This window comes from Hyperolius riggenbachi, chromosome 3 (genome assembly GCF_040937935.1).
Source record: "Hyperolius riggenbachi isolate aHypRig1 chromosome 3, aHypRig1.pri, whole genome shotgun sequence".
In the NCBI taxonomy this organism is placed as follows: domain Eukaryota; kingdom Metazoa; phylum Chordata; class Amphibia; order Anura; family Hyperoliidae; genus Hyperolius; species Hyperolius riggenbachi.
In genome coordinates this window covers 151,532,215-151,676,393 of record NC_090648.1, presented here as the reverse complement: position 1 = coordinate 151,676,393, position 144,179 = coordinate 151,532,215, and the positions used below count along the sequence as shown (strand labels likewise).

The window sequence follows — 144,179 nt, the reverse complement described above, 5'->3', positions numbered from 1 at the left end:
TGAACCAATGTATAAACTTAGTTTCTTGTGTTAGTCTCATGTTTCCCGATTTGAAGCCACCCATTAATACAGTGACGCGAAAATCGCTTAAACTGTGTCCAGGTAAACAAAAGTGTGTTGGTATTGGGAGATCAGTATATTTTGTAATATTCTTTTTCCTGCTGTTAATAGTGGATCTGTGGTGTGTCATGCGATCATGCAGTGGTTGACTTGTTTCTCCCACATAAATTCCTTTGGGGCATTTTGCACACATGATCAGGTATACCACATTAGATGAGTCGCAGGAAAAGGTGCCTTGTACTTTGTATTCCTGTTGTGTACCTGGTATTAGTATCCTGTCAGTGGAATGGATGTGTTTACAGGTCCCACACGTTTTCCCTCGGCAGGGGAATGTTCCATTCTGTTCTTGCCTATTTAAGGCACTCCTCACTATCATCTGCTTAAGATTGGGTGGCTGTCGGAACGCTAGGAGGGGAGGTTCAGGGAATATCTTTTTCACCATAAGCGAGCGTGGGGGAGGACAAGCAGGAACCACGGGGCACAGCGGGCACCAGGCACTACACCCACTCCATGCGCTTACCCACTGTTGTTCATGAGTGTGATTTTAATCTACTGTATTTTTTTGTACTATAAGACTCATTTTTTCTTCCCCCCAGAAGTGGGGAAAAAAGTCACTGGGCCTTATAGTCCAAATGCAGGAAGTTCCTGACTTGTGAATGCTTGCCAATACGAACCTCCAACCCACCGCAATGTTGGGGACTCCCTGTACTGTGCCCAGGCAGAGGAGTACAAAGGGGAAACAAAGGGGCATAGAGGAAGACACAGAGAGGAAAGAGGCAGACACATGGGGGACACAAGGAGGACACAAGGGGGACAGAGGAGGACACAGGGAGACACAAGAGGTACAAGGAGGAATGAGGTACAAAGGGGGCATAATCCACAAGATGCTGCTTCACCATAGATACACCAGGATTAGTATATATTTTTCCTCTGTTTTTTGTTCTCTAAACCTAGGTGCATCTTATGGTCAGGAACATCTTACAGTCTGAAAAATAAGGTACTTTACATTACTTAATTATCACCTTTAACTTATTTGCTGGCATTAGATCCCAACTCCTGGCAGGTGTAAGAGTGAAAACAATTTAAAAAAAAGTATGAATCCAACTGTGTGGATCTTCGATTTGAAACTTGGAAGACTTTGATGAGTTTATTATTCTTTTGTTTCTGCTTAATGAAGCAAACATAATACTCAACAGTTCCCAATTCAGAAAAATGGGCAAATAATACATTTTTATATATGTTACGGCCAGAACCCGTAGCGTGGCCACTTCGAGTTCTGGCCAGCCACTTCGGGTTCTGGCCGGCCAATGTGCGAAGTGGCCGCAGCGCAGCGGCCAATGTTAGAAATGTTATGTTTATGCTGTCTCGCTGCGGCCAAATTGATGACAACCTTGCTCAATTTAATGAAATGTAGCCGTCGGCAATGTAATAGATGAAGCCACCGGCTTTCGCACTGCCTCTCTCCTCCTCCCCCCGCCTCTCTCCTCTCCCCGCCTCCCATACAATAAAAAGTAGCAGCCGGCGGGGACACGCGTGTCCCCGAGAGTGGTTCGTCGCGACAGGGGAATCCTGCCGTTCCTGCAGAACAGGTGCTGGCAGAAGCAATGTCTGCAGCCTCCCCGCTCTGCTGCCCCTGCCGCAACGAACGACTCTCCGGCTGCGTGTCCCCGCCGGCTGCTACTTTTTATTGTATGGGAGGCGGGGAGAGGAGAGGGGCTGGGGAGGAGGAGAGGAGGTAGTACGAAAGCCGGCGGCTTCATCTATTACATTGCCGCCGGCTATATTGAATTAAATTAAGCAAGGTTGTCATCAATTTGGCCGCAGCGAGACGGCATAAACATAACATTTCTAACATTGGCCGCTGCGCTGCAGCCACTTCGCACATTGACCGGCCAGAACCCGAAGTGGCTGGCCAGAACGCGAAGTGGCCACGCAACGGGTTCTGGCCGTAACATATACAAACAAGTGTTCCTTATTCAGTGAAGGTACAAATTGACCTAAACAGGTTTTGTTTTTGTCATCAGTGAAGTCAAAAGGACATATTATGCATGTATTTTCTCATTACAGCTGTACATGACTCCTATTCCTAAATCAAGAATGCCTCATATTCTCTTATTTTACCATTAGAGTGCTATTACGCCTCAAACCTTTTTCTCTCGTTACTAATAAAGTCTGAACTCTCTGCAGCTCAATAATCCATCAAATAGCCTCTCTTGTCTTTTTTGAATCCCAATTAAAAGCCCAGCTCTTAAGAGAAGCCCACTGTCACATTTCTTCAGCTCACATAACTCTAGATGCACTTGACCCTGTTAGAGTTGTTTGTTAATGAACCCATGCTGTTAATACACCATCCCATCCAATGCTTTGTCACTTTATTGCACTGTACTGCACATTTTTTTGGGCATAGATTTCCTATAATCAAAAGCTATTTATTGCATCTACGAAAGTGATTTTCCTGTGCACTCTACTCTATGCAAAAAATAAATAAATTAAAAAAGAAGACAAAAACAAAAGACAATTAAAGCTCAATTTTAGGCTATAAGACACATAAATATAGCTTCATGATTGTTGTCAAGAAGGTTGATCATGGACAGACATAGAAAATGGGGCTGCATTCTTGAGAACCGCAGAAAATAACTAGCAGAAAAAAAAAGAAAAAAGGATGTCCATACAAATGTGCATAAAAGTAAAACATGCATGCTCTGTCCTGACAAGTGTTGATTGAACATTTTGCTTTGGTGAAATTCTGCATCATGTTTTGCATGTACTTTTATAGAATTCACTTAAAGAGGAACTCCAGTGAAAATAATGTAATAAAAAAAAGTGCTTCATTTTTACAATAATTATGTATAAATGATTTAGTCAGTGTTTGCCCATTGTAAAATATTTTAAATCCCCGATTTACATTCTGACATTTATTACATGGTGACATTTTTACTGTTGGCAGGTGATGTAGCTGCTGCATGCTTTTTTGGCAGTTGGAAACAGCTGTAAACAGCTATTTCCCACAATGCAACAAGGTTCACAGGCCGGAAACTGCCAGGAGTACCACAGTCCTCAGAGCTTCTTGTGGGAGGGGTTTCACCACAATATCAGTCATACAGCGCCCCCTGATGGTCTGTTTGTGAAAAGGAATAGATTTCTCATGTAAAAGGGGGTATCAGCTACTGATTGGGATAAAGTTCAATTCTTGGTTGGAGTTTCTCTTTAAGTGTTTTAAACATATTTTCGCCTAAATGAGTATACAGTATGTGCAAAACTTAATTTTCACCAAAAACCTTTAAACCAATGGCCATTTTCACATAGATGAATATTTCATACAATTATGCATCAATGCAAGATTACACATTCTAATTTTGATTTTGTACAAAATTAATTTAGCAATATTTTGAAAAGAAGAATTAGGATTTTACATTGTAATTGTGAATTTCACTGCAAAATTACTAATAGCAAAATTCAAGCTCATCACCTGTCTTGATCTCACATCTTCGGCAGATGCTAGTAGGGCACATATGTGGCGTACAGCTGAAGCACTAGATCACTACCAATATCTACACAATATATGACATAGTAGAGTAATATATAATGACAGTACCATATACACCATACATTTGTTGTTTCCTTTATGTGAATATTTGTATTTCTTTAATGAGGCATGCTTAGCAGAGCAATTTCTGGTATGTCTGCTGCTGATAGTAACACTACGATGCAGGCACAATAAGGGTCCTTCCACATTGTGCATGTTGCATTGCGATACCATCACAACACAATGGTGCCAACTATATAGTGAAACACATAGTACAATGAAACTATGATCCAGTGCAATGGATTCAGTATGAAAAGACCCTAAGTAGGTAACAAACATATTTAGACTTTGCCATGGACAGTCCAAAGACAGGTTAGCTAACAGAATTAATTTAACTGATTCAATTAGCCAGCTTATTTTGGAAAAACTTGACCAAAATGGATCACACTAGGTTCAATTGTAAGTTTTTGTATTGAATAAGTGCAGTTCCCCACATCCTAAAAAGATGCTAATCTTGAAAAGGCCAGGGACTTTTTAGGGGGAAGAATTAATTTTAAAAATATTAGCAAAGACAGGTAGGTAATGAGTGAGATCATCCACCTATCAATTAAACAATGTTAACATTTTATTAGTACTGTACAAACATGATTTGAAAGAACAAACATAAGCACACATAGCCTATTACAGCTTTGCAAAGTAAACAGAGTACATGAGTATCATTTGCCTGTTTTATATGGGAAACAAAGCAACGGGATAGTATCTTACAACTATATGGTCAGTTTGTAGGATTAATCTGGCTAACATTAAGTACTGGTACCCGTATATATCTAATCAGTATCATATATCTTATGAAAATATCCAAGTATGACACATTCTCAACATGTTTCGTGAACTGTTCTCGCAGTGGTGTTCACTTTTTCAGGAGCATTATTCCCAGCTTAACACAAAGTGCAAATTGTATGCTGGTATCCTTATCCATCAAATTAAGAGTTTACAAGCATCCCTGGGAAAACTTTATTTGAAGATCAGAGCACTCCAAATGTCTCTAATAATGGCAGCTATATTTGTATAGCTGCCAGGGGCCCAGCTATGCCGCTTTGACATTAGGCTTGGTAGCATGGCGTAGCTGCAGGGCTTCAGTGTGCATTACACCAACTATTATTTAATTTATGGAGCAGCTGTCTGACACTTGTGCTGAAATCCACTGGTGGAGCTGGGAAGGGGAGTATGCGCTGTGAGGTGAAGCAGTTAATTTGGGCATCAGAGGCCTGGGTGGGGAGGAGGGGGTCTAAAAGCTTGCACAGTTTTATTCCCACTCATTTGTGTATAATCACACAATGTAATCTGATCTCTCCCCTGTGTCACATGACTGCCTATGACAGCGATGGCAGATAAGCAGATAAGCCCCTCTGAAAGTACTGGCTGTAAACAATATGTCTGCTTCCATGGATCAGGAAGTAGAAACAATGCAGATGTATTTTAGGATTTGTATCAGCTGCAACAAAGAAATGTTTTTTGTTTAACCACTTAAGCCCAACTGGACGAGATTTCTCGTCCAGTTGGGCTGCGCGCACTCCCGCGGGTCGCGCGCGCTCCCGCGGGCCCCCCCGTGCGCGCCCCCGCTGCTGGCCACTAGCCCACCGATCAGTGAAAGGGATTATAAATCCCTTTCGCTGATCGGACCCCCCCGGAGAAAAGCCGACAGCGTCTCTTCAGATGCTGCGGCTTTTCTGAGCTCTGGGCTCCTTTCTTCTGCCTGGGAGCGAGATCGATCGCTCCCAGGACTTTTTGATTCTGGCCATCTTGTGGCCAAATAGCAAATTACACCTGCAAAAAAAAAATTTCAAATTAAACATATAAATATATTAAAAAAACCCCTGTTTACCTCCCACACCAAAAAATACCCACATACAAGTTTAAATTAAAAAAAAAAAAATTACAATAATAAAAAAAACAAAAAAAACATAAATAGTTACCTAAGGGTCTGAACTTTTTAAATATGCATGTCAAAGGAGTATATCAATATGATTTAATAAATTATGGGCTTCTAAACAGTGATGGACGCAAAACGGAAAAAATGCACCTTTATTTCCAAATAAAATATTGTCGCCATACATTGTGATAGGGACATAATTTTAACGGTGAAATACCCGGGGCATATGGGCAAATACAATACGTGAGTTTTAATTATGGAGGCATGTATTATTTTAAAACTATAATGGCTGAAAACTGAGAAATAATGAATTTTTTCCATTTTTTTCTTATTCTTCCTGTTAAAATGCATTTACAGTAAAGGGGCTCTTAGCAAAATATACCACCCACAGAAAGCCTAATTGGTGGCGGAAAAAACAAGATATAGATCAATTAATTGTGATGAGTAGTGATAAAGTTATTGGCAAATGAATGGGGGGTGAAAGTTGTTCGGATGTAAAAAAATTTCAACCCTTCGGGCTTAAGTGGTTAAAGGTTATTGTGCTGTTGTGTATCTTTTAAAGAAAAGAGGACCTCTGAGTTCAGGTCAGCTTTACTGTATCTTATTCTTCTTGGGCACCTGTTTCCCCCGCTGTGTGCAGTAGAAATTCTTGTAAACGTATCTCTACATATGATGATTGAAAACCGATCTTGAGTTTACGGTAAAGGGTGGTCAATGAGACAAAAATAATTTAGATTTGATGCAGGATTATCAAATTCTGTATGCAAATTTATGCAGATTGAAAATGGCCGCCTTCAATCTTACCTTGGCAGGACTTTTTTTGCTGCATGAATTTGCCTTCAGCATCAACTCAGAAATAATTCCATCTCATTGACTATGCCTAGAATACAGAACTACTACTGAGCACTTTTGGTTTAGAAATGGTGCTTAGGGCAGAGAATGATGTATAGATAGTCCAGACCTCCGTGTTTTTATTTTAACACCAAAGCTAAAAGGCAAATAGGAATTCAAATATCTTATTAGACAAAAATAACAATTTACTTTTCAAAGTCATGTACCAGGTGTACTCTAGGATCAGAACATACCATCACACTGCCTTGGCATTACTGCAGGTTCAGTTACGGTGGCCACACACCATACAATTTTCTATATTTCTTTTCAATCTGAGAATTTCAATTCTGATTGATTGTAACATTTGAATGTATCAAACACACACGTGTGTATGATAGAATTGATTGAAAACACTAAAACAAAAAACACCGAAAACACTAAACACTAAAAAAAAAAAAAACTTGAATGGGTCTATACATCAAGAAACTGACAATATTCCATACACCATTCAATTTTCTGAAAAACTGATCAGAAAAATCCACCACTCTTGATTGACTTATATAAATAAAAAAATAGAAAATGCAATTAGATTTCTCATTCAAATATGAAAAAACCCTTTAAAGGGACTCCGAGCTCTGAATAAAAACGAAATTGGTACTCACCTGGGGCTTTCTGCAGCCCACCGTAGGTCGCGCATGCACCGTACTGTCACGCCGGCCGCTGTGATGACGCGACGCGGCCGGCGCGGTGACGTCAGATGAGGACGAAGGAGACCGACACTCGGGCCAAGTGTCGCCGGAAGCTGCCGGGCAGCCATTTCTGGCCAGGCTCTGGGAGAAGAGCCGGATGGATGCCGTGGGACCTCCTGACCTACAGTGGGCTGCAGAAAGCCCCAGGTGAGTTTTTATTCAGAGCTCGGAGTCCCTTTAACTTATTCTGTACAAGTGTTTTTTTTTTATTGAATTGGTGTAAAATTGGCTCTTTTTATTGTATGGTGTATGGCCACCTTAACTCTTAGTCTTTTCAGGGTCAAAGTTAAATCACAATGTTTCCTCATTTGATAATTATTAATTTAATGGACATATGAGGTGCTTAGTAGTCGTAGAAATGTTCCTTAATACAAACATGCTCATAAAACCTGACATTTAGACATTTTAGGGTTACTACACTGCCTGCACAGGAAAGGAACATAGGTAACAGTAACAAGCTGATGAAACCACTGAATTTAGTTGGGCCCTCATGAGATTGCAACAGTTCCAACTTCTATCTGTAGTTTCATTGGCATGCCCCTAATTATACCTTACTTGGGTGAAATAACATAGCTCTAACAAGTATAGCACAGCAGGATCAAAATTTTGATGTTTCATAAACAACCATTTTTGAACAGGAATTGTAAAACGCAGAGGAGCAAGAGGAGGATCCCAAATAGCTGGGTTGTTCCTACACGATCAACACCATTATTTCATATTTATTTACTTTGATCACTGGCATTGGTCATGTGAATGCAGAATCCAAACAGTCAGTAACAACCTTGACTAAAGCCTGCATGAATGCGAACACACTATATGCATAACAGAGGTGGCTTGCAAAGTTTCCAGATAATTTGCTGTAGCTTTAACTAGAGTGAAACCCCATCTTGAAACAACCCATGTATTTATAAAGCCAAGGCGCTGGGGAATGATTAATGAATTCAATTGGGCAGTGAGAAATTCAGTTCAGTGACCCATGTTTGCAGCACAGGTATTGATGTGAAGCTAATGAGAAATATGCTGTTAAAATTTGAATGTTTATTCCAATTACTGAACGACATATTTAAATGGTAGCATCACTATGTAACCTTCACTTTTGTTTTTTAGTAACGTGCAAAGTACAGCAGCTGCAGCAGCCTCAACAAATGAAATATTCTCAGTACAAAATGACCGTGCTTCCTTCTGCTCTAGCTTAACTGGGGTTTTACCTTTTTCTAAGACATTTTTTAGACCATTATGAGAAATAATTTCTAAAGTTTGGTGCCAGTTAAAGAATGATGTAAATCTTGCTGTAATGCTATACGTTGAAGCTTATGAATCAAATAAGTGGAATAATATCGTTTGATGATCAAAGAGGCTGTGGTCTATACTGGAGAAAATGCTTAAATCCCAAATGAAGGCTGAATTTAAAGAAAGTCATCTGCACTAGTTCTGACAAGTTTAACATTGCCCTGCATGTCTTTCCTGCCATACCTGTCATTTTTTTGAACTGTAGTAGATGTGTTACCTCCATATCGGTGTTTCAGTTACCATGGAAAATAACAGCTCTGCCAAGTAAGACATGCAGAGCAGTGCTGAACTTGTCAGCACAACCTGTGATGCCAGTTTTAAAGCTTACCATTCATTTAGGCATCAAAACGATTTTTCTTAATTTATCCATGCAGCTTAGTGATGGTCAGAAAATTTTCATAGAATACCGATTTCCGGAAGGCGCATGCGCGAGCCGCGGGAGATGGCCGCATAGGAGAGGAGCTCCGTATTCCACCGCCGCCAGCAGCGATTCCCTCCGCTTACCCAGCCTCACAAACGGGCGGCTTTGCACGGGACGACCTCCGCATCCTTCTCCGCAGCCTATGACAGGCAAAGGGGCCCAGAAAAACACCTCTGCAGCGGGCACCATGGAAAAGTTCCTGCGCCCCCCTCCCAGCCAAGATGGCGCCGGCCACGCAGCTCTACAGGACTCTCAGCTCTCTGACCAGGCAAGTGCAGGGGGGAACACGCAGCTTCTCACAGCAGACTTGCTGGAGCAAACATTAAACAGACACTACCACAGCCTCCATGACTCCCTACAAAATGTTATACTATCTGCTGTACAGGAGCTCCGGGCAGACATATCAGGGCTGGGGGAGCGCACTCAGGCATTAGAAGACAAGATGGATGCTCTAACTGTTTAACAAACTGACCTAGCTGAGGAGCAGCAACTCATGCAGTCTGACATAAAATCAATACGCACAGCACAAGAAGACATGGAAAACAGAGAGCGGAGACAAAATGTACGCATTAAAGGGGTATCCATGTCCTTAAAAAGTGAACACATTGGGACCCACTTGAAAGAACTGTTCCATACTATTCTGCCTGATATGCCAGAAGAAATGTGGAGGATTGATAGAGCCCACAGATCTTTAGGTGAACGGCACCCTGGTACTTCAAGACCCAAAGACATTATTGCGAAACTGCACTACTATGAGGCCAAAGACGCCCTGTTTAGAGCTCTTAGAAATACAACCACCATCTCATTTAAAGGAGACGATATTGCTATATACAACGATTTATCATTAATAACACTGGCTAAACGCAGAGCTCTTAGACCAGTTACGCAGCTACTCAGGGATGCTAATATCCCATACAAATGGGGTTTTCCTTTTCGACTGATTGTAAACAAACAGGGCCTAACTCTCACTTTATCTGATTTTGACGATGCACCTTTATTCCTTAAACAAATGGGACTTAAACTCCCTAACACATCTACATCTGCGTCCCGCTCGTCACCTATGTCATCACCCCCACGGAAGATGCGACATGTCTCAGAATGGTCGAAAGGTCCGATCCGCAGTATTACCTATCCTGACAGAGCTGACAATATGGAAGACCAACCATCTGGAACCTGAGCGTGGGCCTCAACATAACTTTTTGCGTCTCCTACAGAGACAGGATATTGCCCTCAAACTGCCTGCCCACTTCACATATCCAGCTTATCTGTTCTCCCCCTTTTTAACCGTTAAGCTTTATTTGATTGGCTGCCTCTTAACCATAGAAGCGAACTGAATACACTCCCAAAGCTGGCGGTGGAGACCGGTTTCTCTCACTACTATACCACACTCTGTTTACTATGTTGATTGTTATTTGCCTTCTCCTGAGACTCCTCATGTACCTCCGGGGGACCTTTCCTCAATTTGATCATTCGTTTCTACGAGTGACCAACTTGGGGAGGTCTCCATATAGGCAACAGTTTTATGTTGCCCCTACAACAGACCACTGTAATAACAGTGGCATGTTCTGCCAGATTAATGTTCAGATTATTATAAATGTTTTTAGTTTTGCTTTTCTTATTATTGTTACTTCTCCATCTATATTAGGTATCGTTTTTAGGTCTATTGGGTCTGTCTTAGGAATATATGCAAACGCTCACATCATCTTTGATAATGGTTAACTTTCTGACCTTAAACACCAAGGGACTAAACACACCTCAGAAGAGGTTCTTTCTGTTTAAAGATTTACGAAGACTAAATATCGATTTAGCTTTCATACAAGAGACTCATATATGCAAAAAAGATCCGCCTCGTCTCTATAACAAGCTATATTCTGAGGTGTGTTTAGCCTCAGGTCCCAAAAAGAAAGCAGGGGTAGCCATACTCTATAAAAAAAACACTCCCTCTACAGATCTCTACGACTGTCGCAGACCCTAAAGGGCGTTATCTAATTCTAATTGGTTCCTTATTAGGTAAACCTATCACTTTGGCTAACGTATACGTCCCCAATCAGGACCAAATACCGTTTCTAACAACCTTTCTTAGGAAACTATTTAAAATCATTAAGGGCACTCTACTGATAGGGGGAGATTTTAACCTAGCTTTCTCTGACATAAAAGACCGATATATCCCTCCTAACAAAACCACTACATCCTCCCACAATCGTAATTTTCGTAAATTCAGAACACTACTGAGACAATATAGACTATTAGACCTATGGCGGATATCCAATCCCACCTCTATAGAATATACCTTTTTCTCTCCACCACATGCATCCCACTCCAGACTAGACTACCTGTTTTCAACAGCCTCTATATTACCTTTATTGAAGGAAGCTGAAATACAACCAATCGCATGGTCGGACCATCAAGCTGTTATTGTAGAGATTGACCTATTCTCCCATAGTCATAAACCGAATTTTTGGCGGTTAAATGAAACTCTATTACAAGATAAGGAACTTTTTTCAAGACTAACAAATGATCTGCAATCCTACTTTGACATAAATAAGGGCTCTGTTTCCTCGGTAGGGACTCTCTGGGAAGCTCATAAAGCTTTTATCAGGGGACTATTCATTTCGGAAGCTACTAAACGTAAAAAAGCAGCGTCATTCAAACTCTTAACTCTTCACTCAAAACTTAAACAGGCACAAAGCCTTTATAAAGATGATCCTTCCCAGACGCACTACACCGCTCTACACACTATAAAACAAGAAATTCAAGCCCTCCAATCCACACAGTTAGAAAAAAGCCTGAGATGGACCAGACAACTCTTTTTTGAAAGAGGTAATAAACCCCACACCATTCTCGCTAGAAAATTAAATCCAAAATCATCCCAACAACTCATCTACTCCATTAAAGATCCTCAAGGAACCACACACTTCCATCCTCAAAAAGTTGCCCAAATCTTCACAGAATACTATCAGCAACTCTATAACCTCCCCCAACCACTCCACCACCCTACACATATGCTTAAAATAGACGAGTTCCTAAATCAACTACCTCTACCAAAATTAACGGAAGATAACGTCCAGCTTCTAAATTCCCCTATAACAACTAAAGAAGTCCTAGATGTAATCAAATTCTTACTTTCTTCTAAGGCCCCTGGCCCTGATGGCCTACCATATTCCTACTACAAAAAGTTTAAATTCATCTTAGCTCCCTATCTGACCCTCTTAGCTAATACACTTATGGAAGGGAAAATTGCCCCCAACTCATTTTTAAGCTCCCTAATCACCATGATCCCTAAGGAAGGGAAGGACCCACAACTTCCACAAAGCTACCGCCCAATATCACTTCTTAATGCAGATCTTAAAATAATCACTAAAGTTTTAGCTAATCGCTTAAATCCAATCCTCACATCCCTAATCAATAATGACCAGGTTGGTTTTATAATGGGCCGCCAAGCAGGAGATAATACAAGGAAGGCAATCAATTTGATAGAATTAATGAATAGATCTAAAAAGCCTTCTCTGCTTCTGAGTCTAGATGCAGAGAAGGCTTTTGACAGATTATCTTGGCCATTCCTCTTCAGAGTTATGGAACATCAAGGGTTCGATGGACCCTTTCTAACTTTAATACGATTCCTCTATTCCTCTCCATCCACCTCAGTAAAATTACCCTTTGCGTCCCCAACACCCTTCCCTATCCTCAACGGTACACGGCAAGGATGTCCCCTCTCCCCTCTATTATTCGCTCTTAGTATAGAGCCACTTGCTTGTGCAATACGACAGAACCCGGATATTGTGGGCGTTAGGCAAGGAACCCGAGATGATAAAATTTCGCTTTTCGCGGATGACATCCTTCTAACCCTGACTCAGCCGCTCACTACACTTCCTGTCCTACATACTATACTACGGAACTTTGAGTCCATCTCAGGCTTTAAACTCAATCAGGAAAAAACTGAGGCACTACCTATCAAGATCCCACAAAACCTACTCGAAACCCTACAAAACACTTTTCATTATAACTGGAAGACACATGCTATCAAATACCTGGGTATTCACCTGACTCAAACTTATTCTACATTATATAAAGCAAACTATCCATCTCTAATCCAATCTATACTCTCAGACCTACACAAATGGACGGCATAAAAAATATCATGGATTGGCAGAATATACTCCCTCAAAATGAATGTCCTGCCACGATTATTGTATTTATTTGAGACCCTCCCCATTCAAGTACCACCCTTACAGTTTAAAATATTACAACGTGCTTTCTTAAAATTTGTTTGGAATAACTCCAAACCCAGAATTAAATCCACTATTTTAATGGCATCCAGGGAACAAGGAGGTCTGGGATTACCCAACTTAAAACTATACTACCAAGCGGCACATTTAAGACAACTTTCTGAATGGTCTGATCTCAAAACATTCACTAAATGGGGCTTTATTGAAGCAATGAGTATTTTCCCAATATCATTTTCAGCTCTAATCTGGCCCCAGACCCCGCCTAAGATCCCTACTGCTCAATTACTCCCTACTATTAAATTCACTCTGCAAATATGGCGGGCAACCGCAAAAACTGCCAACCTTAGATCCCCCTTATCCCCACTTTACCCTATACTAGGAAACCCAGCCTTTATCCCAGGTATGGCAGAGGATTTTATGGGCAGATGGTTCACCCTTCAATACACTAAACTTAGCAATTGGATTGACATACGAACAGGAAAAATTGTAACTAAAGAAACAATAGAGGAGAAAGTACGATTCACAGCTAAGCTCACTATGGAATACAATCAAATTTATCATTTTTTGAAATCCCTTTCCAAGGACAATAACCCTATACCTACTTACACTCCATTTGAACGTCTATGTGATTATAAAGGGCATCAAAAAGGCCTTATATCAGCAATTTATATCTTGCTTCTTGATAAATCCGGTTCTGCAAAACCTAATCACTCATATATGACAAAATGGGAACAAACTCTGAACCAAACTGTAAGTCTAGAAGACTGGTCCTCTATCTGGGAAAACGCTAAACACACTTCTATGTGCACACAAGTGAAAGAAAATATTTATAAAATATTATTCAGATGGTATAGAACTCCTGAAGTATTAGCTAAGATTTATCATGATGTGTCTAACACCTGTTGGAGGGGGTGTGGTCATATAGGTTCCCTGGAGCATATCTTCTGGTCTTGCCCAGCTATTCAACCTCTATGGACAGATATTCAGACTCTGATCTTAAAAGTAACAGGTATACATATTCCCATGGATCCTATATATATGCTATTAGGCAAACCTATCCCTAAAGTCAAAAAATATACCATGAGATTAATAACTCATATTCTCACGGCCACTAGACTCTCTCTGGCCTCCAACTGGCGCAGTCTTTGTAGTCCCACAACACCCGAGATTATGGCTAAAATCAGATGGACCAAGCTAATGGAGTTTTTAACAACTCTATTACGAGATTCAGAAACCACCTATGATAAAATATGGGATCCATGGGAAACATACTTCTTGAACTATATGCCCCCATGATTGAATTGGAAGTTTGAATGGTAACAGGGACCTGAGGAAATTATACCTTAAACATCAACTACTAAACGGAAAGACAGACCCACACAAATAGACCTTTTCCTCCTAGTTCTACTTTTCTCCTTATTCTCTCTAAGTTTTATTTTTCTCTCAATATATATCTCCTTCTCTTTTGCCTTACAATGTTAATAACACTCCTTAAGGCTGTTTATAGCACCAAGGTACAAATAGAAACCGACACTGTTAGAAGGACGATAAAATATCATAACCTCTGATATATATGTACCTCTCCTGCTTACAGAATCCTGTATATGTGTATATATTTACATATGTATAGTGATCACTCAATGTTTTTGATCTAGCTGTTTATGCTTTGTGAATTCACTTAATAAAAATTTTGTGTTAAACGAAAAAAGAATACCGATTTCCGAGTTTCGGAAATCGCCTTTCCGCAGCAGTTATCGGGAATCGGCCACAGAAATCAGTATTCCATTGAAATGCCATATTACCACAACTCATAAATTTTAGCCCAATCACAGAGCTCAGAAGCATTTAATTAATCACAGAATACAGAATTTTTTCAAGGAAATCCAAATATTGCAGAAATTTTAGACCAATCACAAGACTCGAATACTACCAAGTTTTATCGAGTCATTTAATTGGCCTAAAATTTCCATGGTAATCCTCTGCAATCTCTGATTGGTCCAATACTACCAAGTATTTCTAAATTCCGAGTCTTGTGGCAGCTCCAATGTATGGTGACATAAAAGTACAGTAAGGTACAGTAGATGTGCAAAAGGTCACAAGACCGAAATGTTGAGATTTTCACTGTTGTATTCATCATATACATTAAAGTCTCTGGCGTTTGAATCCAGTTGGAGTATTGAATCTTTCTTCTGCTGTTTGCAAAAATACAACCTGCTGTAAGTTTTTTTTCCAATGCCAAAATTTACAAATTATGGAAATGGTACATAAGGATAACATTGTTGTGCATCCACAACGATGGCAGTGATGCGGCAAAACCCAGGTGCATATCCTGAACTGTTTTCACGTTTTCATCTATGGAATATAAAGATATTTTATACTGTAAACACATAATAGAAAAAGCGCATAAAGACTCATGGTATGTATAAATGCATTAATGACAAAAGCTTCAATTCACAAAGCCTTACCACATTCTGTTACCACATAAATCACAAAATACTGAGGTTAAATTACCGACTTGTGAGGTAAATACCTCAATAAATGTCAGTTCTCAAAGATTAGAATATGCGGCAAAACCAAGTGAGATGTTTGGTATTTATCTGCATTTATCTGCAGTCATTTGGAAAGTTATGAAAGAGAGGAAAGAGAGCAGAAAAAAAGTGAAAACTACCATAGTTAAACTATTCAGGAGGAAAATAAGATTAACGATAATAAAATATATAAAAATAATAATAAAACATATAAAAACAAAAATAATAATGAAAACATACGGTATTTCCCTGATTTCACAATATTATTATGTAGTAATGAAAAATAGTTATGAAGATACTAATAGTTTTGAGCTGATGCAAATGTAATGTTAATATTTAGTGTTGTTTGAACACACAGTTATTCGGGCTCGGGTCGGCTCGGCCGAACAGGGTCCAGATGTTCAGGATATTCGGCTAAACACTGAGCCTAATTGAAGTCAATGGGGACCCGATCCTGAAAAAACTGGCAAAATGAGGAAAACTTCTGCAAAATAGGTTGGAAATAGAGGGGGGGGGGGGGGAATTAACACATAGATCTTAGGCTCTAAAATGCAATAAACTGTGTTTTTTTTATGGGCACAACTGTTCCCAGCTGGCACTGAAAGTATTGTTTTTTTTCCAACAATAAGCAACAGTAAAATTCAATAAACAGTGTTTTTTTATGGGCACTGTGGCTGCTGCCAGTGGTGAGGCTGGGGCACTGTGGCTGCTGCCAATGCCTGGCAGTGGTGAGGCAAGGGCTCTGTGGATGCTGCTAGCAGTGGTGAGGCAGGGGCTCTGTGGCTTCTGCTGGCAGTGGTGAGGCAGGGGCTCTGTGGCTGCTGCTAATGCCTGGCAGTGGTAAGGCAGGGGCTCTGTGGCTGCTGCTGGCAGTGGTGAGGCAGGGGCTCTGTGGCTGCTGCTGGCAGTGGTGAGGCTGGGGCACTGTGGCTTCTGCTGTCAGTGGTGGTGAGGCTGGGGCACTGTGGCTTCCCTAGCTGGCAGTGCTGGCACCTAACTGCTAGCTCTGTCTCCTAATCCTACCTACCCCAATGCGAATGGCGGAGCCAGCTGTGCGTTTGGTATTATACCTGAACACGTGACCCGCTCGGCCAATCACAGTTATGGTCACAGCCAGCTATGCTGTGTGACCATAGCTGTGGAAAAAACATTGCCACCAGGTATTGGCTGCCTGCAAAGGCGCCGATAAGCAAGGGGAGGAGACCGAACAGCGCGGCGGGGCACCATGCGGTTCTCGGCTGTGCTCGACCCGAACACGCTAATGTTCAGGGAATAACGAACAGTGTCAAGCACTGTTCGAACAACACTATTAATATTATGCAGCTTGGACTTGCACTTTACTTGTCAGTATAATAAAGAAAATGCTTTCTGTATCACCTCTGTTTTATCCATTTACCATGCACTGCAATAATCTATAAAATACCAAATTAAATACTGCATGATTCTTAAAACACCGAATGAAATGCCTTGAATTTCATGTTTTTTTATTGATTATGTTTCTTAAAGGACTTACGAGCTGAAATGAAAAAATAAAGTTAATTACCTTAGTGCACTGTTAGACCTCTGTGTAGACGATCAGTGCCTCCCTTGTACTTTCCAGACCCCCTGTTATCTTAATCCTCTTATCATTATATGGCCCCGACCCAGCCCAGGGTCGCCTTATCTCTGTGTACTATAATCGCCGCTTTAAAATCCCTCTGCCTGCTCAGTTCAAATAGACGTGGCTGCGTAGGATAACAGCCCTGCCAGCAGCTCATCGTCACTCCGTACATTGAGTCATAAGTCATGTGGGCGTCACCACATGACCTCCCACATGACTGACTTCACTGCAAGCCAGCCGTGCCCCCTCAGCATAGAACAGAAGCTCTGAGAGAGGGAGAAGGTAACCTAGTAACAGCATTTGTTTACAGGAGATTTGCAGTGTAAGTAATTGAATTCAAAATCATTTATAACTGATGGGGGACACTTTTATTATCATGTAAAATAGCGTGGCAACATTTTTTATGAAAAAAAAAATGTAAAAAAAAATAAATGCCACGCTATTTTACATGATAATAAAAGTGTCCCCCATCAGTTATAAATGATTTAGAATTCAATTACTTACACTGCAAATCTCCTGTAAACAAATGCTGTTACTAGGTTACCTTCTCCCTCTCTCAGCGCTTCTGTTCTATGCTGAGGTTGCTGAGGCCAGGCATGGTCGGAAGAACCCATTTCCGTTTCCGGGACAATTCTGCATTCCGTCATACCGAAATTCTGCTACCGTTTCATTCCGATGGTATTCCTGAGCTATTCCACAGAATTCCAACGTATACGGAATTCTGTCTGAAAAATTTTAATCTCTCTCTCTCTCCTTCTCCTCCTACTTTTTCTATTGAATTGATCATAATGGTAGTATGGTTTATGCTATGCCAGCTTTAGCATGTAGTGTGCTCCATGGTCTAGAGGGTAAGACAGCTACCTACTACACACTGCGTGCTGGGTTCAAATCCCAGCTATGGTATATAAGCATGCTCTCTCTCTCTCTCTCTCTCTCTCTCTCTCTCTCTCTCTCTCTCTCTCTCTCTCTCTCTTCTACTCCTCCTCCTCCTCCTCCTCCTCCCATCCATTCTCTTATATCATCATCAAGTAGGGAATTGCAGATTTTCAAAACAGCTTATATACCATAGCTGGGATTTGAACCCAGGACGCAGTGTGTAGTAGGTAGCTGTCTTACCCTCTAGACCATGAAGCACACTACATGCTAAAGCTGGCCTAGCATAAACCATACTACCATTATGATCAATTCGATAGAAAAAGTAGCATGATTAAGGATTTGTACTTTTTGAAAAGCATGCTTATATACCATAGCTGGGATTTGAACCCAGGACGCAGTGTGTAGTAGGTAGCTGTCTTACCCTCTAGACCAGGGGTCGGCAACCCGCGGCTCCGGAGCCGCAAGCGGCTCTTTTTCACCTTTGCTGCGGCTCCTAGACCGCGGCTCAGTCGCGGCTCCGGTGCTGCAGGGCTGCCCATTCTGACACCACACCGGTAGTGAGTGTCAGTGGCTGCGGCGCGCTTGTTTCATGTGCGCGTGTGACGTGTGCTGCCAGCTGGCCGGCAGCCTATCAGAGAGGCCGCCGGACCAGTGTAGGGCTTCGGGCGGCCATTTTCCCGTAGCCCTGCAGTGTAGTGCAGGCAGGACGTGACGTCGGGAAGGAAGGAAGAGGAGCCGAGGGAGTTGCGCGCCACAAGGAGGTCGGGACCGGAGGTCGGGACAGGAGGAGATCGTGACAGGAGTACTTCTGACTAGGTGAGTAAATGGGTTTTTCTTTTCAGATCTGCTGAAGGATTTGTGCATATTGGGGTCATATCTGCATATTGGGGTCCATATCTGCTAACGATTTGTGCATATTGGGGTCATATCTGCATATTGGGGTCATATCTGCTAACGATTTGTGCATATTGGGGTCATATCTGCATATTGGGGTCATATCTGCTAACGATTTGTGCATATTGGGGTCATATCTGCAAATTGGGGTCATATCTGCTAACGATTTGTGCATATTGGGGTCATATCTGCTAACGATTTGTGCATATTGGGGTCATATCTGCTAACGATTTGTGCATATTGGGGACATATCTGCTAACGATTTGTGCATATTGGGGACATATCTGCTAACGATTTGTGCATATTGGGGTCATATCTGCTAACGATTTGTGCATATTGGGGACATATCTGCTAACGATTTGTGCGTATTGGGGACATATCTGCTAACGATTTGTGCATATTGGGGTCATATCTGCTAACGATTTGTGCATATTGGGGACATATCTGCTAACGATTTGTGCATATTGGGGTCATATCTGCATATTGGGGTCATATCTGCTAACGATTTGTGCATATTGGGGTCATATCTGCTAACGATTTGTGCATATTGGGGTCATATCTGCTAACGATTTGTGCATATTGGGGTCATATCTGCTAACGATTTGTGCATATTGGGGTCATATCTGCTAACGATTTGTGCATATTGGGGTCATATCTGCATATTGGGGTCATATCTGCTAACGATTTGTGCATATTGGGGTCATATCTGCATTTTGGGGTCATATCTGCTAATGATTTGTGCATATTGGGGTCATATCTGCATATTGGGGTCATATCTGCTAACGATTTGTGCATATTGGGGTCATATCTGCTAACGATTTGTGCATATTGGGGACATATCTGCTAACGATTTGTGCATATTGGGGACATATCTGCTAACGATTTGTGCATATTGGGGACATATCTGCTAACGATTTGTGCATATTGGGGACATATCTGCTAACGATTTGTGCATATTGGGGACATATCTGCTAACGATTTGTGCGTATTGGGGACATATCTGCTAACGATTTGTGCGTATTGGGGACATATCTGCTAACGATTTGTGCATATTGGGGACATATCTGCTAACAATATGTGCATATTAGGGTCATATCTGTTTTATAATGGCTTTGCGGCTCCCAGTTTTTATTCTCTTTTCGGAAACGGGTCCAAGTGGCTCTTTGATTCTTAAAGGTTGCAGACCCCTGCTCTAGACCATGAAGCACACTACATGCTAAAGCTGGCCTAGCATAAACCATACTACCATTATGATCAATTCGATGGAAAAAGTAGCATGATGAGGAGGAGGAGGAGGAGGAGAGAGAGAGAGAGATATTTTTTTGGTGTCATTCCATCGGAATTATAAAATTTCCGCGGAATTCCGTTTGAGAGGTATAGGAATTCCGGTTTCACCGCCGGAATCGGAATTAGTCTAATTCCGGCCGGAATCACGGAATTAAAAATTCCGCGGAATTTTCCGACCATGCCTAGCTGAGGCACGGCTGGCTTGAAGTGAAGTCAGTCATGTGGGAGGTCATGTGGTGACGCCCACATGACTTATGACTCAGTGTACGGAGTGACGATGAGCTGCTGGCAGGGCTGTTATCCTACGCAGCCACATCTATTTGAACTAAGCAGGCAGAGGGATTTTAAAGCGGCGATTATAGTACACAGAGATAAGGCGACCCTGGGCTGGGTCGGGGCCATATAATGATAAGAGAATTAAGATAACAGGGGGTCTGGAAAGTACAAGGGAGGCACTGATCGTCTACACCAGGGGTCTGGAACCTATGGCTCGCGAGCCATATATGGCTCTTTTCATGCCTGCGTATGGCTCTCTGGCTCGCTAAAAGACGTGTGACAGAGCGGCCAGAGAGCCTGTGTTTACTAATCTGCCCCGCCGTAATCTGCGCCGCCGCCCCGCCCCCCTCCTCCATGCCGGGTCTTTGTACTTATGTGTGCCTCTTTCATCGGCACCGCCTCCCGCGCCAGAACGCCTTTTCTGCCCAACCCAGATGGATGCGCTGATGCTGGCGCTGCCTGTGAAAGTGATGTCACACGTTACGTGTGACACATCGGCGCAGCCAGCGGGAACTGAGGCAGCTTGGCGGGGGGAGGAGCCGACCCGACGACGTGCGACCTGGAGGCAGCCGCACCCATAGGTACTGCTCCGGAGCGCACTAGTGCACAAGCCAGCAGCAGCCGTCGCCGCCGCCGCAGGAGCCGCCGCAGTCACTCCAGGTCCAGGAGGTCACTCCAGTCTGGTAAGTTCATTTGTGGGGAAATCTTCTGCCAATGAGAGTTCATTTGTGGGGAAATCGTCTGCCAATTAGATAGGCATTTGTGGGGAAATCGTCTGCCAATGAGATTGCATTTGTAGGGAAATTGTCTGCCAATGAGATTGCATTTGTGGGGAAATAGTCTGCCAATGAGATTACATTTGTGGGGAAATCGCCTGCCAATGAGATTGCATCTGCCAATGAGATTGCATTTGTGGGGAAATCGTCTGCCAATGAGATTGCATTTGTGGGGAAATCGTCTGCCAATGAGATTGCATTTGTGGGGAAATTGTCTGCCAATGAGATTGCACTTGTGGGGAAATAGTCTGCCCATGAGATTGCACTTGTGGGGAAATTGTCTGCCAATGAGATTGCATTTGTGGGGAAATTGTCTGCCAATGAGATTGCATTTGTGGGGAAATCGTCTGCCAATGAGATTGCATCTGCCAATGAGATTGCATTTGTGAGGAAATAGTTTGCCAATGAGATTGCATTTGCGGGGAAATTGTCTGCTTTGAAATTGTACTTTAAAAGTGTTTGTTTTGCATAAAATGTACACATTACCTTGTATTTAGTTTTAAACATATTGTATGGCTCTCACAGAATTTCATTTTAAAATATGTCGTGTTTATGGCTCTCTCGGCCAAAAAGGTTCCCTACCCCTGGTCTACACAGAGGTCTAACAGTGCACTAAGGTAATTAACTTTTTTTTTTCATTTCAGCTCGTAAGTCCTTTAACCACCCTGGCGTTCTGATTAAATCGCCAGGGTGGCTGCGGGAGGGTTTTTTTTAAATAAAAAAAAAACTATTTCATGCAGCCAACTGAAAAATGGCTGCATGAAAGCCCACTAGAGGGCGCTCCGGAGGCGATCTTCCGATCGCCTCCGGCGCCCAGAATAAACAAGGAAGGCCGCAATGAGCGGCCTTCCTTGTTTTGCTTACATCGTCGCCATAGCGACGAGCGGAGTGACGTCATCGACGTCAGCCGACGTCCTGACGTCAGCCGCCTCCGATCCAGCCCTTAGCGCTGGCCGGAACTTTTTGTTCCGGCTACGCTGGGCTCAGGCAGCTGGGGGGACCCTCTTTCGCCGCTGCTCGCGGCGGATCGCCGCAGAGCGGCGGCGATCAGGCAGCACACGCGGCTGGCAAAGTGCCGGCTGCGTGTGCTGCTTTTTATTTCATCAAAATCGGCCCAGCAGGGCCTGAGCGGCAGCCTCTGGCGGTGTTGGACGAGCTGAGCTCGTCCAGACCGCTCAGCAGGTTAAGGGCTTCTCTTTACATGGCTCTTACTATGCATCCTCTAGTTCTGTTCTTTTTAGCCATACTGAGGCAACTGGGTCTACTGCAATCTCTCTATACTGTAATCTGTATATTTGTGCTATTTTTTGCTGGCATATGCTAACTTTGTATCTTTTTAAACACTCACTGTAATTTTGTATCATGCTTTATTATCTTAAAGAGACTCTGAAGTCTCATAAAATTCAGATTTTTATTTTAAAAATCACTTTAACATCATTGCCCTACCTAAAACATCTTCGTGGCTAAACTCTAACTAAATTCCCCCTAACTTCCCCCCGCAAAATCCACAACTTTCTTGGTTGTGGATTTTGCTGTCCCGGGAGGCAGAGCTTTCAGCTGCAGCTCTGCCTCCATGCGCATCAATCCACGCGTATCTCCGCCTCTCCCCCGCCCCTCTCAGTGAAAGAAGAGTGAGAGGGGCGGACGGAGGCGGCGATCCGCGCTGATAGACGCGCATGGAGGCAGAGCGGCAGCCGAAAGCTCTGCCTCTCATGGAAGCGCACTCCACAGTGTGCACCGGGGAGTTAGGGGGGTCTAGTTAGTGTTCAGCCACGGGGATGCGCCGTTTTAGGTAGGGCAATGATGTTAAAGTGATTTTTAAAATAAAAACGTGAATTTTATGAGACTTCAGTCTCTCTTTAATAAACTTTGGTAGAAAAAAAATACCGAATGAAATACTGCGTGACGTAAAAATCTTCATACTTATGTCATGCAGGTTTTCGGTAAGTTACTAAACTATTGCCGCATTAGTGAATTTGGGGAAAAAAAAGTCTAAAATACCGCATGAAGCAAATTGCCAAACATTATTTTTTTAGTAAACAGGTTTTAGTGAACTGTAAAGCCACTAGGGATGCTCACCGCGTTCCGTGGAATTCATTTTTCCGTGATTCCAGACGAATTTGGTGATTCCGTTCCATCGCATCGGAACGGAATTGTCTTAGCGCTATAGCGGAAATTCCGCGGAACAATGCGTAATTCCGTCGGAATGCGGAATTTTGTAAGCCAATCACAAGGAAGCCCCTAGAAGAAGTTTAAAGTTAAAACAACAGGATTTCTTCATGAAAATCGGAATTTCTGCACCAATCGGAGGCTTACAAAAGCCACCCAAACGGATTTCTGCATGAAAATTAGAATTATTTCGGCATCAATTACAGTGTTAACAAAAACTAATCAATCCTATGTTAGCAACCAGCTCCCTAGCTATCTCACCTATCCTAACCATTTTGTGTAGGTGCCAAAGCTTACACGACACCTCCTGCGGCGCAAAACCCACCGCCATGGAACCACCGCCAGGTCCCAAAGCTTACGCGACACCTCCTGTGGCACAAAAACCACCGCCATGGGACCACCGCCAGGTCACAAAGCTTACGCGACATCTCCTGCAGCGCAAAAACCACTGCCATGGGACCACCGCCAGGTCCCAAAGCTTACGCAGCACCTCCTGCGGTGCCAAAACCACCACCATGGAACCACCGCCAGGTCCCAAAGCTTACGCGACACATCCTGTGGCGCCAAAATGACCGCCATGGGACCACCGCAAGGTCCCATGGCATAAGCGACACCTCCTGGAGTGCCAAAACGACCACCATGGGACCACCGCTAGGTCCCATGGCATAAGCAACACCTCCTGCGGTGCCAAAACGACCGCCATGGGATCACTGCCAGGTCCCATAGCTTACGCAACACCTCCTGCGGAGCCAAAATGACCGCCATGGAACCACCACCAGGTCCCAAAGCTTACGCGACACCTCCTGTGATGCCTAAATGACTGCCATGGAACCACCGCCAGGTCCCATAGCTTACGCGACACCTCCTGCAGTGCAAAATTGACCGCCATGGGACCACCGCAATGTCCCATGGTGTAAGCGACACCTCCTGCGGTGCCAAAACCACCGTCATGGGACCACCGCTAGGTCCCATGGCTTAAGCGACGCCTCCTGCGGCACCAAAATGACCGCCATGGGACCACCGCTAGGTCCCATGACTTAAGCGACACCTCCTGCGGCGCCAAAATGACCACCATGGGACCACCGCTAGGTCCCATGGCTTAAGCGACACCTCCTGCTGCAAAAAAAAAAATCCCCCCAAAAAATGACTGGGGAACAGCCACTAGGACCCATGAGCTACCATTTAGCATAAACAAGGTTCCATTTGCGATTACTTTAATTTTTCCGCCGGAAAGCGCAATTTCACGGAAATTCGGAAAACGGCGACGGAATTTAGCGCTGGCGGAATGTCGCAATTCCGACGAAACAGAATTTGCTCATTCCGGTCATCCCTAAAAGCCACACTTTAAAGAGAAATATAATATACATGTGCATAGCAGGATACTCTTATAAACTCCCATCATTCATAACTTTACAGAGCCGACAAAGAACAATACAAACAAAACTCATCTCACCTCCAAGGTTCTGATTGAAGCAGGTAATTTTGGAGCATGCTTTCCCCCCATATTGCGCCTGACCTGGGCACCACCATAGACAAGGGCCCATATGCAATTCACTTTTTCTCCTGAGTTTTCTCCTAGGAGATAATATTTCATCTTCAATTTAAATGAACTTTATAGCACTTTGCAATGGAAAAAATACCACAAAGTAGGTAAAAAAGTACTGTCAAAGCTATTCTGAGTATTTGTTTGCTTGGTGATGGTGTAAAGGGCATTTTATTTACAAGTTGTGAAAATATCACCTAGGAGAAAACTCATGTGAAATAAGTTAATTGCATATGGGTCATAATGTTACACTGCTGTGTCTATGGACGTGCAGCAGTGTAATTCGGTTGTCGACGTAATAGTAATTAAAGCCATCAATTGACTCACCCTGCGCCAAAGAGACCGGGTGGCAAGAATTCATGTATGCTCTGACTGTCCTGGTAATCGCCATGATCCAGGTGTTACATAAACACATAGGCCCATATGCAAATCACTTTTTTACCTAAGTTTTCTCTTAAGTGATATTTTCAAACTCGTCAATAAAATGCCTTTTAAATCACCAGCGAGGAAGAAAATACTTAAAATAGTTTTGGTAGTACTTTTCCACCTATTTTTTAGTACTTTTTTAATTGCCAAATTCCAAAAAGTTATTCTAAATACCAGATGAAAAATTATCTCTCAGGACTCGAAAACTTATGAGAAATAGTTGATTGCATGTGGGCTATTGTACTAAATTTTGCTCCTTCCAGTTCATTCATGTCTGCAGTATTAAATGTATGGTTATGATATTTTAACTGAAGGTAAATATATAACTATACATCAGCTGTAAAAAGTAACTGTACTGCATTTTCATATTTTTCCCATAAAATGTAAATGTATTTGTTTTTTTTTTGTTTTTTTTTTAATGTTTTACTGTGAATTTGAAACACAGCTACACTAAATGCTTTTTGAAGTTATGTCAGATACGTTATTTGCTTTCTTGACTCAAGGCTGCAGTGGCTAGCTTGTAAAGGTCCCACCGGTGGGATATTTCTGTGACCACTGGCTGGCCTTTGTCTACCGTGAGCCCTGTGAATGTATTTCAGATACAGCTTTGTGTGACCTTCAGTAAGTCACTTTGTCATGTGAATTAGCATAAATTAGGAACTACTGAGTTGTAGATCTGTCAATAGTTTCTGTAACTAAACTCTCACTAATATATGCTAATCCACTCTCTACTCAACAGTACCTGAAGACCTCTGTGCTGTAATCTCTCCCCTAATACACTCCTCGGGTATATATGCTCAGCTACTTAGCTATTTATTGTCCCAGACAAAGAAAAGAGCTTTCTGTGTGTGTATGTATACAACATATTCTTATCACGCCATTAGTGTGGGCAATTATGATGCAGAGAACTTTCCACACAACAGTCTAAAAATAAAGGCAGAGAAATGGGCAGTAGACCATGAAATGAATGCAAATGCTGCCCATGGACAAGGCGATCCTCTATTATGAGGTAAGACCTGAGATCTGCCCATCACTGAGCATCTTAATGGACACAAGTTCTAATCCTCACTTGAACAGTGTCTTGTTGGGTGGATGCAGAATTTTTCTAAAGAAGAAAGGAAAATTCAAATGCTCAGCTGTAGAAACACTGATCTGTGACAGAGCTGATCTCCCATGTAAAAAGGGCTAGCCCGCATTTGAGTGTGCAACCGACCTTTACCAAGCTTGGTAAAGCACTAATATCATCATAACTTGAATTGAGGGTTGTGCTCTCACTTTTCACAAAATAAAATTACAGCATTAGTATGATTCTGGCATTTTTAGGTGTCAGCGTGTATTATTAGTTACCTCCCAGAGTGGACCAGAGATCCACATCTCTAAGGTCACTCTGATATCGCAAAATCATCTTGGCCTCGAACTGCAGTTCAACTTCATGTCTGCCTGCTTCCGATCCTTATAAATAGTTAGTTAAGCTGTCCATATTAGTGATGGGCCAATAGCTTGGCTTGAGAGAAAGGAAGTTGTTAGCCTATCTTTAGAGGAAGCTGGGCTAATGTACATTGAAAGGAGAGTTATTTATATCAAAAAGGAGTCAATGGGTTCTGTGGCCCTAAAGGTAGCTGTCTAGGATTTGCTCTTGACCTTGGAAGATACACAAATCATCATTAGTCTGCAAATTGCTTTGCACAATTCACCTGCTGCCATCGATGTCCTGTAAAATGTCATGTTCCAATGCCTGGTCTTTCTTTTATGTGCCAGAAGCAGTATACCCAAATAAATAGAGCTACTAGTGCCACACTGAAAAGAAATTTGCACCAGGAACATGCAGGACCACTTAAGCCCAATGGCCAGAACTGAAGTTACAACTGGCTGTGTAATTTTACCTTGATCTGCCTAGTGCTAGATCTTTTTGGCACACATCTCCTCCATTCTCCTGCACTATTGTGTTTTTAGAGGTGAGTATTTTAAGGGATTATTGTTAGTAGGGAGTGTTGTGTTTAAGCATGGGGGGTGTTCTAGGGTTACGGAATTTTACTTTTAGTGCAAGGGAATTTTTAATGAGGTCTTGGGGACGCAATTTCAATGCAGAAAAACTGCAAACGACTTACACTAAAAATACCTGGCTCTGAACCGTCATAGCTTTTGAGCTTTCAGGGGAAAAATTATGTAGATGTGTCCTACCTGAAAACAGTTTAGAGGTAATTTATAAGGAACTGAAGCAACCCCCCACAAAAAAAAAGAACCAGATCCAAACAAAAAATGCAAAAGTGTCTTCCTGGAGCAGAAGACAAATACAACATACTGTATATGTCTCACTTCCATCAAAATACCCCCCACAAGGCATAATCTGGTATATATTTGTTGGCTTCGATTTTTCTCTGTAGGCTAAAGGCTCTGATGAATAAGATCACGTAAACATTAGGCTAAATGACAAAATAAAATGACTCGTATGACTTTGTGGTCTGTTTATTTACAGTTCTGGTACATCCGTTACTGTATAGTTACAGGGGAGCATGGCACAAAGCTGCAAAGTGTTTAATACTTGATCTCTTGATACCTTAATGTCCAGTTACAAAAAAGTTAGATTTTGTATGGCCAGGCTAAATAAAGTAGTCTGTTATTAAATTGAATTGTTTTATTCAAGTCCAGAAATTATTTTTGAAATATTTTGTCCTGTGTTATGAAAGTGACCTTAGCTACTCCTTCCATAGCTTCTGAATGAGGAGGTCATTGAAATGCATTAGCCTCCCTTGTAAAGAGAGCTGTGCTTGCTTTTACTTCCCCTGATCCCCCTAACAATACCCACATATGTTAGCTGATAGAGCAAGTTGGGGGAGGGAATTATATCACACAACAGAAGTATGAGAAGCCTACTGAAATCTTCAAGACATTCCTATATTAACTATAAAGGCTGCTTTAGAAAAACATGAGGACAATTTTGGGGTAAAAATAGTTATTTTGTCTTTATTTAATTTGGCACCCATTGGTTATATATTATGCATTTTGGAAATAGTCCATACACTTAACAGTAATATTTTTAAAAAAGTGCCATATACAGTATTTGTTATGGGAGTCTGAAAGAGTCCTTTATTTAACCATCACATTTTTATTACTAGCAAAAAGAAGAACTAAGAAGTCTCTGTAGTAGCACATAGCAGTGTAAAAGAGAGACTGGTACCTGGCATAAAATTCATTTTTTTTCCATTTACCTTCAGAATATTATTGTAAACTTGATATGAGTGATTATAAGACTGTCTATACACAATGTGTAACTTAATAAAAGTTGTCCTTCTCATGCTGGTGCTGAAAATATATCTACTAAAGCATATTTGCCGATACTGATGAACACCATAAAGTAAAGTGGGCCATTCCCTGTGTGAGTCTAACACCTTCATGGTCAGAGAGTTCACATCTCTATGGACTCTACTCAGCCTGACAGCAGTCATGCGGAACCAGTTTTCTGACTTTCAGCTGCGCTCTGCGAAGGATGTTCCCTGTGACATTCCCGGCCCTCCATCCACAGTGCTCTGCTGGGGATATGTGAAAGGGTCTTTCTTGTTCGGTCTGATGAGGGTTGCTGATCACAGATCGCTTGGTGTGACACTGATTTCACCTCCTCGGTTGGCCACACGCAAAGTCTCTTCTCTGGGGATGAAGCAAACTTCAAGCGAGTTGAAACAGACTTTTCCAATAACGTTGAAGCGTATCCTAAAAAGCACATAATTGTCAAGGAAAAACTGTGAACAACAGATATTAAAAGCATTGCAGAAGTCTTACGACACCTTATTTGATTATACTTTATTTCAGGTAAGAATCCCGTCTTAATTTTAACTCAACAATATTTTGGTTTTGAGTCACTATACAGCAAATGCAATCTGTAATATCAAGTAATTGTTGCGTCTTTGAAAACCCATCGAAATACTAAAAGTACGATATTCCAAACTCATATTATACTGTCAACATGGAATGCTAAAGCAAGTGCAATGGGATACCTAAGAACTTCTGAGACTTCCTCATTCCTCATAGGATGGTTTAAGTACTTCCTTAGTATTTGGGTTGTAGTACCTTTAACCTTCTATGATAGAGTGTTGGCAGTTGTGAGATTATAATAGGTTGGTATTTGGAAGCGCGCAAATATATTGATTTGATGCAAAAGAGGGAGACAACGTAAGTCTGTTCAAATAGAGCATGAACTGCTCACCCACCCATAATGAGCATTCACATTAGGCACAGATGTTTATCATGATTGCTGTTTTGCCTTGTCAACTGGAGTCAAGAATTGTTAGGTTGTTGAGCTGTATGTCCACCAACCACACAATTAGGGTTATGTTGATGGTTTCTTTGATTGTTACAACCCCAGGCTCATCTAAAAGACAAAATAAAACCAGGAGCCCAATGGTGCAGAATCGTGTAAGACTCAGAAAAGCAAAATGCTAAGGATATATAAACTCAAAAGGTGGGTTTCAAATCCTTGCAACAACCGTCAGAGCAGGCAGGAAATTAACTGTCCCTGCTGAGTTTTCCAGGCCTGTAACAGGAAGTTGGTGCACCTTCTAGAGAGGTATGACAAGACACTTAAAACGGGTGGAGTCCCCGATATATAAAAAATGTTATAAACAGAGAGGTAATCTTACCTATTTTGAAAAAATTGGACCAGTTTATTGAAAAAGGGTTCTTTTACTTGAGCACATAAAATTGACCATCAATTAGTCTGTTCTTTTTTACTTAATCTGCCTCTACCAGGACAGTGAGAGACACCTATCCTATACTCAAAAAGCCTGCTAAGCATCTCTCTGCTATCCATTCTCCCTTGGCCTGTTTGCTCTGGTATCTTTGATTCTTAACAATGACAAGAAAGAGAAAAAATACTGCAATGACTGACTTTTCCTGAGAGGAAATCACATAATGTCTTGTGTGCCTTTAATTGATCATACTGGGCAACTCTGCTTCTGATCATGGAAACCAACCGATGCTTTGCCATATTGTGATCCTCTGTTGATGTCCATGTCCCAAAATATCAAGAAAACAACTGCTCGGACTCAGGAAATGGTGCTGCCATCTGTGAGCATCATGGCACCGATCCTGCTCTAGCCATGAGGTGGAGTCAAGGGTTTCTTGGTGAGGTTAAATTAGCATACCTCTTTTATGCCAAATTAAGTGACTATATGAAAGATTAAAAACCATAATGTGCACCTAATGAAGCTCAGTTGTGACACATATTCTAATCTACCTTACAGACTGTAAAACCACTAATTACTTCTTCCTAGGTAAAAGCTTAACAAAAAAAAATGACAATAACCTCTGTAGATCATTAGTGTCTGTGCAATTTATTGCATTTTTGTTAAAGTATTACAATGTCTTTGGCTTTTTCCCACTTTACATTCATTCTGTTTATGTAAAATAGGATCGGCTGGTCACCCATTATATATTATTATCATTTACTGTATTTATAAAGTGCCAACATATTACGCAGCGCTGGACAATAAATAGGGACACATACAATGTAAACAAGGGGTGACAGTCAGAGAGGTTATACAATATAGCACAAGGTTATACATGCAAACAGGGTATAAAATTCATGATTATGCGATTTTACAGACACCCAGCAATTGAACTCCAAGTTAGTCCATTGGGAGGGTGTCATTGCTGGGGTTGCAAGAACAAGAAGGACACCCATTTGGGGGGATAATACACTCTGGCAAAGACTTTTAATTATTATTTTTAGTAGTAGTAGTAGTAGTAGTAGTAGTAGTAGTAGTAGTAGTAGTAGTATTGATTTATAAAGGGTCAACATAGGGCACTGTACAAAGTAAAAAACAAACAGACATGGAGTACATAATAAAGACAATGGTATACATCAAATATGGACACTGGTATAAAATACAGAATTGGTAATTACAATGACAAATATAACATGATAAATAAAATGTATAACAGAGTGCAAGATACAAAATGATTAACAAATTCCAAGACACAAAAGGGTGAGAGAGCCCTGCCCTTGCAAGCTTACAATCTAAAGAGATGTGAGGGTGAGTAGGAGGGGACACTTAGTGGGATATAAAAGCAAATGAGAACTCATGGTGAGAGATATAATTTACAACCATAATGCAACCTTGAATAGTGATATTCCTGTATAGGAGAACTCATGGAGAACCATGTAATCAATTTGATCAGCTGATAGATTTGGAAGGTTCTGATTTGCTGTGATCACTTCCTACTTTAGCAAATTACCGGCAAATCACAGCCTTACAAATACAATATACAAACTGATCATACTGATCTCCCAGTTCTCCATAAATTCTCATGTACACAAGTGTCACTACGGCAGGGTGCTTTGTAGTTGTAAACTACATGTTATGTATTCTATAGTATATGTTATGTATACTATGTAGACTATACTGTAAGTTCACAAAACCTAAAGCTGTAGATGTTTACTTTTTTTTAAAGAACATTTTATATAATATTATTTAAATGTTAATTTAAAATCTGATTTTTCCTACAAGAATGTTTAAAAAGTTAAACATTTCCGTAATATCTTTCATGTTTTGAAACCATAAAAAGAAGTGGTTAAATTATGTTTGAAGGACAAGCATGTGCATGGTTAAGTAATCAGCTGGCACTAATTATATCTAATATATAATAAACTAGAGAAAGGAGATGATAAAAAAATGATGTTGCACAGCACAATGTTCTACCTTGAGAAACACTGCATTAGAGTCACTACAATGGTAATTCTAGTAACAGTACCAAGGCTCTGAGTTCGGCAGAGCCAGTAACAACCAAGTCAGCATGAGTCCTTTCTGCTCTTCTGTAGGAAAATTGTATTATTTTCTTCTAGTTTGCTTTTCGGAAGTCTGTGGCCTGCAGTCATGGCTTATCAGTAAGTTGTGTATTTGGAACTGAGCCAGATCAATACTGTATTCTCTCACACATCTCTGAACCCAGCAGGGAAGGTAATCACAGTGATACAGAACTCTGCACCTACTGGAACAGATCAATACTCTGACAGAGTCTACCTTTGTTCCTTCACTAGCTTTGAGATGTTCTGCATGCTCTACATGATTGCTTAAAGGTTTGTTTTTGCCTTGTCCTATAAGACAACATAGCTCCCTCCCTGGTCTCACCTAATAACATCACTGTAATTGTCTTGACATGAAATAGCTGCACAAGACACAAAGCGTTTTCTCCCTACTAACGGCTGTTGATATAGCTTAAATAGGTAGTCAAAGCCTTAATGCGTATTCCTGCTTATTCAACCAGACTCTTCTAAGCTTCCCAATATGATTTTACCTGTGGGAGACACTCGGCTGAAAAGAATTGTATTCCAATTTAAACACTGGAAAATTAGTACGGAGTACGGACTAGATGGTCCTTGGTTTTTCCTTACTTGACTCGACTATTGTCAAGATGCGAATCACGGTATGGTATGCCTCAGTTTTAAAGCCTGGTAAAATGCTCACTGAATTTTTAATACCTAGTTTGTTAAATTAGGACACTGTGATCTATTGTCCTTTATTTTACACGTTCCCTTAAAATCAATAACAAGAATGTACTAGATAAAAACAGAATCAAGCACCGGAGTTTATACCCTATGATTGACTCCTATTGATCAGTCTATATTATTAAGATAAAGCCATTTTCCGCACCATTTGAATTTTTCTTTTTTGGGTTAGGTGACAAGAATTCATTAGTAGTGGAGACTAAACATTCTGTTTCTATGTTTTAAAAACCATCTGCTATAATCTGCCTCTGATAAGTCTTTGGTCTCTACCACTTAAATCATTTTTTAGAAAAACGTCACCTGTATCATATGAAAGTTTTTTTTCTTAATCATTCATTAGATTCTGCAATCTAATGAATGATTAAGAAAAAAAAACTTTCATCTTTGTTAATTAATTACAGTTTTCATTTTTCAGGTCTGAACTGAAGAGCTCTCTGCCCTTTCAGGCTATTGTTTATTTGTGAATTTAAAGCTAATCTGAACTAAAGGTAAACTTATGACATATAAAATTGTACCTGAAAAACGGCTCCTTAATAAAACTTTCCTGGATTCCCTAAGACTTATTTTCATTTTAAGGGATGTAGTTTCTGCCTGATGTCACATCCCACTGACATGGCTGCTGTTCATCCATCTCCCACACACAGAAATGATAACCTACTGAACGTTTCATCACAAACCTGCTATTGGAAGTGCTTGTAAAGCCACACAGGGGTTTTATGACCTTTAATTAGTTTTCAGGATAGCGACCAATGTTGGGCATTTTGCCTGATCCATCCAGTAGATTAGCCCAGATGACTGTTGGGCAGATAGCTTGCAGTCAGCCACGTACGTGCAATGTCATTAAAATGACAATGTTCTACAGAATGTGCGCATGTTGTGCTTAAAGGAATACTATCAATACCCAAGTGTTATAAAATGACAATGTACAAATAATGTCTAAGTAGCTGTGTAAACATTTTCCTATTTTTCATGTTAAATATTAGAGGCAAAAGCTTTAATTCATTGTGGGTTTAGCTCTATTGGGACAAATCATTCGCAAAGGGGTGTCTGTTTCAATGCACAGTCAGTGTTGTTTATTACATATCAGACTACAGAGTATTTTTCCCTGAAAGCCAAAAAAAAATCTGTGCTGTCACAGACAATTACACTTTTAAAACAAGTTACATTTCCTCTGCTCTCTTGCAGACAGCTCAGAAACATGCAGTTCCTTCTAAGACCTTTCTCACACACAGTTACACACAGAGATAAGGTGCGTACACACGCACTACAAAAGGAAATTACGGGTCTGCCGGACCCTCCTGCTGGGCGGTCTTTAGCCAACAGTATGCGCGTGTGTACTCGCTGTTGGCGGACTGACAAGGCTGTTTCTGAATGATCCGCTCAGCGGACTGATAAGGCTGTTTTTATCAGTCCGCCGACAGCGCGTACACACGTGCATACTGTCGGCTAAAGACCACCCAGTGGGAGGGTCCGGCGGACCCGTTGTTTCCTTTTGTAGTGCGTGTGCACGCACCTTTAACTACACTGTGAGGGAAACTCCCCTCATTAACTCTCCTGTCAGAAATGAGCAGACAGTGCCGTCAGTTCAGAGTGAAAGGAATTTGTCACAGTGAACAAAAGAGATAAGCAAACGAAAAGTATACATCATTATTTACCAGCACTTCAGGAACTCTCTCTAACTCAGGATAAAAAACACATTTTAAACGATAGTGTCCCTTTAATGTCGCTTCCACTTGTGCACAGTATTGACATGAGTTGGTAGTTTGCAATATAGGTGTGCAAGCAACGTCACTGGAAAGACTCATCTTTGTCCCTGGTAAATTAGTTTCCATGAACTTGGTCATTTGTTTTTGACAACTTTTGATTAGTGTGTACGGACTTTAACTTCAGGTACACTTAAAGGACTAGGCTGAGGACAGCGGCGTGGGAGCGATCCATGCAGAAGGGGCTGGAGGAAGCCCCAGCTATGTATACAACTATTATTATTACTCAGCTTGGGTATGCTTTAAGCAAGTGAGGAATAGTTCAATGTTAGTCATGAAGCAGATCAGCGATCAAACCAAGAAACAAATGTTGATTCAGGTAATAACTTTAATGAATAACTATACATAGTTTTGTGGACAGTGACTATTAGTGTTGGGCGAACATCTGGATGTTCGGATTCGGTGTGGTTCGGCCGAACATGCCCCTGATGTTCAGCATGTTCGAGCCGAACCCCGAACCCAACCCGAACATGTCCCTTTGGGGCCCCTATAGGGTCCCAGCATAAAAGGAGAGCATGCCCCGAGCGCGCGCGCGGGGGGGGGGGGGGGGGTCAGAAATGCCCCCACCCCTCCCCGCTAAGCTCTCCCTTCTGCCAGTACCCTATAATTAAATTTAAGTGCCCTGAAGTACCTGAGGAGGAGGAGGGCAGGAAGAGGGAAGCCTGAGTTCTTGGGCACTAGTACCATCTGGTGCTTCCGCCCTCTCTTGACGCACTTCCTGTTTACATTTGAAGTCGCGTCAAGAGGGCGCAGAAGTACCGCGATGACGCGAACGACAGTACGCGTCATCTACATGATGACACGTACCCTAGTACGCGTCATCGCGGTACTTCTGCGCACTCTTGACGCGACTTCAAATGTAAACAGGAAGTGCGTCAAGAGAGGGCGGAAGTACCAGATGGTACTAGCGCCCAAGAACTCAGGCTTCCCTCTTTCTGCCCTCCTCCTCCTCAGGTACTTTTGGGCACTTAAATTTAATTATAGGGTACCGGCAGAAGGGAGAGCTTAGCGGGGAGGGGCATTTCCGACCCCCCCCCCCCCCCGCGCTGGGGGCATGCTCTCCCTTTATGCTGGGACCCTATAGGGGGCTATGTTCGGCCGGGCACGGCTGTGTTCGGCCGAACAAAGAAGGCCTGTTCGGGTTCGGGCAGCGTGCCCGAGCACCCTCCCGAACACCATGAGGTGTTCGGGGGGTGCCAAACCGAACCCGAACAGGCCAAAATCCGAGCGAACCCGAACAGTGGCGAACACTGTTCGCCCATCACTAGTGACTATATGCTTCACTGTATGCAACACAAACACACACAAACTTTCCCGTTCCATTGCATTGCTTTCCTGTTTTTACAGGAAATGCAATGCAGCTATTTCTATGATCGACATCTGCAGCCACATATCAAATCTCTTCCGTCATACACAAGGGACACCTCTCATCTGCTGGGTATGCTGGAGGGCATACAGGAACCAGCAGGCACCTTACTTTTGGCCCTTGATGTGGAGGCCCTGTACTCTAGTATCCCACATGACTTGGGCATTGAGGCCGTTGGGATATTTTTAAGCGAGTTAGGGATGCAGAACATGCCGCACAACATCCTCCTCCTCTCCCTACTGGCATTTTTGTTAAGCAATAATATCTTTGTTTTCGAGGGTTCCCACTACCTCCAGGTGCAGGGTGTGGCGATGGGCACTACGTGTGCCCCGTCCTATGCTAACCTGTACCTGGGGGAGTGGGAACGGAGAATTTTTTTGAGCGAGGTTCTATCTATGTACAGTACCTGTGCCACATTCTCACGTGGCACAGGTACATAGATGATATTTTTTCCAGTTTTCTGGGAACTTGACCGCACTCTGTGAATTCGTTGAATTGTTAAATAATATAAAAATGATCGTAATTTACGCTTCACCTTGCAGTGGGATACACAGACACTGCCATTTTTAGATGTGTAGATAAATTTGGATGAACCGGGATATATTTATACTACCTTGTATCGTAAAGAAACCTCAACGAATTCTCTGTTACGGGCAGACTGTTTCCACCCTGGACACACCGTTTGAGGGGTCCCGGTTGGGCAATATTGCGTTTGAAACGCAACTGCTCAAGAGAAATAGATTTTCAGGATGAAGCCAATGACCTCAGGAGGAGGTTTCATAGGCGGGGCTGCCCGGATAAGCCATTGGAACGGGCGTTTCACAGTGCCCAAATTAGTGATCGCAGTAAACTTTTGAAGGTTGGAGGCACTCGAAGGGGTGAGTCTACATTTCCGCTATTCTGTACACAATTTTGCCCACAAAGTGATCGCGTTGAGAGGATCCTCAGACGTCATTGGCACATCCTTATCAATGACCCTAAATTAGGTGAGAGAGTTTCAAGCTCACTACAGATAGCCTATTGCCGGGCACCGTCTATTCGTGACCAATTATTTAGGAGCCATTTTCAGGGACAGGATAGTTCTCACAAACACTGCAGGGTACACCTGTGGAGGGTGTGCAATGTGCCGATTCATCAAGGTGGGGAAAACTGTCTTGTTGCCAAATGGAAGGACCTGGGAACTCGATCACTTCGTTAATTGTGCCACCATTCTGGTGGTATATCTTCTGATTTGCCCATGTGGAGCTTTCTACATGGGCAAAACCAAGAATGAATTGAGGACACGCATGTGCCAACATATTAATAGTATTGTAACGTATTGTGCCGGCAGCCTCTGTAGAAGCGCTGTTTAGCGCAAAACGGCCGTCAGGCATCCTGTGCCCAGCACCCACCACCACCTACGCCTCCTCTCACAAGGGCATGTGTTTAACTCCATGCCACTTTTGCAAGATGTTGCACGTTTGCACTTTACCTATGCTACAATAAATTGAACACTGGCAGCAGTGCCAGCTTTCCTGCTTTCTTTGTTTGCCAGCTAAAAATGAGGCTTGGATAAGAAAAACAAAGTTCTGATGCTGCAAAACTGTTAAAGAAACACCAAGCCTTTGCAGTGCTGCTGAATAGACTTTTAGTCTGGAGGTTCACTTTAATAATAAATCTGCTATCAGTTATAATATTAATCCAATTAGGTCTTTTCAAAGTTCCATTTGGCCCAAGAGAATTTCACTTCCTGTAGAGCAAACAGTTATCTAAATTCAAAATTGTGCATATCCCTAAAACTTACTGCTGATCTGTTAATACATTAGATAATCTAACAGATACTTTTTTTCCCTTAATGTTACATACGTACTGTTGGCTACATAATTCAGCAGTATGCTCAGTATGAAATAAAAATTCACTTATGTACATTTTTCTTTTGCCACACTCTTGCAATTTACATTCCGTATCCAAAACCTGTGGATGTAGATCGGAGCATTGACACAATTTGACAAAAGCCGGCTGTATACATGCGATAATCGAGTACCGCTGGAGCTAAAACGAAACACCTTTACCAGTTGTTAAGTTTATATTGTCTCCAATGAAGCACACAAGGTACATTAAGATGTGCTTTTGCACCATTCCCAACAAATCTTGGCCGGCTTGCTATATATTTGTGCAAGAATTTAACAGTACCGGAGCTATTATTGCCATTGCAATACTTCCAGCACGCACCGAGGACACAATAAAATGGATTCATGCTGAGATAATGTATGGGATGTTATTGCATTTTATTTACTGTACTTTGCTGAGCCAGTTTGATTTTCCTCCTATATCATTTCCTAGTTGATTCTCTCCTAGCAGAATTCTTCTCTGCCTTTATGTTTGGTGTGAATGTGTACAATAAATGTGCTCTGAAGGATTGGGTTTTCTTGTCTTGGAATAAATATGGTTATATCTTCAGCTGCGCAACTCAGTGCTGCTGTAGTCGCCAGAATGTAGTATTGTAGCAAGGAAAAAGCATTTTTTCTTGCAGGCTTAATGCCTTCTGGATAAGAAGTTACTAGATGTAGTAATTCGCTTGTCTCTGGAAAGGACAACAGATCTCTGCTATCGGTAAGCGAGGTCACTTAACAATAAAATGGCGTAGCACAGAGTACAGTTCTGCACTGTGTACACCTTTTAGAGCTCAGTTTTACAATATTTGCACATATACTTCTTAGGCTTTATTTCCCCCGGCTGACACTTGTTGCTGCCACCCATGCAGCGCTATGGCTGTATCCTTTAAACTGTGGCCGCATATAATTAAATCTACAACCTATTTACATATGCCTAAAGAGGAACTGTTGCTAAAATCTTAAAATTTAAAACACATACAAATAAGAAGTACATTTCTCCCAGAGTAAAATGAGCCATCACACGCATACTGTGCGCGCATCTCCTGCTTGGTAGGTGGAGCTCTGCTCCACCTTCAGTCTCCCAGCGGCAAGCTCAGAGACTGTTAGACAGCGAAACAGCCAACTAATTCGGGTTTACAGCGCTGCGATCTACAGCAGAGCTGTACTGGAGACAGCCGTGTGACACAGCTGTCCCCTCCTGAGTCTCGGCGGTGGTCGGCTGTCATTGGCTGGCGGGGGGAGGGAGGGAGGGGGGAATATGTAAATGCACAAAAAACCGGAACATTTAATAAAAAAACAAACAAATACAAAGAAATAAAAACAAATAAACATTCGGGGGGCAATCTGACCCCACCAACAGAGAGCTCTGTTGGTGGGGAGAAAGGGGGGGGAATCACTTGTGTGATGTGTTGTGCGGCCCTGCAGCTTGGCCTTAAAGCTGCAGTGGCCTATTAACAGAAAAAATGGCCTGGTCTTTAGGGGGGTTTAACACTGTGGTCCTCAAGTGGTTAAAGAGAAACTGTCGCGGAAATCTTAAAATTTAAAACACATATGAATAAGAAGTACATTTCTCTCAAAGTAAAATGAGCCATAAATTACTTTCTCCTATGTTGCTGTCACTTACAGTAGGTAGCAGAAATCTGTCATTACCGACAGGTTTTGGGCTAGTCCATCTCTTCATATGGGATTCTGAGCATGGCCTTTATTTTTTAAAAAGACATTCCCTGAAAATGATTAATACAAAGATGCTGGCCAGCCTCCCTGCTCGCTGCACACTTTTTTGGCAGTTGGACAGAGCAACTGCCATTCACTAAGTGCTTTTAAAAATAAAGAAAACCCTGAGAACTCCCCATGAGAAGATGGGAAGTACAAAGGAGGATCCGCAAACCAGAACAGGATGAGGTAAAAAAGGCTGAAATGTTTATTTGAAAAATCATGAGAAGATGGGCTAGTCCAAAATCTGTCAGTAATGTCAGATTTCTACTACTTACTGTAAGTGACAACAATATAGGAGAAAAGTAATTTATGGCTCATTTTACTCTGGAAGAAACATACTTCTTATACCTCTTATTCTTCTTATTCGGTGACTGGATAGTGTAATGGTTAAGGGCTCTGCCTCTGACACAGGAGACCTGGGTTAGAATCTCGGCTCTGCCTGTTCAGTAAGCCAGCACCTATTCAGTAAGTGTAACGATTGTGGAATTCTCTCCGTGATCAGCGCACAAGACGTGCGCTGACACTGCGGAAATCCTCCACAAGCGTGTAATTTGAGGGAACCCAGCAAAAGGTGCAATGCACCTGTAGAGGGAAATTCCTGTTGGCAGGAGGAGCTTTGAAGTGCAGAGGAACAGCTCCTCTGCCCTGCCACAGACGCAAGACAGGAATTGCACGAAGGGAAGAAACACAGGGCAAGATAGCCCTGAAAGAGAGAGATCAAAGCGACTCCTTTAATATAGAAAATAATTCTGCCTATTAAAGGATCCACAAAAGCTTTGGATTGGGGTAAAAAACCCGGAGACTGAGCAACATCATTACAAACATCAATAGGGAGTGTTTTATTCAGATGCTTGCGTTTTTTAGTCTTTCCCTTTTTGCAACTTTGCATGTCTGCTGTTTAAAACCTGAAGTGGCAACCGACACATTGAACTGATTGTCATACTGAAAGGTTTTGCATGGAAGGGAAAGATCAGCTGACTTATCAGCAGCTACACATTCAATCAGAGCAGGTGGTAAGCCAGGCAGTTTAAACCAGTGAGAGAATATCACTGCAAGAAACTGATACAGATTATCATTCCAAGAATTGTCTTTTAACACATTGTACGCCCAGGTGAACAAATCGCCTTTTAAGAGCACATAGGCAAACTGAAGAGCCGACGTAGACGGATCAGTAATCTGAAAGGTGGGATTCAGGCAAAACCTCACACATTCAGAGAGAAATTCCGCTTTAGTCTCTGAGTTTAGGCTTTTAAAGCTCTTAAAGACACAGGACCCATACTCGACCAAATCGTACAAATCGGAAATTCCCTCTACACTGGGAATTTTGGTTTGGCTGGTCATAATGTAACGATTGTGGAATTCTCTCCGTGATCAGCGCACAAGACGTGCGCTGACACTGCGGAAATCCTCCACAAGCGTGTAATTTGAGGGAACCCAGCAAAAGGTGCAATGCACCTGTAGAGGGAAATTCCTGTCGGCAGGAGGAGCTGTGGAGTGCAGAGGAACAGCTCCTCTGCCCTGCCACAGACGCAAGACAGGAATTGCACGAAGGGAAGAAACGCAGGGCAAGATAGCCCTGAAAGAGAGAGATCAAAGCGACAGAGGGTATGCGTGTTCACCAAACTTGTCGCCACCCTGCGACGATGAACACACAACCATGAAGACAAAGTGAGAAGGCAATCGCCAGAGATGGCGATTGCTAACAGCGACACAAGACCGAATAAGCACAGATGAGGAATGTATGTATGTCCACCAATCTAGCCGCCACCTGCGATGGCGGACACACAACAAAGGAAACCGAGTGAGAACGCAATCGCCTGAGAAGCGATTGCGAATGAGATTGAGCAAAGGGACAGATTGTATGTGTGTGCACCAAACTAGTCGCCAACCCGCGACGGTGCATACACAACAGCAGATATGAAGCAGGAACGCAATTGCGAGAGAGGCGATTGCCAGAGGTGACACAAGGCTACAGCAAGGCAGAGCACGAGAGTAGTAAAAGCACAGCAAATCATACAATGAGAAGATAAGGAAAATAACAAACGCTAGCTAAATGCGAACACCCCACTCATTCGCAACAGTGCACGCGTTTATGCGCGGTCTCCGCGTGGTAAGCACAACAGAGACAAGCACGCCTAACTAACCACCGACAGACAAACATGAAACAGAGGACGCGAGCGCTTGCTTAACGGTTACCTCACCAAGCCTCCAGCAAGCGTTCATAGCAGACAAGACAGATACACGAAAACAGGAATAAGCGAGAGATAGGATCCACAGCACTAGCGCAAGAGGCTAGTGCATTCCAGGAAGACAGAACAGAAGGATCCACAGCACTAGCGCAAGAGGCTAGTGCGATCCAAGTATAGAAAGAGAGATGGAGATCAGACGGATCCACAGCACTAGCGCAAGGCGAGTGCAATCCTGGCAAGACAGATCAGATGAGATAGCTGGTAGCAACCGCTGCTCCAGCTACACTCCAAGAACAAAGATCAGAACGACTTCCTGTCGACCACCGCTGGGACAGGACAATCGCAACAGACAGACAAAACAGATATGCAATCCTAACTGCACTAGGGAATCTGCCTAGTGCAGTTCCAGGAATTACTCTAAACTAATATTCAAACAATGAGCAAGGCTGACACTCCAGGCGAGTTACACAGGACTAACCCTTATGACCAGCAAAGGACTCTGGGAAACATAGCTCTTTATACTGCCAGTCATCAAAGGAGGCAGGTAGGGGATTTGCATAATGAGTGTATGCAAATTCCTCAGCAGCAAGCTGCAATACTGACAAAAGGTCTCTCTTCCAGAGACCTGCAGAATGCAGACCTGAACAGTGGTCAAAAGGCTGCCTGCCTGCGCAGGCAGCCAAGCGGATCCTTACAGTAAGGAGTTCTTTGGGCGAGACTCCCTAACACTGCTACTGCCTACTGAGTGCGCTCTAGTGGCTGCCTCATAAGCGCTTTGAGTCCGACAGGAGAAAAGCGCTATACAAAAAAAAGGAATTATTATTTGTGTATTTCAAATTTTAAGACTTTTCGCAACAGAGGTCCTTTAACCATTGGATCCACTCACATTGGTCCCTTTCAAACAAATTTGTTCAGGCTGTTCCGCAAGTTTGGGTCTGGAGCGATTTTTCTTGATCGACGGAATGGAGGGTCAGGGATGGAAAACTGATGCCTTTAAAAACAGATCCATTCCACGGATCAGTTTTTACATGGATCAGTTTTACATCCATGCCAGTGTGAACCAGGCCTTATAGTGGCATGGCATAGATATAAAGTGTGCCCAAGCTGAAGCCTGTGCCAAAAAGAAAATGCTTGTCTAAAAAGAGGGAAGCCTCGGGATTAGAGATGGCCCGAATGGTTCACCGGCGAACTTCCGGGGTTCGCGATCGCGGAGAACCGCAAACTTTTCCGGAAGTTCAATTCACCCCCATAGTGCATCAGTAGGGTCAACTTTGACCCTCTATATCACAATCAGCAGGCACATTGTAGCCAATCAGGCTACACTCCCTCTTGGAGCCCCACCCCCCTTATAAAAGGCAGGCAGCATCAGGCATTGGACTCACTCGTGTGCCTGCAGTAATTAGTGAAGGGAGAGCTGCTGCAGACTCACATAGGAAAAGTTTAGTTAGGGTCATGTAGGCTTGTTAGCGTTCTCCTTGATCATTCTTATTGCTAAAAAAAACACCCCTCAACAGCTCTTTTGAGAGCTAATCTTGTTCTTGTGATCTATATTTTTTTATTTAGTGTGTGTGACCCACATGGATTATATACAGCTCTGTCAGTCAGTCGTAGCTGGCCTTTGGCCCCTTGGGGGTAATTCCTACTGTGCCACTGCCAGGCCCAGCACATTCAGTGAGTAACTACCTGTGTGTGTGACAGGCAGCTGCACATTTGTAATCCCAATCACTGCACCTGTTTACTGTTCAGTGCACCTACTTACCTATACCTATGTGAGCGCAAGCATTGTTAATATCACCAGTCATTGCACCTGTTCATGGTACCTGTGTGTGTGTGTGACAGGCAGCTGCACATTTGTAATCCCAATCACTGCACCTGTTCACTTTTCAGTGCACCTACCTACCTATACCTATGTGAGCACAAGCATTGTTAATACCACCAGTCATTGCACCTGTTCACGGTACCTGTGTGTGCGTGTGACAGGCAGCTGCACATTTGTAATCCCAATCACTGCACCTGTTCACTGTTCAGTGCACCTACCTACCTATACCTACATGAGCACATGCAGTTTTATATGCCACCACCAGTCGCTGCACCTGTTCACGGTACCTGTGTGTGTGACAGCTGCACATTTGTAATACCAGTCACTGCAACCTGTTCACTGCACCTGTGTAACCGCACATTGTTGTACCAGCAGTCACTGCATACCTGTTCACTGCACCTGTGTGACCGAACGCTATTTTATATACCAGTCCATGCATACCTGTTAACTGCACATGTGTAACTGCACATTGTTGTACCAGCAGTCACTGCAACCTGTTTACTGCATCTGTGTAACCGTACATTGTATTAGTCAAGTCAGTGCATACCTTTCACTTCATCCCCCCCAATATGGACAAAACAAAAGACAGAGCCGGAGGCAGGCCACCTGGCAGGTCTGTTCGAGGTCACGCTGTCGTGATTTCATGCAGCCCTCGACCAAAGTACACTGTTTAGAAGAAGGCACGTGCCATCAACCCCCAATATTGTCAGGACGTGGTTGACTATTTAACACAGAACACCTCATCTTTCTCAGCTTCCGCACGGAAGCGTGACATATCTTCCTCCTCCTGCTCTGATTCTGGCACCCCACTTAACACTCAGTTGGCCACCACCACCAAACTGCCATCACCCCAGGGCTCAGCGGTGTGAAAACATTTTTGTGTGTCTGCCTCAGATGAGATCAATGCCATCTGTACTCTCTGCCACCAAAAATTGAGCCATGGAAAGACCAACCCATAGGGACAACTACCTTAAAAAAGGCACATGATTACAAAGCACAAACTGCAATGGGATGACCACCTGAGGAAAAGCAGCAAACAAAAGCAAAGCCACACACCGCAGTGGAAGATACCAGGCCACAATTATTTCTCAAAAAAGGTGATACCTAAACTGTACCGTGATGTTGAAAGGCAAGTGGTGACATCTCTGGCACACAGCGTTGGGTCAAGGGTCCATCTGACCATGGATGCCTGGTCTGCAAAGCACGCTCAGGCCTGCAGGAAGACTAAGTCAGTCCCCACACACAGCATCTCTGCCTGCACGCCGTGTGACTGCCTGCCCCAAGACTAAGTCGGTCCCCACACAGCATCTCTGCCTGCAGGCCACTGGACTGTCTTCTCTGCCACCACCAACAGGGTCCACCAGGACTCCAGGCGGATTCCTGAATTTTTAAGGCCACTGCTAGCAGCGGATGCTATAATAATTTTTCTGGTGCGTGTAGTGTTGGGCGAACAGTGTTCGCCACTGTTCGGGTTCTGCAGAACATCACCCTTTTCGGGTGATGTTCGAGTTCGGCCGAACACCTGATGGTGTTCGGCCTTTTTAGTTCGGGTTCTCCCGAACTATTCAATGCCCGCCGAACAGGGCCCCTGTTCGGCAGAACAGGGCCCTATTCGCCCGAACATGCCGCAATACGGCCCCCCTATGGGGTCGCAGGCATAAGGGGGGAGCATGCCCCGATCGCGGGGGGGGGGGGGGTCGGAAATTCCCCCCACCCCCTCTGCTAGCGCTCCCCCCTCTGCCTGCTTCCCTATAAAAAAAGTTTAAGGCAAGTTAAATAGTACCTGGTGGCTGGCACTGGCAGTGGAGTGAGGAGGAGGAGGAGTCCGAGTAGCAGAGTGACGCGTTGAGGCCGGGCAGCGGGCGGTTCAGCGGTAGTACCCTTGTGGTACTTCCGCCCTTTCTCTGACCTCACGTCCTCTGCATACGAGGGTACGCGTCACGCGTACCCTCGTATGCGTCATCACGTAGAGGACGTGAGGTCAGAGAAAGGGCGGAAGTACCACAAGGGTACTACCGCTGAACCGCCCGCTGCCCGGCCTCAACGCGTCACTCTGCTACTCGGGCTCCTCCTCCTCCTCACTCCACTGCCAGTGCCAGCCACCAGGTACTATTTAACTTGCCTTAAACTTTTTTTATGGGAAAGCGGGCAGAGGGGGGAGCGCTAGCGGAGGGGGTGGGGGGAATTTCCGACCCCCCCCCCCCCGCGATCGGGGCATGCTCCCCCCTTATGCCTGCGACCCCATAGGGCCCCCAAAATGGGCATGTTCGGGGGTCCCATTGACTTCCATTAAGTTCGGCGTTCGGGCCGAACATGCCGAACATCTGGCCCATGTTCGGCCTGTTCGGCCCGAACCCGAACATCCAGGTGTTCGCCCAACACTAGGTGCGTGTACATGCCTGCCTATTTTTTCTGTCTGCACTGCAGCTGCAACAACAAAGCAAAAGGCATGTACATGTGTCATTTTCCCTTCGTGATCATTATCTTGCCGCGGTAAAGGGGCTTGCGTATCACAATGAAGCAATGACTGATGGCTATATGAGTGTGTTGGGGTTGGGGGGCACACCTGACCCAAGAAAATAGATAATAAGGTTGTTGCTTCATTGTGGACAGGCCAAATTTGATCAGCTGGACACTCAGTCACTGTTGTTCTGTCATTCAGCTACCTCAGCTCGTCCATATGGGCTTGAAAACCGCCATGGCCTGCACTCTGGCCATGGTGCACACCAGTCCAGCACGGCCATCACTACACAAACAGCTGTTTGTGGTGCGCTACACAGTGAGTTTGGTCTGTCAATGTGAAGCAGTACACTAATTACACTACTTGATTGATGTATACACATGCAAGATTCATTAAAGCACTTTAGGCCTGCAATTTAGCATGCAATGTGATTTCTGCCCTTGAAATGCTGCTGTGCGTCAAATCCAGATTTTTCCCAGGGAGTTTTGGCATGCATCCCACTCCGCCATGCCCCTCTCCAGGTGTTAGACCCCTTGAAACATCTTTTCCATCACTTTTGTTGGCAGCATAAATGTTTCTAGTTTTCAAAGTTTGCCTCCCCATTGAAGTCTATTGCAGTTCGCAAAAATGTGCATGTTCGAAAACTTCCGCGGAAGTTCGCGAACCGAAAATCGGAGGTTCGGGCCATCTCTACTCTGTATTCTGCAGAGACTTCCTAGTTCCTCCTCAACCTCAAAGAAGATCCGGACCATGCTATTCTTCAAGCACAAATGCGGCCATGCTGCGCCTCTGCACAGCACAAGCGGCTCTGTCTTACGGCACAGGCACAGCAGTACTCGCTCAGGCGCATTACAACCATAGTTCTGCTTGAAGAGGACCATAGCTCTGATCAAACTTCCAACAAGCCCTTGTTAGACATCTTTGTGGGTTCCGCAAGCGGCAACAGAGGGGCCAGAGGACTCAGTGAAAAGCCCCTACAGGATCCAGAGGCTTCCCTCTTCTTAGGTACGTATTGCCGTGTTGACCTGAGCTTTGGTTCAGGTAAACTTTAATCATGTTTGCTTTTTATGCCCCCACCATGATCCTGTGCAAGCACCACTGCTAACCCAGTTGACACTAGACACCTGAATTCTATGTAATAATAATCTGGAGACAGTTTCATTACCTCCTGACCCCGTGATCACGTTGAGACAATCACAGTGATCACAGGGTCAGCATTGTAAAATATGCTATAGTTTATTTTGCTTTTCAGCCAGGGTTGCTTCATTGTATCAATAAAAGGACTGAAAATAAATAACTAAAATGGAATTTTGCATTTTATGATAATAATAAAAGGATTTCAAATCAATTTTCAATGTCATAGCTTTACAACTGATGTACCATATATTATTATCATTATAAAATAAATAGTACTATAGAGTAAGAAAACAAACATGGGTACCTAAAAATACAGGTATCGGTATGCACACGCATGCCTGCCTAAACGTAACATGACTGAGCAAATATGTCTGTATAGCACCTGTTGATAGCAGTAAATGATGGCAGTGGGATTGAGCACTTTTATTGTCTAACCTTAACCTAGGCCTAACCCCTTAAAGCGGAATATAACCCTGCATTTCAACTTTGCTCTAAAACATTATTTACAGCATATTATATGCAACCAGCATTTTTTTTTTTTACTAGACCAGCATTGGAAGTGTTACACACAGATCTTTAAAGTTCCTGGAGAGAACTGCTCCCCGCAGCCAAAGTTTAGATAGATACATTTAAGTCAACAGAATGTAACAAGTGAGGAATGTTACACACTCTTTGGCTTTCGTCCAGCTCCTGCACAGTCAGAGAGAGTGAGTCACATTCCACAGTTGTTACATTTAAGTAAACAGAATGTATCTATCTAAACTTCGGATGCGGGGAGCAGTTCTCTTCAGGAACTTTAAAGATCTGTGTGTAACCCTTCCAGTGCTGGTCTAGTAAAAAAAAAATGTTGGTTGCATATAATATGCTGTAAATAATGTTTTAGAGCAAAGTTGAAATGCAGGGTTATATTCCGCTTTAACCGAAAACTTTGTTAACCGATAACCCTATTTATTTATTTATTTATTTGTTTTGTAGTTATATAGTGCCGACATCATCCACAGCATTATAAACAGTGTACAGTCTTGTCAATAACTTTCCATCAAAGGGACTCAGTCACAGTCTAATATTTATTTGTAGATGTTGAAAGAAAACAGAGAGCCCTGATGAAACTCAGAAAAATAAAAATAAATAAATGAAAATAAATGCAGATAGTGTCTTCCTGGCCCAGATTCCAGCCAAGGACCCAGTGCTGCAAGGTGAAAGTACTGTCCGCTATGCCACCATGCTGCTATGTAATCTAAATTTAATGCTAAACTTTAATCTCATTAATTATACTTCTCTGTATAATGATATACTGCCACATATATGCTAAAACTATTGCTATTAGTGTTACCAAATTCTAAGATCCTAAAACAAATTTGTAAAAAAAAATGTTACAGGCTGTTTTTCAAGCACGCAAAATTTTGGGTTTAGTGGAAACGGTTCATAAACAATAGAAATGGTTCATAAAAAATGCATTACTGTAAGGTAGAATGCAATTTCCCTTTCTGGATAAATGGATGATTTCAGTCATAGTGGAAAGTAGCCCTAACTTTGTCCAACACGTTGATCCACATAGTCTGTAGCTGTACCAGAATAGAACCGGCAATGGCACCCCTAGCAGTGAGCCCAAATGTGCCTACATTGTATTTAAATTACATGGTGCAGCTCGGAGGATGGGGCCAGTGGCGATCAAAGTGTTGGACTTAGACTGACACTTTGATGTAATGGGGTTGACACTGTGCTGGACTAGATCTGGTAACGGCTCCCCTAGTGACAGACATGTTTTTCTGTGTTGGACTATGTCTGATGTTGGGCCTAAACTGGTAGTAAATGCCAATGTCAGACTTATTCTGACACAGGACTGGAAATGGTTAAAAAGTGCTCTCAATTCTCTTTACTTTACTCTGAAGCTGCTTATTTACTTGACTTGGATTCTGGGTTTATGCAAAATTATTATACCCAAAGTACTGTCACTATTTACAGGTATGTAGACAATTTCATGAAAAAAAAATCTGTGAAAACTGTTAGTTCTTTTTATATAACTTAAATACACCTCAGGGCAGAGACTATGTTCTGCTTCTTTGTGATACATTGGGATAGCCGATGCAATCAATACAATACAATACAATACAATAACATTTCTAAAGCGCTTTTCTCCCATAGGACTCAAAGCGCATAGTTGTCAGTGGTGCTCAGCAGAGCTCGAATATTCGAGTAGCTCGAATATTCGAGCTCTTTTTCAGCTATTCGAGCTCGGTATTCGAGCTCCGAATAGCTGTAGCTATTCGAATGGGCTATTCGAGAACACTCGAATAGCCCATTCACTATTCGAGCTATTCGAGCAAACCGGCGCTATTCGAGCTCGGTACCGAGCTCGAATAGCGTCATAGCCCAGATTGATGTGCTTAGAGCCAATCAGAGGGCTCCCAGGCCCTCTGACGGCAGCCAATCACAGAGGGGGACCCTGGCCAGCCCCTACCCTATAAATAGCGGCCGCCATGTTCGGGTTTTCCATGCTTGCCTGAGACTTGTACAGAGAGAGATCTGCTCCTTTGTGCTTTGGCTTAGCAAGTGCTCTATTGTGTTCATTTACCTAGCGTTTTTGCTCACCTACACCTGCCATATACACCTGTATTGTTGTTATTTAGATAGACATTGTATTTTAGTTAGTAGCTTGTGTGTTACATTAGAGACAGGCAGCTGCTGCAAGCTTACAGGTTTAGGCCTCAGGGGGGCCTTGCCTCTGTGGGCAGCTGTCCTCTGTTTATTTCTCTCATCATCTATACCAGTATTTCTGCTGTCCTTTACTAATAGTATTGTAGTTATACTGTACTAGGAGTAGGACACTCACTGACTGTCACTGTTTATAGGCTACTAGCTAGCTCCTGCGTGTGTGCACTCACTCACCGTCTGTGTGTACACACACTCTATTTCCTTCTGATTACTGATAGATTATTGTTAGTTGTACTTACTTACTACTTACTCTTACTGTACCCGTAGGGACACTCACTGTCACTGTTCATATAGGCTACTAGCTCCTGCGTGTGCGCACTCACTGTCTGAGTGTACACACACAACACACACTCTATTTCCTTCTGATCGCTGATTGATTATTGTAATTAGTTAGTTCTACTTACTGTTACTACTTACTCTTACTGTACTAGGAGTCTAGGACACTCAGTCACTGTGTTCATAGGCTACTAGCTCCTGCGTGCGTGCACTCACTGTCTGAGTGTACACACACCCACACTCCATTTCCTTCTGATCGCTGATTGATTATTGTTATTAGTTAGTTCTACTTACTGTTACTACTTACTTACTCTTACTGTACTAGGAGTCTAGGACACTCAGTCACTGTGTCCATAGGCTACTAGCTCCTGCGTGCGTGCACTCACTGTCTGAGTGTACACACACCACCCACACTCCATTTCCTTCTGATCGCTGATTGATTATTGTTATTAGTTAGTTCTACTACTTACTGTTACTACTTACTGTACTAGGAGTCTAGGACACTCAGTCACTGTGTCCATAGGCTACTAGCTCCTGCGTGCGTGCACTCACTGTCTGAGTGTACACACACCACCCACACTCCATTTCCTTCTGATCGCTGATTGATTATTGTTATTAGTTAGTTCTACTACTTACTGTTACTACTTACTTACTCTTACTGTACTAGGAGTCTAGGACACCCAGTCACTGTGTCCATAGGCTACTAGCTCCTGCGTGCGTGCACTCACTGTCTGAGTGTACACACACCACCCACACTCCATTTCCTTCTGATCGCTGATTGATTATTGTTATTAGTTAGTTCTACTTACTGTTACTACTTACTCTTACTGTACTAGGAGTCTAGGACACTCAGTCACTGTGTCCATAGGCTACTAGCTCCTGCGTGCGTGCACTCACTGTCTGAGTGTACACACACCACCCACACTCCATTTCCTTCTGATCGCTGATTGATTATTGTTATTAGTTAGTTCTACTACTTACTGTTACTACTTACTGTACTAGGAGTCTAGGACACTCAGTCACTGTGTCCATAGGCTACTAGCTCCTGCGTGCGTGCACTCACTGTCTGAGTGTACACACACCACCCACACTCCATTTCCTTCTGATCGCTGATTGATTATTGTTATTAGTTAGTTCTACTACTTACTGTTACTACTTACTGTACTAGGAGTCTAGGACACTCAGTCACTGTGTCCATAGGCTACTAGCTCCTGCGTGCGTGCACTCACTGTCTGAGTGTACACACACCACCCACACTCCATTTCCTTCTGATCGCTGATTGATTATTGTTATTAGTTAGTTCTACTACTTACTGTTACTACTTACTTACTCTTACTGTACTAGGAGTCTAGGACACCCAGTCACTGTGTCCATAGGCTACTAGCTCCTGCGTGCGTGCACTCACTGTCTGAGTGTACACACACCACCCACACTCCATTTCCTTCTGATCGCTGATTGATTATTGTTATTAGTTAGTTCTACTTACTGTTACTACTTACTTACTCTTACTGTACTAGGAGTCTAGGACACTCAGTCACTGTGTCCATAGGCTACTAGCTCCTGCGTGCGTGCACTCACTGTCTGAGTGTACACACACCACCCACACTCCATTTCCTTCTGATCGCTGATTGATTATTGTTATTAGTTAGTTCTACTACTTACTGTTACTACTTACTGTACTAGGAGTCTAGGACACTCAGTCACTGTGTCCATAGGCTACTAGCTCCTGCGTGCGTGCACTCACTGTCTGAGTGTACACACACCACCCACACTCCATTTCCTTCTGATCGCTGATTGATTATTGTTATTAGTTAGTTCTACTTACTGTTACTACTTACTTACTCTTACTGTACTAGGAGTCTAGGACACTCAGTCACTGTGTCCATAGGCTACTAGCTCCTGCGTGCGTGCACTCACTGTCTGAGTGTACACACACACCACCCACACTCCATTTCCTTCTGATCGCTGATTGATTATTGTTATTAGTTAGTTCTACTTACTGTTACTACTTACTTACTCTTACCGTACTAGGAGTCTAGGACACTCAGTCACTGTGTCCATAGGCTACTAGCTCCTGCGTGCGTGCACTCACTGTCTGAGTGTACACACACTAAATTTACTTGTGATTACTACTACTGATTATTGTAACTGCTAGTTGTACTTCCTGACTGTTAATACTTACTTACTGTACTAGGGGACACTCACTCAGTCACCTCACCAACCAACCCACTCCATTAAAGTACCCCACTTTTCACCCGCCCTTTTACAAAACTTTTGTCTATACGCCCAAAACATTGAAGATGTCTGGAAGTGGCAGCCAGCGCGGTTTGGGCAAGGGGAAGGGCAGCAAGGGAATCAGGAAGAGAGGGAGCAGCATTGTGGCAAGCCGCGGCCGCGGGCGCGCCACCATGCACAGTTCCGCAGCAGCAGCAGCAGCGTCAGTGGCTAACATTCCTCCCATAGCCACTGGCCGTGGACGCCTTGGGCGCCGCCCAGGAGGAGCATCTGCAACTCACGCTGCAGAGACACAGCAGCAGCAGCGTGTAGCACCTGCTCCCATTTTCCTCCAGCCGGGTCGGAAACGTCCCATTGAGGAAAAGGATGCAGACACTGTGGTGCAACTCATGACGGAGGATGAGCAGCCCGCCATCAGCTCTGCATCCGAGGCCTCCACCCTCACCACCACCACCACCACCACCCCTGTTCGCAGCAGCCGCCCAGCAGGGTCTGGGGAGGAGGCCAGTTCACCGTCAGTCGCCGACCTCTCATTCAGCACTCTTTTGACCCCAGGCATGATGAGTCAATTGAATGCTGTTGTTGGCGATTTGGAGGAGGAGATGCTGATGGGCACTTTGGGGGAGGAGGGATTGGACAGCAAGACTGTGGCGACAGTCAAGCGTCCCATCCATGCATCAGCAGAGGAGTTTGGGGGGTCATCATCAGAGCAGGACATGTTTCAGGAGGGGCATGATGATGATGACCCGGTGACAGACAGAGACTGGGTGCCAACACATCCAGAGGATGTCGTCCTCAGCAGCTCTGAGGAGGAGGAGGAGGATGCGGTTGTGGGCCTTGCAAGGAGGCGCATCATTGCAAGCATTGGCAGCGTCCCACAGCCTGCTGGTGTCTCAGGCTCAGCAGCAGCAGCAGCAGCATCAGCCAGTACCACCACCAGCCGCACCCAAGACCCCCCCCCCCCCCCCAACCACCACAGGGAAACAGGCAGCAGCGCTTCCATGCCGTAGGGGGATGTTTTTGTCACCAATCTGGCGGTTTTTCACCATGCCCACAGTGTACAGCAAGTACGCCACTTGCAACCACTGTCAGCGGAAGTTGAGCAGAGGTGCAGACCCCTTGAAGTTCAGCACCAGCTCGCTGATCAACCACCTTTCTGCGAAACACTTCCACCAGCATGAGGAGTTCCAGAGGCTGAAGGCATCTGGTGCTGGCAGTGGCACCAATCCCATCACTGCACAGCCTTCAGCAGCAGCAGCAGCAACAGCAGCCACCCGCCCTCCTGCTCCTCCAGCAGCACCAGCAGGAGTGCGGAAACGCCCTGCTCCTCCCCCCTCTGCAACTCCTGCCGCCGACACTGAGGCCTGTTCTGGCAGCCAGTCCTCATTGGCCTCCTCTGCTCCGTCTGCTGATTCCCGTGCCAGCAAAAAGGCACGCCAGAGCCTTTTGAGCGAGTCCTTCCAGGGGGTGGTTAGGGCTCTGCCTCCCAGCAGCCGTCGCGTGCGGCAGCTGAACGGCTTGCTGGCACGGGCCATGTGCTCCCAACTCCTGCCGTACACGCTCGTGCAGGAGGGGAGCGACATGCGGGCGCTGCTTGCTTGTGCAGCCCCAGACTGGCAGCTCCCCAGCAGACACTTCTTCGCCCGCAAGGCCATTCCTGCACTGCACCGCTTTGTGATGGCCAATGTGGAGCGAGGGCTGGAGCACGCGGTTGGTGAAAGGGTCCACGTCACCATGGACTCCTGGAGCAGCCGCTTCGGGACAGGCCGCTACCTGTCCTTCACTGTCCACTGGGTCAGCTTGGTGGAAGGGGGTGAGGATGGGAGAGCAGCAGCGGGCACAGCAGCAGCAGCAACACAGTGGGTGGTGCCACCCCGCAGGGTCAGGGGAACTGCAGCGGGTTCCTCCGATCCTCTGCCATCCTCCGCCACACCTGGCCAAACCCCCCGCCTCAGCAGCAGTGTGAAGGCCCGCCACTGCCAAGCGCTGCTGCACTTGGTCAGCCTTGGCAAGACCAAGCTGACGGCAGCCCACGTGTTGGCCAAACTCCAGGAGCAGGAGCGGATTTGGCTGACCCCCAGAGGCCTCAGAGTCGGAGAGGTGGTGTCCGACAATGGGGCCAATCTGGTTGCTGCCATAGACAGGGGAAACCTGACCCACATCCCCTGTCTTGCCCACGTGCTGAACCTGGTGGTGCAGAAGTTCCTGCGCACCTACCAGGGGATGGACGAGCTGCTGGAAACGGCAAGGAACGTTGTGCGTCACTTCCGGCGCTCGGCTGCAGCCTGTGCGAGCCTGGAAGACGTGCAAAAGGAGCTGGATCTGCCACGCCATCGGCTGATCATTGACGTTCCGACTCGCTGGAACTCCACCCTGGCGATGTTGGAGCGTCTGGTTGAACAGAAGCACGCTGTCAACCACTACCTTGCCCTGGCCACTGTTTCCGCAGCTCAGAGAAGGGACAAGACCAGCAACATCCCGTCCATCGTCCCCGATGATGACTGGAGGCACATGCAGCAGGTGTGCTTAGTGCTGGCTCCCTTCCTGCAGGCCACAAACATGGTGAGCAGGGACCATGCTATGGTCTGCGAGTGGGTGCCCCTGGTTTCTCTGCTGAACAGGGCACTCGATGCTTTGCTGGCACAGGGAGCGGCAGCCTTGGACCAGCAGGAGCGGCAAGCAGCTGCACAGTCCACCTCTGAGGGGGAGGAGGAGGAGGACTTGGTGGAGGTCCCTGACCTGGCTGCTGATGAGGGGGATCAGCGCAGTGCAGCTGAGTTGGTGCGGGGGTGGAGAGAGGATGAGGCAGCAGAGGAGGAGGATGAGGAGGACAGCACTGACGTCGATGTGCCAGCAGACGTGGCCCGCCTCTTCCCAATGGCAGCGCACATGCTGACGTGCCTGCGCAGGGACCCCAGGGTGATCCAGATGAAGCAGAGGGAGGACATCTGGATCAGCATGATGTTGGACCCACGCCTCAAGGGGAAGTTGAGCCAGTTCCTGCCGCCTGCAGGAGGAGACCCAGCGCAACAAATAAGGAGCTTGCAGCAGGCCCTTGTTGAGCGCTTGGAGGAAGCCTTCCCCCAGCCTTCCACCCCCACTGTCCAGCAGCCAGCACAGAGGCAGCAGCAGGTGCCTGCATCCAGCAGCAGCAAGCGCCCCACAGACCTGCTGTCTCTCAGCCACGAGCTCTACAGGACTGTAGAGGCTCCGGCAGCAGTGACTAGAGAGGAGATGCATGCAGCAGCATCCTCCTCCGGTCACAGCCAGCGCCTGACCCGCATGGTGGCTGACTACATGGGGTCCTACAGCGGGCTTGACAGCGATGCCCCTGTTGATCCCATGGAGTATTGGGTCAAGCGCATGGAGATCTGGAGCGAGCTGGCGCAGTACGCCCTGGAAGTGCTGTCCTGCCCCCCTTCCAGCGTGCTGTCCGAGCGCTGCTTCAGTGCAGCTGGTGGCGTGGTCACCGAGAAACGCTCACGTCTGTCTCACAAGTCTGTGGACAGACTGACGTTTCTCAAGATGAACCAGGCGTGGGTGGAAGGCGAGTTCCTGGCCCCTGTTGTCGGCGAGAGGGGGACATGAACTGGCTGCCGGAACTTAGTACCATCGTTAATGTGCCTTACCACCCTTTACCACCTCCTGGCTCCTGCTCACTAAGCCAGCCTGGTTCACTTTGACTATTACGTCGCCTGCAGCCACACATTTCACACCTACAGTGGGCTGCTGCTGTGTACTGCCCTTCTGCTGTCTGTCTGTGTTTCCCACTGCCAGGGTACACAGAATTACCGTCTGCTGCCACTCTGCCACCAGCTATTACGTCACAACAATAGCTGCTCACACTGCTCCTCCATTCCTCCTGCTGCTGCTGTCTGTCTGTGTTTCCCACTGCCAGGGTACACAGAATTACCTTCTGCTGCCACTCTGCCACCAGCTATTACGTCAAAACAATAGCTATATTGGTTGTAAAACCAAAACCAAAAAAAACCAATAAAAAAAAAAAAAGGTTTAATTTTTCTGAGGTGCCCGGGTTGAAAACTGTGTTGTCCCAGTTGTGTATTGGACACAATGTGGGCTGCACGACCGCTGTCTGGGACCTCCTGTTGTGTTTATTTACAGCCCTGGTATCACCGCTAGGTACCAGGGCTATTATGTCACGCTGCCTACCTGCTGCCACACTCACACTGCTCCTCCATTCCTCCTGCTGCTGCTGTCTGTCTGTGTTTCCCACTGCCAGGGTACACAGAATTACCGTCTGCTGCCACTCTGCCACCAGCTATTACGTCACAACAATAGCTGCTCACACTGCTCCTCCATTCCTCCTGCTGCTGCTGTCTGTCTGTGTTTCCCACTGCCAGGGTACACAGAATTACCTTCTGCTGCCACTCTGCCACCAGCTATTACGTCAAAACAATAGCTATATTGGTTGTAAAACCAAAACCAAAAAAAACCAATAAAAAAAAAAAAAGGTTTAATTTTTCTGAGGTGCCCGGGTTGAAAACTGTGTTGTCCCAGTTGTGTATTGGACACAATGTGGGCTGCACGACCGCTGTCTGGGACCTCCTGTTGTGTTTATTTACAGCCCTGGTATCACCGCTAGGTACCAGGGCTATTATGTCACGCTGCCTACCTGCTGCCACACTCACACTGCTCCTCCATTCCTCCTGCTGCTGCTGTCTGTCTGTGTTTCCCACTGCCAGGGTACACAGAATTACCGTCTGCTGCCACTCTGCCACCAGCTATTACGTCACAACAATAGCTGCTCACACTGCTCCTCCATTCCTCCTGCTGCTGCTGTCTGTCTGTGTTTCCCACTGCCAGGGTACACAGAATTACCTTCTGCTGCCACTCTGCCACCAGCTATTACGTCAAAACAATAGCTATATTGGTTGTAAAACCAAAACCAAAAAAAACCAATAAAAAAAAAAAAAGGTTTAATTTTTCTGAGGTGCCCGGGTTGAAAACTGTGTTGTCCCAGTTGTGTATTGGACACAATGTGGGCTGCACGACCGCTGTCTGGGACCTCCTGTTGTGTTTATTTACAGCCCTGGTATCACCGCTAGGTACCAGGGCTATTATGTCACGCTGCCTACCTGCTGCCACACTCACACTGCTCCTCCATTCCTCCTGCTGCTGCTGTCTGTCTGTGTTTCCCACTGCCAGGGTACACAGAATTACCGTCTGCTGCCACTCTGCCACCAGCTATTACGTCACAACAATAGCTGCTCACACTGCTCCTCCATTCCTCCTGCTGCTGCTGTCTGTCTGTGTTTCCCACTGCCAGGGTACACAGAATTACCTTCTGCTGCCACTCTGCCACCAGCTATTACGTCAAAACAATAGCTATATTGGTTGTAAAACCAAAACCAAAAAAAACCAATAAAAAAAAAAAAAGGTTTAATTTTTCTGAGGTGCCCGGGTTGAAAACTGTGTTGTCCCAGTTGTGTATTGGACACAATGTGGGCTGCACGACCGCTGTCTGGGACCTCCTGTTGTGTTTATTTACAGCCCTGGTATCACCGCTAGGTACCAGGGCTATTATGTCACGCTGCCTACCTGCTGCCACACTCACACTGCTCCTCCATTCCTCCTGCTGCTGCTGTCTGTCTGTGTTTCCCACTGCCAGGGTACACAGAATTACCGTCTGCTGCCACTCTGCCACCAGCTATTACGTCACAACAATAGCTGCTCACACTGCTCCTCCATTCCTCCTGCTGCTGCTGTCTGTCTGTGTTTCCCACTGCCAGGGTACACAGAATTACCTTCTGCTGCCACTCTGCCACCAGCTATTACGTCAAAACAATAGCTATATTGGTTGTAAAACCAAAACCAAAAAAAACCAATAAAAAAAAAAAAAGGTTTAATTTTTCTGAGGTGCCCGGGTTGAAAACTGTGTTGTCCCAGTTGTGTATTGGACACAATGTGGGCTGCACGACCGCTGTCTGGGACCTCCTGTTGTGTTTATTTACAGCCCTGGTATCACCGCTAGGTACCAGGGCTATTATGTCACGCTGCCTACCTGCTGCCACACTCACACTGCTCCTCCATTCCTCCTGCTGCTGCTGTCTGTCTGTGTTTCCCACTGCCAGGGTACACAGAATTACCGTCTGCTGCCACTCTGCCACCAGCTATTACGTCACAACAATAGCTGCTCACACTGCTCCTCCATTCCTCCTGCTGCTGCTGTCTGTCTGTGTTTCCCACTGCCAGGGTACACAGAATTACCTTCTGCTGCCACTCTGCCACCAGCTATTACGTCAAAACAATAGCTATATTGGTTGTAAAACCAAAACCAAAAAAAACCAATAAAAAAAAAAAAAGGTTTAATTTTTCTGAGGTGCCCGGGTTGAAAACTGTGTTGTCCCAGTTGTGTATTGGACACAATGTGGGCTGCACGACCGCTGTCTGGGACCTCCTGTTGTGTTTATTTACAGCCCTGGTATCACCGCTAGGTACCAGGGCTATTATGTCACGGCGAGCTGCCTGCCTCATTGACTGCCTGCTGCCACACACTCATCCTCCTCCTCCTGCTGCTGAATTTACCTCCTGCTGTCTTTGTGTTTCCACTGCCAGGGAGCACATACAATGGCGCTTCCAACATGCGTGCGCCCACCAGCTATTTGTTACGCTCAAAAATAGCTGCATTTCTTTAAAAAAAAATTTGAAAAGAGAAATACGTGAAGAAGAAGAAGAAGACGATATTGAAAAAGAAGGAGAAGGAGAAGATGAAGAAGAAGATGAAGAAGAAGATGAAGAAGAAGAAGATGAAGATGAAGAAGATGAAGATGAAGAAGAAGAAGAAGATGAAGAAGAAGAAGATGAAGAAGAAGATGAAGAAGATGAAGATGAAGAAGAAGAAGAAGATGATGAAGAAGATGAAGAAGAAGAAGAAGAAGATGAAGAAGAAGAAGATGAAGAAGAAGAAGATGAAGAAGAAGATGAAGAAGATGAAGAAGAAGATGAAGAAGATGAAGATGAAGAAGAAGAAGAAGATGATGAAGAAGATGAAGAAGAAGAAGAAGAAGATGAAGAAGATGAAGAAGAAGAAGAAGAAGATGAAGAAGAAGAAGAAGAAGATGAAGAAGATGAAGAAGATGAAGAAGATGAAGAAGAAGATGAAGATGAAGAAGATGAAGATGAAGAAGATGAAGATGAAGAAGATGAAGAAGATGAAGAAGAAGAAGAAGATGAAGAAGAAGAAGAAGAAGATGAAGAAGAAGATGAAGAAGATGAAGATGAAGAAGAAGAAGAAGATGATGAAGAAGAAGAAGAAGAAGAAGAAGAAGATCTAGAAGAAGATTAAGAAAGATAAAGAAGAAGAAGAACAAGTATATACAGTAACACTACACTACTGAACCAAATTAAGGACACAACTTCTCTTTCCACATTTTTTTTTAAAGGAACATCCCCACATAATCACTTGCTGTTGTTACTTGGAAAAAAAGATGTTTCTTGCATCATTCACCCTCAAAACAAGTGTTGGAAGCTATTTTGGGCCAATTCGAATAGTCAGCTCGAATAGTGAGCTCGAATACCGACTCGAATAGTGAGCTCGAAGTCCGAGGTCGAATCGAATAGTAAAAAATATTCGACTCGAATATTCGACTGACCTCGAATAATTTACTATTCGAATTCGACCAAATTCGAATTTTTAAAAGGGGTATTTGAGCACCACTGATAGTTGTGTCTCAGATTAATACAGGGTTGCAGGCTGGGTTGTGTTACAGAGGAGATAGTCAGATGTTCATGAATGCCAGACTGAAGAGGTAGGTTTTCAGTTTAGACTTAAATGCTTGCAGGGATGGAGCTGTCCTGATTGGGTGTGGCAGGGAGTTCCAAAGTGTAGGGGCAGCATGACAAAAGGCTCTGTCTCCAAAGGTTTTGAGGTGGACTCTGGGGGGGACCAAGGTGTTACGTCCTTTTGATCTCCAGTCAGGTGCGTATCTAGAGAGAAGCAGCCCCTGCGATTGCAGAATGGCACAGAGCTGTGTGGGAACTACCAACCTTCCCTTCCTCCAATACAGGGGACTATACTTCACATCAGGTGTTTTTGTGGCTACATTTTTTGCGGGTGTGAAAATCATGATGGCCACACTAGTTTTATGACCCATGTGAGATGGGCCACAAGGCCCTGAAGAGCATCAAAAAGAGGCAAGGGGAGGAGTGTGAACATTCTGCATCAATCAGCTTTTATGGTATGCAACTGATTAATTTTCCTGGCTGTATGCTTAAATTCTAAATGCTGCATCAATCTGCTTTTATGGTATGCAACTGATTAATTTCCCTGGCTGTATGCTTAAATTCTAAATGCTGCATCAATCTGCTTTTATGGTATGCAACTGATTAATTTTCCTGGCTGTATGCTTCAATTCTAAATTCTGCATCAATCTGCTTTTATGGTATGCAACTGATTAATTTTCCTGGCTGTATGCTTACATTCTAAATTCTGCATCAATCTGCTTAATTATAAGTGTTAATAATTGGGGCTTCTTCCTGTGTTACCATTTGCCTATTTCAATTCATTAGTCACAATTTGCATATCTTTAGACTGGCCCTGCCCCTGTGTGGCTAGAGTCTAGTGTCTAGTATATTCACAGCTGTAATCAGTCTGCTTGTTAGTATCAATCTACTCAGAGATATATTAGCAGATCATATAGTCAGCATGACCTTGGTCAGCAGTGTATACATTTAAGGGTATAAATTTAAGGGGTATTAATTTTAAGGGTACTTTAGACAAACCGAATTATACCAGAATTGAGCCAGAAGGGAACAGAAGTGAAGTAGCACAAAACTCTGGGCTGTTCATCTGCTGATTTTCTACACCCTGCATAGAAGTACCTTCAATACCATATTGAACATACACCAGCTAAACACACAGCCAGCTAAATGTAAGCACTGCACACCCACTTACTAAACTACTGATGGTTACACCGTGCCTCACCAACCACACCACTGCTGATCTTCGCTGGCTGCTTCACTGCTGAACTCCCCACCAACTGATCTATCGCCGACCTCGAGACAAGTTACGTCATTACCAACCAGACACCCCATCTACCAATCGCACACAGCTGGATTTTTTTTTTTTTTCCATCATTGATGATCTGCTAACTTCATTGCTGATCTCCTATGGACTGCTCCTTACCAGATTGATTATTGATGCAACTTTGCTGAACCCTTTCTGCCACATCATTGGTGACATTTATCTCATCTTGGTCTAACTGCTGTCCTCCTGTCTATGCTTCCACTCTACACACCCCATCCCAGCTTATCACTTCAGTACAAAATGTACCCCTTCCCTCCCATTAACTCCCTGGCCCCTCCACCATTTTCAAGCTATCTCCCTCCCCATCTTGCTATCCCCCATCACCACATGCTCTACCTCCACCTCCTTCTACACCTTGTCCCCCTTCTGTTTCCCCGCACCCTCTCCCCTTCTGTCCTTAGACTCCCTTTTGGCCCTCAACCCCCATGCACCTCCCTTCCCTCCGCCCACAATCTACCCACACAGCCCCTCAGCATAACCTTATTCATATCCATCCTACCCCTAGGCATTCACTCCCTGTTTCCTGTGGCCTCTGGAATGCCAGGTCCACCCGCAATAAGCTGCTCTCTGGAACTCGCTCCCTCCAGCCACCAGACTCGTCCCCACCTTTAATACCTTCACACAAGCTCTCAAGACTCACCCTTTCATGCTCACATACCCCCCTACACCAGCACCATAATATGTTCTGTTAGACACCCTCTCGCAGACACACCTATTGTCTCCACCCCCACCCTTTAGATTGTAAGCCTCTGGCAGGGCCCTCTCCCTTAGTGTTTCCAGCTTGATTATGCAATCTCACTGACAATCACCCCTTTTGTGGACTAGAACAATCTCTATTTTGAACCTATGACATTGTATTATCAAATCATTTGCATGATCTTGTTTTGTTGTGAGTTTCCTGTATGTCCTACCTTGTATGTTAACCCTTTTATCTATTGTGCAGCGCTGCGTAATATGTTGGAGCTTTATAAATACAATGAATATTAATAATAATTGGGGGCCACATAAAGTTTTGCTGGGGGACCCCGTGAGTTGTAGTTATGCCACTGGTTACAGGAGTTCTTTCCTTGCTCTACCTGTGGGCAGCACTGATTAGCCAAATAGCATCTTTTAGGCCAAGAAGGAAACATTCAAATGTACACAAGCAGTTCACAAGTTCTTACTGCATATGTTAACGAAATGGCTGATTTTTTTTTTTTATGCATCTGTTCCTAAGTGCATCATGGCGCTTCCAATCACTGTACTGGGTAGCTTCGTTTTACCTAATTATATAATTGATATGTGTGGGAAAGGTTCAGATGTCTTCACTGTGAGTCTTAACATCCTACATACTGGAAAGGCTAAATGTACAATTTTGCATCTGGTTTGTACATTATTTTTGTCATTAAAACTCAATTCCATAAGCTAGATACAAAATGCCACTTGAACTCCATTATGTATCTGCAATAAAATGCTTACATGGCCTCAAGTATCTAAACTTTAAAGTATTGCAACATCTGAAGTCAAGGTTACATGACCTGTTTGCTTCAGAGGAGGTGATAGTGACAGCACTCCATCCCTGGCTAGTAATGTAACTCCTCATTAAACCTCTCAGAGCTTGCAAAGATACTTACTCTAGAATCCTTAGGTAGTGCCTTACAAGGTAAAAATTCACAGGCTACTACGTAGCAGCAGACGCTAACACATTACCAGAGTTTAACAAGACATTCCAACAAAATTTCACTTTGCCTGAGAAGTAAAAAATCCCTCATTTTGTTTCCACTTGCCTTGTTTTTTATATGAATGTTTAATTACAAGCAGCCAATCAAAAGACTTGCAAGCAAAAAATACTTGATGGGAGAGATACTACGTTACTCATTGTGTGCAAGAAGAGTAGCAAGGCTCCTGTTGTTTGAAGCTAATGTCTTGTACAGGAAGGTGGGAGTTTGTGGGCAGGCTGTAACAGGCAGTGAGGAAGCGCCAAGACCTATTTGTGACTTTGCATGAACTTTAAGAGCACTTATGGAGAAAATATTTAATCAGTACCAGTCACTGGGTGTGAGGCAGTGGATGCCTATAGAGGTGACCTCTTCAGTACTGTTTTCAAGGTTAGGCTTATTGACATTTTTGAAATTCATAGCTGGCTGCATATTGAAACGGAACAACCATTTTTAATAATTTAATTGAAAAAATAGTTGAGTATCCTTGACCTGGTTACAGACATTTCTTATGAAGATATAATTCATTTTTAAGCCATTTTGGATATTTTTTTCTTTTAGTTTAGTTACAGATGCTTGATGCAAAAGAGTTTGAGGATTGTATATGTAATACCTTGGTTTAAACTTTTACTATATTAATCATTACTTACATAATTTTGGTTGTAGAGCTCTGGAACATTTTTTTTTAATAATGGAGACATAGGGTTGGATTTTTTGTCCAAATACAGGGCCAGTGCAAACTGGGCAATTGCCCATGGCCCCGGAGCCAGTAGCAGTCATTAAGTCTTCTCTGTTAAAGGGTAACACTGCTGGGGTCCAGAGGTGGGGTGGGGGATAAATGCCACCTAATATCTTTATATATGGGGCACAACGGCCACCTAAAATTGCTCTCTGATGGGTGGTGGACAAAGGCCACCTAAAACCCTTATATATGGGGCAGAAAGGCAAACTAATATTGCTATCTGGAGGGTGGAAGACAAAGGACACTTGATACTGTTATCAGTGTGGCACAATGCCACCTAATACTGCTATCTGGGTGGTAGGGAACTTACAATACTAATATTTATAAGAGACCAACCATTGTACCTACACTTGAGGCAGGCCAAATTAACCTGCCTGTGAACCAAAATTTATGAAAGACTCCATTCTCAAAACGCTGCCTACTGCCTACTACTACACAGTGTCTACCTGGATTGCCTTAAGTTTTATGTCTCAGTATTTTTTCTGGACAACTTTTTTAACAAGAATGGCTTTCCATTGCAGAACTCTCAATGCATTGTTCCAGTCACAAACTGCTTCAAATTCTATAAGCGTATGGTCTATCTACCATAGTCATAGACTTTACAAAGCAGGTTCTACTTTGGTTCAACAAGATGAATGCACTAGCCATTAAAAATTAATGCAATAAAGCAAGTCCTTGGGAAAAACATGTTACTTGTGAACTCATGTTGAGGACCATGTTACTGGTCACTGGCCTGCACTTGAGGAACATCTGAATAAATATCAGCAAAGAGTGCTAGTTTGTGAACATAATTACAAAATGCTTTTGGCTGAAACAAAAAAAATAAAAAAAAAGATGAAGAAAAAAGATTTCATCTCTTTGAGAATATACACAGCTGTGATGTCACAAACACAATGACAATAATGAATTTTGGCCAGTGAGGTGTCAAACACACGTTTCTCACTTCGTCTCCCATCTTGTCTAATTTTATGTGAATCACCTCATTAGGGAAGGAGAACGAAAATTGGGGTCAGAGTATTTAAAGTTGACCCGTTCAAAGGGCAAGCACTGCCTAAGCCCACCGAGGTTTCACTTCAGAGCTCGTCTGGACCACCCTTGCGGTGACACCAATTCAGGGCTCATTTTATAAAGGCCTTATTAATTATTGTCTCTATAATGACAAGGAGAAGCCATATAAAGAAATGTGTCATTCTTAGAGTGGGAGTGAGAAGACAAAAAAGGAGGAGATAAAGAAATACAACATCAAAAGCCTGGCATCCTTTTTTCCTTTGGCTTTTCATGGTGTACAGCCTCAAAGGAGGTTGACGAACAATCAGGCTTAGCGGTCTGGTGTTCTCTCTGGCAATTACACTCAGCTGATGGGCTGAAAGGAATTGAATGGCAGGGTTCAAGGCCTTCTCTACAAATTCATACAACGGGCTTTCCAAAGCAGCCGAGATGCAGACATGACTGAAATCATTTCAAATGGAGACTCACAGCCAAGCTTCATTAATTCACTGCCCTAAACAATTACTTCACCGTGCTAAGTCTCTATATATACTTTGATAAAGATTGTCATCCTGGGTCCTTTATTTTTTTTTTCTGCTTTTAATAAATATAATTAAAGTCATTTTTAACTGTCCTGGCAGATGCAAAGCACCTCCTCAAAAAAATATCATTTCTAAACCTAGACGAATAAATTATTATTATTGTTATTAATATTATTATTGTTATTTGATTGTAATTATTCCAGAAGGATATATTTACCCTAACGATGAAAGTGTTATAAAAGTATGATTATTTTTACTTTTTCCAAATGCTGAGATTGCTGCTCATTATTTGAATTTGTATTAATTGTCGCAATCTTCATTTATGGGGACTCACTGTAAAGTTTGAGATTATGAATATAATTTTGAGTATATATTATTAAATATTTGATCCATCAATACATTTTTCTTTATCTGCTGCAAAAAATTACGAGACTGTATAATTATAAATGGCATTATGGGTTTTAATCAGATATCATTTCATGATGTTTAAATAACGAAGGTTTATTTTACATTGAAATTTCATATTCATTACAATATGATAAAAGAAAGCATGTTTGCAGGAGTGATTGAGAATGTGCATTTAATTTCAGGATATTTTTTGCCAGTATTCGCGACAGTGATATGGAATATATTAATTTCTTAGATCAATGCAGAGCAAACACTACAGCTTAACAAGCACATTGTAATTAGTATGTTCTGTGGCCAGGTCGCTCCTCACTTCACCAGATGGTTTGATTTTGTCTATTCCACCTGTCCTAATCCATTGTGTCACAAAGCATGTGCAACAAGCATAAAGGCTTCTAACAATTGCCAATGGAGTAGCTCCACCCGCTGGACCTTAACAGGTCAATGAAACTGTGACATTCAATATTTTTTTTTGCAAAAAAGAGCTGGAGATGCCATTTTGAAACCTGCAGGTCAAGAGCACAGAAAGAAAACGGTAGATGAATTACCCTCAAAAACCCATTGTAATGTTTGCCCTATGATGCCAAGGAATGGCTTTAGATAATCAAGATCAGATTTTTAGTCCTAGAAAAATACAGTAAAATAATAATTAAGTGTAAGCATACTTTAATTTACGCTAATTTCTCATATCGTTCTATTTTTAAATTTAGAATTTTTTATAACCTCAACCTATGGTTAAAATGTGTTAAACCTTAGGGTGTCATGACAACAAAGCCCATTTTATCCCATAGTGTACTAATGACTGATGAGAGGCCTGACTGTAACACAAAGTCCTGCAAATGGTTTGATACCATTCAAAAAGCGTCCACCAAATACATTAAAAATACAGGTGTAAATGGGTGCAGTGTCGCCTGCGTAGTACATTAGCCTATTACCATGTGATAATGTGTTCTCCAAAAGGGTGTTAATTTTTTCAATGATGTTTTCACACATTTCTGAGGGATTTTGGCTTTGTTCCTGATGACAAAGAGGCCGGAAGATGAAGATTAATGTCTAACATGCACGCATGTTTTGAAAGTTTTATGTTCATTGCTGATTAAAGTAGAATCATAGTTATGGATTTGTTATCAAAAGAAAGAAGTCATTTATAACCCAACAGCCTTGCATTCCTCTGTTTAGTTAGGAACAATTGCGACTACTGATTTTTGTTTTAAAATATAAACCACACTGTAAAAATAAAACATTACTATAAAGAATACTGTACACAAACTGCAAAAGAAAATGCAAGTACAGCTTCAGATTCACTACAAAAAGTCAATATTAATTAAAGGAATAAATGAATGATTCATAAACAATGAATTTTCCTTCTCACCCCTATGGTTAGTTATTTAGTTATTACGCTGTACAGTGTATATTGTTTTGTCACTAACTGTCCCTCATAGGAGTTCAAAATCCAATCCCGACCACAGTCATATGTCCATGCATTATGTAGTGTATGTATGGTAGTCTAGGGCTAATTTAGGGGAAGTCAATTAACTTATCTGTATGTTTTTTTGAGGATATGGGAGGAAACCGGAGTGCCTGGAGGAAACCCACACATACACAGGGAGAACATACAAACCCTGTGCAAATAGTGCCCTGGCTGAGAATCTTCCCCAAATTTATCTTCCCCACATTTTTATTTTCTCCAGAGGTCTAGGAGGTTGAGGGTTCTGCATAGCATCTCAGCTGTTTCTATTACTGTTTTTTTCTGAACAGTACATATAGGCCTTGATTCACTAACCAGCACTAAGCCGGTTAGTGTGCCTTATCACTTAGTGGGCACAAACTACAGCGCTAACCTTATTGGGGGTTAATGTGCCTTATCTGAGGTTAGTGTGCCTTATCTGAGTTAGTGTGCCTTATCTGAGGTTAGTGTGTCTTATCTGAGGTTAGTGTGCCTTATCTGAGGTTAGTGTGCCTTATCTGAGTTAGTGTGCCTTATCTGAGGTTAGTGTGTCTTATCTGAGGTTAGTGTGCCTTATCTGAGGTTAGTGTGCCTTATCTGAGGTTAGTGTGCCTTATCTAAACTTAGTGCCCCTTAAGTAGCTTTGTGCACACTAAAAGATGCACAAAGCTACATCGCGCACTGCACCATGCACAGTGCACACAGCGTAATGCGTCGATCTTTGCTCATGGTGCGACAATAACATCGCACCCGCTTTATTGTATATGATGCAACCATAAGGTCGCATAGGATGCGTAGAGAATGGATTCAATTCCAATCAACTTCAGAGGATCTTTGTGATCCCATGCTGAGCAGATGTTTGATGTGGATGTCTAAACCAAACACTTGGCTAACAAGTCAGCTCAATTTAAAAGGAGCTACAGATATCCCAAACTATACTACCTTCCACCAGATGTTGATTGGAGAGATCAGGTGTCTGGTATCATACCTTCAGTGTCTTTATAGCAGGAAAGGACGTACATTTGATAAAGATGCCAGTTGAAAAGGGCACAGGAAATAGCTGGTAGTAGAATATTGGTAAATTTACCAATATTCTACTACCTCATGTATATAGTAAAATATTAGTGATATTTACTGATATTTTACTATGACCTAACCTCTTCCTCCTCTAACACAGAACCCCCCTCCCCCTGTAGTGTCTAACCTTAACCCCAACTCCTGGTGCCTAACCCTAATCCCCCCTCGTGGGTGCCTAACCCTAACTACCCCATGTGTGTCTAACCTTATGTCTGGTGGGCAACTAACCTTAAATCCCCCTATGGGCACCTATCCTTAACCCCCTTCCCTTAAGTGCCCAACCTTAGCCCCCAGCAAAGCAAACAGGACCCCCAGAGTCCTGTTTGCTTTGTGCCCACTATTTGTAGCAGCAGTTCACATAGCCTCTTTTCAACAGGATGTATCTTGCGCCCTTTTTAACAGCACTCACAATTGCTTTAAAGGGGAACTGAAGAGAGAGGTATATGGAGGCTGTCATGTTTATTTCCTTTTAGACAATACCAGTTGCCTGGCAGCCCTGCTGATCCTCTGCCTCTAATACTATTAGCCATAGCCCCTGAACAAGCATGCAGCAGATCAGGTGTTTCAGTGGTTCAGACTTATAAGTCTGATCTGACAAGACTAGCTGCATGCTTGTTTCTGGTTTTAATCAGATACTACTGCAGAGAAATAGACCAGCAGGGCTGCCAGGCAACTGGTATTGATTAACCACTTCAGGACCACAGTCTTTTCGCCCCTTAAGGACCAGAGCCTTTTTATCCATTCAGACCACTGCAGCTTTCACGGTTTAATGCTCGGTCATACAACCTACCACCTAAATGAATTTTACCTCCTTTTCTTGTCACTAATACAGCTTTCTTTTGATGCTATTTGATTGCTCCTGCGAGTTTTACTTTTTATTATATTCATCAAAAAAGACATGAATTTTGGCAAAAAAATGATTTTTTTAACTTTCTGTGTTGACATTTTTCAAATAAAGTAAAATTTCTGTATACATGCAGCACGAAAAATGTGGACAAACATGTTTTTGATTAAAAAAAAACCCCATTCAGTGTATATTTATTGGTTTGGGTAAAAGTTATAGCGTTTACAAACTATGGTGCCAAAAGTGAATTTTCCCATTTTCAAGCATCTCTGACTTTTCTGCGCACCTGTCAGGTTTCATGAGGGGCTAAAATTCCAGGATAGTACAAATACCCCCCAAATGACCCCATTTTGGAAAGAAGACATCCCAAAGTATTCAGTGAGAGGCATGGTGAGTTCATAGAAGATTTTATTTTTTGTCACAAGTTAGCGGAAAATGACACTTTCTGACAAAAAAAAGAAAAAAAAAAGTTTCCATTTCTTCTAACTTGCAACAAAAAAAAATGAAATCTGCCACGGACTCACTATGCTCCTCTCTGAATACCTTGAAGTGTCTACTTTCCAAAATGGGGTCATTTGTGGGGTGTGTTCACTGTCCTGGCATTTTGGGGGGTGCCTAATTGTAAGCACCCCTGTAAAGCCTAAAGATGCTCATTGGACTTTTGGCCCCTTAGCGCAGTTAGGCTGCAAAAAAGTGCCACACATGTGGTATTGCCGTACTCAGGAGAAGTAGTATAATGTGTTTTGGGGTGTATTTTTACACATACCCATGCTGGGTGGGAGAAATATCTCCATAAATGACAATTGTTTTATTTTTTTTACACAAAATTGTCTATTTATAGAGATATTTCTGCCACTCAGCATGGGTATGTGGAAAAATACACCCCAAAACACATTATACTACTTCTCCTGAGTACGGCGATACCACATGTGTGGCACTTTTTTGCACCCTAACTGCGCTAAGGGGCCCAAAGTTCAATGAGTACCTTTAGGATTTCACAGGTCATTTTAAGAAATTTCGTTTCAAGACTACTCCTCGCGGTTTAGGGCCCCTAAAATGCCAGGACAGTATAGGAACCCCACAAATTACCCCATTTTAGAAAGAAGACACCCCAAGGTATTCCGTTAGGAGGATGGTGAGTTCATAGAAGATTTTTTTTTTTTGTCACAAGTTAGCGGAAATTGATTTTAATTGTTTTTTTTCACAAAGTGTCATTTTCCGCTAACTTATGACAAAAAATAAAATCTTCTATGAACTCACCATACTCCTAACGGAATACCTTGGGGTGTCTTCTTTCTAAAATGGGGTCATTTGTGGGGTTCCTATACTGCCCTGGCATTTTAGGGGCCCTAAACCGTGAGGAGTAGTCTTGAAACCAAATGTCGCAAAATGACCTGTGAAATCCTAAAGGTACTCATTGGACTTTGGGCCTCTTAGCGCACTTAGGGTGCAAAAAAGTGCCACACATGTGGTACCGCCGTACTCAGGAGAAGTAGTATAATGTGTTTTGGGGTGTATTTTTACACATACCCATGCTGGGTGGGAGAAATATCTCTGTAAATGACAATTGTTTGATTTTTTTTTACACACAATTGTCCTTTTACAGAGAGATTTCTCCCACCCAGCATGGGTATGTGTAAAAATACACCCCAAAACACAATATACTACTTCTTCTGAGTACGGCGATACCACATGTGTGACACTTTTTTGCAACCTAGGTGCGCTAAGGGGCCTAACGTCCTATTCACAGGTCATTTTGAGGCCTTTGGATTCTAGACTACTGCTCACGGTTTAGGGCCCCTTAAATGCCAGGGCAGTATAGGAACCCCACAAGTGACCCTATTTTAGAAAGAAGACACCCCAAGGTATTCTGTTAGGAGTATGGTGAGTTCATAGAAGATTTTTTTTTTGTCACAAGTTAGCGGAAAATGACACTTTGTGAAAAAAAAAACAATACATATCAATTTCCGCTAACTTGTGACAAAAAATAAAATCTTCTATGAACTCATCATACACCTAACAGAATACCTTGGGGTGTCTTCTTTCTAAAATGGGGTCACTTGTGGGGTTCCTATACTGCCCTGGCATTTTACGGGCCCAAAACTGTGAGTAGTCTGGAAACCAAATTTCTCAAAATGACTGATCAGGGGTATAAGCATCTGCAAATTTTGATGACAGGTGGTCTATGAGGGGGCAAATTTTGTGGAACCGGTCATAAGCAGGGTGGCCTCTTAGATGACAGGATGTTTTGGGCCTGATCTGATGGATAGGAGTGCTAGGGGGTGACAGGAGGTGATTGATGGGTGTCTCAGGGGGCGGTTAGAGGGGAAAATAGATGCAATCAATGCACTGGGGAGGTGATCGGAAGGGGGTCTGAGGGGGACCTGAGGGTTTGGCCGAGTGATCAGGAGCCCACACGGGGCAAATTAGGGCCTGATCTGATGGGTAGGTGTGCTAGGGGGTGACAGGAGGTGATTGATGGGTGTCTCAAGGTGTGATTAGAGGGGGGAAATAGATGCAAGCAATGCACTAGCGAGGTGATCAGGGCTGGGGTCTGAGGACGTTCTGAGGTGTGGGCGGGTGATTGGGTGCCCGCAAGGGGCAGATTAGGGTCTAATCTGATGGGTAACCGTGACAGGTGGTGATAGGGGGTGATTGATGGGTAATTAGTGGGTGTTTAGAGGAGAGAAGAGATGTAAACACTGCACTTGGGAGGTGATCTGATGTCGGATCTGCGGGCGATCTATTGGTGTGGGTGGGTGATCATATTGCCCGCAAGGGGCAGGTTAGGGGCTGATTGATGGGTGGCAGTGACAGGGGGTGAATGATGGGTGGCAGTGACAGGGGGTGATTGATAGGTGATTGACAGGTGATCAGTGGGTTATTACAGGGAATAACAGATGTAAATATTGCACTGGCGAATTGATAAAGGGGGGTCTGAGGGCAATCTGAGCGTGTGGGCGGGTGATTGGGTGCCCGCAAGGGGTAGATTAGGGTCTAATCTGATGGGTAACAGTGACAGGTGGTGATAGGGGGTGATTGATAGGTGATTGATGGGTAATTAGTGGGTGTTTAGAGGAGAGAATAGATGTAAACAATGGATTTGGGAGGTGATCTGATGTCGGATCTGCGGGCGATCTATTGGTGTGGGTGGGTGATCAGATTGCCCGCAAGGGGCAGGTTAGGGGCTGATTGATGGGTGGCAGTGACAGGGGGTAATTGATGGGTGGCAGTGACAGGGGGTGATTGATAGGTGATTGACAGGTGATCAGTGGGTTATTACAGGGAATAACAGATGTAAATATTGCACTGGCGAATTGATAAAGGGGGGTCTGAGGGCAATCTGAGCGTGTGGGCGGGTGATTGGGTGCCCGCAAGGGGTAGATTAGGGTCTAATCTGATGGGTAACAGTGACAGGTGGTGATAGGGGGTGATTGATAGGTGATTGATGGGTAATTAGTGGGTGTTTAGAGGAGAGAATAGATGTAAACAATGGATTTGGGAGGTGATCTGATGTCGGACCTGCGGGCGATCTATTGGTGTGGGTGGGTGATCAGATTGCCCGCAAGGGGCAGGTTAGGGGCTGATTGATGGGTGGCAGTGACAGGGGGTGATTGATGGGTGGCAGTGACAGGGGGTGATTGATAGGTGATTGACAGGTGATCAGTGGGTTATTACAGGGAATAACAGATGTAAATATTGCACTGGCGAATTGATAAAGGGGGGTCTGAGGGCAATCTGAGCGTGTGGGCGGGTGATTGGGTGCCCGCAAGGGGTAGATTAGGGTCTAATCTGATGGGTAACAGTGACAGGTGGTGATAGGGGGTGATTGATAGGTGATTGATGGGTAATTAGTGGGTGTTTAGAGGAGAGAATAGATGTAAACAATGGATTTGGGAGGTGATCTGATGTCGGATCTGCGGGCGATCTATTGGTGTGGGTGGGTGATCAGATTGCCCGCAAGGGGCAGGTTAGGGGCTGATTGATGGGTAGCAGAGACAGGGGGTGATTGACTGGTGATTGACGGGTGATTGACGGGTGATTGACAGGTGATCAGGGGGGATAGATGCATACAGTACACAGGGGGAGGGGTCTGGGGGGGGGGGTCTGGGGAGAATCTGAGGGGTGGGGGGGTGATCAGGAGGGGGCAGTGGGCAGGGGGGGGGATAAAAAAAAAATAGCGTTGACAGATAGTGACAGGGAGTGATTGATGGGTGATTAGGGGGGTGACTGGGTGCAAACAGTGGTCTGGGGGGTGGGCAGGGGGGGTCTGAGGGGTGCTGTGGGCGATCAGGGGGCAGGGGGGGGGGAAATCAGTGTGCTTGGGTGCAGACTAGGGTGGCTGCAGCCTTCCCTGGTGGTCCCTCGGACACTGGGACCACCAGGGCAGGAGGCAGCCAGTATAATAGGCTTTGTATACATTACAAAGCCTATTATACTATTTCCATGCGGCGATCCGGGTGCTAGTAACCCGCCGGCGCTTCCGAACGGCCGGCGGGTTACTACGAGCGGTGGGCGGAGCCAGTCCCCGGCGGCTGATCGCGTCACGAATGACGCGATCGCCGCATAGCCACCCACGCAGCCGCCCCCGCCGATGGGCGTATTGCGGTCGTTTGGGCCCGGTCTTTGCCGCCGCCCATCGGCTGGGGGCGGTCGTTAAGTGGTTAAAAGAAAATAAACATGACAGCCTCCATATACCTCTCTCTTCAGTTCCCCTTTAATGCTTATAACTATGCATCCTGTGTTTATGTTAAAGGGATACTGTAGGGGGTCGGGGGAAAATGAGCTGAACTTACCCGGGGCTTCTAATGGTCCCCCGCAGACATCCTGTGTTGGCGCAGCCACTCACCGATGCTCCGGCCCCGCCTCCAGTTCAATTCTGGAATTTCTGACTTCAAAGTCAGAAAACCACTGCGCCTGCACGCCCGTGTCCTCGCTCCCGCTCATGTCACCAGGAGTGTACTGCGCAGACACAGATCATACTGGGCCTGCGCTGTGCGCTCTTGATGACATCAGCGGGATTGAGGACACGGCAACGCAGGCGCAGTGGTTTTCAGACTTTAACCACTTTAGGATCCTTGGTACGCATATCCACGCCCCTTTAAACTTCACGTGCGGATCAGGGGCGTAGATATGCGTACTGCTGCCTTACCGTCGCGTTCACGATCCCCGTGCTGTTTTCCGCCGATCCTCCGTCGCAGCCCCCTCCATCTGTGATCAGGATGTGAGAATCTTTTGATTCTCAATCCCGATCACCGTTCCCGTGTCTTCTGAGAGCTTGTAAATGTGATAAAAGCTCTGAGACCCGACACTTCCGTGTTCGGCTGTGTTCTATTAATAGAAACACGGTCTCAATAGCACCATCTTGTGACCAAAAAGTAAAATACACCTATTTATGCCACTATACTGTTTTCCATAGCAAGTTTATTATTATTTTTATTTTATTTTATTACTTTTAACCCCTTCCATCCCTGCCCCACAGTTGCAGAAAAAAACACTTGTTAAAATTTTTTTTTAAAAAATTACATCATTTATTTCTTTTTACATAAATAGTTACCTTAGGGACTTTTGTAATACGGATGTCATGCGTATATTTTTCCCAAAAAAGTTCTTGTAATAAGTGAAAAAGTATTAAAAATCCCTAAATGGAAAAATGCTCCTTCATTTCCAGTTAAAATATTATCACCATACATTGTACTAGGGACACAATTTAGACGTTGTAATAAACCAGACAAATGGGCAAATAAGATGTGTTGGTTTTATGTACCAAAGCACATTTTATTTTAAAACTATAATGGCTGAAAACTGAGAAACAATCATTTTTTTCTTTTTTTCCTTATTATTCCCTTTACAATGCATATAAAATAAAGTAATTCAGAGCAAAAACTACCACCCAAAGAAAGCATAATTTGTGGCGAAAAAAAACAATATATAGATCTTTTCAGTGTGATAAGTAACAATAAAGTTATCGCTGAATGAATGGGAGGAGCGCTAAAATGTGAAAGTTGTTTTGGTCTTTAAGGGGAAAAACCTGTGATCCTGAAGTGGTTAAAGTCTAAAATTCCAGAAGTGAACCGGAGGCGGGGACGGAGCATCGGTGAGTGGCTGCGCCAACACAGGATGTTTGCGGGGAACCGTTAGAAGCCCCGGGTAAGTTCAACTCATTTTCCCCTGACCCCCCTACAGTATCCCTTTAAGGCCATGCCAAACTAGTCTGTGTGAAAAAGGACACCCTTTGAGCTCTACGGTTTACAATCTGGCTTGTGTATGTTAAAGTGGAATTCTGTGCTGTGCATCAGTCATGACAAGGCCCTTTAAAACCCAAACCACTTCACAGCGGTGCTCTGCTATCCCTATACAATGAAATACAGTGGCTTGCAAAAGTATTCGGCCCCCTTGAAGTTTTCCACATTTTGTCACATTACTGCCACAAACATGAATCAATTTTATTGGAATTCCATGTGAAAGACCAATACAAAGTGGTGTACACGTGAGAAGTGAAACGAAAATCATACATGATTCCAAACATTTTTTACAAATCAACTGAAAAATGGGGTGTGCGTAATTATTCAGCCTCCTTTGGTCTGAGTGCAGTCAGTTGCCTTTAAACATTGCCTGATGAGTGCTAATGACTAAATAGAGTGCACCTGTGTGTAATCTAATGTCAGTACAAATACAGCTGCTCTGTGACGGCCTCAGAGGTTGTCTAAGACAATCTTGGGAACAACAACACCATGAAGTCCAAAGAACACACCAGACAGGTCAGGGATAAAGTTTTTGAGAAATTTAAAACAGGCTTAGGCTACAAAAAGATTTCCAAAGCCTTGAACATCCCACGGAGCACTGTTCAAGCGATCATTCAGAAATGGAAGGCGTAGGTTTACAACTGTAAACCTACCAAGACAAGGCCATCAACCTAAATTCACAGGCCAAACAAGGAGAACACTGATCAGAAATGCAGTCAAGAGGCCCATGGTGACTCTGGACGAGCTGCAGAGATCTACAGCTCAGGTGGGGGAATCTGTCCATAGGACAACTATTAGTCATGCACTGCACAGTTGGCCTTTATGGAAGAGCGGCAAGAAAAAAGCCATTGTTAACAGAAAAGCATAAAAAGTCCCATTTGCAGTTTGCCACAAGCCCTGTGGGGGACACAGCAAACATGTGGGAGAAGGTGCTCTGGTCAGATGAGACCAAAATGGAACTTTTTGGCCAAAATGCAAAACGTTATGTGTGGCGGAAAACTAACACTGCACATCACTCTGAACACTCCATCCCCACTGTCAAATATGGTGGTGGCAGCATCATGCTCTGGGGAATAGGGACAGGGAAGCTGGTCAGAGTTGATGGGAAGATGGATGGGCCAAATACAGGGCAATCTTGGAAGAAAACCTCTTGGAGTCTGCAAAAGACTTGAGACTGGGGCGGAGGTTCGCCTTCCAGCAGGACAAAAATGCTTAACATAAAGCCAGGGGAACAATGGAATGGTTTAAAACAAAACATATCCATGTGTTAGAATGGCCCAGTCAAAGTCCAGATCTAAATCCAATAGAGAATCTTTGTCAAGATCTGAAAACTGTTGTTCACAAACACTGTCCATCTAATCTGACTGAGCTGGAGCTGTTTTGCAAAGAAGAATGGTCAAGGATTTCAGTCTCTAGATGTGCAAAGCTAGTAGAGACATACCCTAAAAGACTGGCAGCTGTAATTGCAGAAAAAGGTGATTCTACAAAGTATTGACTCAGGGGGCTGAATAATTACGCACACCCCACTTTGCAATTATTGATTTGTAAAAATTGTTTGGAATCATGTATGATTTCCGTTCCACTTCTCACGTGTACACCACTTTGTGTTGGTCTTTCATGTGGAATTCCAATAAAATTGATTCATGTTTGTGGCAGTAATGAGACAAAATGTGGAAAACTTCAAGGGGGCCGAATACTTTTGCAAGCCACTGTACAATGAAATGGTTTATACCCACTTTGGCCATATGGATTCCACTTACTCATTGGGTTACTAATACTGGGTGTTACTATATGTGATGTAAACACATTACATAACAACCATGCACATTACATAACAATTTCACAGCCATTGCGTACACGCTTTTATTACTATACTTTTAAAGAGAACTGATGCTTTCCCAGTAATTTACAGAATACTTTGAGCAGTCCTTGTCACTATCTACAAAGGGGGGAATAGAGGCATCCAGGGTATGATAAAATTATGTAAAAAAAAAAAAAAAAGCTAAAATGAAAAAAAAAATGAGGTGGCGTACCTCAAGGATCACAAATTTGAATGGTGAATAAAGAACTTCAATATGCACATGTCACTATCTATTCCACAGATTCTAATATCCCTACCATAGTCTAAGGCACTTGGGGGAGGGGGGGGAGCCCTGAGTCACTTCTACCATTCACATCCAAATTACATGCTATATACATGCTGAACTAGGCCATAATTTATCTGCCAACTCCCTGCTTGATCAGTTCCAGTGTGGATTCCGCTCTAGCCGCTCCACAGAAACAGCTCTTACTAAAGTGGCCAATGATCTTCTTAAAGCTAAATCCAAAGGCCCTTATTCCATACTCATCCTTCTGTGTCCGTCACCAGCATTCAGTGCTGTCGTCCACACCTTGTTCCTACATATACTTTTATCTGTAGGCATAAAGGGCCTCGCTCTCTCCAGAATATCTCTCTGGAAGGTCTTTCACAGTCTCTTACTTGGATCAGATCTCTTCTCCACATCCTTTGTCTGTGGGGGGTACCTCAAGGCTCTGTTGTTTGCCCCCTCCTCTTTTCCATCTGCATACATGGCCTTGGTAACTTAATCAACCTATTTGGGTTTTAATATAAACGAGCAGTTCAGCTGCCCTTGGAAAAGAGGCCTAAAGTAGTTATGAGCGAATATAACAAATTTTTGCTTTGCAATCATATTCACGAAAATGGCAAATTTTTGCTTAAATGATAATATTAGAAAAATATATAGTCATGAGTATCTGCAAATTTTTGAGCATGCATGATAAAACATATTTTTTGCCATTGAAGTCATTGACATTGAAGTCATAGGGTATGAGAGAACACATTTTCAAGAAAACTTTCTTTTTTTTCAGAATTGTGTATCTTATGACAATATCATTGTATCAAGAAAAATGAGAATAATGCAAATTTTGATGCAAAATGACTATGGCAAAAATTTGAGCTCATGCATAGCAGCAAGACTATGGAAGATATAACATTCCCTGTCCGGTCCAGAGGCCAGCCTTTATTGGTTATTCACTTCGGAGTGACTTTAAATCAACTGCTCCCCCAATGATTTCAGTAAGAGTTCTGATAATAATACAAAAATAGAAAAAACAAATCTTACTACCATCACTTCTTCCCACGATCCCAGCTCCCCTTAACAGATGATAATAATAGCTTTTTCTTTAAAGAGTAATGATGATATCAAAATAAAAACATTAAACACTTTGTTCATGTAAACACTAATTCCCTGAACAATTCCACATAGAATAAAGTGAATGACGATTCACAATCTCAAAATCTGTTTGTTTTTTCCAGCATAGCAAATCTACTCCTGTAATTGGATTATATTCTATCCTTGCTGGTAAATATATATGCACACCCACCAAATTGTTGCCAAAACTTATAATTTGAGATTGCTTCAGATTAAAATCTAGTGTGTTCCAAGATGTCTTGACAGAACTTTAAATCAATGCAACATTGTGGTAGTGTATGTCGATGTCGATAGGTTGTTTTTAATCAATATTAAGTAAGGATTAAAATCACAATTCTTTGGACAGTTCATAAAACGTAGAATATAGCTGGTGGCATTCGTATAAACATTTTTTATGGGTCATTTTTTTAACCCCTTCCTGACCGCCTAATGCCAATAGGTGTTGGGAAGGTGGCTGCCCCAGGACAGCCTAACACTGAAAGGCGTCAAGTCCTAGGGTGGAGCTTTACAGGAGATTGTCCATGCCGATGCTCCGCTCCATCGTAGGTCTACCAGCGGCGATCACCGTGAGGGAGACATCGCTGCGATCTACTGCAGAGCTTTACTGGGGACAGCTGTGTCACTTGGCTGTCCCCTAGAGAGGCTCTTATCGGGATCCCCTCTCATAGGCATCAGTTGTAATTGGCTGGTGGGAGGAGGGAGGGGAGAAATAAAAAAAAGGGTTAAGCCTGTGGTCCTGAACTGTTAATGAAGGAATTTTTATGTTACCTAATGAGGTTAATGAGGCTTCAAAATACCTCCATAAATTCCCACCAAAGTATTACTGCCTCCTTCAGGGCATTGGAGAAAGGAATGAATCACTTTTGCTTGACTTTGCACAAGGCTGCTATGTAGGAGGATTTATGCTCCCATCTTTCCCTCATGCACCACGTTGGCTGGTATTATTCAGGCAATGAAGCTCCAAACATACTGGCCTTCCTGACACAGGGGATAAGGCGCTATAAAGACTTGGGAGGGGGCCATGGCATTGGATTCTGGGAGATCCGGGGCACCAAGTTAGTATTAATGTAAAAATGGGCATGGCCATGTAGCAGATAGTGCGTGTGATATTGGGTGTGGCCAAATATACATGAATCAAGCAGCAGCAAAGATTTGGCAGAAGCCCCCTCTCCTTTAATAAAAACAATTCCCTAGTTATCAAACAAACAACAATATGAGATGTCATAATAAGGGCCCTGGGCTCACTTTCTTCTTGCTGTGCAACACAGATGGCGGTGCGTTTTACACAAACTCTTGTCACCTACATTGCTTTATGTTGCAGAGCCGACCTTATTCAACTATACTGAATGGGACAGCTCTGTCTTGCTCTCAAAATACATGCAGCAATGCATTGTCAGAACACACTTCTGCACAGTGCGTAAGTGTGCCTATCAGACAGTACATTTATTGCACCGTCTGATGTACTTGTGTAGTGCACCCTGATACATGTTGCTGAAATTCACTCACCAACTCAACAGTGTGCCCCGATCGGCAGGATTTCCTCAAAAGTAATTAGGCTTCCTTTAAACAAACAAAAAAAATGAATGATCTAAAAACACATTCAGGCAGCATCCCCAACCCCCCCCCCACCCCACAAAATCCATAATCAGACAGCATGCCCCTTACATAGAATTATCATAAATATGCAGCATTTAACATAAACAGGTGGAGTCCCCTCATCTGACTTCTGTGTTTTCCTCAGTTGGCTGGTTTGGATGTTGTGCTCAGCTGGCGGTTGTGCTGTGCTGGCTGGTGATAATGCTGCGCTGGTGGTGATGCTTGGCTGAACTGGCGGTGATACTGGATTGGCCATGAATGATGCTGAGCTGGCTGGCAGTGATGCTGGACTTGCTGTGATGCTATGCTGGCAGTGATGCTGGACTGGCCATGATGCTGTGCTGGTGATGATGCTCAACTGGCTGAAGTGGTGTTCCCCAACATTTGGGGCACTGTCGGTGGGCAGAGTTGGCTAGATAGTAGATGATGAAAGCTTAGCTGTTGACCTTGCTGCTGTGCAATTGCAGTTCTATGCATACAACAATGGTTCTGCCTTTGACATGGGAGCCCAGGGATCAAATTCTGGCTAGGGTCAGTACCTGCTCAGTAAGAAGTCCTTGGGCAAGACTCCCCAACACTGCAGGGTGGACTCTTGAGTGCGCCCTTGTGACTGCAGGCTGCAGCTCTTGAGCGCTTTGAGTCTGACAGGAGAAAAGCGCTATACAAATGTTAGGATTGGATTATAACTAGAACTTTGTTGTGTCAAATATAGGACAGTTCCAATTTATTTTGAAATGTTCTTGTTTTAGGCACATGCACACTTATTTTCTAACATTTCAGCAACCCTAGCTAAAATGTAATATGATCCAACTGAGGGCTGATTGAGGGACTAAAAAAGTAGGTAAAGCAGCATTATCAAACTTTTTTTGAGTATCTTCTTGCTAGCTGGGAACTTAAGGCCCCTTTTTCATTTGCCTTGCAAGTGTATGTTGCGTTAGCCTGTTTTTACCTCAAGGTAACGCAATGGCAATGCAAGGAAATGGGGTCTAGCACACTTATGGCGTTATATCTAGTTGAGCCAGAAGTACCCAATTGGCCACCAAGCCACCGCAAAGTCAACAGCGCCTTGCAGTTGGACTTTTGAGGAGGCACCGTGGCTGTGGAAGTAATGTAAGTCAATTGCCAACAAAGGAAATTTAAACATGTTGGTGGTGGCGGTGCAGCATACATGCACGGATCAAACGGGAATACAATGGGGGAAACCTGAAAATCCTAGTGATGTACTTCCTGTCCAGCAGGAAGTATGTCACTGGCGAGGGGTGGCAAGGGTGTGTGTGTGTGTGTGTGTATGTGTGTGTGTGTGGGGGGGGGGGGCGGTGCTATGCATGTGACCCTGTCAGCGCACTCTGATGCAGGTTCATATGGATGACGTTTTGTGCATTGCAGTGGGATGCGATGGAGGCAGGGCATTGCACTGAAAATGCACTGGCCGGGAGTGTAAAACTTGCATGAAAGGTATTTTACAGGTAAGATGTGAAAACACTGGACTCCCTGAGTGGTGTAAAGCATTGCTTTTTTAAATATTTCTTTTTACTTTTACATTTATTAAATAATCGTGAAGATGGTTTCTGACTCATGCTAAACTCTCACTTTGCGTTTCTTTTCTGCCCAGCTTCAGACTTACCAATATTTTGCGACATCACATTAGTTTTACTGCGAGTACAAATAATCGGTTTCAATATGCTATTACCACAGAAATAGTAGAGGTAAATGTGCCTGTAATGGGATCAAAATCAAATCACTTTCACTTCCACTAGAGTTTGCAGCGAAGTCGAGAGATCCCCAGGGTGAGTAAATACAGAGAAACACCTGCAGACACTTGCCGAGCCCCACAGACGTGATAGAACATGACAGTGCTATCCAGCGCTACCATATCCTGAGTAATGTCCACAGGCTCAACTTCATCAACTTCTGCTTACTTGGCAAGAGCCCTTGTCCTGACGTTTAAACCATCCTGAAGCAACAACCAAACATCCGACTTCAGCCAACAATAGCTGCAAAATGCATTGCATTTGTTTTCCCTAAGCTATTGCCATATCAAAAAGGATATTGTATCCTGACTTATTTTTATATTCGTTATATTTGGAAAAAAAATATGTGCCTATAAAGGGAATCTATAATTTTATTACAGTTCCTTTCTATGGACTAGGAGGACATTGCAGATTTGCAGTTAACATCTGTAATATTAAAGGGCAACTGAAGTGAGAGGTAAATGGAGGCGCCCATATTTATTTCCTTTCAAACAAAACCAGTTACCAGACAGTGCTCCTGGTACATTTGGCTGTAGTAGTGACTGAATCACACCTGAAACAAGCATGTAGATAATCTTGTCAGATCTGACAATAAAGTCAGAAACAGCTGATCTGCTGCATGCTTCTTCCAGGTCTATGGCTAAAAGCATTAAAGGCAGAGAATCAGCGGGGCAGCCAGGCAACTGGTATTGCTTAAAAGGAAATAAATATGGCAGCCTTCATATCCCTCTCACTTCAGTTGTCCTTTAAAGAAACACTGAAGCCAGTTTAAAAATTACTTTTTACCTTTTATTTATGTGACAAAGGATGTAAGTCCAGGCTCGCACACCAAGTTCAAAATGCAACAATCTTATTTATTGCTCCATCAGCACAAAATTGTGACAATTGTTTCGGGGCCAATCAGATGCCCTTCCTCAGACAGTGCAGACAAATGTTTGTCTGCACTGTCTGAGGAAGAGGACCCGATTGGCCCCGAAACAATTGTCACAATTTTGTGCTGATGGAGCAATAAATAAGATTGTTGCATTTTGAACTTGGTGTGCGAGCCTGGACTTACATCCTTTGCTATGTGAATTGGTGCCTTGCCTTGGCACTTACAGGCTCTGCACCCGCTCTTGGGCATGGTGTGCCACATCTACCTGTCTGTTTCCTTTTATTTATGAGAGGCATGTTTGCCGCTGTTAAAACCATGGCTATCGGCAGAACGAGGGGCCGCTGTTAAAACCGTGGCTATCGGCAGAACGAGGGGTCTTTACCTCCCAAATCCCCTGTGCAAAATCCATGACTTTCTTGGTCGTGGATTTTGCTGCTCATGGAGGCAGAGCTTTCGGCTGCAGCTCTGCCTCCATGCGCGTCAATCAGCCACGGATCTCCGCCTCTCCCCCGCCCCTCTCAGTGAAGGAGGACTGAGAGGGGTGGGGAGAGGCGGCAATCAGCGCTGATACAGCTAAAAGCTCTGCCTCTCACGGAAGCGCTCCCCGCAGTGTGCCCCGGGGGACTGGGGGGTAAAGACCCCTTGTTCTGCCGCGGGATAGCAGCATTGTAACAGGGGCAAACATGCCTCACATAAATAAAAGGAAAAAAGCCATTTTTAAACTGGCTTCAGTCTCTCTTTAAAAAGGAACATAACGAATAAAATTGCTTATTTTCTTTTACAATATCCATTTCTACATTATTTACTTAGTGCTTGCCCATTGTAAAATCTTTCCTCCCCCTGATATATATTCTGAAATGTATCTCAGAATGTTCATTTCTGAGAGTCCTATGCACAGAAAGAGATATTGCTTGCCTGGCAGTTGGAAAAAGCCATTATTTCCCACAATGCAATAAGATTCATAGACAGGAAACTGTCAGGGCCATGGCCCTGACATCACAGTGCGGTAGGGTTTTCACCAGGGATGGTTGTAGTCAGCCAACTTCGCTACGCTGGAACTACGCGTATTTTTACGCAAATACGCTTCGCAATTTACGGCTATGTAATCAGAAACTTCACTACGTTTGCATTTCGTAGACTACGTGTTAAATTACACAAGCTTCGTGTAGTGCGAAGCGTAGTTGATGCGCCCGCCTATGCCCTTATGCAGAAAAATTTCCGCAATAATCTTCAACCTATTTGCAAATATAAACTAATATAAGCGTACATTCCACCTTCCAATGCGGAATTGTATGCGTATAAAAGGACAATAATATTTGTGCGCATGCGCAATGATCCACATAGAGGCAGTTACCGCACGTGTAGTTGACTTCGCAATACATACGTCAACTACGCGTAGCAGGCGAAGCTTCGCATAGTGGCACAATGACTACGCGGAAATGCGTACGTGTAGTTCTTAAACTTCGTCTACGAACTACAATGCGTAGTTGCGTACTACAATGCGTAGATTCGTGCTGGCGTAGTTTACGAGCAACCCTGGTTTTCACCACAATATCAGCCATACTGATGTTCCTGATGATCTCATTGACAAAAAGTAAAGATTTATAGTGGGAAAAGAGGTATCGGCTACTGATTGAGATGAAGTTCAATCCTGGATTAAAGTTCCTCTTTAAGGCCTCTTTCAGATGGGAGCCTGAACTGCGCCCTTGCCGAGCAGTTCAGTCTCCCCACTGCCGCCCGCCAGTGCTATTTGAGTGCAATTTAAATGCAGCCAAATTGTAAAAAAGTGAAAGTAACACCACGTGTATCAAGCGCTTACACATGGTGGCGTTACAGGGCGGCAGAGGACCGCAACATGTCCAGTCTGAGCAAAGCTGTGTCCGCTTTCAGACACGACTGCGAGGGGGAGGCCGCCTGTCCAGGACTGGTACTGAGCGCTAACATGCACCTGGCTGGTGCAGGAGAGCAGCTGACAAGCTGTGAATTCACCACCTGTCAGATGCCCATGTAAAAGAGGCCTAAGGCTAAGTCCAAGTGATATATGTTGTGATGGGCATGTGGCACATCGTAATAGATTTCAAAATGAGTGTCTTTATTAACATATGGGAAAGGCTCTAAGGCCTAGTGCACACCAAAAACCGCTAGCAGATCCGCAAAATGCTAGCAGATTTTGAAACGCTTTTTCTTATTTTTCTGCAGCGTTTCAGCTAGCGTTTTGCGGTTTTGTGTAGCGGTTTTGGTGTAGTAGATTTCATGTATTGTTACAGTAAAGCTGTTACTGAACAGCTACTGTAACAAAAAACGCCTGGCAAACCGCTCTGAAGTGCCGTTTTTCAGAGCGGTTTGCGGTTTTCCTATACTTAACATTGAGGCAGAAACGCATCCGCAATCCAAAATCTGCAGCAGCCCGGGAGTATGCGTTTCTGCAAAACGCCTCCCGCTCTGGTGTGCACCAGCCCAATGAAATACATTACCCTAGCGGATCCGCACCCGCAAGGGGATCGCAAACCGCAGCCGAAACGCTCTGGTGTGCACTAGGCCTAACTGTTGATTATGTAACCCGATTCAGGTAATTGATCAGCAGCTCTTGGCTGTGAAAAGGTACACTTTTTTCTTCCTCATAGATTAACTTTTTGGGAAAGTTTTTGCTCATCACAATTGTAATAAAATCTGTGTGATTGATTATATACAGCCTTTAGTTATATATGAGTTAAAAGTTGATAAGATCTATAAACAACACTATTTTATTCTATAAATATAATATATGAGAACCCTATGCACATAATATTCCATATGTACCTTTATTAATCAGACTTGCCCATTCTTCACCTGATCAGTGCCAGTGGGACTGCTGTTGGCCAGAAATGGTATGCAAGTGACATTTGCAGGCTGCTGCAGTGATAATTAGGGATGGTCGGAAATGCTGATTTCCAATCCCACGGAAAATCCGATTTCCGCCAATTACCGATTCCACGGATATCCGATTTTTTCGATTGACTTCCGAGTTCCAATTTCCGAGTAGCCTTTATTTTGGTCATTTTTTGCATACTCTGACTGGCCAGTGGCCAAGTATTTCTCAGTTGACTTTTCATCCTCTAATTGGTCCAATGCTTTCGAGTTCTGTGATTGATTTAAAAATACCGGCTTGCTGTAAATCTGAGTTATTTCCGAGTTTCGAGGAGTACCTTTTTTGGTGATTTTTTGCATTCTCTGATTTGCCAAATACTTCCGAGTTGTTTCTGCTTTCTCTGATTGGTCTAATACTTCTGAGTTCTTCGATTGGTCTGAAATTACCGAGCTGTGGTAATGCTGTTTTTCCACCGAAATCCATTTTCTAAGTTCTGTTTTCCTATTTTTGATCGGAATCCGATCGGAAATATGGATTTCCATTCGGAAATGCAAAACTTTCAAGTCTGCAAAATCTGAAATAGCATCCCTAGTGATAATATCAATCATACAGAGAATGTCTGCTGAAATCTTGTTTACTGTTGCAAGGTGGAAGACCAGACAAAAGATCTACCAGGATGATATCAGTCATTTACCTGATCTACCACTTATCCAATATTGTGTGCCTAGCCTAGCACTTTAGTTAACAGGTTGACGTTATAATGATTAGTCTGGCTGGAGGTTAAGAGAGATGTTGTGGCAATGTGTCACTGGCCATATCTAAGTGACAGATCAATGCAATATATTATTAATTTTAATGCAGTCTTTCAGTTGTCTATCACAAATGTGCTGAGTTGCTACTCACTGAAGTGCATTTATGTTTTTTGCAAATGACAGAGTTGCCAGTTACAAACATTTCTAATAAGTTTATAGAAATGGTCAATGGCTTGCATGCAGATTTCATACAGACATATCACTTATTTCAGAATAGTGCCTTTTGCACCATTTTCATTTACTTATTTTTTATCATTTGTATAGAAAAATTGCATGCCTCTGATCCGCCCAAGCCTCTTTAGCCACCCTATTCTTCAATGTCGAGGTGATATTGCCAGGTTAACTGAGACTGAAGCAGGTTAACTCAGTGCGCGGCACTAAGCGACGACCGCCGAGACTGGGACTAGCAGCAATGTAATGCTCCGGCGGTTGCAGACACCAAATTACATCTCCCTCTGAGTTGCGACTATTCGGAGGGGAATAGCATTTAACGCCGCTGGGAAGTTTTATGGCAGCGGGGAGAGCCGTCATTCGTCTTGCCCCACACCAAACTGCCTGGCGTCATACCAATATGTACTCAACTAAAACAGATAATGTGGTACTCCACCACCTGAATAATACCAGTTGGCATGGTCCATAACATAACATGGGAGACTCTGCAAGAGAGGAAGAGAAAGCACTACCACCACTTACAAAATCTCTGGGAGCTGCCTTAACACCTTTGGGAAGGAAGGACGTTACAGTTACGTCTGGTGTTGCTGAATGGACGAAACTGGAACGTCCCTTGGTCCAGCTGAGCGAAGACAAATGGGGAGATTCAGCTGTCATATGACAGATGCCATTTCCCCTCACTGATCAGGAGCTATGGCAATTGGCTCCTGATCATGTGATCACTATGATCGCCTCCGATTGTAGTGATTACTAGGCAGAGGTGAAAGAAGAGGATCCACTCACCTCTCCTAATGTTCCTCCGGCTATCGTCGCTCCCCATCCGCTCTGCCCGGAATCCAGCTTCGCGCTGCCTCTAGTGTTGGGTATAACATCATCAAGCTGGGACCCGGAACTTAGTGGCAATGCACGGCTGGATGGCAGGGAGAGAGGAGGCAGGGAGATCTGCTCCTTGCTGGAACTATGGGATGTGAGTAATTGCTGGCTACCTATACTGGGGACACCTAAGTCTTGTTATCTATACTGGGGATACCTATGCCTGGCTATCTATAATAAGGGAACCCTTAATTTTACACCCCGGTCCTGAAGTGGTTATTTTTTTTTGTTTAGTAAATAAAGGGACCCCCAGATCTGAGCCCTCCCAGACAAAAAAGTACCTCTTTACAATAAAAGGTTACAAGTTAAACAGTTTTTAGAAATAAATGCAAACAATAAAATATTTATTGTATAATAATAATAATAATATAATTTACCTCCTTTTTTATAATTATACTTTTTATCTTCTGCTCTAACCATCCCTCTTTTTCTGTGCACTAGATCTAGTGACACCATCTATTTCTCTATACTTCTACTGTATTTTCTTCTGTATTTTATTTGGTATGTTTTTTCTTCTCCTTTAATCTCCTGTTCTTTCAGTCTTTTATTTTTTATTTTTTTGGCTTCCTTCTTTTTAAATTTTTCTTGCAGTTTCACCCGCCACCCACTATTCTCTAGCAGACTACCGTTGCACCACTGCAGTAACCACTGGACTAACACCACAACAGGAATATGGTGGCCCCGACAAGACTCTTCTCTGCGGAGGATAACCATCAGTCATGCCAAATAAGCAATGGGGAACCTATGCAACATATTTAAAGATGCTTTATGCTGGGGCCCCAATACTTGCCTATTATGTCTACAGAAGGAACCCCAGAAGACACTACTTATCATAGAGTTTGCTATTGGTCAGTGTCTAGACCAGGGATGTCCAACTCCAGTCGTCAAGTACCATATCCATGCCAGTATTTAGGATGGACAGAGAAATAGCAAATGTGTTCTTCTTGATGATCCACACCTTTCCTGATTCAGTCCCCTCAATAACATTGAGCTGTACCAAAAATGTGGAGAGGATCTTGGCCCTTGTGGACTGGAGTTGGGCACCCCCTGGTCTAGACCACTAGGAAACCCCAAAGTGTGTGAATAGAAGTCTTGCATTCAATGAGTCTTTTATCTCCTGAAATTGCATCAGGCTCTGTGATCTACAACACACATTATATTAATTTGCAGCTGTTGTTGTCTTAGACATAACTACCTAAATACCAACCACGATGTACTACCTTTTTTCCCTTAACCTGCTTGGCAGTAACCACAAGTCCAGCTCAGGGTGGAAAAAACAGCCAGGAGTGGTTATCCCGAGCTGAACTTGTGATAGCCGCGAGGAGGTCTATGCAGAGCAATGCGGCAAGCAGGTGTTTTTACTCACCTCCTGGAGAATCGCGACGTCTGCCACCATTCTTCTTCCTCTCCTCCGAGGCTCTGCATCCTTCTGGTTAGATCGCCATCTGTCGTCATGACGACAGATCGCAATCTCACTACAGGGTTACAGTAGCACACAGAGGACGGAGGGAAAACTGCAACGCTGGATCACAGGAAGGTGAGTGAGTGCTGTGCTGCTGCAGATTTCCATAGCAGCATGATTTTTTCCAGGTTTTAGGATCTAAAAGCATGCAAAAAAAAAAAAAAAAAAGCACAGCTTTTAGACCCTACACTCCGGAAAAAATCATAATGCCAAAGGGGTTAAGACGACAACACATTAACCTTCCTGGCGGTAAGCCCGAGCTGAGCTCGGGCTATGCCGCCGGAAGGCACCGCTCAGGCCCCGCTGGGCCGATTTGCATAATTTTTTTTTTGCTGCACGCAGCTAGCACTTAGCCATGGCGACGGGGGAAGCCCTCCAGGAGATCCCGTTCTTTGAACGGGATCTCCTGATCGCCGATCACCGGCTATCATGTAGCGAGACTTTGTCTCGCTACATGAAAAAACAAAAAAAAAATAAAAAAAAAAAGATTTGCTGCCCCCTGGCGATTTTTTAGCAAACCGCCAGGAGGGTTAACAGAGCATTCTATTCTTTATGCATATAGTGTATTATTACTTCAAGGCTATAGTGACAAAGAAAAAAACATTTCAGCACTGTAGTGATGATCATTAAGCAAGCTCCAGCATCACACACAATCTCATGTGCACACTCTATAAAGTTACAAAAAAAAAAACATTTTCACACTAGCTCTATGGACTCATCTTGGCATTATCTGAAGCAAGGCAGAATTTACAGCGCTACATTAAACAACAAAGCGTTCCTAACATAAGAAAATTGAACGAGCCACTGCAAGATTTTTGACTAATTAGGTTTGCAGAATAATAAAAGCTTTTTAGAAAGGTAAATATCACTTACAATATTGCTAATGAAATGTGAAAGCGATTCAGTGCTCAGAGAGATAATAGGCAACTTGTTTTAATTGTTAACATTCTTACTGGCTTGCAATGACACAGTCATTATTTTGCAGTCACCACTTATCGGGAAATCCTGGAGGATTAATGGTTTCACTTATTCTGGCGAAAATGTTTAAGCTGTCCCTATTATCAGTGCACTTCCAAAAAATAATGCTTATTTGTCATTGCGTTTAGCAGAAGAATGTATTGTCCACAGGCCAACAGTCCCATTAACCCTTTGAGGAGACGGTAATGAAATTTGCTGTCTTTCCAGCCACGCGACCATCCACAGGTACAGTAGATTACAGCATTATTTTTGTGTGTGTCATTTCTGATGATGAGTTTCATGTCTAATTAAATATCATCAATAGTGATCTCTACTTTTCATTTTCTATTTTGCTTTACAGGACTTCATGTTTATAGGTTTATACTATAAATAACTTTTATATAATCAGTTTGTTACAGTTCCCTCTTAAGCAAACTAAAAGAATCAGAATCAGAATTAGAATCAGAATCAATTTTATTTTGCCAAGCATGACTGGGTCAGGCCCGGAATTGGGTTTGGCACAATGGAGCAATACATAGAAAGAAAGGCAGAAAAACATTAGAATGACAGTAGTATCTCAAACTCAAGTATAAGCATACACGAATATACAATCACAATTAGATATACACATCCGAAGTCCGCCACTCCTATGCAGGTGATAGGGCGCTGATAGTGGGTGGTAGGATGTTAAGGGAGTTCAGGAGGCTAACGGCCATCGGAAAGAAAGAGTTCTTGTGTCTGCTGGTCTTGGTGGGGATGGCCCGAAGTCTCCGACCCAGTGGAAGTGGGGTGAAAAACCAGTGGCCTGGGTGAGAGAGGTCACTTGCAATCCTCAGTGCCCTGGATTGCAGTCTTGTGTTATACAGGTGGTCAAGTGGGGGCAGAGTTCTCCCAATGATCCTCTCCACCGACCTAATGATCCTCTGTAATTTGTGCCTGTCACTGGCGGTGGCTCCCCCATACCAGACCAAGATGGCGGAGCAGAGGATCGATTCAATGGTGGCAGTGTAAAAGCATGTTAGAATCTCCTGAGCCATGCCGAACTTCCGCAGTTGGCGGAGGAAGAAGAGTCTTTGCTGGGCTTTCCGTTGGGTTGACGTGATATTGGCTCTCCAACTGAGATCGCTGGAGATGGTGGTGCCCAGCAGGCGAGCGCCGGGCACTCTGGCCACCTCGGTGCCATCGATGTAGATGGGAGGTGGGGTAGGTGCTGACTTCCTAAAGTCAATTATAAGTTCGACGGTTTTGGTCGTGTTGAGCACCAGGCTGTTCTCTTTACACCAGGGGCATAGTCTTTCCACCTGCTGCTGGTACTCCCGGATGTTGTCATTGGTGACAAGGCCAGCAATGGTGGTGTCATCCGCAAATTTTATGACTTTGACAGAGTCTGCCGTGGATCTGCAGTCATTTGTGTAAAGGGAGAAGAGCAGCGGGGACAGGACGCAGCCCTGGGGTGCCCCTGTGTTTGTAACCTCTACGCGTGAGTGGATGTCCCCCAGCTTGACAACTTGGGATCTGTTGGAGAGAAAGTCGGTGATCCATAGCTGTAGAGTGGAGTGGACCCCCAGTGTGGTCAGGACATTCTGGAGGGTGCGTGGGCATATAGTGTTAAAAGCCGAGCTGCAGTCTAGTAGCAGTACTCTACCATAAGCATCCCTCCTGTCTAGATGGTTGTAGATGTATTCCAAACAGATGTTTAGAGCATCATCAGTGGACCTATTTGCCCTGTAGGCGAACTGGAGTGGGTCTAGTAGGGGCAAGGTGGATAGCTTGAGGGTGGATAAGACCACTCTCTCTAGGGACTTCATGATGACGGATGTCAGGGCTACAGGCCTGTAGTTGTTGAGGTCGGAGATGCCCTGTTTCTTAGGAACTGGAATGATGGTGGACCTCTTGAAGCAGGCCGGGACTCTGCCCTCTGTCAGAGACCTGCTAAAGATGGCAGATAGGATGGGGGCAAGTTGTTCCGAACAGGTTTTGAGGCAGGCTGGGGACACGCCGTCAGGTCCCGAGGCTTTCCTGGCATTTAGCGTGGACAGGACATGCCGAACGTCTGCCTCCCTCACTTCCAGATTATTATTTTTTATTGTCTACACCATTGGTCAGCATGCGCCACTACTGCAGTGTAGTGTTCAGCATTATTAATCAGAACCTGATTTTATGTTAAAGGGATACTGTAGGGGGTCGGGGGAAAATAAGTTGAACTTACCCGGGGCTTCTAACGGTCCCCCGCAGACATCCTGTGTTGGCGCAGCCACTCACCGATGCTCCGGCCCCGCCTCCGGTTCACTTCTGGAATTACAGACTTTAACCACCCTGGCGTTCTGATTAAATCGCCAGGACGGCTGTGGGAGGGTTTTTTTTAAATAAGAAAAAAACTATTCCATGCAGCCAACTGAAAGTTGGCTGCATGAAAGCCCACTAGAGGGCGCTCCGGAGGCGTTCTTCCGATCGCCTCCGGCGGCCAGAAGTAACACGGAAGGCCGCAATGAGCGGCCTTCCGTGTTTCGCTTACCTCGTCGCCATGGCGACGAGCGGAGTGACGTCATGGACGTCAGCCGACGTCCTGACGTCAGCCGCCTCCGGCTGGAGTTCCCAAAAGGGCAAAAAAAAAACTGTTTGTTCCGGCTACGCTGGGCTCGGGCGGCTGGGGGGACCCTCTTTCGCCGCTGCACGCGGCGGATCGCCGTGCTGCAGCGGCGATCAGGCAGCACACGCGGCTGGTAAAGTGCCGGCTGCGTGTGCTGCTTTTTATTTCATTAAAATCGGCCCAGCAGGGCCTGAGCGGCAGCCTCCGGCGGTGTTGGACGAGCTGAGCTCGTCCAGACCGCTCAGGTGGTTAAAGTCTGAAAACCACTGCGCCTGCGTTGCCGTGTCCTCGATCCCGCTGATGTCATCAAGAGCGCACAGCGCAGGCCCAGTATGGTCTGTGTCTGCGCAGTACATTCCTGGTGACATCAGCGGGAGCGAGGACACGGGCGTGCAGGCGCAGTGGTTTTCTGACTTTAAAGTCAGAAATTCCAGAAGTGAACCGGAGGCGGGGCCGGAGCATCGGTGAGTGGCTGTGCCAACACAGGATGTCTGCGGGGGACCATTAGAAGCCCTGGGTAAGTTCAGCTCATTTTCCCCCGACCCCCCTACAGTATCCCTTTAATTTAAAGGACTTATGAGGTGAAAAACTGTTATTAAGATCAATACCTGTGTGCATTCTACTTCTATGGGGGACATCATCTGCGCCCTCCCTTCCATTCCGTGCAGTTTCTGTAACTGTATTCAGACCCAGGTCGCATCCCGACCCCACAGCACAGGTCGGACTAGCTTTCCTCGCATAGGATGGCCGCTAGGATTGCCGCGGCTGTGCAGTCCACATAGATGTGAGTGCGGATGTGCAGCTTTTAATGCCTCCTCCTAAGGGAACACCCTACAAGCACGTGGGAGCTAGAACGCAGCTGGAGGATGTACTAAAGCTGCGCATCTGTACTCACGTCTATGCGGACTGCGCAGCCGCAGGCGATTCTGACGGCCAACTTATGCAGGGAAAACTAGCCCGACCCGTGCTGTGGGGTCGGGATGCGACCTGGGTCTAAATACAGTTACAGAAACTGCACGGAATGGAAGGGAGGGCGCGGATGACGTCCCCATAGAAGAAGAATGCACACAGGTTTTGATCTTAATAACAGTTTTTCCCCTCGTAAGTCCTTTACCATTGCCATTAACAGACCAATGGGAACTCCATCATGAAATTCACTGCCCTTTCTTTTGATATACAGTATGTAAGTTGACACTACTGATAGGTTGATAATAATAATGGCAGTATTTGTATTTGTATTTGTATTGATACATTATCTGTCATTTAAATATTTACTTTTTTACCATCTTAATTTTTAAAAAGATTTTTTCAAAAACTACAAGGTCTTTTTGAATATTTTTTTCCCATTGTATCCAGTCTTTGCCTTTACATACCCTGCAAAGCTGGTGATTTTAGCACATATGGGCGCTTTGCTATTAACCACTAAAGTCGGTGGCCAATGACTTTAATGTTAAATGCGAAAGTGAACATTTCATGCAAAAGTTTGCATTAAACCTGAATGAGAGATCAGAGAACAGCCAGGAACTGTCCACCTGGGAGACAGTTCTGCCATCCCTATCCACAACTGCTGTTTTACAGATTGCATATAGCCTATTACGTTTACAGAGCCATATAATCAAACTTTCAGCAAGCTGTTTCAGGCGTTGTTCATCAGTGGAATGAGGAAGAACTAATATGACTCTATAAGTAAGATTTGCAAAGTAGATTTGCTATAGAGTACTCAATTAAGTCATAGCGGACCCACTCCATATTCTCATTTAGGATGAAGATGCACAATGCCCTGAGAGTGGTTATATCCGTTTCCTGCTCTTATACTTACAAAAATGTTTGGGGTTTAGGTCTTATTTCCACTGGGTGCCATGTCCATTTCCAAATCACCATACACGGCTATAGGAATTCAGGTACATGCTACAGAAAACTGCTGCATGCTATCCAGAATTGCAACCAGCATGCAATTCGGATTGCTGGCTATTGTCTGACTACTCAGCATTTCCCCTTCCAGTTTGCATGTAGGATACACTACGTATTTGGACTTAGCGGTAATGGGCCCTTAGTTGGTCTTTAAATTGGGCCTATAATGACAAATGTAAATATCACATTTGCCAATTAAAATACAATGTATTCGCGTATTAACGTTTCTGCAAGGGCTCATGAAATGGGCAGTGCACCTTGGCATGTGCCTAGTGCCTTTGAGCCCTGACTGTGCTTCCATAGTTTACATGTAACCAGTGTAATCACTCCCTCTAGAACACTGCTTACAAATAATGGATAGTTTTGATGCCCCAAATGCTCCTCTGAAGCAGACATTCAAATTTCTGCCTAGGCAAAATCTCTTAGAGGAACTTTCAGGAAAGCATATTGTTAAAGATTAAAGTGCCTATACAGGTAAAATTAGCTAAAATTAATGTTTACATCAATGTCCTTCTGGTGAAAAGTTATAAAGACTTACGAGGTCTTTAGCTCTCAAGTCTCCCCCGAGCCCTGGTAGCCAGCGCTTCCAGGGTGTAGCCCCGCCCCCTTGCTGTTGAGCGCCATGGTGTTCTCTGTATCTGAGTTACAGAGTGCCACAGATGCGCCACACCATTCGGTAGCAAGGGGACAGGGCTATGGACTGGGAGCACTGGCTCAGGGGGAGACTTGAGAGCTGAAGGCCCTGTAAGTCATTACAACTTTCACCAGAAGGGGATCAATGTCATTGCAAATTTTAGCAAATTTTAACATTAAGTGATCTCCTCTATGGGTTTAGTAAAAGTGAGGTTGCCAGTCCTGTCATTGTCATGTCAACCAACAGAGTTCCCTAACTACCATGGTTTCCTTATTAAAGAAATGAAAACCCACATTCAAAATGCCTAGACCATTATCTGACAAGGGAACCAAATTATCACTGTAGATATCAAAGATATTGCCTTTCATCTCCTAAAGACAGAGTGAAAACCTTCTCAACAGAGAAAAGAACGCATCCATCATGTTATTCTCTTGATTGCTGATCTTGTCAAGGGAATAATGAGTACTAGACCAGAGACCAGGAAGGCACAATATCACTGAAGATGAAGACAGCATCAGAAAAAGGACTCTTGAGTAAGTGAGATGCCACTTCATGATGAACACTGGCTCATTATAACGACTCCAGGAAAACAGCTTAATGCATGCTTGAAATACAGTGCACATGATGGCGTACCTGGCAAAAGATTTGCCATTCTATCAATAAAGTTTTGTGATTCCGATGGTTTTAGCATGGCAGTCATAGTGCAGAGTAAGAATTGTTGTTTCATGGGGTAACGAAGTTAATGTAATGGTAAAGTGTATTATCAAGGAGGTTAGGTTACTGTAGGTGTTAAGGTGATGTTAAAAAAATGATTAAAGAGAACCCAAGGTGTATACATACCTAGAATAAGAAGCATCCTACATTAGCTGGATCCTCCAGCGGTCTCCCACATCCTCCTCCAGACTACTGCTGCTGCCCGGGACCCTCGGGGCCCAAGCTTTTCTTCATGCATGAGTGTGATTGTACTGCACCTGCACGAGTATGGCTGCACCAGCACAGTAAATTGGACCCACTCGTGGATGAGCAGCTTTGGCTTACTGCACATGCATGGCCATACTCGTACAGGCGCAGTACAGCCATGCTTGTGCATGAAGAGAAGCAAAGCCATGATAACATATCCAACAATCTCTTGATAGATATGTTCCAAGCGGGGCATTGCTAGGATCCAAAGAGATCCAGAGCCCTTTTGGGAACTCCAGCCGAAAAATGGGTGTGGCCATGCTCCAGAATGTGGGTGTGGTCATGGGCGGATTTACATGAACTTAACAGCGGTCTATGTAGGCCTGTCCAACAAAATGATGGATGAAGCCCACCTCTCCATTAATACAAAAAAAGAAATGCATGCTAGGGCATGTGGGGTGCTGTGTGGTGCCATGCTGGGTGCTGTGGTGCCATACTGGGTGCTGTGGCGCCATGCTGGGTGCTGTGGTGCCTCTATGGGGCATACTGGTGCTGTGGTGCCTCTATGGAGCATGCTGAGTGTTATGGTGACGCTAGGAGCTCTTGTAGCTTCTCATTCCTTCTCAGACACTAAGGGGAGAAGCCCGGAAGAGACGTCTACAGAATCTGGAGACCAAGCGGCCAGAATGAGTACAGCTGCCTGCTGCCTGACTCTGCCTGGGGGACATACAGGGCACCCCAGAATAGATCCAGGGCACGTGCCACTGATCTTTGGGGCTAGCAATGCCCCTGATTCCAAGGATCCACATGCGACAATAGTGGGGGTGTGGAGGGCACGAGAAGCCTCTGAAGGACTATCCAGAGGCTTCCCTCTACCTAGGTGAGTATGTAACTTTTTACTTGTGCCACCTCGAATACACGTTAAAGGTCCACTATCGCAAAAATTGTAACATTTTAAATACAGAACCGATTTTGAACTAGTCCGTCTCTTCATAGGTTTTGCTTATTTTCAAAAGCACTTAGTGAATGCCAGTTGCTCTGTCCAACTGTCAAACAAGTGTGCAGCAAGCAGGAAAGGCTGGCTGGCATTACTGTATAAATCCTTTTTGAGGGAATGTCTTTATAAAGAATAAAAGCCTTGCTGAGAATCCCTCATGAAGAGATGCACTAGTCCAAAACCTGTCCGATTTCTACTACCTACTGTAAGTGACAGCAACATAGGAGAAAAGTAATTTTTGGTTCATTTCACTCTGGAAGAAACATAATTCTTATTTGTATATGTTTACATGTACCTTAAATTTAGAGTCTGGTCAAAGCATTAGAACAATTATACGAACTCCCATTCCTAATATGAAAGAGTAACAACATATGAGATTGTTATTTTTTGTCTGTTGATTTGGATTCTGTAGAAACACAGGGGTACGGAACAGAATATGGTTAGTTAATATTCAGGTGCCAGCCAGACATACTCTTTGGGTGTACGGTGCCCCTATTTTTATCTATTGTAAAAGGTCTACCATTTATATACTATATCCTGCAGCCAATGCCTAAAGAATGCTGTGTGCCTAATAATCCACACTTGGCTACCAGCCTCTGATGCTTGCTTTTAATACCAGAGGTACAAGGGATGGTAAGTAATAGTTAGGGCTAGAGGTAAGGGTTAAGCAGTATCATAAAATGATAAGTGTTAGATATGCTAGGGAGAAAAGAGTTTAAAGGGAACCTAAACTGAGAAGGATATGGATTTTTCCTTTTAAAATAATACCAATTGTCTGGCTCTCCTGCTGATCCTGTGTCTAGAATACTTTTAGCCAGAGCCCCTCAACAAGTATGCAGATCAGGTGCTCTGACTGAAGTCAGACTGGATTAGTTGCATGCTTGTTTCAGGTGTGTGATTCAACCACTGCTACAGCCAAAGATATCAGCATTCAGCAAGACTGCCAAGCAACTGGTATTGTTTAAATGGAAAAATCCATATCCCTCTCAGTTTAGGTTTCCTTTAACAGCCATAATTAGTGTGCTAGAGATAGATATGAGGAAGGATTTTGAGCACATGGTTTTAATTTAAGTGGGGAAGGTTAGAATTAAGATTCAGACATCAGCTTGTGATGTTAAGCATAAGGAAGGGATTTATGTTAGGTAGGGAGGTTAAGGTTGTGTGTCAGGAATGATGATAGAATCAACTAGGGAAAAAGTAGGGACTGACACAAGTAGAGTATTAGGCAATTCTAAGAAGAGCACCTCATAGTGGTAAATTGACTGAATACAAAATTAAGGCCTAGTGCACACCAGAGCGGTTCTGCTGCGGTTTGCGATCCACTTGCGGGTGCGGATCCGCTAGGGCAATGTATTTCAATGGGCTGGTGCACACCAGAGCGGGAGGCATTTTGCAGAAACGCATACTCCCGGGCTGCTGCAGATTTTGGATTGCTGATGCGTTTCTGCCTCAATGTTAAGTATAGGAAAAACGCAACTGAAAAACGGCACTTCAGAGCGGTTTGCCAGGTGTTTTTTGTTACAGTAGCTGTTCAGTAACAGCTTTGCTGTAACAATACATGAAATCTACTACACCAAAAATGCTTCACAAAACCGCAAACCGCTAGCTGAAACGCTACAGAAAAATAAGAAAAAGCGTTTCAAAATCTGCTAGCATTTTGCGGATCTGCTAGCGGTTTTTGGTGTGCACTAGGCCATAGTGCAGTTTCTTTTGGAAAACTGAGATACTCCATTTTGACAAACTATTTGCTTGTTGTAAGCAATGTTTTGTGTGGAGAGGGTTAATGACTGTGTGTATTCCTGAACTCAATTTTTATAACTTCTGTTGCAACCATTTTTGCAAAGAAATGACAGAGACTATCTGAATACAACAAATTCAAAAACCATGACATAAAAAAAAAAACAAAAAAAAAAAAACATGTCTCTTAGAAGAATGAAAAAGAGAATAATTGACTAGCACACCAGCACAGAGAATGAAATGCATAAAGTTTGCATTAACCACTTGCCGACCGCCCACAGCCCATGGGCGGCGGCAAAGTGGACGCCTAAAGGACCGCAATACGCCTTCAGGCGGCGCGTCCTTTAGGCATGCCGGGGGAGCGATCGCGTCATTGATGACGCGCGCTTCCCCCGGCAACTGGCTCCGCCCACCCGCCGTAACATCCCGCCGGCCATACGGAAGCGCCGGCGGGATGTTAACCCCGCGATCGCCGCTACAAAGTGTATAATACACTTTGTAATGTATACAAAGTGTATTATACAGGCTGCCTCCTGCCCTGGTGATCCCAGTGTCCGAGGGACCACCAGGGCAGGCTGCAGCCACCCTAGTCTGCACCCAAACACACTGATCTGCCCCCCCCGCCCACTGATCGCCCACAGCACCCCTCAGACCCCCCCCTGCCCACCCCCCAGACCCCTGTTTGCACCCAATCACCCCCCTAATAACCCATCAATCACTCCCTGTCACTATCTGTCAACGCTATTTTTTTTTTATCCCCCCCCCCCTGCCCCCTGCCCCCTCCTGATCACCCCCCCCACCCCTCAGATTCTCCCCAGACCCCCCCCCAGACCCCCCCCCCCCCCCCCTGTGTACTGTATGCATCTATCTTCCCTGATAACCTGTCAATCACCCGTCAATCACCCATCAATCACCCATCAATCACCCATCAATCACCCCCTGTCACTGCCACCCAACAATCAGCCCCTAACCTGCCCCTTGCGGGCAATCTGATCACCCACCCACACCAATAGATCGCCCGCAGATCCGACATCAGATCACCTCCCAAATCCATTGTTTACATCTATTCTCTCCTCTAAACACCCACTAATTACCCATCAATCACCCATCAATCACCCCCTATCACCACCTGTCACTTTTACCTATCAGATCAGACCCTAATCTGCCCCTTGCGGGCACCCAATCACCCGCCAACACGCTCAGATTGCCCTCTGACCCCCCCTTATCAATTCGCCAGTGCATTAATTACATCTGTTCTTCCCTGTAATAACCCACTGATCACCTGTCAATCACCTGCCAATCACCTATCACCCATCAATCACCCCCTGTCACCCCCTGTCACTGCCACCCATCAATCAGCCCCTAACCTGCCCCTTGCGGGCAATCTGATCACCCACCCACACCATTAGATCGCCCGCAAACCCGCCGTCAGATTACCTCCCAAATGTATTGTTTACATCTGTTATCTTCTCTAAACACCCACTAATTACCCATCAATCACCCATCAATCACCCCCTATCACCACCTGTCACTGTTACCTATCAGATCAGACCCTAAGCTGCCCCTTGCAGGCACCCAATCACCCGCCCACACGCTCAGATTGCCCTCAGACCCCCCCCCCTTATCAATTCACCAGTGCATTAATTACATCTGTCCTTCCCTGTAATAACCCACTGATCACCTGTCAATCACCTGCCAATCACCTATCACCCATCAATCACCCCCTGTCACTGCCACCCAACAATCAGCCCCTAACCCGCCCTTGCGGGCAAACTGATCACCCACCCACTAGTGTTGGGCGAACAGTGTTCGCCACTGTTCGGGTTCTGCAGAACATCACCCTGTTCGGGTGATGTTCGAGTTCGGCCGAACACCTGACGGTGCTCGGCCAAACCGTTCGGCCATATGGCCGAACTAAGAGCGCATGGCCGAACGTTCCCCGAACGTTCGGCTAGCGCTGTGATTGGCCGAACGGGTCACGTGGTTCGGACCCGAACGCGCTCTGATTGGCCGAACGGTCACGTGGTTCGGGTAAATAAATACCCGAACCACGTCATATCTCCGCCATTTGTCTGTGGGTTTAGCTTTGGGTAGGCAGGCAGGGTAGTTCGCGCTCCAGCCACGCTAGCCAGGGTCCCCCCTGTCATTGTGTCACTGCTGGGAACAGTAGTACACCGCTTGCTCAGCCACACTATATAGCATTCTGTTTACTGCCACTCTGTGTACCTCGCTCAGCCACACTATATAGCATTCTGTTTACTGCCACTCTGTGTCTGCTGGGAATAGTAGTACACCGCTTGCTCAGCCACACTATATAGCATTCTGTTTACTGCCACTCTGTGTACCTCGCTCAGCCACACTATATAGCATTCTGTTTACTGCCACTCTGTGTCTGCTGGGAATAGTGGTACACCGCTCGCTCAGCCACACTATATAGCATTCTGTTCACTGTTCTGTGTCTGCTTGGAATAGTGGTACACCGCTCGCTCAGCCACACTATATAGCATTCTGTTTACTGTTCTGTGTCTGCTGGGAATAGTGGTACACCGCTCGCTCAGCCACACTATATAGCATTCTGTTTACTGTTCTGTGTCTGCTGGGAATAGTGGTACACCGCTCGCTCAGCCACACTATATAGCATTCTGTGCACTGTTCTGTGTCTGCTGGGAATAGTGGTACACCGCTCGCTCAGCCACACTATATAGCATTCTGTTCACTGTTCTGTGTCTGCTGGGAATAGTGGTACACCGCTCGCTCAGCCACACTATATAGCATTCTGTTTACTGTTCTGTGTCTGCTGGGAATAGTGGTACACCGCTCGCTCATCCACACTATATAGCATTCTGTTCACTGTTCTGTGTCTGCTGGGAATAGTGGTACACCGCCCGCTCAGCCACACTATATAGCATTCTGTTCACTGTTCTGTGTCTGCTGGGAATAGTGGTACACCGCTCGCTCAGCCACACTATATAGCATTCTGTTCACTGTTCTGTGTCTGCTGGGAACAGTAGTACACCGCTCGCTCAGCCAGAGTATATAGCATTGTGTTTACTGCCACTCTGTGTACACCGCTCAGCCAGACTATATACCATTGTTTACTGACACTCTGTGTACACCGCTCAGCCAGACTATATACCATTGTTTACTGACACTCTGTGTACACCGCTCAGCCAGACTATATACCATTGTTTACTGCCACTCTGATTCTGCTGGGAACAGTAGTACACCGCTCGCTCAGCCAGACTATATAGCATTGTGTTTACTGCCACTCTGTGTACACCGCTCAGCCAGACTATATACCATTGTTTACTGACACTCTGTGTACACCGCTCAGCCAGACTATATACCATTGTTTACTGAAACTCTGTGTACACCGCTCAGCCAGACTATATACCATTGTTTACTGCCACTCTGATTCTGCTGGGAACAGTAGTACACCGCTCGCTCAGCCAGACTATATACCATTGTTTACTGACACTATATAGCAGACTATATAGCATTGTGTGTACACCGCTCAGCCAGACTATATACCATTGTTTACTGACACTCTGTGTACACCGCTCAGCCAGACTATATACCATTGTTTACTGCCACTCTGATTCTGCTGGGAACAGTAGTACACCGCTCGCTCAGCCAGACTATATACCATTGTTTACTGACACTCTGTGTACACCGCTCAGCCAGACTATATACCATTGTTTACTGCCACTCTGATTCTGCTGGGAACAGTAGTACACCGCTCGCTCAGCCAGACTATATACCATTGTTTACTGACACTATATAGCAGACTATATAGCATTGTGTGTACACCGCTCAGCCAGACTATATACCATTGTTTACTGACACTCTGTGTACACCGCTCAGCCAGACTATATACCATTGTTTACTGCCACTCTGATTCTGCTGGGAACAGTAGTACACCGCTCGCTCAGCCAGACTATATACCATTGTTTACTGACACTCTGTGTACACCGCTCAGCCAGACTATATACCATTGTTTACTGCCACTCTGATTCTGCTGGGAACAGTAGTACACCGCTCGCTCAGCCAGACTATATAGCATTGTGTTTACTGCCACTCTGTGTACACCGCTCAGCCACACTATATAGCATTGCGTACTCTGCCAGTCAGTGTGTATATTGCTGGGATCAGTAATACTCCACTCACCATCAACCACTATATGAGCTCAACATGAGTTCCCCAGAGACCTCCGCTGTGAGCAGCACTCCCAACAACAGCAACAGCCAACGCCCCACGCAAGCTATAACATCCACCCCAGCAGCCAGTGGTCAGCAGCAGCCCTCCCCGGAGGAGAACGTTGTGTCCATCAGTCCGTCGCCAGAGCGATTAATGAGGGCTGCCATTGAGGAGATGATGGGGCCTGATGTGGAGGAGGAGGTCTGGCTCAGGCCAGCATCCCAAGTTAATGTTGAGGACGATGAGGGGTCTGTGTCTGGGGATGTTGGGGTGGCAGAGGTGGTGGGTGGGTCAGACTCAGGAGAAGAGTTGTATGATGAGGATGATGATCGGGACCATCTGTATGTGCCTCAGAGTCCGACCCCGGAAAACATGTTGTATCGTGTGTTTAGGTACTAAAATCTGCGTTCCCTCCCAGTAGTGTTGGGCGAACAGTGTTTGCCACTGTTCGGGTTCTGCAGAACATCACCCTGTTCGGGGTGACTATATAGCAGACTATATAGCATTGTGTTTAATGCCACTCTGTGTACACGGCTCAGCCACACTATATAGCATTGTGTTTACTTCCACTCTGTGTCTGCTGGGAACAGTAGTACACCGCTCACCCGCCACTGTATAGCATTGTGCTCTGTGTCACTGCTGACAATAGTGGTACACCGCTCACCCACCACTGTATAGCATTTCTGTACTGCCACTGTACTGCTGCCAGTCAGCGTGTACTTTAAGGATAAGTGAAATGAGGAAGAAATCCGGTGAAAGAGGGAGGGGCAAGGGAAGAGGTGTTTCCCCTGACGGTTCACGTACAGGCCACAGGGGAGCACCCAAGAAAACCCACTCAATACTGCCCATGTTGTCCAGGACAACAACCCTCACAGATCCAAAAGAACAGGACCAGATAATTACTTGGATGACCTCTCAAGCGTCCAGCAGTGGGTTAAGCAGCACCAGCACATCACGCACGAGGTCCGAGTCCTCAGCCAGTTAAAGTCTGGGCTTTCTTTGAAGACTGCACTGAGGATGTTACCATGGCGATTTGCAAGGTGTGCAAGACCCGCCTGAGCAGGGGGAAAAGTATTAACAACCTCTCCACCACCAGCATGAGCCGCCACATTCTATCCAAACATCCCACTCTGTGGGCAAACGCGGCAGGACAGGGTACCACCAGCAACACTGCCTCCCTTGGGTTCACCAGACTCACCACCAGACCCGCCTCAGCAGCAGCAGTAGCCCAGCCATTGCGTGGTTCACAACATTCACAAACATCAGACGATGCTGACACTGTCACTTTCCGGACTAGTGCTCTTGAGGTCTCCCAGTGTTCATCAAACACAACAACCAACAGCCCTTCGGTGTGCAGCGCTACGGTTGAGTTGTCTGTCTCTGAGATGTTTGAGCACAAGAGGAAATTGCCAGCAAATGACCCCCGGGCCGTGGCAGTAACAGCCAGCCAGCATAGCCAAGCTTCTGGCCTGCGAAATGCTGCCATATCGAGTGGTGGAGACAAACAGCTTCAAGGGCATGATGTCAGTGGCCATCCCACGTTACGTTGTTCCCAGCCGCTACCACTTTGCGCGCTCTGCAGTGCCTGAGTTGCATGAGCACGTGGTCAGCTAAATAACCCGAAGCTTGAAGAATGCCGTTGCCTGCAAGGTTCACCTCACCACTGACACCTGGACGAGTGCGTTCGGCCAGGGTCGATACATCTCCCTTACCGCGCACTGGGTGAACCTTGTGGAGCCTGGCAGCGATTCCTCACCTGCTACGGCGCGGGTGTTGCCCACGCCGCAAACAGCTGGATAACAACAGCAGCACCTACCTCTCTGACTCCTTCTCCTCCAACGCATCTCAAAGCTGTACCTCATCCGGAAATGCTAACCCAGCACCAGCAGCAGTAGGATCGTGGAAGCAGTGCAGCACAGCTGTTGGCATGCGTCAGCAAGCGTTGCTGAAGCTGATCTGCCTTGGGGATAAGCAGCACACAGGGGAGGAAATTTGGAGGGGAATAAAGGAACAGACGGATTTGTGGCTGGCACCGCTGGACCTGAAACCGGGCATGAAGCTAGACACCTGGCACGAACTGGCAATGTACGCAATAGAGGTGCTGGCTTGCCCGGCAGCCAGCGTTATGTCGGAACGCTGTTTCAGTGCTGCCGGAGGCATCATCACAGATCGGCGTATCCGCCTCTCCACAGAAAATGCAGACCGTCTGACTCAAATTAAAATGAATCAATCCTGGATTGGAAACGACTACGCAACACTCCTGGACCCCAACCAAGTAACATGACCGATGAACATCTGGGATGGTTTAGCGTTTCCGGTCCCTGTTTATTGAACCTCTCATCTGTATTACATTTATGACTGCATGGCGGCAAAAAGCATTGCTGCTATATCCGCACGCTTTTTGTCCTCATGCAAGGCCTGGGTTGTTGTGTCTCACAAAGCGTGGCCTTCTCCTCCTGCGCCTCCTCCTGTTCCATCACGTGTGCTGCTGCTGCTGCTGCTGCTGCTGCTGCTGGGTTACCGTTGCCGGTCCCTGTTTATGGAACCTCTTATCTTTATTACATTTATGACTACATGGCGGTACAAAGCATGCTATCCGCACGCTTTTTGTCCTCATGCAAGGCCTGGGTTGTTGTGTCTCACAAAGCGTGGCCTTCTCCTCCTGCGCCTCCTCCTGTTCCATCACGTGTGCTGCTGCTGCTGCTGCTGCTGCTGGGTTACCGTTGCCGGTCCCTGTTTATGGAACCTCTTATCTTTTTTACATTTATGACTACATGGCGGTACAAAGCATGCTATCCGCACGCTTTTTGTCCTCATGCAAGGCCTGGGTTGTTGTGTCTCACAAAGCGTGGCCTTCTCCTCCTGCGCCTCCTCCTGTTCCATCACGTGTGCTGCTGCTGCTGCTGCTGGGTTACCGTTGCCGCGTGGTCCCTGTTTATTGAACCTCTTATCTTTATTACATTTATGACTACATGGCGGTACAAAGCATGCTATCCGCACGCTTTTTGTCCTCATGCAAGGCCTGGGTTGTTGTGTCTCACAAAGCGTGGCCTTCTCCTCCTGCGCCTCCTCCTGTTCCATCACGTGTGCTGCTGCTGCTGCTGCTGCTGGGTTAGCGTTGCCGCGTGGTCCCTGTTTATTGAACCTCTTATCTTTATTACATTTATGACTACATGGCGGTACAAAGCATGCTATCCGCACGCTTTTTGTCCTCATGCAAGGCCTGGGTTGTTGTGTCTCACAAAGCGTGGCCTTCTCCTCCTGCGCCTCCTCCTGTTCCATCACGTGTGCTGCTGCTGGGTTAGCGTTGCCGCGTGGTCCCTGTTTATTGAACCACTTATCTTTATTACATTTATGACTGCATGGTGGTACAAAGCATGCTATCCGCACGCTTCTTGTCCTCATGCAAGGCCTGGGTTGTTGTGTCTCAAAGCGTGGCCTTCTCCTCCTGCGCCACCCTCCTCCTGTTCCATCACGTGTGCTGCTGCTGGGTTAGCATTACCGGTCCCTTTTCCTGGAACCTCTTATATGTATTACATTTATGACTGCATGCCGACAAAAAGCATGTTACCTGTGCAAAGAAAACAGACATTTCCCGCATTTAAAAGACAGTTTTCCCTTTGAAACTTTAAAATCGATTTTCTCAAAAACTATAAGCTCTTTTTGCTAAATTTTTTTTTCCTCTTGTACCCACTCCCAAGGTGCACATACCCTGTAAATTTGGGGTATGTAGCATGTAAGGAGGCTTTACAAACCACAAAAGTTCGGGTCCCCATTGACTTCCATTATGTTCGGAGTTCGGGTCGAACACCCGAACATCGCGGCCATGTTCGGCCTGTTCGGCCCGAACCCGAACATCTAGATGTTCGCCCAACACTACCACCCACACCAATAGATCGCCCGCAGATCCGACATCAGATCACCACCCAAGCGCAGTGTTTCCATCTATTCTCTCCTCTAAACACCCACTAATTACCCATCAATCACCCCCTATCACCACCTGTCACTGTTACCCATCAGATCAGACCCTAATCTGCCCCTTGCGGGCACCCAATCACCCGCCTACACGCTCAGATTGCCCTCAGACCCCCCTTATCAATTCGCCAGGGCATTATTTACATCTGTCCTTCCCTGTAATAACCCACTGATCACCTGTCAATCACCTATCAATCACCCATCAATCACCCCCTGTCACTGCCACCCATCAATCACCCGCTGTCACTGCCACCCATCAATCAGCCCCTAACCTGCCCCTTGCGGGCAATCTGATCACCCACCCACACCAATAGATCGCCCGCAGATCCGACGTCCGATCACCTCCCAAGTGCAGTGTTCACATCTGTTCTCTACCCTAAACACCCACTAATTACCCATCAATCACCCCCTGTCACTGCTACCTATCAGATTAGACCCCTATCTGCCCCTAGGGCACTCAATCACCCGCCCACACCCTCAGAATGCCCTCAGACCCCAGCCCTGATCACCTCGCCAGTGCATTGCTTGCATCTATTCCCCCCTCTAATCACACCTTGAGACACCCATCAATCACCTCCTGTCACCCCCTAGCACACCTACCCATCAGATCAGGCCCTAATTTGCCCCGTGTGGGCTCCTGATCACTCGGCCAAACCCTCAGATCCCCCTCAGACCCCCTTCCGATCACCTCCCCAGTGCATTGATTGCATCTATTTTCCACTCTAACCACCCCCTGAGACACCCATCAATCACCTCCTGTCACCCCCCTAGCACTCCTATCCATCAGATCAGGCCCAATACAACCTGTCATCTAAAAGGCCACCCTGCTTATGACCGGTTCCACAAAATTCGCCCCCTCATAGACCACCTGTCATCAAAATTTGCAGATGCTTATACCCCTGAACAGTCATTTTGAGACATTTGGTTTCCAGACTACTCACGGTTTTGGGCCCGTAAAATGCCAGGGCGGTATAGGAACCCCACAAGTGACCCCATTTTAGAAAAAAAGACACCCCAAGGTATTCTGTTAGGTGTATGACGAGTTCATAGAAGATTTTATTTTTTGTCAAAAGTTAGCGGAAATTGATTTTTATTGGGTTTTTTTCACAAAGTGTCATTTTTCACTAACTTGTGACAAAAAATAAAATCTTCTATGAACTCGCCATACACCTAACGGAATACCTTGGGGTGTCTTCTTTCTAAAATGGGGTCACTTGTGGGGTTCCTATACTGCCCTGGCATTTTAGGGGCCCTAAACCGCGAGGAGTAGTCTAGAAAACAAATGCCTCAAAATGACCCGTGAATAGGACGTTGGGCCCCTTAGCGCACCTAGGCTGCAAAAAAGTGTCACACATGTGGTACCGCCGTACTCAGGAAAAGTAGTATAATGTGTTTTGGGGTGTATTTTTACACATACCCATGCTGGGTGGGAGAAATTTCTATGTAAATGGTCAATTGTGTGTAAAACAAATCAAACAATTGTCATTTACAGAGATATTTCTCCCACTTAGCATGGGTATGTGTAAAAATACACCCCAAAACACATTATACTACTTCTCCTGAGTACGGCGGTACCACATGTGTGGCACTTTTTTACACCCTAAGTACGCTAAGGGGCCCAAAGTCCAATGAGTACCTTTAGGATTTCACAGGTCATTTTGCGACATTTGGTTTCAAGACTACTCCTCACGGTTTAGGGCCCCTAAAATGCCAGGGCAGTATAGTAACCCCACAAATGACCCCATTCTAGAAAGAAGACACCCAAAGGTATTCCGTTAGGAGTATGGTGAGTTCATAGAAGATTTTATTTTTTGTCAAAAGGTAGCGGAAAATTGATTTTTATTGTTTTTTTCACAAAGTGTCATTTTCCACTAACTTTTGACAAAAAATAAAATCTTCTATGAACTCACCATACTCCTAACGGAATACCTTGGGGTGTCTTCTTTCTAAAATGGGGTCATTTGTGGGGTTCCTATACTGAACTGGCATTTTAGGGGCCCTAAACCGTGAGGAGTAGTCTGGAAATCAAATTTCGCAAAATGACCTGTGAAATCCTAAAGGTACTCATTGGACTTTGGGCCCTTTAGCGCAGTTAGGGTGCAAAAAAGTGCCACACATGTGGTATTGCCATACTCGGGAGAAGTAGTACAATGTGTTTTGGGGTGTATTTTTACACATACCCATGCTGGGTGGGAGAAATACCTCTGTAAATGACAATCTTTTGATTTTTTTACACACAATTGTCCATTTACAGAGTTATTTCTCCCACCCAGCATGGGTATGTGTAAAAATACACCCCAAAACACATTGTACTACTTCTCCCGAGTACGGCGATACCACATGTGTGGCACTTTTTTGCACCCTAACTGCGCTAAAGGGCCCAAAGTCCAATGAGTACCTTTAGGATTTCACAGGTCATTTTGCGGAATTTGATTTCCAGACTACTCCTCACGGTTTAGGGCCCCTAAAATGCCAGGGCAGTATAGGAACCCCACAAATGACCCCATTTTAGAAAGAAGACACCTCAAGGTATTCCGTTAGGAGTATGGTGAGTTCATAGAAGATTTTATTTTTTGTCACAAGTTAGTGGAAAATGACACTTTGTGAAAAAAACAATAAAAATCAATTTTCCGCTAACTTTTGACAAAAAATAAAATCTTCTATGAACTCACCATACTCCTAACGGAATACCTTGGGGTGTCTTCTTTCTAAAATGGGGTCATTTGTGGGGTTCCTATACTGCCCTGGCATTTTAGGGGCCCTAAACCGTGAGGAGTAGTCTGGAAATCAAATTCCGCAAAATGACTTGTGAAATCCTAAAGGTACTCATTGGACTTTGGGCCCTTTAGCGCAGTTAGGGTGCAAAAAAGTGCCACACATGTGGTATCGCCGTACTCGGGAGAAGTAGTACAATGTGTTTTGGGGTGTATTTTTACACATACCCATGCTGGGTGGGAGAAATAACTCTGTAAATGGACAATTGTGTGTAAAAAAAATGAAAAAATTGTCATTTACAGAGATATTTCTCCCACCCAGCATGGGTATGTGTAAAAATACACCCAAAACACATTCTACTACTTCTCTTGAGTACGGCAATACCACATGTGTGGCACTTTTTTGCAGCCTAACTGCGCTAAGAGGCCCAAAGTCCAATGAGCACCTTTAGGCTTTACAGGGGTGCTTACAAATTAGCACCCCCCAAAATGCGAGGACAGTAAACACACCCCACAAATGACCCCATTTTGGAAAGTAGACACTTCAAGGTATTCAGAGAGGGGCATGGTGAGTCCGTGGCAGATTTCATTTTTTTTTGTCGCAAGTTAGAAGAAATGGATTCTTTTTTTTTTTCTTTTTTTTTGTCACAAAGTGTCATTTTCCCCTTACTTGTGACAAAAAATAATATCTTCTATGAACTCACTATGCCTCTCAGTGAATACTTTGGGATGTCTTCTTTCCAAAATGGGGTCATTTGGGGGGTATTTATACTATCCTGGAATTCTAGCCCCTCATGAAACATGACAGGGGGTCAGAAAAGTCATAGATGCTTGAAAATGGCAAAATTCACTTTTTGCACCATAGTTTGTAAACGCTATAACTTTTACCCAAACCAATAAATATACACTGAATGGGGTTTTTTTTTATCAAAAACATGTTTGTCCACATTTTTCGCGCTGCATGTATACAGAAATTTTACTTTATTTGAAAATTGTCAGCACAGAAAGTTAAAAAAATCATTTTTTTGCCAAAATTCATGTCTTTTTTGATGAATATAATAAAAAGTAAAAATCGCAGGAGCAATCAAATAGCACCAAAAGAAAGCTTTATTAGTGACAAGAAAAGGAGCCAAAATTCATTTAGGTGGTAGGTTGTATGAGCGAGCAATAAACCGTGAAAGCTGCAGTGGTCTGAATGGAAAAAAAGTGGCCGGTCCTTAAGGGGTAGAAAGACTGTGGTCCTCAAGTGGTTAAGCTAAAGCAAAAATACATACAACATTCGCCGTAGTAATTAACTGGTAACATAGATACAGTTCAACAGTATACAATGGGAATACAACAAAGTGGGAGCAAATCAAGGAGATCCCCTGGGATCATATATCCTCAAAGGGCAGCAGAGGCAATGTCAATTTGTACGCTGTACACATCAAACAAGTCAAAAAAGCACGAGAGTAACATTGACATCCAGCGGAAAGGAGAATGCCCGGGGGGTTAGTTATACCCTGACAGCGCCATTTCGGGGGGTTTCTCTTTGTCAGAGGGTATTAGGATGAGGCTCCTTCCTGGCTGCTGCCTTAGGCCCTCTGCTTAACCACTTGAGGATCAGTGTTAAACCCCCCTAAAGACCATGCCATTTTTCTGTTAATAGGCCACTACAGCTTTAAGGCCAAGCTGCACACAACAAGTGATTCCTCCCCCCCCCCTCCTTTTCTCCCCACCAACAAAGCTCTCTGTTGGTGGGGTCTGATAGCTCCCCCTGTGTTTGTTTGGGTTTTTTGGTACGTATTCGTGTCGTGTCATTTATTTTTTAATAAATATAGCTATTGTAATGGATTGCGGAGACACCGCCGCGCGGTCTGGCAGCGGGGCGGCTGTCTCTGCGTTCAGGCCGGCGGTTTACGCACAGCAGCGTGCGTCTGGTGTGTCTGAGCCTAGTAGTGCACACAGATGGAGAGCTACGCGCACGCGCACTAGGAGGCAGGACCTTTATGCCAATAGGAGAGGGATCAGCTGATCAGGACGATCAGCTGATCCCAGCGTAGTAGGTGATTGGCTAAGTGGGGCTGGGCGGAGCTGATATACTCTATATATACTTCCTGCCTGTCAGTTGCTGGTTGTCTGCCATTGCGAATACTTACATGTGAGCACTCAGACCAGCCAGATCCCACAGTGTGTTAGAACCAGGAGGACCTGGGAATACACTTAGCCAGAATACGTTTGTGTTATATGTTAGACCAGTTCCAGGGTGTTGAGACCACGGACCTCACACCCAAGCTTAGGGATACTGTGTCATTGCTGTGTTATACTTTAGACCAGTTCCAGGGTGTTGAGACCACGGACCTCATACCCAAGCTTAGGGAAACTGTGTCATTGCTGTGTTATACCTTAGACCAGTTCCAGGGTATTAAGACCACGGACCTCACACCCAAGCTTAGGGATACTGTGTCATTGCTGTGTTATACTTTCGACCAGTTCCAGGGTGTTGTGACCAAGGACCTTACACCCAAGCTTAGGGACTCTGTGTCATTACTGTGTTACTCTAGACTAGTTCCCGGGTGTCGAGATCAAGGAGCTCACACCCCAGTCTAGGATTCTGTTATATTTATATGTTATATGACTATTTGCTCTGTCGACCTTTCTCTCGCCTTCTGATTTGGTACCTCTGCATATCTGTCTACCTGTTGCCAGACCCTGCCTGTACCGGTTACCGAATCAGTCTTCTGTCTCTGTACCTCATCTGCTCGTGTGTTGCCGACCTGGCCTGCCCGACTATCCTAGCTGTCACTCTCCCTAAGTGCTCAGTCTATCAGTATTAGCAGTGACACCATTCCATCAGGTGTCAGCTGCAACCAGGACTCCCGCTCCTCAGAGAGTCTGGCCTGTTAGCAGCCAGTGGTCCTCCCTCTGGCTGCAGTACAGATCACCATCTAATACTGTTGTCCCTGGTTACCAGGTCCTCACTATCAAGAGATAGTTTCTGCACTGCCCGGGGTCACCTGCCCCTCAGGTGGCTCTTGGCCGAGTCTCTTATATCTCCCGCTCCTCGGGAGATAGCCTCCAGTTCATCCAATACATTTAACTCATTAGGTGTCCAGAGGTTAGTCATACTTGTATTATTGGTGATTCTGTAGATCATCCATAATCGAGTATACATCTGTATTGTTGATGATCCTGCAGATCATCAACAATCAGATTCTCTCTGTGTGCTGACACCGATCATTACAGCTATTACTTTATTTATTTTTTTCCCTCCCTTCCTGCAGCCAGCCAATCATGGCCATCGGCTGTCATAGGCTTCAGCCGTCTAACAGTCTCCAAGCGGCCATCGCCGCTGGGAGACTGAAGGCGGAGCTAAGCCGGCCCCAGGACTTGACGCCAATTGGCGTTAGACGGTCCTGGGGCTGCCACCGCGGTCACGCCCATTGGCGTGACACGGTCTTCAGGTAGTTAAATATGCATATGTAATAATACGCAAATATGTAATAATTGCTTGCCAAAGATAACTCTCTAAGGACAACCACTGTATTGGAGGTGTAAGGAGCGGTAATGGAATGATTTGTTAATGATTACTATTTTTCATAGCAGATATAGAGGTGATCGTTAGCACTATAGCACCAATAAAGAGCTAATGCTGTAACTGGAGGAACGCCTCATGTGGGCACTTCAGGTCCAGTGGCTATGGTGCAATAGTAACCTCTACGTCATCCCTTATTGCTATGGCACTGAGCAGACACAATGGCTATTCATGAACAGGCTGTCGGTAAAGAGAATTAGTGCGGGAAAACACAGCTGGCGGATTTTTAGACTTCTGGGTGGGCATTCATAAAGATGTATCCATGTGCGGAAGCAGTGCGGAGATTCCCCGAGCTAAGCCGGTGGTAGGCAGGCGGTAGGCTTGCGGAGACACGGAAGCTGCCGAGTTGATACATTTCTCCGTGTTCCGCTCTGCTGCAGCTGCCTGGGAGGTCTCTGTGTCTCCATTCACTTACATTGGTATCGCCACATCAGAGGGAGCGGTACTTCCCGACCTCACACCGCTTGCGGTGATCTTCATGAATGAACATTTTGCTACATTTGTACCGATAATCACCGCACAAGGCGGTGATTTATCACTCTGCTCGGTAGTGTCATTTTTCCATGCGGAAAGAGGCTTTATAAATGCTGACTTTGCCGAGTGGTCGGTAAAGTCAGCTGTTTTAAGCATTTCCGCATGCGGAAATGCTTCATGAATGATAGCCAATATCCCAGTTTACTGGTCCTATTTCACATGATTACTTGCTAAAATGTTTTTCTTTAATTGAGCTGCAAGGTGGTGTCAGAAATGCTAATTGCTAAGAAAATATTATCAAACATCCATCAAACACTGCAGCAAAATACAGATTAATTGTCCAACACACATTTTTTGTTTAGATGCTCCTCTAAAATTCACTTAAAGAGGAACTTCAGCCTAAACAAACATAGGGCTCTATTCACAAAGCGGTGATAACCCAGTTAAAGACTTTAGGCGTGATAACCATTTTTATCATGCCTAAACTCAGTTTAGGCATGATAAGTTTAGGCATGATAAGATTAGGCATGATAAGTTTAGATAAGTTTAGATCGCGCGCAAAATCCTGTACGCAAAGCAGCACCATTAAACACTATGCAAAGTGCACCAGACTTTGCTAGCGCAAAACTTTTGATCAGCTGTGCACTGGGGTGCTAACCCAGTTGGTGCTTAAACTTATCACGCCTAAAAACTTATCACACCTAAACTTATCATGCCTAAACAGAGTTTAGGCGTGATAAAGGGCTTTTCACCAGGGTGCTAACTGTTAGCACCGCTTTGTGAATCAGGCCCATACTGTCATTAGGTTACATTAGTTATTTTAATTAAAATAGATAGGTAATATAATCTCTTACCCACCCTGTTTTAAAAGAACAGGCAAATGTTTGTGATTTCATGGGGGCAGGCGGCAGCCATCTTTTTGGTTGAAACGAGGTGACATGGAGCATGAGACACAGTTCTAACTGTCCTGTGTCCTGATCACCCCTCCCAGTTGCTAAGCAACGAGAACAACAACATCAGAAATCCCATCATACTTTGCACAGCATCAGGGAGAAATGCCCGGGCAGTTTTCTTTGACAGGGCGGGACTTAGCTTATGTGCAGCTAAAAATGAGGCTTTGGTAAGAAAAACAAAGTTTTGATGCTGGGAAACTGTTAAAGAACCACCAAGCCTTTTCAGCACTGCTGAGCAGATTTTTATTCTGGAGGTTCACTTTACGTGTCCTGTCTGTGGCACTGGCATCAGGGTTGATTAGTGATCTGAACATAAACAAGAAGGGTGGATTACAGATGTGACCTGAAATGCATATAGCAGACCACAGATATGTGAGTGCCAGTGCCATATGCACAACTAGGGAAGAAGGTGCTTAAAGGAGCAGAAAAAGAAGCAGGGACATAAGTGCAAATCATGACCCCCCAATGTTCACACCCTTCCCCTTGCCTACCGCTGGTGACCCTCACAGCCTGGGGCTCATATTGCAATATCGGTGATAAAACAAGGGTGGTCATCATAATCTTCAAACCCATAACAAGTGTAGCCACAAAAACACCAAATCTAAAGAATGGACCCCTTTATCAAAGAGATTGAAGTAGTAGTTGGGGCTGTTGAAGGTATCAACAGGATTACTTAAACTGCAGTATAGAAAAGTAAACCCAAGATGTCATTTGTGTTTGTAAAGTGCTACAATGATCTTTATGGTATTGCTATTTCCTGTATTCATTCATCTGCCTGATGGTGGTGTATGATTTATCTGTGCACATTTTCTTCAGTCAAGAGTTCTAACTTGTTATACTGGTTGCCTATCTGAGTGTACAGACCAATCTGCTCCATCAGTGGCCTCCTTACAGCTCTGCCCCCCCCCCCCCCACCTCCGCAGTCCACAGTCACAGGGTCTGCTCCCCTGTAGTTACACCTATGCAGGGAAGGGGTAAGAGAGTTGAGTAGCAGGCACAATGGTCTCATGTACCATCTGCTTCTGAAAGATACAAACGATAATTAATTAAGGAGGTTTCAATATTACTCCAATGGCTCCAGATCAGTTATGCATTCTAACTGCATTTTTGAGATGGTATTTTAGGGATGATTTTGCATATTGAGAAGTTCAATTATCTGTTAATGTGAAATGACATAACAGTGATTTATAGCATCATATTGTCATTGTCTCCAGAGACAGAACTTCAGAAGCTTCCCAAAGTACAGCAATACAACGCTAAAGGCCCCAATATCATCTACAGGAGGGCAGCATGATGGCGATCGAGGTCCCATCTCTTTACTGTTGTGACTCACACAATCAATTCTAGACCTTATTAGCTATATATCAAATAGTGTTAGATATTTTAAAACAGATTTATATTCTTGTGTTGAAGGTTTTCTCTCCTCCATTCTCCTGCCATGGAAAGTAGTGCTGTATAATGGACACTTAGCTTGAAGTGGACAACTGCTAAATTACTTGTGGCAGATACAAGTTCTACTGATTGAGGGCAGGAAATAGCTCACACTGGGTCCTCTCATTGTGTATAACAAATTCATCTTCTATCTGTGAGGGGCATTGAAGAGATTGGCAGTTATTACATTGTGAGTAGCATAAAGATGTTACACAGTGTCATAGTGTGAAGAGAGCTGATGAAACAGAACACAAGTAGGGAAACACAAGTAAGGACATATACTCGGCAGGCATATTGATAATACTCGGGTTTGGTAAAAATGAATTTGTTTTCCAACCGAGGGTAAATAATGTAAATCACCACCATGATGAAAAACACACGAGCGGGTGATTGGCAGTGGCTGTATTGAGCCAGTTCACAGGTCATCAAAAAGTTCAAGGTACATTTCAGTTATAGTTAAGCCTTGTGCTGAATGACATTCCCAGACTTGTTTGCTCTTCTTCTGTTATGTCTTTCTACATGAGTGGAATAAAAAAATAATAATTTAACTGGGTGACAACCACAGGTCACAAGGAAAAATGTCAGTCATGGCTAAGTGTGTGACCGCAAAGTTTTCCATCTGGAAATGACTGATGCATAGCTGGTCGGTATCTTTAATGTGTAAGAAGCACACATCAGTGAACAGTGAGATACTCTAAGATGTTGCTTGTGCAATACATGATATTACAGTTACTGTGAAGCAAAACTTAAAGGGTACCAATCAGGGCCGGGCCGAGGCAGAGGCGAAAGAGGCTCCAGCCTCAGAGCGCAGTGTAGGAGGGGGCGCACAACTCACTCAGCTATCATTGCCCTATTGTGTTTGAAGCAGAGAGAAATAAGAAAAAGGGATACATGGCAGTGACTGCAAGCCAGATAACTAGAGATTAAGGTGTTGGGGGCCCTAGGGCACCTCTTAGTCTAATAGCAATCAGTGTGTGATGGCCGGGGTGGGAGGGATGGAGGGGCGCACTTTGGCGTCTCAGCCTTGGGTGCTGGAGGGCCTTGTCCCGGCTCTGGTACCAATATTCTCAAATCTGTCTTTGCTGTCTACAACTCTAAACTGTATCAGGGCTCTCTAGGGTCGGATTTCTGAAAAGGCCACAAAGGCCCGGGCCTTGGGCAGTGGCAGCCCAAGGCGGCTCCTGAGCATGAAAGAGGGGTGGTTACATATGAAAGGGAGCCTGAAAATAAGTAAAAGGGAAACTGATGCCCAAGGAAGCTGTTCGTGAAAAAGAGGGGCTTTAGTACATGAATGATAGACAGTGTTGGGCTGGGAACTGGTAAAGCTGAGGAAACCCACTTGTTGGCCAAGCAGCAGTAATCAGGTGTTGTTGCTCACAGTGAAGACTTGCTGCAGGTTTCTATTGGGAATGATAACACAGGGTTACTGCTGCTTGCCAGCAGGTGAGTTTCCTTAGTTTTCCACCTCCTAGTCTGACACTGATGGTAGATGTGGAAGAGGAGGCTACACATGGAATGGGAGGGGATTTGCTGCACATGAAAGGGGGGCCCAACATACTTGGCCTAGGAGCACACAAAGTATAAATCCGGTTCCTGGGCTCTCCACAGCCTTTTGCTCTTTCAGTACAACTCCTATTCTGTATACAGGGAAGCCTTTGATGATCTTATCAAGGAAGAACGAGATACGTTTTGCAAAAAGTAAAACTGTCCCAGGGTGTTTGGGGGGCATGGACTGGGGCAGAGAGGGTTAATTTACCCGTCACCACCTCTTACCACTGCATCGCATGCTGTGCTCCATCTTCCAAACTTCCGACTGTGAAGACAGAAGCGTCAGGAAGATTGAGAGCAGCGTACATCGCAGAGGTGAAAGGTGGCAACATGGGAAAGTTGACCTCTTATCTGGGGCATGCACCCCCCCCCCCTCAAATTCGGACAATTTTGAATTTTGCTAAATTGTCCTCACTCATGGAGCACCATTGATGGCCAAGATTGTTGGGGACTCATCCTTCAAGATGTGTGTCTACTTCGGCTACAGTATAAAAGAAATGTAGCACATGAAATCTGCCAAAGATGACTTGTGTTTTAAGAATGTTACTTGTCTTGGTACTGTGCTAATACTTTCTCTAAGTTCTGTCCTCACTTCTGTTCAGCAGCATGAACTGAGGTAGGTGCAGAAATGTTTCTCATGCATTGGCTAGATGTGCTTTGCTTTAAAAAAAAGTCTCTCTGCTGTTCCTTTCATATGTACTACATTTACGGAGAATGGCTTTTGGCTGGACCACTTCCATGATGAACAATGGACTCCAATGTGAGTTTGTAGCTCATTAAATACAAAGACTTGAATGAAAATGTGACACAAAAGCATATTATACTGGAGGACCTTCTTTTCAAGCAAGAAAATCAAGGGACAACTGCCAGACAAACATGTATTTATTTTTATTTATTTAGAATTTTATATTGCGCTGACATCTTCCGCAGAGCAGTACAGAGTATATTGTCTTGTCACTTAACTGCCCCTCATAGGGGCTCACAATGTAATCCCTACCATAGTCATACAGGTATGTCTATGAATGTATCGTGTAGTGTATGTATCGTAGTCTATGGACAATTTAGGAGGAAGTCAAATAACTTATCTGTATGTTTTGGGGATGTGGGAGGAAACCGAGTGTCTGGAGTAAGCCCACACAGACACAGGGAGAACATACAAACTCCATGCAGATAGTGCTCTGGCTTGGATTCAAACTGGGACTCAGTGCTGCAAGGTGAGTGCTAACCACTACACCACGGTGCTGCCAAAAAAACAACTTTCCTGATCAGAAGTTCAGGTTTCACTCTTACTCCACTGGACACAAGCTTATTGTGGGTCCATGACCCAAACTACTGAAGATCCATATGGCAACAAAGTACTTGGCATTTTAGCAAGTGGGAAGCAATGGCAGCCTCCGTATTACTCTTATTTCTTGTCTATTTATGTTCTTGTTCCTACGCATTTTAATCTTAGCACTTTCTTACGTTAAAATTCAGCCGAGTTCAGTGTCTTCTTGGCATTCCCACTCATTTAGCACCACTGACGATTAACTGACACTAATACAACATTTACAGCAATTTGTTGATTGTTGCTAGCATATAATAACATGTACTACTTGACACATTGACTGCGTGACACTCCAGAGTTATTTCAGAAGTAGCACATAATTTTATCGCTTGATCTACAAGGCACATTTTGATACAGAGTACAAGAGGTGACAATGCACCACTGAGCCTTTTAATTTATTAAATACCAAGCGCACACAGATAGGGAAATAGAAAGCCTTCACATGACATTTTGTGGAAGTGCTTGTCTGCATATTTGACTGGAAACCGTAATTGAGAAAATATCTTTCCTGACAAGTGTGAACCCTGAATTCAGCTATCTTAGAAATAGAAAGCTATTTGGATATGGACAGAAATATTACTTTTTTATAACAATTATTAGAATAACAAATGACAATTAATATGTATCCCATGGTGCTTAAAAAGAGCTCTTCAAATGCCAAGCTCACAAATGGTTGCTATGCTACAGCAAACACAACTCAGGTGCTTTTCCTTTACCTATATATGTATTAAAATATTCCCATCAACGCCTTGCAGACTCAAGCAAATGACTGATTTAATTAGAAATCAATGCTCCAATATGGTCACCCAATAAAAATGTTGATACATTTTTGGACCAAATCATTTGAAATGATTGATCAAACTAGACAAGACATTTTTATTGATCAGCGACGGGTGGTAGCTGTGGTAGATCAATGGTATATAGTGTTGCACTATATTTAGCACTGTATTACAGAAGATTATAGCATTATATAAATTGATACATATAATAACAACAGATGTATATTAACCTCCCTAGCGGTACGCAGTTTCCGATGCTGCGTCCGCGGGAGGATTTTTTCAAATAAAATTAGGATAAAATGCTTAAGCTAGCGCTTTGCTAGCTAAATAGTTTAAGAGATAGCGCTACACCAATATCCCTAAACTCAATTTACATGTGCAATAACTAAAAGGTAAAACATTGTTGGAGCAGCTCCTTCTATAACCAAACACAATCTATCACTAGAAGGTAGCGTCTACACAACTAAAACACATCCATGCAGTGGTTGTAAGGCAATGCAAATGGTACAGTTCCGTGTAGTAGATATGGATCTCAATGCACTTGTAGCAATTGCTAGTTTTCTCATCAAATACAGGGATCACCACCACGACACCGCAAGGTTTCGGACTCACCAGAAGGAAGGACCTAAACTAGGCCAAGATGCACATTGGGACACTTAGGGCCGTCCCTCACCGCCTCTGGGTATCCGCTTGCTTGCAAATCAGTAACCTTGAGCTTGCCACCATGCATATGAGTAGAGTTCCTCAAAGGAAAAAAACTCCACATAGTGTAAAACTGTACAGTTTATTAAAAATATAAAATTCAGTTGCACTTACAATCTGAAGACGGGTATATTAGCACAGAGTTTTAAGACGGGCTCTCCCCCGTTAAGCTGGACCCCGGCTGCCGTCGTGTATCCCCTGCCGTTCTGTGAGTTGTGTCCGTGCGCGCTGCGGCCACCTCTGCTTGGTCAGGACACCGTTCCGTCTGCCCACGCCTGCTAAGGTATGATCACTCTCTCGCTTCTATGCCTAGGCCCCGCCTAATAATAATTACTATTATCTTCTCCATGGTCTTAAGAGCATTAAGAACACATAAATAGATGGCGCCGGGTGAGGACGCCACGGCCACAGGGCTCCGGTCTATTTGTCTCCCCTTCCCCTAACATCCCCGCTGGCGACCTCCCGACCACCTCCACCCACCTGAGGATGATGCAGGGGCCACGATGGTGCCTCGCAGGCTGCTGGAGGATCGGGAGGGAGCGTACTGCGGGGTGAGGACTGCTGCCCGGGGAATCCATCACTGCTGCCAGGGGAGCCGGGACGCCGCTCTGGAGCCAGGGGACGCCGCACGCACCACGCAGCGCTGCGCAGCACCACGCCGCCTCCACGCTGCATAGCTTCCGCCTCTCCTGCCGGGGACCACACGGAGAGGGGCAGCGGCGGCTCTCATGACTGTCGGGGGCTGCCGCCTGGGAAGAAGCCGCAATATGCCCCCGCCGCCAACACGTGCTCCCGCCGCCACCACTTGCCGACCAGGGCCGCCGCCGGAGACCTCCCCCAGAGACCTCCCCATCACAGGACTGCTGGGGTTGCCGGTCCCCCTCCACCACGGGTCGCCCAGGGACCAGCAAGGACACATGGGTCACCCGCCACGTGCGGAGGAGGCCTGTCTGCAGCGGCTCCCCAGTCACCAGGAATACGACCATGACCAGGCTGCCACCGTGCTGATGGAGGGCCTGTGGCTGCTCCTCGCAGCCACAGAGAAGGTATGCTGCCCCTGGACTGTCCACCTCTGCTGCCTGCCCCCTTCCCGGCCCAAAGTCCACCAATGGGGCCCAGCCGAGGTGCCCCCCGGCCTCATGTCCACCACTGCTGCCCAGCCTGGGTGGCCCCAGGCCCCACGTCCACCACTGCTGTCCAACACTGCTGCCTAGCAAAGGTGCCCCCATCAACCAGCCATGCGGACCCTGGAAATAGGAGCGATTCTCCTCGAGCAACCTGGCTCAAGTGATCCCTGCTGGCCGCCTCCATCACGATCCCACCTCCCCCCAGCATCCTCTCTACTTTCCGCGGACAATCGGAGCACCTGTCTAGTTGGGAGCGCGTCGCTGTGTAGCGTCCAGTGCCGAAAATGGCAGCGCTCATATCAGCTCTCAGGCTGCTCCTCCAGTCCCACTCTTTTTCTGTTCCCGCTATCAGTGTATGTCTTGCTATGCTATGTGTGTATTATGTAAATTGTACGTGTATGCTGTAACGCTTGGTTTGTATTATGTTACTGTACGTGTATGCTGTAATGCTCTGTTTTTGCTTTGATTTTGCTTTTGTTTATACGTATGTACCTATGCTTAATTGTATACGACGCTCTGCTTAAATGTACGCACAAACTGTAATGTTGCCCTATGTATGCTTGTCCCACGTCTACGTATGTACCATGCTATTTTCTGTTTTTCACCAACGACCCTGTATGCGCCAAAACCAATTCCCGGTACAATTCACCGTTGTACTTGGCGAAATAAATTCTGATTCTGATTCTGATTCTGATTAAGTTTCAAATTGTTGCTGCTGCACCAGGAGGAAAGTTGTCCCACTACATGCCTTTATGCAGACTCATCCTCATTTTGTATGAGACCAACTACTATTGTGTCATCTGCAAACTTTAGAACCGTTACAGATGGATCTGTGGAGATGCAGTCATTGGTGTAAAGTGCGTAAAGCAGAGCACACAGCTATGGGGTGCTCCTGTGTGGACCATCAAAGACCCTGATTTGTGTTTCCCTAGCCTAATTTGCTGTCCCTGTCTCTCTTTGTAGCAAAGTAATGTTTCTCCTCTGAATGTCCTGTCTATATAAGCTGTGTTTTTCAACATCTTGTTAATATAAAGTAGAGCATCTTGTTAATATACAGGAACTAAGTCCGAAGGAGGCTTAGTAGCCGAAAGCTTACTTTTTATTTACCTCTAAGTTAGGCAATAAATGGTTTCATCCTGATTCAAAACTTCTTGCTTTGTAGCTTCCCAACCCCGGCATAAAGATGGGCTGAATTATGTCTTGTAAACAGAAGGAAAGACAATGCTAAAAATGATCACCAGCTATTGACTGGATGTCAGGCTGTTTAGCTGCAAATTGTTGGTCTATATTTATCAAAAGGTCTTATTTATCAGCCACAAGATAAGTAGGGCGCCTCTCTGTGCTCCTCTCTGAGGCCTATTCATCAAACAGGGAGGCAATCTAGACATGTTGATGAATAAACTTCACTTATTGACATAGCAGGATATATTATTTATCACTGGGAGGAGATAAATGGGAATCTTGCAGGCTTAAGGTTTCTGGTGCAGATACCGAATTCGTTTACATTCAGAGCTGTGAAGTATCAAATGCTGCCTTATCAATGACACATTCCCAGACCAAGTTGCAGTAAGAAGATTTCACTACATAGACATGTAACCATCATTTACAAAGAACTCCCTGCCTTCAGAAACCTGCATTTATATATAGAAAGCAATGAACCATGTTAGATTACCAATAAACATCTATTCATGTTGGCAACTATTAAAGAAAACTATCAACCATTAACAATGGAATCACAAAACAATGGCCCAGACTCCCAACATTCCCATGTTAGTAACAACTGTGTCTACTGTCAGAATACAATAATAATAATAATAACAATGTAATGATGCTAAAATGTCTCTCTTTAATGAGGTTGGATTTTTTATAAATATGACCCTTACCCCAGACCTACCTTACAGAGGAGATGCAGTGATTATGACTGCAACAAGCCCCCTGGATCTGAGGAGCCAACATAGGGCCCTTCTCAAGTCACCAAAAAAGAGTGGGGGGTGGAGTCAGCTTTGAACTGGGGTCCATGGATCTGTAGCTGTAGGATAATTGTTCCTAATCTCTTCCTCACTCCTTTCCTCCTTTTCCCTACCTAACATTAACCTTAACCTTACCTTAACATTAATATTTTACTTACTGCTAAATCCAGGGGTGTAACAATAGCCCCTGAGATCCTCATGGTGACCAGTGTGTGTGGGGGTGAGGACCAGTTTGCAGGGTAAGCACACATAATGTAATAATTATCTGTAATAATTATCTGTCAAAGCAGCATTAAGTCTCCTCCTCCTCCTGGCAGCTGCGTGCTCTGTGCTGCCCCAACCCCCCGCCCCCCTCCCCGGCTCCCGATCATATCACATCACAAGTGATCCTTTGCTGGGAAAGGGCAGCTTAGAGTGACTGGCTGCCTGAGGGGAGAATTCTGACGCAGTGTGGTCAGGTAAATATGTCTACACAGCTCCGCTGTGCTTACTCTGCTGCAAGCCGGGGCATGGGAAAGCAAAAATCTACAGGGGGAACCATAATAATTCTCTACCATTTAAACCTTAATTTTGCACCTATTCTTTACCCTTTACTTGCTAATTGTTTGATGCTAATATTTACCTTTCCCATGTGATCTGTGGAACCCATGCAGACCATCATTAAAGCAAATACCACTGGTGATACACTGATACATGGATGTCCGCTTCACATTCAGATCAAGCATGGAAATGTAAGCACATGTGTTACATTGTATGAGATTGTGGGTAAAACAACATGCATTAATGTATGATGGGGTTGGCCACTCCCAACATTTCCTGCTTCTGCTTGTTTGATCAATTTTCCCTGCTTTAGTTGCCAACCCCTGCTGGTTTTTAATTATGATTCTGACTGCTGCCTGTCACAGCCTACTGCCTGCCTACTAACCAGATTGTTGTTTGCAGCTTGCCATGACCCATTCCCTATCCATGGTCCATGGTTCAGACAATCATCTAACCATGATCTCCCGACTGTTTCCTGACTACACCTCTACTTGTTGTCATGCATGACCTCAGTCTGGTTACCTTTCTTTTCTTAATACAGGCTTCATCTGTACCCTGTGCCACCAGTAAGGCAAACTGAGAGTTCAAGACCTGGTGATTATAAACAGCAAAGCTACCTGACACCCGCTAGGGGTTGTAGTTAAAAATGGCCCGAATGGTTCGCTGGCAAACGGTTCCCGGCGAACTTACGGGGTCCGCGATCACGGAGAACCGCAAACTTTACCGGAAGTTCAATTCGCCCCCATAGTGCATCATGAGGGTCAACTTTGACCCTCTACATCACAGTCAGCAGGCACATTGTAGCCAATCAGGCTACACTCCCTCCTGGAGGCCCTCCCCCCTTATAAAAGGCAGTCAGCATCAGGCTTTTTACTCATTCGTGTGCCTGCAGTAATTAGAGAAGGGAAAGCTGCTGCAGACTCTCATAGGGAAAGATTAATTAGGCTCTTGCAGGCTTCTTAGCTTGCTCCTTGCTGATTCTTATTGCTAAAAAAGCACCCCTCAACAGCTCTTTTGAGAGCTAATCTTGTTCTTGTGATCTATTTTGTGTGTGTGTGTGTGTGTGTGTGTGTGTGTGTGTGTGTGTGTGTGTGTGTGTGTGTGTGTGTGTGTGTGTGTCCCACTGACTTGTGTTGCATAGACAGCCTTGGTAATTCCTACTGTGTGTGCCACTGCCAGGCCCAGCACATTCAGTGACTACCTGTGTGTGTGACAGGTGCACATTGTAATTTCCTGTATTCACTCTGTGTTCCTCTCTGTTCTAAGTAAGTTGTTTCTTCAGTAAAGAGTTCTTACTTGTTATGCTGGGTGCCTATCTGCATGTACAGACCATTCTGCTCCATTGAAAAGCTCTTTTGCCATATTTGTATAAATTAACACCTTCATATATAATATGAAGATAATATGATGATTGCATCCTCATTTTGTATCTGCACCTTCATTTTGCAGAGTGCTGCAAAAAATAAGATGGTGTTGTACAGATCTATTAAACAAATAAATAAAAGTATATTTACAGTCAAATAGTTGAGAGCGATGTCTTTATTTGTTTATATTTTTTAATGATCAGATTGAGAAACTTAAAAAGAAAATACATGTCTTTGTTTCAAAAATTAGTCTGCCTGCTTCCTTTCTTTTTCTGAAACGAAGCCACTTAACAGAAAATTGAGATAGTATATCACAGGGTTAAGGAGCATAGTTCAAGGGTCACGATCATTCTCATTAAGAAATGTTTCTATACCGCTCTCACAGGTGGATTAATCAATACTGGTGTCTGAATGATCAGGCCTGGTGCAGAGGCCTTTAATTGAGCTAATCTTGTTTATGTCTTTTCATGACAATCACCAGCTGCATATACTGTGACTTATGATCTGATGAGGACTATAATATGACCGCAGAAAAAGATCTCAGTGACATCCGGGTCACTGTTACTTAATTGCTTGCTTTAGAAGTTCCATAGGAGAATTCCCCTTCCCAGCTGACAAGCTGCATATGGAATGTACTGTCATATTATGCATATTTACATATTTCACTATACTGTCCTGTCCAAAGCCATCCATTCAAACGCTCAATCTCAACATTTTCATAACCTGGTTATCAGACTCCATATTATGCATTAAAAAAAGGAAATCTTGAGTCAGAAAAGTCTAATTTGGTCTGGAAATGATCAATAAATACCCACTGTTTTTTAGTGAGCCGATAGCCTGTATTACAGGTACCTAGAGAAATACTGATATTCTACTACTAAATTCCAATAGTAAAATATTTGTCTAAATATCAAGTAAAATATCTCCAATAATACTACTACTAATAATAATACTAACATCTGACCTCACCCTGTATTTAGTCAAGCTCCCCCTCTACCAATGCCCAACTCTAACCGATCCCTCAACCGATGCCTACCCTAACCGCATCCCCCTCTCCCGTCACAATTCTCACCACTATCTATGGCGATTTGCTGCTAAATAGTCAACAGGAAAGTTTAGGGGTGATGATTAGCTGAAGGCACCCAAATTTCTAGTTTTAGCCACTGTGAGCGGCTATTAACATTGTGGAAATGAGCTGTTTCAACACCTATTGGTTAGTTAACCCTCCTCACAGTATATAAAGTACCTCTGTTCACTAGGACATTCACAGAGGCGCTAGGCTGAGTCAAAGACACTTGTTGGTTAGGCCCGGTTCACACTTGCGGTTGTTTGCCAAACGGACCGGATGACCTGACCGGATCCGGACCGGATCCGGATCGGAACCGTACGGTTCTGATCCGGATCCGATCCGGATCCGGTCAGGTTGCATCAGGTGTCCATCAGGATGCGATCCGGATCCGTTTGGCAAAAAAACGTTAAAAACAAAAAAAAAGTTGGGGGTCTGGGAGGTCAGCAGAAGGGGGACCTGTGGAATCAGGCCCTCTGCTGTTTAGCACTCACCTCCACCTGCGACATGCTGCCAACATCTCCGGATCCGGATCCAGCTGTGCTGCTCCACTCCAAAATGCTTGCCCATGTGTCCCCATCCAATATCGCCGCAACAATCCCCATAGGAAGTGGGGTAGAACATCCGGATTTCTCAGCCTGTGTGTTGTGCGCTCTCCGGTTCCCATTGGTTTGTATTGGCCGGATGGTGCAGTCCGGCTCCGCCCCGGATACGGTTGCCGGAGGAGCCGGATGAAAAAATAGCGCATGTTGGAACGGAGGCCGGAGTCCGGATCCGGCCCGGATCCGGTCCGGCTCCGGTTCGGCAGAACGGACGAATGTGAACGGACGCATAGGCTTTCATTGCTATGCCGTGCGTCCGTTCCGTCCGTTCTGCAAGCGGTGCGGCTCCGGCACGGCGATTCCGGAGGGCCACCGCAAGTGTGAACCGGGCCTAAGTCAGTGTTTTTTATTTTGTTAATATTTTGACTTAATGTTGTGACTAAACTATTTTATAACCACCATTGTTTCTTTCAATTGCACTATACTTGTTCCCTACCTCCTTCCTTCCTCTACCCTGTACCCACCCAAAATACCTCTTATGCCCACCCCCCATTAGTGTTATCATGCTTTTCATATTGCTAAATGAAATAATTTCATCATCTGACTTTACTGTCTGACTATGTGTAATTGAATTATGGACTATGTATATTTATTTTATCTATTTTTATATATATTTACACACAGTATATTGTACCAATGCAACCTATTTCTGAGCCTCCTGTCTCTGGCCCACAGCTGTATGCTCCATCCCCTATTGCCTGATGAAGTGGGGCCACACCTGCAAAATGCGATGCTTTGACCCTTTGGAGTGTATATATAAATACATTTGCTTGTTGATATAATATCAACCTGTTTTTGTGTCTGCTTGGAGGAGGTAAGTCCACCACTGCCTCCCCTGTTTTTATAAAGTTTTTGATATTTTTATCCTTTTGGTGCATCTGTTCATTTCCACATTGTTCTAGTCTACCCATGGTTGAAGGGTGCTAACCCCTTGTTTCCAGATCTACAGAGAGCGATGTCTTAATCCTGAGTAGGGACAGGTCCAATCTCCCCACCTGCATTTATAGTGGTTGCCTTAGAGGTAACCCATATTTGTGAGTATAACTTTACATACTTGCCTCTCATTAAACACATCAATCCAGTACATACTGCACTATATTTGGCTCTCGGTGTTCTCTCTCGTTTTCTCATTGCAGCTATTAACATGGACTGCTATAGCAGGACCCAAACTCACCCAGCACCTCCAGTACCCAGATTACCTGCTTCATGTATTGTAGCATTTAGACTAAGGGTGGCCAAACCTCAGGCAACTTGGCGGTAGTTCGACCATTCAACGCTAATCGGATCGGATGAAAATTGGTGTTGCCAAGAGCATGCCCAATTGATGATGGGACCAATTGGTTACATGTATCAATCGGACATGCTGCAAGATTTAGGGCTGACTTTCTTGATCGAGTGCCCAGAGGTAACAGTGTGCGATATCGGGACAAGCGATAAACACGACGGAACCCCCAGCACTGTCTGCATAGTTTAAAATGTGCCCTACTTTACCAGTCGGTTTTCACCACTGGCTCAGCGCTCCATCCTCCGTCCACATACACCCACCTCACATGGTTGCCGGCATATACGTGGGCATGTGTATGTGGACGGAGCGTGGAGCCAGCAGTGGATACTGACAGGTAAAGCATACTGCACATGGCACATTCTACAATGGGGGGGGGGGAGCGCCAGGGGTGGCGAGGCGGCGGATGGAACATCATAAGGCAGATTTCCAAAATATATCATGCTGAAATCGATCACGGAATCAGCCTGCACTGTATGGGCAGACAACAGATCTCTCTTTGATCAGATTTGACCAGACAGAGATCTGTCTCTTGGTCGATCTGCCCATAGATCATCTGATCTGTAAACATTGTAACACACATGATTACTAGGAAGACAAAGATAAGATAGACACTTTCTTCAATAGCAGCAGACTATGGCCCCTTTCACACTGAGAACCGCAAATTGTGATCACAATCGCCTAGTTATTGTGAGTCTGTGATTCTCAGTATATTGAGTTGAAATCGAGATGCAATCGCTGCAAAAATGCTGCATGAAGCAAGTTTGCCATCGGCGTAAATCGCAATCACACAGCAATCGCTGCCGAAATCGAGATGCAGTATGCTTTACCTGTCCGAGTGAGTAAACCCATAGACTGACGTGTGTAGCAGCGCTTTGCTGATCGTTTACGATCAGCAAAGCATGATTCGTGGCCAAAGAGCGTCCAAGTGTGACTAAGGCCAGTAAATCACACAGGAAACCTGGACTTTAGTTATTGCTTATAATGGAGCATGATAACATTTCCTGACAAATGTATATACAGTACCTTAGTTATTCATTTTGAATAATAATTGCTCACAACAATAAGTATACTGCTTTAGTACATATTTACTTACTGTATAAGTTCACCATAGCAGTTGTGGTATACTGCGTTCATTGCCCACCTCAATAAAAATTACCTTAATGTCATTCCATTTTGAAATTTTCACTGGGGGTGACTGACTGTTACATATTACATACACAAATTAGCACCCCAAACATTATACTTTTGACAGGTGTTATAAAAAAAGTGTACATTCTTTGATTTCACTGTTTAAGATACTAAAGTGTTGGATAGTGCTGCACCAGCACTGATTGCACCAGACAGGTGTAGAAAAAACATTTTATGTTTATTTATTTTACTGTTTAAGACACTGACATGTTGTATAGTGTTGCACCAGCAGCGATTACACCAGAAAGGTGTTTGATAAAAAAAATTGTACATTCTTTTATTTTACAATTGTGTTGCACCAGCATTGATTGAACCAGATGTGCATTATTTTCATTCATTGTTAAAAACTTGTAAGTTTGCATTGCACCATCAGTGACCACTAGCTCTTCCTGCTGCTGTTGTCACCATTCTTTTTAAGTACTCCATTAATGTTACTTGTGTGTACACATCTGGGTGGCATTGCTGATGCACTTCACCCAGCTCATGTTGCCAGCTAGTAATGCAGTCTCCCTGGTGGTAGCTGACCAGAGGCCACATACTGCTACTGCAGCAGTGCTCATGCCAACCCACACTCCATCTCAGGTACTCCATCTCTGTGCCTAATGTCTCTGCGCCACTTCTAGACACCTTTAAGGGTGGTATTTATTCCAGTTGTCATCCAGTTCAAGGTTCCAGCTAGCAATGTGATATCCTGCTAATTTGATGGCAGAGACTGCTGCTAGTGGGCTGAGCTGGCACATATCGCTTCTGTTTCTGAATTTCAGATTCTGCTTCTATGGCCTAATGTTTTATCTGCCTTCTGTATGCTGTCTATCAAGAAAAATTCTTATTTGCCTGCTGTCACTTTAACTCTAATTTTCTGAAAAACCCCAAGGTCCTTTGGAACTTTTTGTCCCTTATTTCCACTGTTCTCCTACACATATCTAGCAAATTTGGTGGTTCTCACATAGGGGCTTTGAATTAACTCAATTGGCCCACTGACTTCAATGGAATTCGCGGAAATTCACGGAATGGTCGGAAGATTAATGATATTTTTGCAAGATTGACAGTGGCATTCTCGCCCATCCTTACCGATAAACTAAATATCAATAATAATACTTATAATAATAATAATAATAACAATAATAATGTAGCATGTTAAAGTAGTGATTACTTTAGACATGCTCCTTGCTGATCATCACCTTAGCATTCATACAATGAAATGCTAAGCCAATCGGAAAATGCTAAGCCAATTATAGTTTGTACACATGCACAATACATAGTGGAATATATCAGGTGTTTGTATGCAAGCGTTTAAAAATGCTTCTTAACTTCTCTATAGCCCACCCATTAAATTTCTGACAGATTAAAATCTTTTACTTGCTGAAACACATTAAAGAGAATCTGTATTGTTAAAATTGCACAAAAGTAAACATACCAGTGTGTTAGGGGACATCTCCTATTACCCTCTGTCACAATTTCGCCGCTCCTCGCCGCATTAAAAGTGGTTAAAAACAGTTTTAAAAAGTTTGTTTGTAAACAAACAAAATGGCCACCAAAACAGGAAGTAGGTTGATGTACAGTATGTCCACACATAGAAAATACATCCATACATAAGCAGGCTGTATACAGCATTCCTTTTGAATCTCAAGAGATCATTTGTGTGTTTCTTTCCCCCATGCACTGAAGTTTCAGGCTGCTCTTTTCTTCCTGCAAACAGCTTTGCCCTTGTTTGTAATTCCTCAGTATGTGAAAGCCCAGCGAGCTCAGAGGATGATTTATCCAGCTTGTAAAAGATAAGAGAGAAGAGAGTAGCTGCCCTAATCTAAATAATACACAGGCAGTGTGCATAGAGGGGCCAGAAAGGGTGAGTTCATAGCAGAACCACAACACTGAAGAACTTGGCAGCCTTCCAGACACAGGCCGACAAGTCTGACAGGGGAAAGATACATTGATTTATTACAGAGACTGTGATAGCAGAAAGTGCTGCAGTAAGCCAGAACACATTAGAATAGCTTTTGGAACATGTAGGATGATAAAAAACAGGATGTTTGTTTTCAGAAAATATACAGTGCATGCCACTTGTTAAAGGGAACCTAAAGTGAGCCTTCCATATTTATTTCCTTTTACGCAATGCCAGTTGCCTGGCAGTCCTGCTGATCTCTTTGGCTGCAATATTGTCTTTATCACACACCTGAAACAAGCATTCAGATAATCCAGTCATAGTTCAGTCAGAGCACCTGATCTGCATGCTTGTTCAGGGTCTATGGCTTGAAGGTGGAGAATCAGCAGGACAGCCAGGCAATATGCATTGTTTAAAAAGAGATAAATATGGCAGCCTCTATATCCCTCTCGCTTTAGGTTTCCATTAAAGATTCTGCATAAAGAAATGAAAATGCTACATGCTACTGACCCACCTTCTTAGAAAAAAACAAAAACATTTAGAAAAATGTAGTTCTTTGTTACAAAATCAAAGCTTGATGCATCAGTTCTGCCTGACCTCTTCTGGGACTGCACATACTGTCCACACCTATGTGTTTTCTTTTAAATATTCATTGCATTGAATGCAGCTCACATTACCAAATCTAAGAATTCCTAAGTGTACAAACTATACGTTTCGGTATGGTAAATTCCCTGACACATTGATACATGTGTTCATTCTAACTGCAGATATTCTGTTTCCCGGAGACAGACTGAGGTTCATAGGGCAGAGGATCTCTAACCCGGGATTGGCAGTCCAATTTGTTTTATGTTTTTTAAAGAGAATCTAAGATACATTTGACTGGGATCATGTGGCGCAGTTTAACCAAAAGCTTTGATTTATTCTGTGTGATGCAGTCTTGTGACAGTTATCAAGGTTGTTTTCCATATAACCCCATATAAAGCATGGAACAAATTTAACATGGACAAGGGAATGTTTCTCTTTCTTTGCACCTAGGATATCCTGTTTTTAGCCTAAGGATGACCATGTGTCGCATGATCTCTTCAAGTGGTTATTCCAGTTGCAGCATTAGAACCAAGAAGATTGTTAAAGCATCAATAAGGTGTAATTATTAACACAACATGAAAAAACAACCTGACCGTCAATGTACAGTATTTTCTATAACTTGCCTTTATCTTCCAGCTTGTTGAAAAATATTCGAGGATGCCAGTGTTTGTTCTGTTATTTCTATAAAAAAAAACACAAAAAATATGATTTCTGTGCTGCCTTTATACCACATTACCACACAACATTGACCATATAAAAATGTTAACAATTCACAATGTTTTTTAACCTCTTAAGGACCTTGGGCTTAAACCCCCCTAAAGAAGACCAGGCCATTTTTTGCTTTTTTGCTTTAAGGCCTCGTTGCAGGGCCGCACAACTCAGCACACAAGTGATCCCCCCCCCTTTTCTGCCCACCAACAAAGCTCTCTGTTGGTGGGCAATGATCGCTCCCAGGATGTTTATTTATAATTTTTTGCCAAATATTTATTGTAATATTTTTTAAATAAATATCTCTATTTAAATAAATATCTCTCCCTCCGCCAGCCAATCACCATGATCAGCTGTCATAGGCATCAGCCTATGACAGCAGATCACTGCTATGTCTCCCAAGGGGACAGCCGTGTCACATGGCTGTCCCCAGTACAGTGCTGCCATAAATTGCAGCGCTGTACTAAGTAAATAGATGGCGGTTTCGCCATCTAACAGTCTCCGAACGGCGATCGCCGCTGGGAGACTAAAGGTGGAGCGGAGCCCCATCATCATAGCGGGGATGCGTATGCATCAGCGTGCGCAATGTCCCGATCGGCGTTAGGCGGTCCTGATGCTGCCGCGGCCACGCACATCGGCAAGAGGTTACATTAACCCCAGAGTTAAATCTGAAGGTGGCCACACATTATCATTTTTCGGATCGATTTTACTGCAGTTCAATTAATAAGATTTACGTATTTGTTTCGATCGAGAAATCTGATTGAATTTCTAGTTTCTCTCAACTATATGAGATTTGACAAATTGAAAATTCAGAACAACTTTACCAAGAATAGTGAGGTGTGTGTTGGATTTTCAAATTGTATTCAACCAGAATAAATTATATATGACTTTTCAGTACTTACCAAACTTTGTTGTTTGTATAAACAAAAAAAAAGGTATGGAATGTGTATATGTGTAAATTCAAAAGTATATAATGAAAAGATGGCAAGAGTACATTATGTTATGCAGTATAACAATAATATATATGAAATTGTCCTTTTTTTGTAGTACCATCATAATATGTAACTGTATTGTATGTGGTTTATTTATGTAATTAATAAACAGAAACCATTGAGTGTTTGCAGCAAAATAAAGTGTAGTAAATGCAGTTGAAAGTAACAATGTGGTGTTGATGATGATGGTATGAGATATTGATAGATGTACAGAGAATAAGGTTATAAATGTCACTGTGGAAAATGTAGTTCTATGAAAATGCAAAATAAATAATGAAAAGTTGATTATTTAGTGAAAGGTTGCCATGCAGGGGGGGGGGGGGAGTTCAAACTGACTAACTTTTTTTGACATTTACAATCTTTTTTTTCTGAACTCTCAAGCAAATTTTGTGTTAAATTAAACAATTTCTTCAAGACTTTGGATCAACTGAAAAATTGGATTGTATAGGTTAAATTAAATCAAAATGTAAAAACAAAAATGATAACGTATGTGGCAACCTGAGGATTCAAATTGTGGTGACATGGATATAAGTGTGTCTGATTCTCTGACCCATTTCCTTACTCAAGCATCTGCTCCACTAGGCAAGGTCCACCCCCTTTTGTCACCACAGTTACATAGCACTACAATACACTCTCCTCAAGAGCTAGGGGAATGTGAAAATGGAAGGAAGCAGGACAAATGCTCTCATAGCCACAAATTCATTCTTAAATTAAAGGGGCTCCAATGGTCGTTCACCTTATAATTGCTTAATGCAGCCTCCCGTCCTGTTTAAAGAGAAACCATCACCAAGAATTGAACTTCATCCCAATCAGTAGCTGATACCCCCTTTCCTATGAGAAATCTATTCCTTTTGACAAACTGATCATCAGGGGGATCTGTATGGCTGCTATTGTGGTGAAACCCCTCTCACAGGAAACTGTGAGGACCATGGTCCTGGCAGTTTCCTGTCTGTGAACCTTGTTGCAATGTGGGAAATAGCTGTTTACAGCTGTTTCCAACTGCCAAAAAAGCAAGCAGCGCTTTTTTATTACATTATTTTCACTGGAGTTCCTCTTTAACCCCCTTGGCGGTATGAAAAATACTGCCAGGGGGCAGCGCAGCAGTTTTTTTAAAAACATTTTTTTTAATCATGTAGCGAGCCCAGGGCTCGCTACATGATAGCCGCTGCTCAGCGGCATCCCCCCAGCCCCGCCGATCGCCTCCGGCGATAGGCGATCAGGAAATCCCGTTCAAAGAACGGGATTTCCTGGAGGGCTTCCCCCGTCGCCATGGCGACGGAGGGGGATTACGTCACCGACGTCAGCGACGTCGGGACGTCATTGGGAGACCCGATCCACCCCTTGGCGCTGCCTGGCACTGATTGGCCAGGCAGCGCAGGGGTCTGGGGGGGGGGGCGCGCGCCGCACCGGATAGCGGCGATCGGGCGCGCGGCGGCGGCGATCGGGGTGCTGGTGCAGCTAGAAAAGTGCTAGCTGCGTCCAGCAAAAAAAAAAATTATTTAAATCGGCCCAGCAGGGCCTGAGTGGCACCCTCCGGCGGCTTACCCCGTGTCACACACGGGGTTACCGCTAAGGAGGTTAAAGGCCTTATAAGCATGTATTTAGCATTGGCAGGAACAAAAAAAGAATGACCTGAACTGAAGTGTGTCCTCATAATATATTGTAGAGTGTTTTATCATGATCACAGCATGTTGATCATTCATTCCATACAGCATACATACAGAAGCACATAATCCTGTGTCCATAGATAACCCCAAATCCATTGGAAAGCCCACACTAATAACCCATTCTGTTTAAAGCAGTATAGATTTGTCAGGCTCTGATTTGCTGGTAATTCCCATGTGTTAAACCAGGAAGTCATCACAGCAAATCAGAACCTTACAAATCTATCAGCTGATCAAACTGATCACATGCTTCTCTATGAGTTCTCCTATGCATTGCTATCCCTAAAGCAGAATAAAGTTATGCTTCCTGCATGGAAAGCTATTTAGTAAGGCTGGAGAGCAATGGAAAGCCTGTGTGATTCAGCAAAACTGGAATGGATTCTTCAAAAATGTGTCTGCTATTAGGTGGCAAAAGTCTTCAACCATGCCCTGGGTCATATCAGCTCGCCTAAACAACTGTTAAAAGTTTAATGAAATAATGTGCAATTATTGTCGTTGCAGCTCCTGCAGTTCATTTTGTATAGTACTGGATTTATCGCAACATGTTTTCAATGAAGGTTTATGAATAAATACTACTGCAATATCACAACGGCTATTTCACTCACATTTTAGCAACTCTTAACATGTTCTGATATGACTATATGACATGATATGTGAATATTATAAACTTTTGTCACCTGATAAACAGACATACCCAGAGTCCACCTGAAAACTTTTGGTCCCAGAGCCTTCTGTCATGCCGCTCCTACATTATGGAACTCCTTACCTCAGCAGATCAGGACAGCTCCATCTCTGGACGTGTTTAAATCCAGACTGAAAAGCCACCTGTTCAGTTTGGAATTTGCAGAAATATAATTTTTGTTGTGTTAATATTTCATCCTACTACCAATTACTGAATCTAAGAGAGCCTTAGGCACTGGCGTAACAATAGGGGATGCGACCCCTGCCATCGCGGGGGGGGGGGGGGGGGGGGGGGCGGGGCCGCCCTAGGGCCCGCTCAGGGACTTTTGGGGGGCAGGAGGGGTCGCAGCATAAGAGGAGAGTGTGGCAAATCGGTGGGGAGGGGGGAATTCCCCCCCCTCACCTCAGGCTCTCCTCTCAGCGCTCCCCTCCTGCAATCATTGGTGGCAGCGGGCAGCAGCAGCGGTGGCGGCAGGTTGAAGCTGAATGCATTACCTCCTTCTCTCCGGAGCTCTTCCGTTCTCTTAGAGCTTCATGCAACTTCCTGTGTAAACAGGAAGTTGCTCTTAGAGAACGGAAGAGCTCCGGCAAGAAGGAGGTAATGTATTCAGCTTCAGCCTGCCGCCACCGCTGCTGCTGCCCGCTGCCACCAATGATTGCAGGAGGGGAGTGCTGAGAGGAGAGCCCGAGGTGAGGGAGGGGGGGGATTTCCCCCCTCCCCACCGATCTGCCACACTCTCCTCTTATGCTGCGACCCCTCCAGCCCCCCAAATGTCCCTGAGCGGGCCCTAGGGAGAAAAGCACCATAGAAATGTTATTGTTATTGTTATTTTTTAAAATACATCCTCTGTATGTCTACTTATATCATCAGTGGCATTCAGGAAGCATACATTAAAAAAAGGTGCCTGGAAAAAAGGGCACAGGGAATATTTGAGTAAGCCAAGAAATGCTCATCTGTAAAGAACACCTGAACTGAGACGGTTATGAAGGCTGCCATATTTATTTCCTTTTAAACAATGGAGATTGTCTGGCTGTTCTGCTGAGCCTTTGTCTGTAATAATCTTAGCTGTAGACCCTGAACAAACATGCAGATCAGGTGCTCTGACTGAAGTCAGACTGGATTAGCCACATGCTTGTTTCTGGGTTGTGATTCAGACACTACTGCAGCCAATGAGATCAACAGGACTGCCAGGCAACTGGCATTGTTTAAAAGGAAATTACTATGGCAGCCTCCATATCCCTCTCAGTTCAGATGTACTTTAACTGATAGCTACCAGTGGTGTAACTAAGGAGGAGCTTGGGGTTCCTGTGAAAGTTTTACACGGGGCCCCAAGCAATCTATTAATATAGAGCCCCAAAACCTACTAAGGAAATCTGCAGTGTCAGAGAGATGTAATCAGAGTAAGAAAATAGCTTGTTAAGGATTATCACTATTCAAAGCACATACAGAGGTGCTTATTATCAGCACAACACCAATAAAACTCTAATAAGATAGATGTAGGAGGGCCCCTAGTGAGCCCCTCTGGTCCAGGGGCCCCGGTACGGTCGCAACCTCTTACTATGCCACTTATAGCTACTAAGGTACAACACCCTACTACTACAGTGGGTGGCACTAACATACCTGGAAGGCGGGTGTATCTATACAGAAAACAGGAGATCAGTAGACAAGACAAATAACATTTATATCACGCTTTTCTCCTGGCGGACTTAAAGTGCCAGAGCTGCAGCCACTAGGGCGCACTCTATAGGCAGTAGCAGTGTTAGGGAAACTTGCCTAAGGCCTCCTACTGAATAAGTGCTGGCTTACTGAACAGGCAGAGCCAAGATTCGAACCCAGGTCTCCTGTGTCAGAGGAAGAGCCCTTAACCATTACACCTTCCAGCCACAGTAGAGATCAGGCAACAGTTCTGGTTATATCTTATATCACACATGCTCATTTACATACATTGACTCAGCCTAACAGAAAATATAGATAATTGCATGTCATCATCATCATTTTGATATTAGGAGAGAGAGAATTGTATTGGAAACTGACTCTTGGTTTCCATGTAAGCGAAAATAATCCAGACGTCAATGCCTCCACATCGGAAATTGTTGAATCCTTCATGTAATGGACACATCTCTCCTTGTAGTTTCCCACACACCATTGATATGTCTGCTGTACATGAGATCATCATTTCTGGGTCATATCCCCACTCAGCTGAAACATATTACATTGCATGACCCCGCCAAACCTACTGCCCTGTAGGTTATACGCCGCTATTTGTCCTGTGCTCCTGGGAGCATCCATTGCAGTTTCAAAACTTTAATATTTAAACAGCATTTTGCCATTTATAATCCTCATCTGGTTCTAAGATGTCTTACCCAAGAGTGAGAATGTCATGGTCAGAAAGCTGACCCTCTTTGCTCTGTGTCACTATAATATCCCAAGGTCGCCGCTTTAGCCCGGATCAATGATGGTGAAACAGAGACTCTTAATCCTTTCACCCCGTTAGACACTTTCCTGGAGTTTCAAACACAGTTGAAAGCTTGTGCTATTCAAATGCACCCTTTCTACACACAGGCTATCTAGGTTCATGATTTATCGTGTAACTTCTTTACTGTACGAAGTATAATTATATATGCTATAACATTGAATTAATGGCCATGCTATGGAATACGCTTTTTTTATTTTATTTTTTGTCTCTCAGCTGAGTTGATCTTCTTGTAACCTGCTTTATGGTGCCAGCAGCAGAGACAAAATGTCTTTTTCAAGGTCACCTGAAGCTTGCATGGGGATTTGAGGCAGGGTCCCTGGCAATTTTATCACTGTCATCATTATACAGTAAGCTCCCTTAACCACTGAACTATGTGGACAAGAACCCAACACTCTAACAAAGCCATGACAGTAAATCTAAACTAAATGTTAGAGTTCAGAGGAAACCGGGTAGTTTTATACTTTTCCAGCATATCGTAGATAGTATTATTGTACTGTAATTTGTACGGCTATATGAGATAAATTATATTAGCCAAGACATTCTCCTGTGCTATAATTCACAGTTTGATTACGTGTCCCTGTTTGCCCATTTTGTGATTGCGAGTTCTAGTGCTCAAATAGATATTAAAAGAGTATAGATGCTCTTTCTGATTCTGCGGAATTGAAATTTAAAAATTTACGATCGGAAATCTGCATTTCCGATCAGAATTTTGGAATCGGAATTCTGCGGAAATCCAATTTACTGCAGCTCGGTAATTTTCACCTAATCACGTAACTCGGAAGTATTGGACTAATCAGAGAATGCAGAATTTTTCCACAAAAAACGTATTCTGTGGTCATTTTAGACCAATCACCAGATTCCGTTTTTCCAATTTCTGATTTATTTTTTTTTATCCTATTTCGCAATCCTGTGATGCAAAAAAATGGCAAAAAAAATACTCCTTGGAAATTGGGAAAAACAAAAAATCGGAAAAATGGAAATCGTAAATGGACAGTGGCAGAAATCGGAATTTATGGGGAATCAGAAATGGGCATTTTTAACCATCCCTATAAAAGAGTGAACTTCAAAAAAAGGATGTTTATTATAATAAATGAGGCAAACTGGGTTAATTAATAATCCACAATAATCCCAGCAGTCTTCTTTCCACCTAGATTGAAATAAACTGGAATTTTTCTATGTCTATAATTTATGTTCAATCAAATTAGGGCAGCTTGATCTAGTTTTGATCCACCAAGAAGACTGCCAGTTTCTAACGCTTAATATTTGGATAAAGAAAACATCTCTGTGATCTGAAAAGCCTATAAAGCAGAGCCACAGCCCACAATGTGTTACAGCTGCATACACTGTTGACCCTGTAACCATGGCACAGAGTCTAAGTAGTTAAGTAGTCACTGGTCTTCACTAGAGAGTCTTACAAGAGTGGAAGGGCTGCCAAACCTAATCAGGGTTGTAGCTTGGGGTGGGCGGGGTAGGTCATGTGCCCCCGGTCGCTGGGTCCCTAAGGGTGTCCAGCCGTGACCTGAGTTTTTTTTTAAATCTATATTTATTTATTACCCCCTAAGGTGAAGGTGGGGAAGGGGGGACGTCTCCCCCCCTTCCCTCACCTGGGGCTCCCCCTCCCTCACTCCTCCCTCCAGATATCAGCGGTGGGCCAGCGGCAGAACACTTACTCTATTCCTGACAGAGTACAGAGATCTGTGCCATGCTACTCTGGTCTAGTCGAGCACAGATCAGCCGCACCCGAATAGAGTAAGTCTTCTGCCGGCCCGCCGCTGATATCTGGAGGGGGGAGCGAGGAGGGGGAGCCCCAGGTGAGGGAAGGGGGGGAGACGTCCACCCTTCCCCACCGCTGTGCCTATCGCTCCCCTTTCTCTGCGCTGCTCCCCTCCTGCTGGGTGGACACCTAGCTACCTATACTGGGGACTACTATACCCCTGGCTACATATACTGAGGACACCTATACACCTGGCTACATATGCTATGGACACCTATACCCCTGGCTACATATACTGGGCACATATACCCCTGGTTACATATACTGGGACATATACCCCTGACTACATATACTGTGGACATACACTCCTGGCTACATATACCCCTGGCTACATATACTGGGGACATATACCCCTGGCTACATATACTGGGGACACCTATATGCCTGGCTACATATACTGGGGACACCTATACCCCTGTCTATATATACTTGGACATATAACCCTGACTACATATACTGGGGACATATACCCCTTGCTACATATACTGGGGACACCTATACACCTGGCTACATATACTGGAGACACCTATGCCCCTGGCTACATATACTGGGGACATATACCCCTGGCTACATATACTGGAGACACCTATACCCCTGGCTACATATACTGGGGGCACCTATATGCTTGGCTACATATAGTGGGGACACCAATACGCCTGTCTACATATACTGGGCACATATACCCCTGGCTACATACTGTGAACACCTATACGCCTTGCTACATATACTGGGCACATATACCCCTGGCTACATATACTGGGACATATACCCCTGGCTACATATACTGGGGACCCCTATGCCCCTGACTACATATACTAGGGACACCTATACGCTTGGCTACATATACTGGACACATATACCCCTGGCTATATATACTGGGCACATATACCCCTGGCTACATATACTGGGGACACCTATGCCCCTGGCTACATATACTGGGGACACCTATATGCATGGCTACATATACTGGGCACATATACCCCTGGCTACATATACTGGGCACATATACCCCTGGCTGGCTACATATACTGGGAACATATACCCCTGGCTGCATATACTGAGGACACATATACACCTGGCTACCTATTCTGCGGACTACTATAGACCTGCCTTCTTATTCTGGGGACACCTATACCACTGGCTACATATACTGGGTACACCTATACGCCTGGCTACATATACTGGGCACATATACCCCTGGCTACATATACTGGGACATATACCCCTGACTACATATACTGGGACTATATACTCCTGGCTACATATACTGGGACATATACCCCTGACAACATATACTGGGGACATATACCCCTGGCTACATATACTGGGGACACCTATATGCCTGGCTACATACACTGGGCACACATATACCCCTGGCTACATATACTGGGACATATACCCCTGACTACATATATTGGGGACATATACCCCTGGCTACATATACTGGGGACACCTATACACCTGGCTACATATACTGGAGACACCTATGCCCCTGGCTACATATACTGGAGACATATACCCCTGGCTACAAATACTGGGGACACCTATACCCCTGGCTACATATTCTGGGGACTCCTATACTCCTGGCTACATATACTGGGGACACCATTAGCCCTGTCTACATATACTGGGCACATATACCCCTGGCTACATACTAGGGACACCTATATGCCTGGCTACATATACAGTACTGGGCACATATACCCCTGGCTACATATACTGGGACATAAATACCCCTGGCTACATATACCCCTGGTTACATATACTGGGACATATACCCCTGACTACATATACTGTGGACATACACTCCTGGCTACATATACTGGGACATATACCCCTGGCTACATATACTGGTGACATATACCCCTGGCTATATATACTGGGCACATATACCCCTGGCTACATATACTGGGGACACCTATGCCCCTGGCTACATATACTGGGGACACCTATATGCATGGCTACATATACTGGGCACATATACCCCTGGCTACATATACTGGGCACATATACCCCTGGCTGGCTACATATACTGGGAACATATACCCCTGGCTGCATATACTGAGGACACATATACACCTGGCTACCTATTCTGCGGACTACTATAGACCTGCCTTCTTATTCTGGGGACACCTATACCACTGGCTACATATACTGGGTACACCTATACGCCTGGCTACATATACTGGGCACATATACCCCTGGCTACATATACTGGGACATATACCCCTGACTACATATACTGGGACTATATACTCCTGGCTACATATACTGGGACATATACCCCTGACAACATATACTGGGGACATATACCCCTGGCTACATATACTGGGGACACCTATATGCCTGGCTACATACACTGGGCACACATATACCCCTGGCTACATATACTGGGACATATACCCCTGACTACATATATTGGGGACATATACCCCTGGCTACATATACTGGAGACACCTATGCCCCTGGCTACATATACTGGAGACATATACCCCTGGCTACAAATACTGGGGACACCTATACCCCTGGCTACATATTCTGGGGACTCCTATACTCCTGGCTACATATACTGGGGACACCATTACCCCTGTCTACATATACTGGGCACATATACCCCTGGCTACATACTAGGGACACCTATATGCCTGGCTACATATACAGTACTGGGCACATATACCCCTGGCTACATATACTGGGACATAAATACCCCTGGCTACATATACCCCTGGTTACATATACTGGGACATATACCCCTGACTACATATACTGTGGACATACACTCCTGGCTACATATACTGGGACATATACCCCTGGCTACAGATACTGGTGACATATACCCCTGGCTACATATACTGGGGACACCTATATGCCTGGCTACATATACTGGGGACACCTATACCCCTGTCTATATATACTGGGACATATACCCCTGACTACATATACTGGGGACATATACCCCATGGCTACATATAATGGGCACATATACCCCTGGCTACATATACTGGGGACATATACCCCTGGCTACATATACTGAGGACACATACATTAATAGTATACACCTGGCTACATATGCTGGGAACATTTATACACCTGGCTACCTATTCTGGGGACTACTATAGACCTGCCTACTTATTCTGGGGACACCTATACCACTGGCTAAATATACTGGGGACACCTATACCCCTGGCTACATATACTGGGCACATATACCCCTGGCTACATATACTGGGACATATACCCCTGACTACATATACTGGGAACATATACTCCTGGCTACATATACTGGGACATATACCCCTGACTACATATACTGGGGATGTATACCCCTGGCTACATATACTGGGGACACCTATACGCCTGGCTACATATACTGGGCACACATATACCCCTGGCTACATATACTGGGACATATACCCCTGACTACATATACTGGGGACATATACCCCTTGCTACATATACTGGGGACACCTATACACCTGGCTACATATACTGGAGACACCTATGCCCCTGGCTACATATACTGGGGACACCTATACCCCTGTCTACATATACTGGAGACACCTATACTCCTGGCTACATATACTAGGGACACCAATACGCCTGTCTACATATACTGGGCACATATACCCCTGGCTACATACTAGGGACACCTATGTGCCTGGCTACATATACAGTACTGGGCACATATACCCCTGGCTACATATACTGGGACATATACCCCTGGCTACATATACTGGGCACATATACCCCTGGCTACATATACTGGGGACACCTATACCC

General features: G+C 44.4%; 1 long non-coding RNA gene across 1 annotated transcript; it reads left to right on the top strand.

The window, feature by feature from the left end:
- The first annotated feature begins 39,729 nt into the window (after positions 1-39,729).
- Positions 39,730-90,287, top strand: LOC137561192 (uncharacterized). The gene is made up of 3 exons (XR_011029910.1): positions 39,730-39,817; positions 75,273-75,400; positions 90,201-90,287. It is a non-coding gene; the product is annotated as an uncharacterized lncRNA (long non-coding RNA).
- Positions 90,288-144,179: the final 53,892 nt, after the last annotated feature.